General features: G+C 45.1%; 1 protein-coding gene across 1 annotated transcript; it reads left to right on the forward strand.

The window, feature by feature from the left end:
* The first annotated feature begins 74138 nt into the window (after window positions 1-74138).
* SAMTOR (S-adenosylmethionine sensor upstream of mTORC1) lies at window positions 74139-121684 on the forward strand. The gene is made up of 5 exons (XM_073651952.1): window positions 74139-74400; window positions 104978-105119; window positions 107251-107403; window positions 117335-117446; window positions 119249-121684. Exons 1-5 carry the CDS (start codon window positions 74223-74225, stop codon window positions 119873-119875), a joined length of 1212 nt encoding a protein of 403 aa, XP_073508053.1. The 5' UTR covers window positions 74139-74222; the 3' UTR covers window positions 119876-121684.
* The last annotated feature ends 14631 nt before the right edge of the window (window positions 121685-136315 follow it).

Below are 136315 nucleotides of genomic sequence, written 5' to 3' on the forward strand. Positions count from 1 at the left end.
GTGCAGTTGTCCTGTGCCCTTTGCAGAAAAGCACCCCCCAAAATATAATGTTTCCCCCACCATGCTTCACGGTGTGTCTTAGCTGTTATCTATCTATCGAATTTTCTCAGAGGAGTAAAAATGGAACAAAAGGATTCTCCACCTTCTCCATTCAGTCTATATGTGAAAATCAGACCACACTCAGATATCATCGGATAGACTTGAATGGCCGAGTGCGATCTGATTATCGGAAGCAAATTGTACATACTGCAAGTGGTCCGAGGAAAAAAAACGCATGTGTGCATGGCCTCACTAAATAACATGGAGATGAAAATGACAGCTAGCACTCGTGGAGTTATATGGTGGTTTACACGAGCCCTAAAAGTCACATATGACCTCCGAATGACATGTGTATGCAATGCGTTTTTAGCATCATCTTTTACATACTAAAATGCTCTATGTAACTTAAAGCTAGTTTACAAAAGTAATAAAGCAATCTTATATAAAAATATAGATAGATAGATGATAGAGAGATATCAGATATATAATAGGTAATAAATAGATAGGTATCTTGCAGATATATAATTTCACAAGCCACCTACATATGATAAACTTGCACACTTTAGTGCCTTTCATGTGGAGTTTATTCTACAGGTTTTTTTAAACTTGTTTAACCAAATAAATAAATGAATGAAGAAAATCAGGCTGAGAAGGTCCATGGTTATTGGTCCCTTCCCAGCCTAATAAGACTAGCCCACAGCGGCCCCAGAAGTGGCACATCGCATTGGCTCTTTCTGATTGCCCTGGTGCATTGGAAATTAGGGTAATGGTGCTTGGGGTTGATGTCAGCTGTGAATTGTCAAAAAATCACAGCTGGCATCAAGCCCTGGTGTTAGTAATGGAGAGGTGTCTATCAGACACCCCCATTACTAACCCAGTAATAAAAAAATAAAAATAAAAAATACATGATTTGAATAAACACTCTCCGACACTTTCCCTGGTTCACCAATTTCTTAAAAAAAACAAGCTGGTCCAATGTAGCCCAGGGAATTCGACTTGGTCCAAGGAATCTGACGCAGTCCAACGCTTCACAGAGGGAAGCGTGGCCAGGTGACTCTGATGAGCGTTATCATTACAGATTTATCTATTCCATCCAATCTATCTAATCCATTCATCCATCTATCTATTCTCAGGGTTCTGGCTGTGAACTTCCTATACTTGGCTGATGCAATTTCTTGGTTCCTTTTGAGTTCTGTGTGTTAAAATCGGATGGCATACGCATAGTCCGTGTGCCGTCTGTTTTTTTTTCTCGCACCCATAGACTTGTATGGGTGCGTGCGATCCTATTCTCAGATGCAATCGCAGCATGCTGCGATTATTTTCTCATGCTGATTCGGCATGCAAAAACAATTGTAGATGTGAGCTGCACCATAGGGTAACATTGGGCCGAGTGCAATCTGATTTTTTTATTGGATTGCACTCGTCCGATTTCATCGCAAGTGTTAGCGAGCCCTAAGGGAAATCTTTCCTTCTTTTATGCTGCTGTAATTACAAAGTTATCAATGATCCTCCCTTCAGGCCCAATTCCTGCTTTTGGTTACACAAAAAAAAAAGTATGAAAGAAACATCAGAAATACAGCCATGTCTTATAATTAAAGTGAGGCAATGCATTCAGTAATGACATAATGTTACAGATCACTACTCATGTATGTTTTAATTGTGCCAACTGGCAAAGATGGAGGTTCTTATTTTGATAGGTTCAATGCCTTTGAGACTCCATAGAGGTTACTGCTTAAAAGGAATTGAAAAAAAAAAAATGTTTCTTTAGGATTATGTATCTGCTGGGGTCACCAACTCTGACAGTCGTGAAATAACCCTGGCTCGTTTATGTGCATCAAGCTGTCAATAAGATGTCCTAACATCTCAGAAACTATGTGGCCCTTCAAGTTTAACTGACACTTGCAATTTATTTAATCCACTGCTGGTAAATATACAGAAGATCATTTAAAAATATGACTTCTTATAACTAGCGCTTACATAAAAACCACTAGACGGGATGTGTTATATACATGTGCACATCAGCCCACATACACACACATACTGTACCGGCATAAGTTTTCGTATCCTAATACTTTATTAATCATTATTACACTTGCTACTTCACTTCTAAGCATGTGATTCCTTTAGGCCACATTCCTACGATGAGCTCATGATGTTTTTGATGTTGCAAATTTTCTGCACCCATTAAGTAAAATAGGTTACTTGCATTTTTCGAAAACATGAGAGTAAAAAAATTCACCAAAAGCTCATTGTAGCCATGCTCACCATTTTCTTAAAGGAAACCTGCTAGCAGGAATATCCATGTTAAACTAAAGGTATGAGCAGTATGGCGCTGTCATACTAATTTAATACATACCTTTAGTGTAAAAATCCGCAGCCTGGGTTATGTTAAATCAAAAATGAGAAATTTCGGTTTCCTCGGTGCTTCGGGGCAAGACTGTGGGTAAGGTCTTTGGCTCAGAGGGCTCCGCCACAGCCCCTCTATTGCCTCATTCATTTAAATTTTGGGCTGGCGAAGTCCTAGCTGTGGGCGGCACTCTCACTGGGGGTGGTCTTCATGAAAATGGCGCATGTGCAGATCGACATCCGGCGGACTCCAGGAAAATGGCGCCGGAGGTGGCGCATGTGCAGAATGAGATCTCAGCTCAATGACGAGCCGAGATCTCATTCTGCACATGCGCCACCTCCAGCGACATTTTCCTGAAGACGTCGGATGTTGATCTGCGCATGCGCCCAAAATTAAATGCAACAGGGGCAGCCATGGCTGAGCCAAAGACCCTGCCCACAAGTCCTGCCCCAAAGGATCGAGGAAACCAAAATTTCTCATTCTGACGAAAACCAGGCTGCAGATTTTTACACTAAAGGTATTTATTAAATCAGTATGACAGCGCCATACTGCCCATACTTTTAGTTTAACATGGATATTCCTGGTGACAAGTTTCCTTTAATTACATTAATTAATAAACAAATCACAGTATGTGAAATATTAGCAACATAGGGCAAGGGGCAGACAGGGGAAACACAAACAAATGTAAATCCACAGGAATGAAAGGAACACAAACAACTTCTCCAGAAACACCACCACTACTCCAGATAAGCAAGGCTCAGGATAGAAGAAACTATTGCTGGCATTGGAGGAAGCCAGAAGTGAGCTTAAATGGTGAAGGGGGAGTGTTACCAATAAGCAGCAGCTGAGACCAAAGTCAAATGGAAATTCAGCAGACTTAACCTTCCTCTTGTGTTAGGGTCGTGACCGACCCGTTTTTGGTTTAAAATGCATAGAAATTCTACATACATTTGTTTATTGCATCAAGACTTTTTGACTTTTTCAGGAATTTATTTTTAAACAAAATACAATAAATAAAACTATTTTACTAAATTGTAAAAATGCTCTTATTAAAATTATAACATTTGTGTTGTTGGGGTCAATTTCGACCCAGGTCTAATATAAGAGTAAAAAAACAATAATAAGTCCCAAAACTGAACTCATAAACACAATATAAACCAACAGCCCACAGCCAGCTCTACCTCCAACAACTTGAGTTAGGGACATGTCCAGGCACGTATGGCCAAATCAGCTTAGAGTTGGTACTTTGCAGAGTATACATCTCCAGTTTACACATGCAACAATGAGGAGAAGATTTGATGTAAGCCAAATTCTGGATTATATCTTAGATGATAATGAATCAGAGGACACACAGCAGCAAACTGATACAGATGAACAGGTTTCTGAGGAGGAAGATGATGTGGAGTATCAACCGGAAGACACAGACAGTTCTGATCAGTCTGATGAGGAGGTCACTGGTGCTGAAGCTGCTCCCGCTGAAAGATTCAAATCCAAAAGTGGCAAGATCAGATGGAGCTCAGTACCTCCAGATGTACATGGCAGGGCAGATGCTGCAAATGTCATAAAAATGACCCCTGGGATCACAAGGTTTGCTGTGACAAGAGTAAGTGACATCAAGTCATGTTTTGATCTGTTTATGCCATTGTCAATAAAAAAAAGTCATTATTGCTATGACAAACCTTGAAGGAAAAAAAGTCCACGCAACATGTGGAATGACCTTCATGATGATGTCCTGGATGCCTACATTGGTGTTCTTCTCCTTGCTGGAGTGTACAAATCCTGCAATGAGGCCACTGATAGTCTCTGGGACGCATCGACAGGCAGGAATATTTTCCGGGCTACAATGTCACTTCAAAATTTTCAAATGATATCAAGAGTCCTCAGATTTGACAACAGAGACACCAGAACAAAATCTGACAAACTTGCTCCCATCAGGGATGTTTGGGAGAAATGGGTGCAGCTCCTTCCACTGATGTTCAACCCAGGGCCAGAGGTGACAGTAGACGAACGTTTTCTCCCTTTCCGCGGAAAATGCCCCTTCCGGCAATACATGCCATGTAAGCCAGGCAAATACTGCATAAAAATTTGGGCAGCCTGTGATGCAAAAACTAGCTATGCATGGAATCTACAGATTTACACAGGCAAGTCTGCAAGCGGCATCCCTGAAAAAAAACAAGGAAAACGTGTAGTCCTCGATATGACTACAGGACTGCAGGATCACAACATTACTTGTGACAATTTTTTTTACCAGCTATGACCTTGGACAAGAACTTCTCAGGAGGAAAATCACCATGGTGGGCACAGTGAAAAAAAAAACCCTGAGCTGCCCGCTGAATTGTTGCAGATGAAGGACAGGGCTCCACTTTCCTCAAAGTTTGTTTTTAAAGACACCACCACTGCTGTTTCATACTGCCCCAAAAAAACACGGAATGTGGTACTGATGTCCACACTTCACAAAGATGCAGCTGTGTCATCAGGAAGTGACAAAAAGCCCAGAATCATCCTGGACTATAACAAAAACAAAGGAGGAGTGGACAACCTGGACAAGCTGACTGCCACCTACACTTGCCAGCGAATGACTAGGAGATGGCCAATGGTTGTATTTTACAACATCCTTGATGTGTCAGCATGCAATTCATTTGTGTTGTGGACCCACATTCACCAAGGATGGAATTCAAAGAAAAAACACAAGCGGAGGATGTTTCTTGAGGAACTAGGAAGATCCCTTGTCAAGGCGCACATTGACCAAAGGGAACGAGTGCCCCGAGACCCAGCCGCTGCAGCCTTGGTCCGACAACTCCAGAGCTCAACAAGTGCTTCGTCCATACCCACAGCAACACAAAGAGCATCATCACCAGCATCCTCCTCAACCAGGCCTGCCTCAACATCAACCACAACAGCCACAACCCCAGTGAGACCACCTGATTCTAAAAGAAAGAGGTGTCAGGTCTTCCTTAGCAATAAGGACAGAAAGACAAACACATCGGGCTTCGGCTGCAAAAAATACCTCTGCAAAGAACACACAAAAAGTGTCACTTTTTGCCACACATGCATCTAAATACTAATGCATCTAAAAACTAGTACTTGATTTCTGTTGATTTGCTTGATTGATTGTTGTTTGTTTGTTTGACCTAGAAAAGCTACTTTTTATTATTATTGCTATTAATGTTAATATAATTTTCATCTTTTATTTGTATTAAAGTTCTATAAAAAAAAAGTTTTTTGCCTTTTTCATAAAGTAGTTAGATATGGGTCAAAATTGACCCGTAACACCATAGATGTTACTAGAGTTAACAATATAAAATATATATATGTATACATTTTTTTACATTTAAGAAATGTGTTCTAAAACCCTTCAGTAATAGTCAAGTAATATAACAAACTTTTTTAAGTTTATATTATTCTCTTGAGGTTAATTTGACAATATTTTTATATTGAAAATGAAGGGTATGCTCTCAAATGAAAGGCCCAGGGGGCCACAACAAAAATATTAAAATCAATCCTTCCATGGATGAGAAACCCTAACAAGGTAACTAAGAGGTAAGAAACAAATTGGATCATAAATAACTGTTTTTAGGGTATCCTAGGGGTGATTTAAGACACGGGTCAAAACCGACCCATTAACATAAGAAAGAGTAACAGAAAGCTAACACAAGAGGAAAGTTTTAATAATAAGAATAATAATTTTCTATTTATATAGCGCCAACATATTCCGCAGCACTTTACAATTAAGACTTAAACCAAGAACACTTAACCCCTTCCATACCAAAAGAAATAACAAACCCACACCACTCATGTGGATGAGCGTGTAGATTCCAAAGAGGACCTGTGATCAGCTAGTCTCTGTGATCTTCTGATCTCAGTTGCACCACAGGTCCCAGCAGGGTGCGGCACACTCTTGATTAGGCTGCGTGCACACGATGCGTTTTTCATGCGTTGCCGTTGCGGAATGTCCGCAGCGGAAACGCATCAAAAACGCATGGTAATCCGCACCCCATGGTCCCCAATGGCATTCCGCAATGTCAATGCACATGCTGCTGATTTTTCCGCAGCGTTTCTGCAGCGCTCATAAATCCGCAGCATGTTCATTAATTTTGCGGAAGCGCCGCCATTGACTTGCATTGAGACGCATAGAATCCGTGTCTGTACATTTGTACAAGCGGCTTCTATGCGTTTCTATGTGCGGATGGTACCCAGTTCTGGAGGAGAGGAGACTCTCATCCAGACCTGGGTACCATTGTACCTGTAAAAAAAAGAATAAAATAAAAAATAAAGTTTATATTCACCTGTCCGGCGGCCCCTGCAGCGCTTCTCCTTCCAGGACCTGAGATGACGTCACGGTCATGTGACCGCAGCCTGTCTCGCGAGATGCCGGCAAGCCAGGAAGGAACCAGGAAGGAGCGCGACAGCACACGCGGCGGCATCGGGGGTGAGTATAGCTTTTATTTTTTATTTTTACGGTCACACTGTATAAATCCATGCCTTTTGCATGGATTTATACAGTGTGACCTAGTTGTCAAGCACTTTCCAAGTGATGCTATCGCCTGGAGAGTGCTTGTCAGTCCGCATGCGGAAACACATGTGTTAAATTATGTGGATACGCATGTGAATCCGCATGTATTCCGCATGTATTCTGCAGGAAAAACGCATGCACAATCTGCATGCGTTTTTTCTGCCAGGGAGATGCAGAAATGCTGCAGAAATTTTCTGCTTCATTTCTGCATCGTGGGCACATAGCCTTATGCCTTTTTTTTTTAAAGTCTCTTTTATATGCGCTAGCCTGTTTTGTATTTTGTTTTCCGCCTTGTCAGCTGAGTTTTAGCTATTCCAGATGTTTCATCCTGATTCATCAATTGCAACTCAACTCACAAAATTTGGTGCAGTGTCACTGACTCCAGTCCCCCCCACCAGTGTGTTTTAGAGTAAGTCTAAAAAGTTGCAAAAACAGTTGAAGACGGGAAAAAGGCCCATTTTTGACATCGTGCCACATTTGTGAATCACTTGCGCCATTTTGATGAATTTCATTCCAAAAATGGCAATTAATATGACAAGACACAAAAGGAAAGTGATGATTTGGGGCCTAAATATTTCTATTATAGGCTCCTGAGAAAGTGCATGTATTTTTAAATCATCATGTAGGGGAAACATAATGACAATAAGGGTATCGTTACAAGACCGTTTTCTCCACATCCAAGAAAAATGGTCCGATTATTCTGATCAGACTTTGATCAGAGTGGCATCAGTTTTTCTCAGACTTGGAGAAAAAAAAATAAGGTTCTCCACCTTCTAAATTCTGTCAGTCTGTGTCATCCAAGTGCGGTCCGATTTTTAGTGTTGGGTCACTTTGACTTAGGTCAATTCGTCATGTTAGGGCTTGCTCACAATGGCATATAATATGCTAGTGTGAGCGAGAAAACATTGCATTGTACTCTGACCAATGTTATGAAATGAGTCAGTGCTCATCGAGTTTTTTCTCAGCTCGGATCGGACTGAAAAAAAAAAATTGCAGCATACTGTGATTGTGAGAATCGTATCGCACTTGCCAATGCAAGTCAATGGGTGCGAGAAAAAAAAAAAGCACGGCACGCGGATCATGATTTTTACGCAAACAGTAGATAGATAGAGGTCATGTAAAAATTTAATGTCACAAGCCCCCTACATATAATAAGCTAGCACCCTTTAGTGCCTTTCATGTGCCACTAAAGGGTGTTTAGATTTATTTAACCTATTAAATACATTATTTATAAAAAAAATATATATTTTTAATAATGAACTAAGGGAAAGCAGACAACTGTGGGCTTACATTATCAGACTGGGAAGGGCCAGGTAACCATGAAGCTTCTCAGCCTATTAATATCATCTCACAGTTGTCTACTTTGCCTTTACTGGTTATTAAAAAGGGGAGACCCTAAAATAATGATGTGGGCCCCCCCCTATTTGTAATAACCAGCAAAGGCTAAGCAGACAGCTGTGGGCTGATATTAATAGGCTGGGAAGGTCCATGGATATTGGCCCCTTCACAGCCTAATAAGACCAGCCTTCATTCGCCCCAGAAATGGCGCTATCATTGGATGCGCAAACTCTGGTGCTTAGTTTCGGCTCTTTCCGATTGCCCTGACGTGTTGGCAGTCGGGGTAATGGGTTTGTGGGGTTAATATCAGCAGCTGGCGCTGATATCAAGCCCTGGTGTTAGTAATGGAGAGGTGTCTGTCAGATACCCTCATTACTAACCCGGTAATCAAAAGAAATAAACACACACACAGAAAAGTCCTTTGTTTTTAAAAATCATTCCCCAACAATTTCAGTCTTTCACCCATTTATTAAAAAAATAAAATAATCCACATCGGTCAGCCATAATCCAAATGCAGGTCCCACGACGATCCCTGTCTTCTTCGTCTAGTGCAGAGGTCTCAAACACGCAGCCCGCGGGCCGCATGCGGCCCCTGAGGCTGCTTTATGCGGCCCGCAGGCATAGACCCCTTGACGATCCCGACCTGGTCCAGGAGGAGCCGCCGACAGCAGAACTGCATGGCCTTGCAGAGACCGTCTCCCAGCACAGCATTTCCAATGCCAGCCGCCGGCCAATCAGAGGCCAGCAGCTGATATCTGCGTCCCAGCGCAGCGGCATATGACGTCACTGCCATGCGCAGATGTCAGCTGCTGGCCTTTTGATTGGCTGGCGGCTGGCATTGGAAATGCTGTGCAGAGAGCCGGTCTCTGAGCGGCAATGCAGCGCTGCTGTCGGCGGCTCCTCTTGGACCATGTCGGGATCGTCAAGGGGTCTGTGCCTGCATGGCCACATGTGCGCAAAGGACGCCTAGGGAACGGAGGACAGGTGAGAAGAATCTTTTTTTTTTCTTTTTTAAGTGTGTGAAGAACAGCGCAGGGGACAATTCTACCAGATGGGGAGCTGGATGAAGCATTATTACCGGATGAGGAACATTACTCAAAGACGAGGACCAGGATGGGGCACATTACTGCAAGATGGGGACCACCAGGATGGGGCATATTACTGCAAGATGGGGACCACTAGGATGGGGCACATTACTGTAAGATGGGGACCACTAGGATGGGGCACATTACTGCAAGACGAGGACCCGGATGGGGCACATTACTGTAAGATGGGGACCACCAGGATGGGGCACATTTCTGCAAGATGGGGACCACCAGGATAAGGCAAATTACTACAAAATGGGGGCCACCAGGATGGGGCATATTACTACAAGATGGGGACCACCAGGATGGGGCACATTACTGCAAGATGGGGACCACCAGGATGGGGCATATTACTACAAGGTGGGAATGAGGATGGTGCACATTACTGCAAGATGAGGACCACCAGGATGGGGCACATTACTGCAAGATGGGGACCACCAGGATGGGGCACATTACTGCAAGATGGGGACCACTAGGATGAGGCACATCACTACAAGGTGGGGATCAGGAAGGGGCACATTACTACAAGATGGGGAACACCAGAATGGGGCACATTACTGCAAGATGGGGACCACCAGGATGGGGCACATTACTGCAAGATGGGGACCACCAGGATGGGGCACATTACTCCAAGACGAGGACCAGGATGGGGCATATTACTGCAAGATGGGGACCACTAGGATGGGGCACATTACTACAAGGTGGGGATCAGGATGGGGCACATTACTACAAGATGGGGACCACCAGGATGGGGCACATTACTGCAAGATGGGGACCACCAGGATGGGGCACATTACTGCAAGATGGGGACCACTAGGATGGGGCACATTACTACAAGGTGGGGATCAGGATGGGGCACATTACTACAAGATGGGGACCACCATGATGGGGCACATTACTGCAAGATGGGGACCACTAGGATGGGGCACATTACTACAAGGTGGGGATCAGGATGGGGCACATTACTACAAGATGGGGACCACCAGGATGGGGCACATTACTGCAAGATGGGGACCACCAGGATGGGGCACATTACTGCAAGATGGGGACCACCAGGATGGGGCACATTACTCAAAGACGAGGACCAGGATGGGGCACATTACTGCAAGATGGGGACCACCAGGATGGGGCACATTACTACAAGATGAGGACCAGGATGGGGCACATTACTGCAAGATGGGGACCACCAGTATGGGGCATATTACTACAAGATGGGGACCACCAGGATGGGGCACATTATTACAAGATTGGGACCACCAGGATGGGGCACATTACTGCAAGATGGGGATCACCAGGATGGGGTATATTACTGCAAGATGGGGACCACCAGGATGGGGCATAATACTACAAGGTGGGAATGAGGATGGGGCACATTACTGCAAGATGGGGACCACCAGGATGGGGCACATTACTGCAAGATGGGGACCACCAGGATGGGGCACATTACTGCAAGATGGGACCACTAGGATGGGACACATTACTACAAGGTGGGGATCAGGATAGGGCACATTACTACAAGATGGGGACCACCAGGATGGGGCACATTACTGCAAGATGGGGACCACCAGGATGGGGCACATTACTGCAAGATGGGGACCACCAGGATGGGGCACATTACTCCAAGACGAGGACCAGGATGGGGCACATTACTGCAAGATGGGGACCACCAGGATGGGGCAAATTACTGCAAGATGGGGACCATCAGGATGGGGCACATTACTGCAAGATAGGGACCACCAGGATGGGGCACATTACTGCAAGATGGGGACGCCCGGATTGGGCCCATTACTGCAAGATGGGGACCACCAGGATGGGTCAAATTACTGCAAGATGAGGACCACCAGGATGGGGCATATTACTACAAGATGGGGACCACCAGGATGGGGCACATTACTATAAGGTGGTAACCAGGATGGGGCACATTACTACAAGATTGGGACCACCAGGATGGGGCACATTACCGCAAGATGGGGAACACCAGAATGGGGCACATTACTACAAGATGGGGACCAGGATGGGGCACATTAATACAAGATTGGGACCACCAGGATGGGGCACATTATTACAAGATTGGGACCACCAGGATTGGGCACATTACTGCAAGATGGGAACCACCAGGATGGGGCACATTACTGCAAGATGGGAACCACCAGGATGGGGCACATTACTGCAAGATGGGGACCACCAGGATGGGGCACATTACTGCAAGATGGGGACCACCAGGATGGGGCACATTACTGCAAGATGGGGGCCACTAGTATGGGGCACATTATTACAAGATGGGGATCACCAGGATGGGGCACATTACTGCAAGATAAGAACCACCAGGATGGGGCACATTACTGCAAGATGGGGACCACCAGGATGGGGCATATTACTGCAAGATGGGGACCACCAGGATGGGGCATATTACTACAAGGTGGGAACGAGGATGGGGCATATTACTACAAGATGGGGACCACCAGGATGGGGCATATTACTACAAGATTGGGACCACTAGCATGGGGCACATTACTAGATGTTTGCCAGAATTACTATATGGTGCTAATTGTAAAACAATATTGCTATATGTGGCCAATTGGAGGAAACACAATTGTAAAAATAAAAAAAAAAAAGAAAAATAAAGCATGAAAAATACTTTGCCACTAAAAATGCTGTTTTATATATAAATTAAACACAAAAAGTGCACGTTTATTGTCGCCCCATCCGTAACGACCCAAGCTATAAAAAAATAAACTAAAACACAGCAAAAATGTTCAGACGGTGTATACAAAAAAAATGGTATCACTAAAATTGTCACTTTGACCTGCAAAGAATGCAGCCCCCCCAAATTCAAAATTTTTCCATGTACGGCCCATATACCCAGCCGAGTTTGAGACCCTTGGTCTAGTGTATGGAGCCCTGTTCAGAAAACGAAGCTCCATAGATTGGAGCAGCAGCCACTGCCGGTTCTCACGCTGCGCTCCGCGAGAACCAGGCTGATGTGATGAGCGGTGACATTAGTAAGGTTACCGCAGTTCACAGCACAGCTTGAGACCTGGCAGATTTAAGTTGCATAGAGAATTACAGTATGTAAAAGATGGTGTTAAAAACGCATTGCATACAGACTGAATACACATGTCAAATGGATGTTAGTTGAGAAAAATCTCATTGTAATCTCATGACACTTGTCCTACTTTTCTGGATCAACATTGGACCGATTTTTTTATACGCCATTGTGACTCCAGCCTTAGATGGATTTACAGCACTTGATCAAAATGTGCACTTAAAACCCCATACAAACCTAATAAACATCTCATACTGTATACATAGATTGGTAACTCAAATATACATATAATAAAAGCTACATACACTCACCTACCATACAAATAGGATTCTAGCAGGATCAGCCAACAATCTAATATGTCTTTACATACATTATCATTGCTGTCCCCATATGGGCTCACAATCTAAATTCCTTATCAATATGTCTTTGAAATGTGGGAGGAAAACAGAGGAAACCCACGCAAACACAGGGAGAACATACAAACTCCTTGCAGATGTTGTCCTTGGCTTGGTGGGATTTGAACCCAGGACCCCAGCGTTGCAAGGCTATAGTGCTAACCACTGAGCCACTGTGCTGCCCATATGAAATATAAAGTGCATCGCCTGAGAAAAGCCTTAATATTTTTTCAGACAGGTATAGTTAACAACCAGTTGATGAGAACAGTCTATTTTATTGTATCTGGAGTGTGAACACAATTTTATTTGATCAGAATCGATGGCATTGAATTATTGTCATAGCAGCTAATCAACCACAGTAAAAGCACTTAGTGAAAGTCCAATTCTTTGCAACGCTCCAACTCACATATGGAAATGGCTCAATTTTCCAATAAATTCTTAAACAGACAAAATAGTATGCTGCAAGTCTGCAATCTTTTTTTCTGGCTGGTAAACAAATAATAAAAAAAACAGATAAGTGTTCTTAGCCAACAATATTCCCATGTTTCACATGTATTTATTGCTGATGTACTTTGCTACACATCATATATTCTTCCATGTCAGGTTTATTCCAGGTCATGATGTGGGATTTCCAAAGTGTTTATCCCAATAAACCTCAAGCACCTTAGGATTTTGACATAAATATGAATTAATAGTATTGGTATCCATCATCAGTGAGGCCCATTGGTTTATGGGAACCTGTCATAACATTCAAGCTGCCTGAATCACAGGCAGCATGGATCAGAGCTTGGCTGTGTAATAGCAAACCCATGTATTATTTTACTGCGCAAGCTACAGACATTAGATTTTGCTTTTACCAGGTTCATCAAGAAACGAATGTGTTTGGCGTAGTAGCTTAATTTTTTTTTTTCAGTTTATATCCTAAGTCATGTGATAAGGCTCCTTAAAGGGTCACTATTGACTTTTAGGATTGCTACTTCTTGTAGGTGGCATTAGAGTTCTGGTCCTTTTCCTCTCTGAAGAGACAATTTGCATATTGCCCAGAGGAGCATTGTGGCTTTAAAATTCTCCTCACTGTGACATGCTTATCATGTCGCTCTCCACAAGGAGAAATGTTACTGTTCATCCTTTATCTGCTCCTTAGTATAAACTAATAATTAAGCAAACAAGATATGATGTCAGTCTTTCTCTATGAAAGGCTAGGGATCTTTTTCTAGGATATAGAGTTCTACCAAACCTTACTTACCTTTTTGTAGATAAAGCAGGAATGGGGACAGAAAAAAAGTAATTGGGGAGCACAATAACAAAAATTCAAGGGAACTGGAAGGAGAGAATGAAAAGAAGGAAAAAAAAGGAATGGGTGGGGAGAGGGAAAACCTGTCAAGCCCCAGACTTGGGTATCAATGAGCTAGTATGGATTTGTATTCTGATGAGCCGGTACTGCTTTTTATACTTTACAATTATTGTTTTATCCTTTATTGTATAATAAAACATACACGCTGAAACAAGTAATACAGAAAGGACAAATTTATACTGCAGTATATTCCTTTTTCTATATTGCGATGATAAATGAGCCCTCCTTCCAAGTAGCAGCGGCTGCCACTGTGCTCATAACTGCAGTTTATTTAATGAGAAAGACACAGCAGTAGGACGGAAAAAGGTCAACTGACTTCTCAAATCAGGCCTATGGTACACTGAACACAAATTAAATATTAGTGTGGACTTAAACTACAGAGAGGTCCAGTAAATTGATATCATTTTCACTGTGGTTAACTACCAGTGTTCCCTTGTAACTCAATCAGAAAGTGGCCCAAAGAGCACCCACATAAAAGTACTAAAATATAGGAGTATATACCGTATCTGTCTACAGTTTATACTGGACAACCCATTTTCAAAAAGAAATACCCAGTGTCGATCAGCTGTTATCACAGAGAGCTGTAGACAATCAAGAGGACTGCAATACATCGTATGACCATGTCTTCCATACCAGGCGCAAGTTCTTTCGAGTATCTCATTGTACAGGTAAACAGAACATGCTTCTGAGAAGGGGTCTCAAGAGGCCACCCATGATGACCCACATGCATTAATTGGGACGTGAGACAGTTGTATAATGAAACTGGTTTTGTAGTCTTATCCCTTTAACAACCACGGATACGCCTATTAACGTTAAGGGGCCTTATTCCTCAGCATCACTTTTTCACGGCGCTAAGGAACAAGTGAATAGCGCCCCCCAGCGTGCACTAATCTCGTGGGTGATAGCTATATATGACAGCTGACACCCTGTGGCATCAGCCCCAGCTGGTTTTGGTACTGATCCGAGTCAATTGGCCTCCTAAATACTGCTGTCAATCGTGACAGCAGCATTTAAAAGTGGTTAAAATGGGATTAAAAGACACCCTTTGACAAGATTGACCCCCACAATCGTAATCGATCATTGCCATGGTACCCATGGTCATCTGATGACCCCAGAGCAGCAGTTTAATGACTGTGGTCGCCGCTGCGACTGGGCTCGGCAGGTCAGGGGCCCGCCGACAACAGCGGAAACTTCAACTGGATGTGCATCCTCAGACATCGGCGTTCACATGACAGGGCGCGTGGCAGTGACGTCACATGCTCCCGTTTCATGCCAGAGTCAGCTGCCGGTTTAACAAGAGGAAGTGCACGGTGGGGCAGTGAAGGAAAGGTAAGTATTTATTTATTTCATTGTTTTGTTTAAAAAAAAATCAGTGGCCATACTAGTACATGGATGGCTATAGGGGTGCATTACACTTTATGGATGACTACGGAGTGCATTATACTTTATGGATGACTATGGGGTGCATTATACTTTATGGATGACTATGGAGGTGCATTATACTTTATGGATGACTATGTGGGTGCATTATACTTTATGGATGACTATGGGGTGCATTATACATTATAGATGACTATGGGGGTGCATTATACTTTATGGATGACTATGAGCTGTGCATTATATTTTATGGATGACTATGAGCTGTGCATTATACTTTATGGATGACTATGAGCTGTGCATTATACTTTATGGATGACTATGGGCTGTGCATTATACTTTATGGATGACTATGGGCAGTGCATTATACTTTATGGATGACTATGGGGTTCATTATACTTTATGGATGACTATGGGGTGCATTTTAATTTATGGAGGACAATGGGAGTACATTATTCTTTATGGATGCCTATGGGGGCAAATTATACTTTATGGAGGACTATGGGGGTGCATGATATTTATAGATGACTATGGGGTGCATTTTACTCTATGGATGACTATGAGGTGCATTATACTTTATGGTTGATTATGTCAAGGTAAAATATATATATTATAGAAAATCAATTAGTTTCTTTTAATAGATTACCTAATCAGTGTGAATCAATATAGAGATGATGGAATAATCTATGTGTATGTATGTATGCAAATGTGTATATGCACATGGATTATGTTAATAGTTAATGAATATATAAACTAACAGCTTCTGTTCTAATTTGTAGACACGAACAACTAAATGATTTCCTGGGAATGACGTATGCATGTGTACGACTGATAATAGAGAGATTCATGTCGAGTTGGCAAAGATGGCGCTGAGAAACGAACTCACCCCTCCCATCGGAATTCCTAAGGCGTTACTGAGTGCAAGAGATACAAAGATGAACAAATTACAGCGTGCCGAGTTATCAGAAAAGAGCAAAAGAGCAATAAATTTTACTAATCCCACCTAGAAGGAGAATGCTATTTAACCCCATGTCTACGTAATAAAGTATGCCATTTGCATGGTTCAGTCTCTGAGTGAAGTTTATCAACCAGATTAGCAGATTTGGTTAATTAGCTTCTCTGCATGCACTCGGACATCTTTAATTTGGAGGAGAGCAGTTACCTAGTGTATCTTAAATTGGTGAAACCTTCACAATTATGGGGTGCATTATACTTTATGGATCGTTATGGGGGTGTATTATAGTTTATGGATGACTATGGGGTGCATTATACTTTATGGATGACTATGGGGTGCATTATACTTTATGGATCGTTAAGGGGGTGTATTATACTTTATGGATGTTTATGGGGTGCATTATACTTAAAGGATGACTATGAGAGTGCATTATACTTTATAGATGACTATGGGGGTGCATTATACTACATGGATGACTAAGAGCTGTGCACTATATTATATGGAGGACTATGGGAGGTATTATACTATATGTAGGACTATGGTAGATGCATTATACTTCTTCTATGGGACCCCATGACTTCTATGTACACCCACGGTAAGTATAATGGTTTATTTGCTTCTATACATTAAAGAACAGCGGAAGAACGGGGAACATACACCACGATAGGGCCCAGGATAAGGGACATATAGCAGAATGGGTGATATATACCAGGATGGTGTCATGATGAAGGACATATGTACCAGGATGGAGGACGCATATACTGTATACTGTCCTGGGTATGTGTCCTGGGTATGTCTCCTGCATCCAATATCTGCTGCTGTTTTCATTGATCCCTGTTATATCAATCTACCTGTCCTGTCCTGGGTATGTCTCCTGCATCCAATATCTGCAGCTGTTTTCATTGATCCCTGTTATATCAATCTATCTGTCCTGGATTCTGTCTGTAAATTCTTGTAACATCACTCATAATCATAGCACTGAATTCACACCTGTGTATATGTGTCTCCCAGTATATTTTCCTGCTTGTAATTTCCTGTAATCCTTTGATCCCCATTCACACCTCACTATCTATTCATTTTGGCTTGTCTGCAGGTAATACACCCATATTATCCCCTCTGTCTTAATTAACCCCTGCTGTGTTTCTCTGATCCCTGGTTCTTCTCCTCTGCTCACACCTGGTCTAATCATAGATGTATAAATGTGAACAGATAGGTCTGATGACCGTGGTCTGCGTATGTGCAGCAAGTCTATCGGCAATAACTGTATTATTACTAAAGGAATATACCAGGAATAAACCAGAAGAGACCAGAAGGGAACAGTAAGCACTGTTTAACACATTTTCCCAGCTATTCTTTGAACCTACTCCTATCCTTTCATTATGCTTACATATGCTCTTACAGTTTTTGCTCCACTAATCCTCACTAACCTCCGCTAACCCCAAACCCCAACTCCCTCTAACCAAATATTCATCTCTCCATCCTTCTTACCTCCCCATCTGACCTCATCTGCCGACCTGTTCCTCAACCTCAGATCTATCCTACCAAAACACAAAACAGGCCGGCGACTCGCCTTCTCCCACCTGATCTCCCTCTCTCTGCTTCTCCTGACTGCTGGCGACATATCCCCTAATCCTGGACCCCCACAGCAGCCACTTCCCACCTATTCCCCATCCTATCGCTCCAAACCAAAAATTAACTACCGCAACCTCTGCTACCTAAAACCCATCCCCCTAACGCCCACCCCCCTGCTCCCTCTCTCTGCAGCACTCTGGAATGCACACTCTGTCTGCAATAAGCTCCACGTGATTCATGACCTCTTTACCTCCCACAATTTCTTCTTCCTGGGCTTCACTGAAACATGGCTGACACCCTCTGACACTGCCTCCCCTGCTGCGCTGTGTTACGGTGGCCTCCACTTCACCCACACTTCTCGCCCTGGCAACAGACATGGTGGAGGAGTGGGTCTTCTCCTTTCTAACAACTAAACCTTTAATCCAATCTCACCTCTACGCTCCCTTATTCTCCTTTCTTTTGAAGTCCACTCTGTCTGCATCTACTCTCCCTCCAACCTCCAAGTGGCTGTCATATATGGAACACCGGGCTTGGTCACAGCATTTATTGACCAATTCTCCACCTGGTTTCTTCACTTTCAATCTGCTGACATTCCCACCATCATCATGGGCGACTTCAACATCCCCATTGACACCCACCAGTCAGCAGCCTCCAAACTCCTGTCACTTACTTCATCCTTTAGACTTACTCAGTGGTCCTCGTCAGCCACCCACACAGATGGACATACATTAGACCTTATCTTCATCTGTCTCTGCTTCCTATCTAACTACACAACCTCCCCTCTCCCTCTATCTGACCACCATCTACTCACTTTCTCATTCCTGTCCTCCTCTTCTGTCACCCATGTCCATCAACTAGCACAACCCTGCAGAAACCTTGCACAGCTAGACACTCACACACTCTCTGACTCTATTCTACCACTGACATCCATATCTTCACTCCATGACACAGACAGCGCCATTGCCTTCTACAATGCCACTCTCGCATCAGCTATTGATGCAGTCACCCCTCTTGTGCATAGCAGAGTGCGACAAACGAATAGACAACCTTGGCACAATAACCTCACTAAAAAGCTTCGGCAAGTGTCCAGGGTTGTGGAGTGGGAAGAAAACACATTCACAAGATGACTTTACTGCATTCAAACAAGCAACACTTACTTTCAATTCAGCCCTCATCTCTGCTAAACAAGCCTACTTCACAACTCTTGTATCTTCCTTATCCTACAATCCCAAACAGTTATTCAACACTTTTAACTCCCTCCTCCGCCCTCCATTGCCCCCTCCGACCCTCCTCATCTCTGCTGAGGACTTTGCCACACACTTCAAAAATAAGATCGACCAAACAATGCAAGTATTTATTGTTCAACCACCACAACCCATTTGTATACCAGACCATAACCTCCCTCTCCAACATCACTGAAGGAGAACTTACTCGCCTCCTCTCCAAATCACACCTCACCACTTGTGCACTCGACCCCATCCCATCCCACCTCCTCCCCAACCTCGCTACCACACTTATCCCGGCCCTAACCCACCTCTTCAACCTATCATTAACTTCTGGTACCTTCCCTTCTGCTTTCAAACATGCCACAATCACGCCTATCCTCCAAAAAGCCATCCCTCAAACCAACCGCTATGTCAAGCTATCGCCCCATATCGCTACTCCCATTTGCTTCCAAACTCCTTGAGCAACATGTTCACGCTAAACTTTCCTCCCATCTCTCATCTAACTCTCTCTCCAACAACCTACAATCTGGTTTCAGTCCCCATCATTCCACTGAAACTGCCCTGACCAACATTACTAATGACTTACAGCCAAAGCTAACAATTTTCTATACTCCTCCTTCTAGACCTGTCCTCTGCCTTTGACACAATTGACCACTGCCTCCTACTACAGATCCTCTCTTACTTTGGCGCCAAAGACCTTGCCCTATCCTGGATCTCCTCATACCTTTCCAACTGCAGATTTAGCGTCTCCCACTCCCACACTACCTCCTTATCCCGCCCTCTCTCTGTTGGAGTCCCTCAAGGCTCTGTTCTAGGACCCCTACTCTGCTCCATCTATACCGTTGGCCTGGGACAACTAATAAATTCCCATGGCTTCCAGTACCACCTATCCACTGATAACACTCAGATCTACCTCTCTGGTCCAGATGTCACCTCTCTGCTGTCCAGAGTCCCAGAGTGTCTATCAGCCATATCCTCCTTCTTTTCCTCTCGCCTCCTCAAGCTCAATGTGGGAAAAACTGAACTCATCATCTTTCCTCCATCTCACATATCTTCCCGCCTGATCTTTCTATCACAATAAATGATATCACACTTTCCCCTGCACCGGCAATCCGCTGCCTCGGAGTAACCCTTGACTCTGCCCTGTCCTTCAAACCCCACATCCAAGCTCTTGCCACCTCCTGTCGCCTCCAGCTCAAAAATATTTCCAGAATCCGTCCTTTCCTCAACCCTCAACCTACTAAACTACTTGTGCATGCCCTCATCATCTCCCACGTCGACTACTGCAACACCCTCCTCTGTGGCCTACCTGCTAACACTCTCGCCCCCCTCCAGTCCATCCTTAACTCTGCTGTGCGACTAGTTCATCTCTCGCCTCACTACTCCTCTGCTACCCCCTTTGCAAATCCCTTCACTAGCTCCCAATTGCCCAGAGTATCCTGTTCAAACTACTAACACTGACCTACAAAGCCATCCATAACCTTTCTCCTCTGTACATCTCTGAACTAATCTCCTGATATATTCCCTCACATAATCTCCGGTCCTCCCAAGACCTCCTTCTCTCTACACTTATTCGTTCCTCACCCAATCGCCTCCAAGATTTCTCCCGAATACCCCCCATCCTCTGGAATTCTGTGCTCTAACACGTCCGACTATCCACCACACTCGGATCCTTCTGACGGAACATGAAAACCCATCTTTTCAAGAAAGCCTACAGCCTGCTATGACCCCGCTGCCTCCTCAACACCACTGGAGCTGCTGCCTAACCAACACCGCACCTTACCAAATCTTGGACCAGGGCCCATCAGACTCTAGTAACGCCACTTTCTAGGGTACGGTGGCCTGTTAGACACTGCTGTAAGCAGGGTCTAACAGGCTCTGTCAGTGAGTCACTGACAGGTCTCATGCACTGCATTACACGAGAACTGCAATACATGAAACCAACGATCAAAGTAAAAAATATTCATGTCCCACAGTGGGAGTAAGTGAAAAAGTAAAAAAAAGTGGAATAAAAGTGGGTAAAAAAGTTGGAAAAAAAAACACACAAATCCTGGAAAGCCATTTCGCCAATAAAAATGCAATGTTTGTGTTAAAGCAAAAACAAATAAAAAACATACACATAATTGGGATTGCCATGTCCAGAACGACCTGAACTATAAAACTGCCAACACTATAAAAAATAATAATAAAAAACAAGCCAAAAATGTTGCTTTTTCATCATGCTGACTCACAAAAAATGTAACAAAAGTCATATGTAAAAAAAATAGTGTAAATGAAAACGCCAAATCGTCCCACAAAAAACAAGCTCTAATATGGCTCATTTGGCAAAAAAATAAAAAAGTTACAGCTCTCAGAATATGGAGATGCAAAAACAAATTCATTTTTGTAAAATATAGTTTTTAATGTGTAAAAGTAGGATAAAAAAATATAAAAATCTGGTATTGCAGTAATTGTATTAAGCCAAAGAATAAAATGATCTCATCACTGTTACTGCACGGTGAACTGTGCAAAAAATAAAAGCAATAACTGACTTGCTTGTTTTTGCACATTCTGCTTCTGAAAAATCTGAATAAAAAGTGATCAAAAAGTGTTATGTACCCCAAAATGTTACCAAAAAAATCTCTAACTCTTCACACAGAAAGTAAGTCCTCATAAAGATTTGTTCGCCAAAAAAATAAGAAAGTTAGAGCTTTCAGAATATGGCGACAAAAAAATTGTTTTTTCATGAAAAAAAACCTTTTTACTGTGTGATAGCAGCAAAACAGGAAAAAAAAACTATTTAAATCTGGTACTATTCTTGTACTGCTCTCTATTTGTCCATTCTACCTCCCAAAAATCGTAAAAAAGCTCGGTTCACGTCTATCATGAGCTGTCCCCTGAGCGCTTACGCTGGGGAGTGTTTTTTTTTTTGCATTATTAGGACTATCCTTATGTTAACATTGCAAACAAGGTCTGAAAGCATGAAGGAGCTTGTTAAGCAACTGGTCCAGACTAATCGAGAGTTGCAGCAGCAGGCCCACTAAGAAACCAACAAACTTCTGATCCAACAATTTTAGCAGCAGCAGATAGCTCTCTTGGAAGAAACTATCCAGGACAGGGAGACTGCACCTTCCGCCAGCCAAAGTGTAAAGTGAACAATATCAGAGGCCTTGTGTTGGATAGGAGGACAACAGAGTTCAAAGGTTTAGAAATATACAAAAGTTTAATAAATGCAATAAAATATGGCAATCAATAGCTAAGACATAATATAGAAAAAAGGGAGACAGTACCTACACAAAATATATAGCGAGGCTACCACAGCATAAATAATTAGTGAAGTCAATGCTATTCAGGCAGACTACCCACCCCCAAAATGCCCCAAAACAATCATTAGTAAGATAGCAAGTGCAAAAAAACCCTAATTAAGGTAAAAATCTGGGATTTGAGGAAAAGAAGGGAGAGGGGTCTTACCCGTGTCGGACTGCCGCTGATGAGGTGGGAAGTGGCAGCCCCACATGGGTAAGACTCCTCTCCCTCCTTTGCCTCAAATCCCAGATTTTTACCTTAATTAGCATTTTTATGCACTTGCATAAAACTAATGATTGTTTTGGGGCATTTTGGGGTGGGTAGTCTGCCTGAATAGCACTGGCTTCACTAATTATATTTATGCTACGGTAGCTTCGCTGTATGTTTTGTGGAAGCACTGTCTCCCTTTTTTCTATATTATGTCTTAACTATTGATTGCCATATTTTATTGCATTTAATAAACAAACTTTTGCATATCTCTAAACCTTTGAAGTCTCCATTGTGGAGGCGTGACTCACTCTGTTTGTCATGTTGCTGGTCAATTTTGTATTTACAATATGGGAGGCCTTGCAGAATGACCCTGAAAGAGCAAAAGCCCAGAATGACCCTGGAGGACAACGTTGAGGCTTTCCTGAGGCTTTGCCTTTGAGAAGGTGGCAGACAGGGAGAAACTGCCCCCAGAGCAATGTGCAGAGGTCATAGCTCTGTACCTTACTGGGGAACCACAGAAAGCATGCTACTACTACTTGCAGGATGCCAAGGAGTACAGCAAGCTGAAGGCAGAGATCATGGCACATTTGGGCGTAACCCTGGCAGTAAGGGCGCAACGGGTGCACCTCTGGCACTACCAAAGGGACAAGCCTCTCCAGTCCCAGATGTTCGACCTGTTACACCTTGTGCAAAAATGTCTGCAGCCTGAGACCTGCTCTCCAGCACAGATGGTGAAAAGAGTGATGGACCAGTTTATCCACTCACTACATAAGTCCGTACAAAGCTGAATTGCCCAAGGAGATTGTCAGAACGCAGATGAATTTGTGAGCCTCGTGGAAAGATACTTGGCTGTGGAGAACTGTCTGAGCAATCAAGGGAGCCTGCAATTACCCTATGGGATACCCAAAAGAAGGTTCCCAAGACCACGTCTGATGAGCACCTGAAGATCCAGGAGGGATCAGAGCTGGGTTCAAGGGGTACATCTTGTATCATTGTCTGTTGGATGTGTCGTAACCTGGGGCATATATCAGCCCACTAGTCTCAGAACTGCTGGACTGCTCTGTAGTCACAGTTTTTGCACATCCCAAGTGAAGTGCCATACGCCACCCTGGTGAGGGACCTCAGCTATGCCAGGTGACAGTGAACAGTGTGACTGTGTCTGGATTCTTGAAGTTTGGTGACCCTGGTAAGGGCCACATTTCCGAATGTGCTAGGCCCTAGGATGGGAATGGGGTGAGGTGTATCCATGTAGATGTCAATAACTATTCCATGGCCCAGGTCAACATACACACAGACTGTGGTTTCATGTCCCACGAAGTAGGAGTGGTCAAAGACTTATTGCATGGTATAATTGTCGGACGTGACTTTTCATTGTTCTGGGAATTGTCAGCTAAAGCTGTAGCACCTAGTAGTCCAGTATGCCACCAGGAGTCGGCTATGGTAACAAGGTAACATGATGTAAGCAGTGAATTACATTTTACTATACTGGCTAGAAAGGACGCCACGGCCCCACTTTCAGTACTTGGTCAGTATTCGGTCAGTATTTCTTCTCAGGAGGGGGGCCAAAACCAGGAGTGGGTGATAAATGCAGAATTGGTGCACTTGTTTCTATTATACATTTTCTCTATTTGGGCCTCACCTGGTTTTGCTCCTAAAAATCAAAATTTAAATTTTTATTATTTTGCTAGTATTTTGTAAATCCACCTTCTGCTTTCAACACTGCCAGAATCCTTCTGGGCATGCTCTCGATCAGATTCAAGCATGTCTCAACCGAAATCTGATCCCAGGTCTTTTTTACACGTTCCCAAAGTTGGTGCATACTGGTCGACTCTCTTGGGTATGTATACAGCTTTTTCTTCAACTCTACCCACAAGTGTTCGATTAGGTTGAGGTCTGGGGGCACTTCTACTTCATTGTACTTAAACCATTTATTCGCCAATCTCGACGTATGCTTCGGGTCGTTGTCCTGCTGGAACACTATGGCGTCCTTTTCATACCCATAGTACACGATGTACAAAGTAACTCATCTTGTCAAAATACGGAGAACAGGAAGTTATACTGGTTTAAAATACATTTTATTTAGTATACGTATAACACATGTGGTCAAAGACAATGCAAGTAAAATAGAATGACAGGAAAGAAAATGGGCCCCAACTGGACACCCCACTGTGTAAAATCATCTGAAGAAAGTCCAGTGCAGGTAGATAAAGCGCTGGGCTGTCCAATGCTCAAAATAGTCACTATGTGCAAGGGCAATGCCAACAAAGTTATACACATATAATAGGAAACATAGACCTTACCAGACAGATGTGAGTGTAGGAAGATGTCAGATCATGGAGGTGGGTGAGGGGCAGACTCGACGCGCGTTCCGCAACGCTATCCGGTGCTTTCTCAAGAGGCAATATGAGAATGGTGTAAGTAGAACCTTTTAGTAACCCTGGTGATGGTCACGTGAGCCACCACGTGACCATCTATTTCCGGAGTAAAGTGGGCGGACGTGTATTATGGTGTGCTCTACGGCGCATGTGCAGTCGCGTCTCCGTCATGCGAAGTGCACACGCGCGAGAAAGCAGCTGAGCTCAGACTCCTGGGCATGCACAAGAGGCATGGAGACGGCCGGGGGCGCACGCGACGCTGGATTGACGTGCAGCATGCGCACCGAACACCAAAACACAGGGGAGGCGGTGGAGGGCAGATCTGGCACAAGGGAGATATGACTGTATGAACATTTGCCATATATTCCAAGGTACCATTAGTGACGTAATGCAGAATGTATACAACATCATTAGATATAGGTACATGGGCGCAGAGTATGTATCCAAAAGTAAACATCATGATAATACAACAATATGTGTAAAACATAAAATATTGATATTCTGAGAGTCATAGTCTCACTTGTGCGGCTCCTGCCAAATTGGTTCAACAGTTATGAAATTCAAGGTAGATGATACTGGACACCAAATACCTAATAGAAGTGAATGGAAATAACAAAAAGAATGAAAAACAGAATAAAAACAAAATTTAAAAAAAGGGTGCCAACCATAAAAAGAAAGGAAAGGAAAGGGGAGAGAAAACAATCATAATGCTGGGACAAGAGATGAGTCACAGGTAGGGGGCAAAAACATGATATTATGTTCCCTGTAAACCTAATCCATTGGGATCACGTGGTGCAACTGTGGTATCCTTTCCATGCAGCCGCTGTCTTGCCTTCGCCAATGTCCAGCGCTGCATCTCGTTCACGTCCCCATATCATGGGGCTTTCTCCACTGACCTTGACAGTTCCTTCAATTTCTTGATTTGTTAGCCCCTTTTTCTCTTGTTTTTTTCCATTTGTATCAGAGCCTAGTTTATTGATATTGCTCCAAATCACTGGTTTCCAATCTTCTACTGTCCACTTTTCGTACGTTCTTTCAAACTGGAGCCGACACTTTATGACGATATTCGTCGAGATTTCTTCACCTTTTTTCGGGCCACCATTCCAGACTTGTGTAATGTGTGTCACACAGTGCTTGCATGGATGTCTATGATCTCACTATTCTGAAACATATGAGCTACCTTTACTGCCGTATTTGTTGCACCAGAACTGAGACCTTGTGATGAGTCGACTTGTTGACTCTGATATTTTGCATGGATGTCAACCTCCTGGCTTTTGAATGGATGGACGGGCTTCATTTCATATTCTTCCAACTGTCATGACATTATGCAGTTTGACAATTTTCCTGGCCAAGAGGCCCCTGTCGATAAGCTGGATGATGCTGTTTCTCTTTTCTTGGGAAAGAATGGCTGCTCCTCGATTTGAACCAGGGACCTTACATATAGTTACATAGGTTGAAAAAAGACCTAGGTCCATCAAGTTCAAACATCCTCCACCAATTGTACATTTTGTCACTAAATTAACTATAACCCACAATGTAATGTGTATTGAGGAAATCATCCAGCCCCTTTTTAAAAGCTGTTATAGTGTCTGCCATTACTACCTCTTGTGGTAGGGCATTCCACAGTCTAACTGTAAAGAACCTTTTCCGATTTAGCTGCCGGAATTGCCTTTCTTCCACCTATAATGAGTGCCTCCTGGTCCTTAGTATGGTCTTTGGAAGGAATAAGTCATGTGCTAGTCCTTTGTACTGACCCCCACATATATTTATGCATGTGAATGAGATCTCTGTTGTGTCTTTTTTTCTAAGCTAAACAAGCCCAACCTCTCATCATGAGAGGTCTTCCATCCCTTGTAATAATCTAATATCCTTTTTAAAATGTTGAGCCCAAAACTGGATCCCATATTCCAGATGTTGCCTCAAAAGTGATTTGTAAAAGAGTAATAATACTTTGGGTTTTTGGGATTTTGTAACTTCTTGGATGAGTCGTTGCTGCACTCTTGAGGTAATTTTTGTCGGCCGGCCACTTCTGGAAGGGTTCACCACTGTTTTCGCCAGTTGCGGATAATGGCTCTCGCTATGGTTCGCTGGATTCCAAAAGCTTTAGAAATGTCTTTCTAACCTTTTCCAGACTGATAGATATCAATTACTTTGTTTCTCATTTGTTCCTGAATTTCTTTGGATCACAGCATGATGTCTAGCTTTTGAGGATCTTTTGGTCTACTTCACTTTGTCAGGCAGGTTCTATTTAAAGGGGTTGTCCACTACTAAGACAACCTCTTCTTGATCAAAATATTTGGCCCCCATAAAATAATAAAGCCTATTCTCACCTCCTGTGCTGGTGCCGTTCAACACTCGCAGTCCTGGGGCTCCAGTGCAGTTATTGTGACAAGTGACGCCGGCACCCAATCAGCGCTTACATCACTGTCCCCGCCTTCGAACAAATCAAATATGAAGAGGAAGTCCGGGCTGAGGCTGATCTCTGATTTCCTCTTCATGTTCCATTCGACAGGAGGCGGCGACAGTGACGCCAGCGCTGATTGGGCGCCGGCGTCAAGTGTCAAAACAACCACATGGGAGCCCTGGGAACGCGAGTGCTGACACAGCTGGAACAATGCCAGCACGAGAGGTGAATATAGGCTTTATTATTTTATGGGGGTCACGCAAGGGGTATGACAAGAAGTTGTCTAAGTAGTGGACAACTTCTTTAAGTGATTTCTTGATTGAGAACAGGTGTGGTATTAATAAGGCCTGTGTGTGGATAGGGAAATTAAACTCAACTTCCCAAAGATGTGATAAATTAACTGTGGTTTATGTTTTAAAGAGGGAGGGGGGCAATCACTTTTTCACACAGGGAATTGTAGGTTTAGATTTCTTTTTCCCTTAATAATAAAGACCTTCATTTAAAAACTGCATTTTGTGCTTACTTGTGTTATCTTTATCTAATATTTACATTTTTAAGTGTGCCAAACATGCAAAATAATTAGAAATCAGGAAGGGGGCAAACACTTTTTCACACAACTATATATTGTACCCATAAATAAGTATATGTTAAAAAAAAAAAAAAAGAATAAACAAAACAAGTACACATATTTGGCATCGCTGAGTCTGGAATGACCCTATCTATAAAACTGTCACACTAGTTAACCCCTTCAGTGAACACAGTAAAAAAATGAATAAAGAGGCAAAAACTATGCATTTTCATCATACCACCAAACAAAAAGTGGAATAAAACGTGATCAAAAAGGCAAATGCAAATAATAATGGTTGCGTTGAAAATATTATCTTGTCCTGCAAAAAACAAGCTGCCATACAGCTCCTTCAGTGGAAAAATAAAAAAGCTATAGCTCTCAGAATAAATAATTTTCTATAAAATAGTTTTTATTGGGTAAAAGCGCCAAAACAGAAAAGAAATAATATAAATGTAGTATCACTGAAATCATACTGACCCAAAGAATAAAACTGCCTTATCAATTTTACCATACGCAGAACAGCATGAAAAAAAAAACAATTACTGAATAGCTGGTTTTTGTTCATTCTGTCTCACAAAAAATCGGCATAGAAAGCGATCAAGAAACGTTGTGTCCGAAAATGGTACCAGTAAAAACGTCAACTCGTCCTGCAAAAAACAAGCTCTAACACAACTGTCGGCAGAAGTATAGAAAAATTATAGCTCTCAAAATATGGAGTTGCAAAACTAGTTCTGGCAACAAAAATAAGCGTCTTTTAGTGTGTGAGAGCAGCCAAATGGAAAAAAAAATATGTATAAATTTAGTATCGCTGTAATCGCACCAACCCAAAGAATAAAGTCGACTAATCAATTATACCTAACAAGGAACACTGTGCCTAAACCACATTTAGCATCCACATGTTTGGCATTTCTGTAGCCCACCTAATTTACGGGTGCACGTCTCCAGAAGAAAGCTGGGCACCACAACGTACTGGGCACTACAATGTATTGGGCACTACAATGTACAGGCACTATAATAGCAGGTTTGCAATTTTCACTTAGCAACATCCACTGCTGGAAAACACTCATGACATCAAATCATCACTACACCTGTAGATAAATTCCCAAACGGGTATAATTTCCAAAATGGGGTCACTAGAATGGGGTGTTCTGCTCTGCTCTTCTAGCACTTATGGGCTCTGCATAAGGAGTCCGCAAACTATTCAATGATAATTTGTTCTCCGAGATGAAATAGAGCTCCATCCCTCCTGAGTCTTGCTGTGTAGCTAAGCAGTACTGTACAGCCACATATGGGCTATTTGTACGTTCAGCAGAAATTGTGTGACAAATTTTTGTGCCATTTTAACCCATTTCCCTATATGACAATGTAAAATCTGGGGCTAACACTAAAATTTTTGTGGTAAAAATGTAATTATTTTTTCTTCACTTCCCAATGGTATAAAATTCTGTGATCAACTGTCATGGGTGTGTCAGGTGTAATAGGCAGTCTCTCTGGATCTGGCTGTAGAAGGTCACTGCGCTTGGCATTACAGATGCCTTTTTAATCCTTCTTCCTTAAGGACCCAGTAGCGACTTCCCTCCTGCAGCTGATTGACACACCATTGCATGGGAGTTAAAAACACTCAGTTTGCTCCAGGGAATCACCAGTGATACTTCTATGTACCTTTGTGCAGGCTTGGAGCACTAGCAGTCGGCTAGCTTCTTCTCTGGTTCCCTTGGAGGACAGTTTGCGTTACTCCTCTGGTATCTGCTCAAGCTAAGTTTATCCCCTTTGTTTGTCTACCTTGTTATCTTTAGTTTGTAGTGGGGCCTGACCAGTGCTCACCCCTCCCCTTCTATATCTAGAACCAAGCTCTAGGGACATCCAAGGCTTGTGGTTTTGCTCGGCGATAGATGTGGAACCTATATAGGGACAGTAGGTTAGGCAAGGTGATATTAGATCTGCATAGGGGTCTCCACTCTCCCTTTCCCTAGTGTTTGGGCTTCCTCCCCCTCTTCCCTTCGTGTTGCATTTAGTCTTTGTCACACCTGTGGTGTCAATATGATCACTGCACCACTAGATAAGTTCAATGAGAGGTGTAGTTTGTAAAATGAGGTCACTTATGGGAGTTTCTGCTTTTCTGTCATCTCAGGAGCACCCGCAAACCGTAACAGTAAAATCAGCACTATAATATGGATCTCTTTCCCTTCTGAGCTTTGCACTGTACCTGAAAAGTAGTTCCTGATTACATGTAGGGTATTGGCGCAATCAGGAGAAATTTCACAACAAACTCAGAGGTCCATTTTTTCCTATAAGCCCTTAAAAAAAATTAAAAACTTGGCCTAAAACAAAATTTTAGTGGTAAAAATGTAATTATTCTTTCTTCACCGCCCAATGGTATAAAATTCTGTAAGGCACATGTGGTGTCAACATGCTCGCTGCACCCCTAGATGAATTCATTGGGGGGTGTAGTTTGTAAAATGAGGTCACTTATGGGGGGTTTCTGCTGTTCTGGCACCTCAGTAGCTCTGCCAATGTGACATGGCACCCTCAAACCATTCCAGTAAAATCTGAACTCCAATATGGAGCTTCTTCCATTCTGAGCTTTGCCCTGTGCCTCAAAAGTAGTTTTCGACCACATATGGAGAATCAGTGTATGCAGGAGAAATTTTCTCTTGCTATCCTTGAGAAAATGAAAAAAATTGGGGCTAAATAACATTTTTGTGGGAAAAATATATATTTTTTCATTTATACAGTTCAACGTTATAAAATTCTGTGAAGCACTTGTGGGTTCAAGGTGCTCATGGCGCGTATATATAAATTCCTTGAGGGGTCATTTGGGGGGGGGGGGGGATTTCCACTGTTTAGGCACATCAGGGACACTCTAAACACAACATGCCACCCAGAGACCATTCCATTAAAGTCTGCGTTCCAGAACGTCACTCCTTCCTTTCCGATCCGTGCACCAAAATAGTTTTCCCCGCATATGAGGTATTGGCGTACTCAGGAGAAAGTGCACAACAAATTTTGTGGTCCAATTTCTCCTGCTCCCTTGTGAAAATAAAAAATGAATCTTTATGCTCTTATGACAGCTCACTGTGCCTTCACTGACCTGCCTCCTATTTTACCTAGCCCCGCACTACTAGATGCATTATGTAAAATAGGAGGCAGATCAGGGAATGATCAGTGCCCTGTCATAAGAGCATACAGATGAATATGTAAGCAGAGCACCAGAAAGAGCGCCCCCCACAGGCCGCCCCGAAGCACGAGAATATCATTATCTCCAAACTGAAAGTAAAGATTACACAAGAACCACAGGACGGATTTAATCAACCAAGGTATCATATTAATCAGTGTAATGTGGCCCACCTGACAGTGTATGTAGTTTACTGAGCACAATCCTGCTGACAGGTGCGCTTTAAGAATTTATAGGATGTGTGTTTCCTGAAACATAAGCTGGACACTATGTTTGAGGCACTAAAATGGCATGTTTGCAATTTTCACTCTGCAACTTCAATGGTGAACTAATTTCTGGGAAAACGCCCATGGGGTCAAAATAGTCACTACACTGATAGATTATTTCCCTTAGGCCGGGGTCACACAAGCGTTAATTCTCTGATGCGACAGAATCGGATCGATTATGTAAATGACACTCAGCTCAAACTCTGATCAGAGTTTGAGCGGAGTGTCAGGTTAGTGTGATTTAGAGAAAATAGCAGAACAGGTGAGGAGTAGATGGAGAACAAAATGTCTCCATCTTCTCCATTCTGTGAGTCCGCGGAAATCAGACTGCACTTGGAGGTCATCCCATAGACATGAATGGGTGAGTGTGATCTGATATGAGCAGCAACTCACAGCATGCTGCAATTTTTTTCACATGCCAAAAAAAACACTGATCAGCACTGCCCCATAGAATAACATTAGTCTGAGGATTGTCTAACAAAACATCAGATAACACTCGTCCAATGTATACGCTCGCGTGTGCGAGCCCTTGAAGGGGTATTCCCATCTCCAAGGTCCTATCTCAATATCTAGTATGTTTATCATTATTAATAATAATAATAATAATAATAATAATAATAATAGCAAATACCTCCAATTAGAAATGTAGTATAGTTTTTCTGATTCGCTATGTCTCTTTCCTCATGTGCAGGCATTGCAGGACCTTAGGTGTCTATGGTTACGACCACTGATATAGTGACAGTTTGTTAGCTATTTTCCAGTGGCTGTAACCATGAATATCTAAGGTACTGCAATGCCTGCACATGAGGTAAGAGACATAACGAATCAGAAAAACTACACTACATTTCTAATTGGAGGTATTTGCTAACATTATTATTATTACACCTACTACATATTGGGATAGGATCATGGAGATGGAAATACCCCTTTAAAGTAATTTGCAAAATCAGGTCTCTTTTTGGGCATTTCTGCTATTTTTGGCAGCAGAGCTCTGCAAATGGCACCCCCGTACTACTCATGGAAACTCTGTTCACCCAAAGCCAAATGGCGCTCCTTCTCTACTTCTTCTCATCTTGGAAGAAACTGTGCCTGGATCTCTCAGAGGTGAATCTCCTGGTACATGATCAACAAAAAGCTTACAGCTATGCTGACTGAGAGAAAAAGGGAGAACAAGTTCAATAAAATTGGTCGACTGAGGTCAAATAAGCAGCCACATCGATTATGCTACACCACCCTTGGGTCTGCAGAATATTAGATGTTCCAATACTCCTTGCTTCATCTAGAGTCTACATGCAAATTCCCTCCTGGGTCCACCATCCTCTTGTTGCCCTCCCCTAGTTGCCCACTCTTCTGTCCCATTCTTCATCATAAGATAGACGGCAGTACTCAATGGACCTATCTCATTTTACTTTGAGTGCCCTTTTTGCACTGCCCAATACGAGACTACCTGCTGCCATCCTCACTCTCATCTGCAATAATCTGCAAGAATTTTGATGTAAAACTTTGAAAAGTCGCAAACTTTTTGGTGCAACTCAGAGATGTACCAAAATGTTGTGACTTTTGGTGTTGTCACGCAGGCTTCTCCCAGCTCCATCATAATTGGCGGAGTTGGGGAGGGATGGAGATGTGGCGAGGGCAGGATGCCACAGCTCGTCTAATATGTGATGAGTAGTGTTGAGCGATACCTTCCGATATCGGGAAATATCGGATCGGATTGGATAGGACCGATACCGAAAAAGTATCGAATATTGCCGATTCCGATACCGGAAACCAATGCAAGTCAATGGGACAGAAATATCGGAATGAAAATAAACCCTTTCTTTCCTTGTAGGTTAATTCTACATGAAGGAAAACAACTAAGAATAATGTAGAATGTATTGGGGGAGGTGGGGGAGACAATAAAGGCATAGAGGTTTAGCCCAATCAAATGGAATAGCAGGAATTTATATTTTTTTTAAGACGTTCTGAGTTACGGAAATATTGACTATGTTAAGTATTTTTATATTTTGTCAGATATTTATGTTTCACTACTTCCATGCTCTTCACCTTCTTTTTTACTTCTCCCACACTTTCTCCTTCATCATCCTCAGCATCTTTTTCATCCACTTCTTTTTCACCTTCTTCATCTTCACCTTCTTCGTATTATTCTTTTTTTTTACATTCTTCACATTCTACTTCTTCATCTTCTTCATATTCTTCTTCTTCATCATATTCTTATTTGTGACAGGCATTCCTGTAGTTGTTATCTATAAAAGGTTGGACATTACACCTTTCGTTCTGCCCGTCACAAAAGATTTACAAGAGGATTTGTCCGCGTTCAGTTTGGCCTGCAGCAGCAGGTCTTTTCCAGGGGCACCACGAGGAGGAACGGACTCACCCCCATACACTGCTTAGTCATCTTCTGCTTATAATTTAGATATTATCTTTTGCTCTGATTTTTAGTCTTATGCTTAATGTTCTTCCGCTTTTTGTTCGGCAGCTTCTTGTATTTCTGCTTCTTGGTTTTCTGTCTCTTGTTCTTCTGTATCTTGGTGCTTGTCTTCTCTTCTTTGTCCTCTTGGTTAACTTCTTCAGGGTCATCTTCTTGGTCTTCTTCGGGGTGGTCTTCAGGGTCGTCGTCTTCGGGGGTCCTCGTCTTCGGGGTCCTCGTCTTCTTCGGGTTGGTCTTCTGGGTCCTCGTCTTCGGGGTCCTCGTCTTCTTCGGGGTGGTCTTCAGGGTCCTCGTCTTCTTCGGGGTGGTCTTCAGGGTCCTCGTCTTCTTCGGGGTGGTCTTCAGGGTCCTGTTCTTCGGGGTCCTCGTCTTCTTCGGGTTGGTCTTCAGGGTCCTCGTCTTCAGGGTCCTCGTCAGGAAGATCCAGAGTGATTACCAAGAACCATTTCAAAAAGCTTGAACTTGGAAATGTAGCAGAAGGTACAAGAAGGCTGAGGAACTACCGAGGACCAGCTGACTGTACTGGAACCCGGATGGGTAGCAGAAGGTACAAGAGCCAATGGAACTACCGAGGACCAGCTGATGGTACTGGAACTTGGCCATTAAGCAGGAGGTACCTGTGCCAGAAAGCACTACCAAGGACCAGCAGACGTTGGTGGAACTTGGATACCGAGAAGGAGGCACCTAATCCAAAGGCACTGCCGAGAACCAGCTGACGGTACTGGAACCCGGATGGGTAGCAGAAGGTACAAGAGCCAATGGAACTACCGAGGACCAGCTGACGGTACTGGAACTCGGTTACTAAGCAGGAGGTACCTGTGCCAGAAAGCACTACCAAGGACCAGCAGATGTTGGTGGAACTTGGATACCGAGAAGGAGGCACCTAATCCAAAGGCACTGCCGAGAACCAGCTGATGGTACTGGAACCCAGATGGGTAGCAGAAGGTACAAGAGCCAATGGAACTGCCGAAGACCAGCTGACGGTACTGGAACTCGGTTATTAAGCAGGAGGTACCTGTGCCAGAAAGCACTACCAAGGACCAGCAGACGTTGGTGGAACTTGGATACCGAGAAGGAGGCACCTAATCCAAAGGCACTGCCGAGAACCAGCTGACGGTACTGGAACCCGGATGGGTAGCAGGAGGTACCCATGTAAAAAAAAGTTTCAAGGCCGCAAGCCGGCCGCAGTTACCAAAACCCACAGTCCTACAGGGGGTGCTTGTCCTATTGGCACTATGGAACCAGCCTTCATTGCCAGATCCCGCAGCCCACATAGGAGTCACCAAAACTGCAGGCACCATAGAGTCGGCTAACCCGACCGCAACACGTCAGGACAACGCATTGGAGGCAAAGTGACGTTGACACTACCCGGAAACAGCTGGCGTGCTGGAACCAGGCTGGGCAGGAGGGAGTACCCGTGCCAAAGACACTGCCGAGAACCAGCTGACGGTACTGGAACCCGGATGGGTAGTAGAAGGTACAAGAGCAAATGGAACTACCGAGGACCAGCTGACGGTACTGGAACCCGGATGGGTAGCAGAAGGTACAAGAGCCAATGGAACTGCCGAAGACCAGCTGACGGTACTGGAACTCGGTTACTAAGCCGGATGTACCTGTGCCAGAAAGCACTACCAAGGCCCAGCAGATGTTGGTGGAACTTGGATACCGAGAAGGAGGCACCTAATCCAAAGGCACTTCCGAGAACCAGCTGACGGTACTGGAACCCGGATGGGTAGCAGAAGGTACCCATGTAAAAAAAAGTTTCAAGGCCGCGAGCCGGCCACAGTTACCAAAACCCACAGTCCTACAGGGGGTGCTTGTCCTATTGGCACTATGGAACCAGCCTTCATTGCCAGATCCCGCAGCCCACATAGGAGTCACCTAAACTGCAGGCACCAGAGAGTCGGCTAACAAGACCGCAACACGACAGGACAACGCATTGGAGGCAAAGTGACGTTGACACTACCCGGAAACAGCTGGCGTGCTGGAACCAGGCTGGGCAAGAGGGAGTACCCGTGCCAAAGACACTGCCGAGAACCAGCTGACGGTACTGGAACCCGGATGGGTAGTAGAAGGTACAAGAGCAAATGGAACTACCGAGGACCAGCTGACGGTACTGGAACCCGGATGGGTAGCAGAAGGTACAAGAGCCAATGGAACTGCCAAAGACCAGCTGACGGTACTGGAACTCGGTTACTAAGCAGGAGGTACCTATGCCAGAAAGCACTACCAAGGACCAGCAGACGTTGGTGGAACTTGGATACCGAGAAGGAGGCACCTAATCCAAAGGCACTGCCGAGAACCAGCTGACGGTACTGGAACCCGGATGGGTAGCAGAAGGTACCCATGTAAAAAAAAGTTTCAAGGCCGCGAGCCGGCCGCAGTTACCAAAACCCACAGTCCTACAGGGGGTGCTTGTCCTATTGGCACTATGGAACCAGCCTTCATTGCCAGATCCCGCAGCCCACATAGGAGTCACCTAAACTGCAGGCACCATAGAGTCGGCTAACCCGACCGCAACACGACAGGACAACGCTGTTATGTTCTGCTACCAAAGCTAAGGAAAGAGAGGAGATCTGTCCCTACTATAGGACTCAGCTGAATCCCTACGATGTAACAGGGAACCTGATCCTGCGATCAGACCTGCTAAAGTCCTAATCTAGTCTGTACGGAGACCTATAGATGTGGGGAGGGAATCCCTACAAGTACTAAGGACTGGGAGGAATATGGGACACCTCCTAACAGAAATAGTAGCAGACAGACGAACAAACAAAATAGATAGAACATAGAGGTCCGTAGACCAAGCAAACTAACAGAGCTAGATACAGAGCACAGGCTAGCTAGAAAGTAGATATACAATGAAGTCCAGCAAAGCCAGAAGGGCGGAGCAGGATTAAATAGGCCAACAAGGTCATGTGACCAGCAAAGGAAAAAAAACCTAACAGCAAGGTTCTAACAGTACCCCCCCTTCTAAGAGGATCCTCCGGATCCCCTAGGACCAGGCTTATCAGGAAATCTCCTGTGAAACGCTCTGATAAGTCTGGACGCGGAAACATCATCTGACCTCACCCAAGAGTTATCCTCGGGTCCGAAACCTTTCCAGGCCACAAGATACTGCAAACTACCTCTATACCGTCTAGAGTCAAGGATGCGAGAAATTTCATATTCCCCGTCCTCCACCACCGGAGGAACAGAGGCAGAGGCGTCACCATCCGACACAACAGCTTTTTTTAACAGAGAGACATGAAAGACCGGATTAATTCTCCAGGAGGTAGGAACCTCCAACCTAACAGCAGATTGGTTGACAACCTGAAGCACCTTAAAGGGCCCTACAAACTTGGGACCCAATTTCTTAGAAGGAATCCTCAACCGCAGATTCCTAGAGGACAACCAAACCATGTCACCAACAGCGAACAAAACCTCCTGTCGTTTCCTATCAAAGTAGTCTTTAGATTTTCTGTTGGCCTCCTGAAGATTACCACGCACATCCGTCCAAACTCTTTCCAAATCACCGGAAAAATTCTCCTCCTCAGGCACGGCAGATCCCAACTTGGAGAACGACCCAAACGACGGATGTCTCCCAGAACAACAAAAAAAAGGCGAACAACCAGCAGAAGAAGATGTATGATTGTTCAGAGCAAATTCGGCAAGTGGCAGAAACTCAGACCACCCCTCTTGATTGTCTGCCACAAAACAACGCAAGAACTGCTCAACATCCTGGTTTTTCCTTTCTGTCTGGCCATTAGATTCAGGATGATATCCGGACGAAAACGACAAATGAATTCCCAACCTGTCACAAAAGGCACGCCAAAAACGAGCCACGAACTGAGGACCCCTATCAGAAACAATGTCAGTAGGAACGCCATGAAGTCTGACAATTTCCTTGACAAAGGCCTTAGCGAGAGTTTTAGCGCAGGGCAGTTTGACGAAGGGAACCAAGTGACACATCTTGCTAAAACGGTCCACGACCACCCAGATGACAGTAAAACCCTCAGAGGGGGGAAGGTCAGTTATAAAGTCCATAGCCAAATGTGTCCAAGGAGCACTGGGGACCTCCAAAGGACAAAGTAACCCCGCAGCAGGAGTATGTGAGGACTTAGATCTAGCACATATAGTACATTGGCGCACCCACTTAATGACTTCCTTCTGCCATCCAGGCCACCAAAAACTGCGACCCACCAGTCTCTTGGTCTCAGAGATTCCGGGATGACCTGCCAACCGAGATTCGTGACACTCAACAAACAAATCTCTCCTAAAGGTCCCAGGCACAAACAACCTCCCATGAGGAGTGTTAGATGGGGCATTCTCCTGAGCTTTAAGAATCTCATCTTCCAAAACGGAGTCTAAAGCAGCTATCACAACACCTTCTTGTAAAATGTTTTCCTCTTTCTCAGCACCGACTATGGGAGAAAAACTGCGAGACAAGGCATCCGCCTTAACATTCTTAGTACCAGGGATGTAAGTAACGGAGAAATTAAACCGCGAGAAAAACAGTGCCCACCTAGCCTGACGGGCATTCAGGCGCTTGGCAGCATCAAGATATATCAGATTTTTATGATCCGTAAGAACCTGAACGGGAAATTCCGCACCTTCCAAGAAGTGGCGCCAGTGTTCAAATGCGAGTTTAATAGCCAATAATTCCCGATTACCAATATCGTAATTCAATTCAGTCTCCGAAAATTTTTTTGAAAAAAAGGCACAGGGATGTAATCCATCCCCGTTATCCTGAGACAATACTACGCCAACCCCCACAGAGGAAGCATCAACCTCAACCAAAAACGGCCTAGTAACATCAGGCTGCATAAGGATGGGAGCAGAGGTGAACCTCTCCTTGAGATACACAAAAGCTTCAATGGCCTCAGAAGACCACTGAACCGCATCAGCACCTTTCCTGGTGAGATCAGTCAGAGGTTTGACAATACTAGAAAAATTTTTTATGAATTTTCTATAGTAATTGGCGAAACCCAAAAACCTCTGTATCGATTTCAAACCAATAGGCCTAGGCCATTCCTGCACAGCCTGAACCTTGACCGGATCCATCTCAAAACCTTTGCTGGAGATAATGTAGCCCAAAAAACTAATTCTCTGTACAGCGAACTCACATTTCTCCAGCTTAGCAAAAAGCGAATTGTCCATTAATAACTGTAATACCTCACGCACGCTCCGCCAATGAGACTCCAGATCTGGCGAATAAATCAAAATGTCATCCAAATACACAACCACATTTTTACCGATCAAAGGTCTAAGGATGTCATTAATCAGATTCTGAAAAAATGCAGGAGCATTAGTAAGACCAAAAGGCATAACCAGATTCTCAAAATGACCCACAGGAGTGTTAAAAGCAGTCTTCCACTCATCACCCTCCTTCATGCGCAACAGATTGTATGCCCCCTTAAGGTCAATTTTAGAGAACCACTTGGCCCCCAATAACCGGTTAAACAGATCAGGAATCAATGGCAGTGGGTAAGGATTGCGTACCGTAATTTTGTTAATCTCACGAAAATCCAGACAAGGACGTAAACCGCCGTCCTTTTTTTTTACAAAAAAAAATCCAACCGCCACAGGAGACTTAGAGGGCCTAATGTGACCGGCGGCCAAACTTGTCTGTATGTATTCCTCCAAAGCCTTCCTCTCAGGAATAGTAAGGTTAAATAAACGACTTTTAGGAAGAGTCGCTCCAGGGACAAATTCAATAGAACAATCATAGTCTCTATGGGGAGGCAAAACCTGCGATTCTTTCTCAGAAAAAACTCTCCAAAAATCCTGAATAGGAACAGGCAATTCTCCCCTATCCAAAGCTGCAATACGCCCGTTACAACACTTGTCATAACATTTATGGCTCCAGGCTTTAATTTCACTGGTAGACCAATCCAGTACAGGATTGTGAAATTTTAACCAGGGCAAACCCAATATTACTGGAGAAGGCAAGTTATTCAACACTACCAAATCCAATTTCTCATGGTGAACACCATTAATAGTGAGAGGAAATTCACTGACCTTGAGAGTAATATTCTTCAAAGGGGAGCCATCCACAGAAACCACAGCAATGGGGGATGATAAAGGTTCAGGTTTTAAATTGAGTTTTTCCACGAATCCCCCATCAATTACATTCAGTGTAGACCCGCAATCAACAAACACCCGAAATTCCATTAATTTTTCCTGAGCAATCGTGGAAGCAGCTAAAAATATACCCTTGGAATTTAAACAGGCAATACGGGCGTGACTGACCATTTTTTTTTCTTTCTTCATACGAAGCTCACAGCCTTTAATCAAATGACCAGATTTTCCGCAATAGAAACACAAGCCTTCCGAAAAACGACGGTCTTTTTCTTGAGAGCGAGGTGCCACCGATCCAATCTCCATCGGTTCACCACTGTTAGTACACACATTATCATAACCAGAAACTGACATAGCAGAGGATTTGCTCTCATTAACCCTAGCACGCAGTCTTCTATCCACCCGTATAGCTAATTGCATAGCCTGTTGCAAATCCTCAGGTGTAGGATAAGCAATTAGCAGGTCTTTAACCCTTTCACTGAGCCCAGCAAGAAATAGACTTTTCAGAGCAGAATCGTTCCACCCTGTTTGAGTGGACCAACGACGAAAATGAGTACAATATTTTTCCACATTACCTGATCCTTGTTTTAGACGTCTCAACTCAGTCTCAGCTGATGCCACACGGTCAGGATCATCATATAATAATCCTAAAGCAGAAAAAAACTATCCACTGATCTGAAGCATGTATCACTAGGTTGCAAAGAAAAGGCCCACTCCTGAGGCTCTTTGCGCAAAAGTGACATTATGAACCCTACGCGCTGGGATTCATCCCCAGAGGACTTGGGTCTCAAACGAAAATACAATAAGCAAGCATTTTTAAATGAAAAAAATTCTCGATGTTCACCAAAAAATAAATCCGGCAAACATACCTTAGGCTCCAAGAAATATGCTCCAGGACAGTTACTCACGTGCTGACGGAGCTCGGCCACTTCCAGAGAGAGTCCCTGCAGGTGTTTAGCCAAATCCTGAACCGACACCATGATGGAACAAAAAAAAAAAAAATCTTTCCTTAGAGAATTTGCAGGCTGGACTTACTGTTATGTTCTGCTACCAAAGCTAAGGAAAGAGAGGAGATCTGTCCCCACTATAGGACTCAGCTGAATCCCTACGATGTAACAGGGAACCTGATCCTGCGATCAGACCTGCTAAAGTCCTAATCTAGTCTGTACGGAGACCTATAGATGTGGGGAGGGAATCCCTACAAGTACTAAGGACTGGGAGGAATATGGGACACCTCCTAACAGAAATAGTAGCAGACAGACGAACAAACAAAATAGATAGAACATAGAGGTCCGTAGACCAAGCAAACTAACAGAGCTAGATACAGAGCACAGGCTAGCTAGAAAGTAGATATACAATGAAGTCCAGCAAAGCCAGAAGGGCGGAGCAGGATTAAATAGGCCAACAAGGTCATGTGACCAGCAAAGGAAAAAAAACCTAACAGCAAGGTTCTAACAAACGCATTGGAGGCAAAGTGACGTTGACACTACCCGGAAACAGCTGGCGTGCTGGAACCAGGCTGGGCAGGAGGGAATAACCGTGCCAAAGACACTGCTAGGAAACAGCTGGCGGTGCTGGAACCCAGGGTAAATACTAAAAACAGAGTGGAGCCAGAGGCGTAATTGGAGCAACTTTAAAATCTGTAGTAGTGTGAATGTGGACAGAGCAGGAGAATTTGCCGAACACACAGCCGGGGAACAGCTGAAGTTACTGAACCCCAATAAAACTGGAGCAAGCGTTGACTGTGCAGATGGCACTTCTGAGCAGCAACTAGCGGTATTGGAGCCCAGGGTAAATACTAAAAACAGAGGAACCAGAGGTGTAATAGGAGCAAGTTTTAAATCAGTACTACAGTGGATGTGGACAAAGCAGGAGAATTTGCCGGACACACAGCTGGGGAACAGCTGACGTTACTGAACCCCAAAAACACAGGAGCAAGCGTTGACTGTGCAGACGGCACTTCTGAGCAGCAACTAGCGGTATTGGAGCCCAGGGTAAATACTAAAAACAGTGGAACCAGAGGTGTAATTGGAGCAAGTTTTAAATCAGTAGTACAGTGGATGTGGACAAAGCAGGAGAATTTGCCGGACACACAGCTCGGGAACAGCTGACATTACTGAACCCCAATAACACTGGAGCAAGCGTTGACTGTGCAGATGGCACTTCTGAGCAGCAACTAGCGGTATTGGAGATCAGGGTAAATATTAAAAACAGAGGAACCAGAGGTGTAATTGGAGCAAGTTTTAAATCAGTAGTACAGTGGATGTGGACAAAGCAGGAGAATTTGCCGGACACACAGCTGGGGAACAGCTGACGTTACTGAACCCCAATAACACAGGAGCAAGCGTTGACTGTGCAGACGGCACTTCTGAGCAGCAACTAGCGGTATTGGAGCCCAGGGTAAATACTAAAAACAGAGGAACCAGAGGTGTAATTGGAGCAAGTTTTAAATCAGTAGTACAGTGGATGTGGACAAAGCAGGAGAATTTGCCGGACACACAGTTGGGGAACAGCTGACGTTACTGAACCCCAATAACACTGGAGCAAGAGTTGACAGTGCAGACGGCACTTCTGAGCAGCAACTAGCGGTATTGGAGCCCAGGGTAAATACTAAAAACAGAGGAACCAGAGGTGTAATTGGAGCAAGTTTTAAATCAGTAGTACAGTGGATGTAGACAAAGCAGGAGAATTTGCCGGACACACAGCTGGGGAACAGCTGACGATACTGAACCCCAATAACACTGGAGCAAGCGTTGACTGTGCAGACGGCACTTCCGAGCGCCAACTGGGGGTGTTGGAGCTCAGGGATAATACTGAAAACAGAGGAGCCAGAGGTGTAATTGGAGCAACTTTAAAATCTGTAGTAGTGAGAATGTGGACAGAGCAGGAGAAATTGCCGTCCGCACAGCAGGGGAACAGCTAACGTTACTGAACCCCAATAACACTGGAGCAAGCGTTGACTGTGCAGACGGCACTTCCGAGCGCCAACTGGCGGTGTTGGAGCTCAGGGATAATACTGAAAACAGAGCAGCCAGAGGTGTAATTGGAGCAACTTTAAAATCTGTAGTAGTGAGAATGTGGACAGAGCAGGAGAAATTGCCGTCCGCACAGCAGAGGAACAGCTGATGTTACTGAACCCCAATAACACGGCAGCAAGTGTTGACTGTGCAGACGGCACTTCCGAGCGCCAACTGGCGGTGTTGGAGCTCAGGGATAATACTGAAAACAGAGGAGCCAGAGGTGTAACTGGAGCAACTTTAAAATCTGTAGTAGTGAGAATGTGGACAGAGCAGGAGAAATTGCCATCCGCACAGCAGGGGAACAGCTGACGTTACTGAACCCCAATAACACTGGAGCAAGTGTTGACTGTGCAGACGGCACTTCCGAGCGCCAACTGGCGGTGTTGGAGCTCAGGGATAATACTGAAAACAGAGGAGCCAGAGGTGTAATTGGAGCAACTTTAAAATCTGTAGTAGTGAGCATGTGGACAGAGCAGGAGAAATTGCCGTCCGCACAGCAGGGGAACTGCTGACGTTACTGAACCCCAATAACACGGCAGCAAGTGTTGACTGTGCAGACGGCACTTCCGAGCGCCAACTGGCGGTGTTGGAGCTCAGGGATAATACTGAAAACAGAGGAGCCAGAGGTGTAATTGGAGCAACTTTAAAATCTGTAGTAGTGAGAATGTGGACAGAGCAGGAGAAATTGCCGTCCGCACAGCAGGGGAACAGCTGGCATTACTGAACCCCAATAACACGGGAGCAAGTGTTGACTGTGCAGACGGCACTTCCGAGCGCCAACTGGCGGTGTTGGAGCTCAGGGATAATACTGAAAACAGAGGAGCCAGAGGTGTAATTGGAGCAACTTTAAAATCTGTAGTAGTGAGAATGTGGACAGAGCAGGAGAAATTGCCGTCCGCACAGCAGGGGAACAGCCGACGTTACTGAACCCCAATAACACGGCAGCAAGTGTTGACTGTGCAGACGGCACTTCCGAGCGCCAACTGGCGGTGTTGGAGCTCAGGGATAATACTGAAAACAGAGGAGCCAGAGGTGTAATTGGAGCAACTTTAAAATCTGTAGTAGTGAGCATGTGGACAGAGCAGGAGAAATTGCCGTCCGCACAGCCGGGGAACAGCTGACGTTACTGAACCCCAATAACACGGCAGCAAGTGTTGACTGTGCAGACGGCACTTCTGAGCGCCAACTGGCAGTGTTGGAGCTCAGGGATAATACTGAAAACAGAGGAGCCAGAGGTGTAATTGGAGCAACTTTAAAATCTGTAGTAGTGAGAATGTGGACAGAGCAGGAGAAATTGCCGTCCGCACAGCAGGGGAACTGCTGACGTTACTGAACCCCAATAACACGGCAGCAAGTGTTGACTGTGCAGACGGCACTTCCGAGCGCCAACTGGCGGTGTTGGAGCTCAGGGATAATACTGAAAACAGAGGAGCCAGAGGTGTAATTGGAGCAACTTTAAAATCTGTAGTAGTGAGAATGTGGACAGAGCAGGAGAAATTGCCGTCCGCACAGCAGGGGAACAGCTGGCATTACTGAACCCCAATAACACGGGAGCAAGTGTTGACTGTGCAGACGGCACTTCCGAGCGCCAACTGGCGGTGTTGGAGCTCAGGGATAATACTGAAAACAGAGGAGCCAGAGGTGTAATTGGAGCAACTTTAAAATCTGTAGTAGTGAGAATGTGGACAGAGCAGGAGAAATTGCCGTCCGCACAGCAGGGGAACAGCCGACGTTACTGAACCCCAATAACACGGCAGCAAGTGTTGACTGTGCAGACGGCACTTCCGAGCGCCAACTGGCGGTGTTGGAGCTCAGGGATAATACTGAAAACAGAGGAGCCAGAGGTGTAATTGGAGCAACTTCAAAATCTGTAGTAGTGAGAATGTGGACAGAGCAGGAGAAATTGCCGTCCGCACAGCAGGGGAACAGCTGACGTTACTGAACCCCAATAACAAGGCAGCAAGTGTTGACTGTGCAGACGGCACTTCCGAGTGCCAACTGGCGGTGTTGGAGCTCAGGGATAATACTGAAAACAGAGGAGCCAGAGGTGTAATTGGAGCAACTTTAAAATCTGTAGTAGTGAGAATGTGGACAGAGCGGGAGAAATTGCCGTCCGCACAGCAGGGGAACAGCTGACGTTACTGAACCCCAATAACACGGCAGCAAGTGTTGACTGTGCAGACGGCACTTCCGAGCGCCAACTGGCGGTGTTGGAGCTCAGGGATAATACTGAAAACAGAGGAGCCAGAGGTGTAATTGGAGCAACTTTAAAATCTGTAGTAGTGAGAATGTGGACAGAGCAGGAGAAATTGCCGTCCGCACAGCAGGGGAACAGCTGACGTTACTGAACCCCAATAACACGGCAGCAAGTGTTGACTGTGCAGACGGCACTTCCGAGCGCCAACTGGCGGTGTTGGAGCTCAGGGATAATACTGAAAACAGAGGAGCCAGAGGTGTAATTGGAGCAACTTTAAAATCTGTAGTAGTGAGAATGTGGACAGAGCAGGAGAAATTGCCGTCCGCACAGCAGGGGAATAGCTGACGTTACTGAACCCCAATAACACGGCAGCAAGTGTTGACTGTGCAGATGGCACTTCTGAGCGCCAACTGGTGGTGTTGGAGCTCAGGGATTACAGTTCAGGTGGTAGAAACATGAACACAACAGGAGACCTGGATACTGTTGCCAACCAATTATTTATTCTGGAAGAGGACTGGCAAATTCATGAGAGATCCAGGCCTTGTTCATTTTGAGAAAATTAAGCCGGTCAACGTTATCGGAGGATAGTCGCATGCGACGGTCTGTTAGTACACCACCTGCGGCACTAAAGACGCGTTCCGATAATACACTAGCAGCAGGGCAAGCTAGCACCTCCAATGCATACTGACTAAGCTCTGGCCATGTGTCCAGCTTACAGACCCAAAACTTGAAGGGGGAAGAGCCGTCTGGGAGTACACTTAGAGGGCAAGACATGTAGTCTGTCACCATCTGACGGAAATGTTGCCTTCTACTGACTGGAGCCGTCTGTGATGGTGTAGACATTTGTGGCGGCGGGGACACAAAACTTTGCCACATTTCGGCCATACTGGCCTTGCCTTGTGCTGAGGCGCTGCTTCTGCTCCCTCTTTGTGCAGAGCTTCCTCCACTGCCTCGACGCACTGAGCTGCTTTGTAAAGCACTAGCAGCACTGCTCTCGGTTGGAATGGAGAACATGATGGAATGCACCAGTGCGTCTTGGTACTCCCGCATTTTAAGCTCCCGGTGTTATGAGGCTTTGTAAGTTGTCCCGGTAGCGAGGATCTAGGAGGGTGGACACCCAATAATCAGCCGTGTTGAGAATGTGGGCGATGCGGCGGTCGTTTCTCAGGCACTGCAGCATGAAATCAACCATGTGCTGCAGACTGCCAACTGGCCAAGAAAGGCTGTCCTCTGCTTGAGGCGTGATCTCTGCCTGCTCTGCATCACCCCACCCTCGCTCTAGATACTGACTACTAGAGCATTGTGTACCTCCCTCCTCTGGATAGATGTCTTCCTCATCCATTGACTCCTCCTCATCCTCCTCACAAAGTGTCCCCTGCCTAGGCCTTTGTGAGGAACCACGTTGCGCAGACTGTAGAGAAGCAGATGGCATTTGTGACTCCTCATCCTCCACCTCTTCCAAAACCTCGTCCCTTAGTGCTTGCAGTGTTTTTTCAAGCAGGCAGATAAGGGGGATAGTCATGCTGACTAGTGCATCATCTGCACTCGCCATCCGCGTGGAATAATCGAAGGCACGCAAAACGTGGCAAATGTCCTTCATAGAGGCCCACTCAGTGGTGGTGAAGTGTGAACGGCGCGCACTGCGACTTGTTTGCGCCTGCTGCAGCTGGTACTCCATTACTGCTGCCTGCTGCTCACACAACCTCTCCAACATATGTAACGTTGAATTCCACCTGGTGGGTAGGTCACATATGATGCGATGTTCCGGAAGACGTAATCGGCGCTGCAGAGCTGCAATGCGTGATCTTGCGTTGCTGGAACGCCGCAAGTGAGCGCACTCTATGCGGACCTTGTGAAGCAGTGCATCAAGATCCGGATAGTCCCTCAAAAAACTCTGCACGACCAAGTTGAGCACATGTGCCAGACATGGGATGTGAGTGAGGTTGCCTAGGCCCAGAGCTGCCACCAGACTTCGGCCATTGTCACACACTACCATGCCTGGCTGGAGATTCGCTGGCACAAACCACACGTCGCTCTGCTGCTTGATGGCATTCCAGAGCTCCTGCGCTGTGTGGCTTCGATTCCCCAAAGAAATTAATTTTAATACGGCCTGTTGACGTTTGGCCACGGCTGTGCTCATATCGGTCATCATAAAAGGTAACGTTCACGGGTCGATGTGGAGGTAGACCGTGACGGCTCCTGCAGCACTGATTCAGAGGAACTGGAGTATGAGGAGGAGCCAATGTGTACAGACTGGATTCCTGCAATCCTTGGAGTTGGCAGAACACGTACAGCGCCACTCTCAAGATCTGTACCCGGCTCCACAACATTTACCCAATGGGCAGTGAGGGAAAGGTATCGTCCCTGTCCATGCTTACTGGTCCACGCATCGGTGGTCAGGTGGACCTTGCTACTGACGGCGTTTTGTAGCGCATGTTTAATTTTTCCCTCCACATGATGTTGCAGGGCAGGGACGGCTTGCCTGCTGAAATAAAAGCGGCTGGGCACGTTGTATTGTAGGACTGCCAATGCCATAAAGTTACGGAATGTGTCAGCCTCCACCAGCCTGAATGATAGCATTTCAAGGGCCAGTAGTTTAGCAATGCCAGCATTCAGAGCCTGTGCTCGGGGGTGGTTTGCCGAGTATGGGCGCCTTTTCTCCCATGCCTGTGCTAACGATGGCTGTAGACTGGCCTGGGAGTGTGAGGATGACTGGGAAAGTGGTGCTGTGGGTGGAATTACACTGTGTCTCTGTACAACAGTGCCAGAGATTCTTCCATGGCGATCCTGTGAGGAAGCCGAACCAGCTGTGTGTGAGCTGGAGGAAGAGGCTACAACACGAGCTGAAGAGGTGGTAGGTGGCGCTGTAGGTTGGCCTAGGTCTTCAGTGTGTTTTTGTAACTCCACCACATGCTTGGTCCGCACATGTTTCCACATATTTGTGGTATTGAGGTTGCTGACACTTTTCCCTCTTTTCACCTTCTGATTACACAGCTTGCATTTGACAAAGCAAATGTCATCTGCAACTGTGTCAAAAAAGGACCAGGCACTGCAAGTCTTGGGAGCGCCCGCTTTGGATTTTGGAAGAGCCATGCTCCTAATGGGTGCCGAAGTGGAGGCTACAGGCAACCAAGTCTGCCCCCTCCCTCTCCCTCCTTTTTGGGCTGTTCGGGGAATCTCTTCCTCAGAGCTGCTCCCACCACCTTCCTGTCCCTCACGCCATGATGGGTCAAGGACCTCATCATCTACACCACCCTCTTCAAACAACTGCTTCTCCTGGGTAGTCTCGACAGCACAGTACGCACCAGAAAGTGGCACCTGAGTCTCATCATCAGATGCGTACTGAGGTGTGCTGCTGACCATAGGCACTGGCCCACCCGCCTCTTCAGATTCAGAGAGACAAAACGGTTGCGCATTACTGCATACTACCTCTTCTTCAAATTCTCGAATTCTGCTTGGCTGGCCCCCTCTTTCCAAGCCAAGAGATTCAGAGAACAGAAGTAGAGATGGCTCCTGTCCAGGGCTCTCTGACTGCCTGGGCAATTTGGCAGGTGGTGAAGAGACAGATGGGTGCTCTTCAGTGCTCAGGACCTGAGAGGATCTGGAACTAATTGAAGTCGATGCGTTAGCTGCCATCCATCCGACAACGGCTTCAATTTGGTCCTCCCACAGCAGTGGGGTACGGCTAGCTCCTACAAAGCTGCGCATAAAGGACTGTTCCCTGGTAAAACTGGGGGATGCTGAGTCACTGGTGCCCGCAGCAGGCACAGAATCCCCACGTCCTCTCCCTGCAGGCACAGAATCCTCACGTCCTCTCCCTGCAGAAACTCCACGCCCACGACCACATGCCTTACTCCCTGCCTTCTTCATCTTGGTAGACTGATAAAGATAGGCAGAAAAGTACTAAGGGCTTAGTGTGCTTATTCCTGAACAGCTGCTAACAGGTATAAGAAACACTAATTTTATAAAGTGTGGACTAGACTTTAATATGAGCTAATGTGGCCTACACAACTGTAAAGTGGAGTGTTTGGTGAACTTTATTTAGGTTTTTTTTGTCACAAAAAGACACTGGATGTGCCTAAAGATGTAATACCGATAGTATCACAAACTTTTTGTAGCTATTACAATGTAGGAAGGTAACCTACAATGCAATAGATGAGGCTACAAAAAATAGGCTAATACTAATCTGGCTAGGGCTGCAGGGCCCAATGCTGCAGAAAGGCTCCTCTAACTACTCCTATATAGTGTGTTTGGAACCAATTTAGCTGAATACGGATGGAACCACCACACTAATAGGAGATATCAGGAAAAATTATGAATTGGCAAAAAAGGACAATGTATGAGGCAGTGACACACACTGAGTGCACTACAACCAGACGTGGCTGAAGCACACACTACAGGGTGAGCTGCACTCACACACACAGACCTTGCAGACAGCGGTGAACAGTGCAGATGCAGAGCACTGTGCACTAGCGCTGCAAGACCAAAAAAAATTCTCTATCTACTCCTATATAGTGTGTTTGGAACCAATTTAGCTGAATATGGATGGAACCACCACACTAATAGGAGATATCAGGAAAAATTATGAATTGGCAAAAAAGGACAATGTATGAGGCAGTGACACACACTGAGTGCACTACAACCAGACGTGGCTGAAGCACACACTACAGGGTGAGCTGCATTCACACACACAGACCTTGCAGAAAGCTGTGAACAGCACAGAGAACTGTGCACTAGTGCTGCAAGGCACAGCGATTTATAAAGTAGCTTGGGTAAAGCAGAATAGAGCAAATAGGTAGCTAAAACTGTCCCTCAGAACAACAGCGTCCTATCCCTAACTGAATTCACAGCAGAGTGAGCTCAAAATGGCGGCGGCGGCTTTTATAGTGCATCATGACATCATTTCAGCAGCCAATCACAGCCATGCCATTAGTTAAGATGCCTACATGCCTAACAGGATGTGCCCACACTTCTTAGGATCCTCATTGGCTGAATAAAATGAAAATGGCTCATTGCATTATGGGAACTTCCGATTCCGGTATACGATATTGCAAAAGTATCGGAATTAAGTATCGGAATTCCGATACCGCGAATATCGGCCGATACCCGATATTTCAGTATCGGAATGCTCAACACTAGTGATGAGCTGTGATGTTCCCTAAACCAGAAAGTTCACTCTAGTACCTAATTGGAAATTTGTGGAGTGGCGCACATCTGTATGAATTAGGAGCGTCTGACTCCAGCACGCCCCATCATCAAGACTGGCATGAAAAATGCTGCTCCTAATTAATTGGGTACTTTGTGCTTAGTTTATATTCTCCGTTTTAGCTGACTTATTCTGTTTAATGAAAATGAGAGCGGCAGAGGGAAAAGCCCAAAATGCTGCGATAGAATCTGATGATCAAAACATAGCATTTGTTTGATCTCATCACGTTTCCACAAGTTATTAGCAGTGGAAGGGTTAACAGTAAAAAGTAAAAAAAAAACTGGTCACAGTTTCATTCAGAAAAGTGGGACGATATTTTGCTCACTTGTCCTCCGAATTGCCATCCATTTTTTTACAGCAATATTTATTTCACGTACCCATAGACTTGAATGGGTGAGTCTCATCCGATTTACGGAAGAAACTAGTGCATGCTGAGATTTTTTTGCACAGACAGATTCTGTCACTGAAAAAAAATCTCTCATCTACACTGCTTCATTGAATAACAATGGTACCGTTGCTGTTGATTTTTTTCACAGGCAGCACTCGGACCAAAAATAGTCATGTGAACGAGCCATTAAAGTGATGCCTGAAAAAATGTAACTGACAAATGCACAAAAAAATAAGTCCTCTTAAAATCATACGATCAAAGTAAAAAAAAGACTTTGTATGTACATAAAATATAGCCTACATAAGAAGAAAACTCTATAATCAAAATCTTCTGAATGAACTTTGTCCTTTACCAGTAAAATAGTTCATCAATCGAATGCACAATTATCCATTGCTACCAGTGGACTCGTAAACAAACAGATCCTTTTAAACAAAATCTGGCTTTGCTCGGTTATGTTTTTATTGTAAAGCAGTACACTTTGATGATTTTTTTTAGAATACCACCGCAAGTCGGAATCTTGACTTGGATGAAAACAATGAGTTATGCAGTTTGTTTTCCACTGCCTACAGCTGTCCATGCTGAGTTTAATGATGCTCTCCATCAAGACATCAAAAGTGAGCCGATTACAGGGAAGTTAATGAATCAAGGCTTTTTAGAACTGGGATACTGTATGGATCGCAGCCAGCCCCTTGTTATGATCACACACAAACAGAAACATTTCCAGAGCACCACACAATAGATTGGGATGCCCAGAATAACCTTCACTGCACAACAACACTGTCTGGAGGCAAAAAATTCAGAGACTGGGATTAAAAAAAAAAGACTAACAAAAAGGAAGCTGCATTCTGCTGGTTACATTCTTCACAGACAAATAAGTAAAGCCAGGTAGCAAGAGAATTTCTCATTAAAATCATGTCTTTCAGAAAATAGCTTTCATAGGTTGCTTCAATTTCTCTTTTGTAAAACTAGAAAAGAATCATTTTTACATTGTCCAGCGAGGACATCCTTACTTATGCTTGCCCTATATAAAGTGCTTGCAGCTCCGTGCCTTGGAGAACAAGGTCACATTATCAAGAGGAAACCACAGGCAAGATGTCGATGGCCACTGTATGTGCAGATGCAAAATATAGCATGCTTTCCCACTTACACAGTAATGTTACCATGATTCAGAATTACATAGAACTGCTCACTCATTTCTTTGCCTATGATAGCGTGGGTTGTGTCCAGGATAAAGAACCTCCTAACCCCTTACAACTCGTTGAGTTCCTTCCATCAGTCATGCATCGCACCCCTTAGCCCCCAAGCACGTGTATTGTAAAGATGACCTATCACTAGTCTGAGGCTTTCTATCTAAGGGTGCTTTCACATTGCGTTGTGTCCCCGTCGGGGCATACGTCCTAAAATTCCCCGCAAAACGGGGTCCGGACGTATGCTGTGACGGGGGTCATAGACCATAGTGGTGACGGCAGAGCGAACCTGAGCCCTGCCGTACACTATTTTTGGGATCGTACGCCCACAGGAGGCAGACACTCAGACGCAGCAGCCTATGTCTGAGTGTCTGCCTCCTGTAGGCGTACACTCCCAAAAAAAGTGCACGGCAGAGCTCACAATCGCTCTGCCGTCACCATTGCGGTCTATGGCGCCATCTCAGCATACGTCCAGACCCCGTTTTGAGGGGAATTTTAGGAAGTATGCCCCGACGGGGACACAGATCGCAATGTGAAAGCACCCTAAGAAAACAATAAGCAGCCTCAGATTTACTAAATAACATTTTAAAAAAAAACATTCCTAGAAGTGTCCCTAATGATCCCTTAATGGACCCGACTTTGTAGCAAAACACAGGTCTGAACTTTCAGATTGTGGGATCCTGGCAAGCAGAGTGGGATCCCACAAACCTCCACGGCCCCTAATGCAGTGAAAAGTGCGAGATCATACATTTTAGGCCTCAGTCACACGTCCGTCTTCAAACAAGTAAGCGAAAAAACGGTACCGGTGTCATCAGTGTTTTGGATCAGTGTTTTGTCCGTGTGTCCATTTTTAGCATCAGTCGTCAGTGTTTTGTATGGATGGATAAATAAATGACAAGGTTTCTCCTACACTATGCAGTGTTAAATATGGATAGCACACGGATGCCTTTCGTATGTTTTTCGCAGACCCATAGACTGGTATTGGCCCTGGTCATTCATACTGACTCGAAAAAACGGACATGTCCCCATTAGTTTTGCACATGACATTGCACAGTTTTGCACGGACACATGGTCCGTGAAAAAACACAGACATTTGAATAGCACCATAGATTATAATGGGTATGTGTTCTATCCCTAAAAAAAAACGTTACAACAGCTACATGCAACACGGACATGTCAATGAGGCCTTATGGCGAGATCTTTCACTTTAGGCCAGTAACTTCAGGTCTGAGCCTGTGCAGCCATGTCATATCTCCAGGGAGGCTACTCTGTAGTGTAAGACACAAGTGTGGCCACCATTGTACACAGATCCTCCATTCACAAATAATACTAAAAAACCTACACTTTAGACATGCTATACAATCAATGTCAGAACCTGCTGATTTGGACCACAGGGACTGACCATCTATGGCCTGTTTCACACCTAGTTTTTGGGGTGTACGTGACATATCTGTTTGTACTGTAAAAAATGTATTAAAAAGGATATCTTTTCATTTACATAGAATTCCAGTATAAACATATGTGAAATGTGTATCAATATGACATGCAGTACATTTGGTCACATAACCCTTTGTGAAAAAGCAGTCCGTTGAGCCTTTTCATCCTTTTAAAAAAAAGGATCGGTTTTTATAACGTTACAATTTATAGAAGACACATACAAATGTACCAGTTATGTTTACATCCATTTTTTAAACATTTTTTCCATGTTTTTTTTTCCAGAAAACCAGTCCTTCTTCTCCTTCCTATGCCTTTTAAAAAGAAAAGATCCATTAAAAAACAAAAAAAACAAATGCAAAGTATATGTGGAATAAATGGATATTTGATGCAAGACACATCCATTTGTATCAGTTTTACAACAGATCAGCTTGTTTTTTTGTTCACAAAATATAAACTTGCATCTTTCAAATGTTAAAAAAATGTGGTGTGAAAGAGGAGTAATATGCATCAGGGTGGCTAGACTTTCCATCAATGGCAGATGTTGGGGTGGGATCAGGCTGTTGGATTACAACATGCTCAATCCTTTTGTTCCTAGGGAAGATAAGTTGCCATCAGAGGTGCCTGACAATAGCTTACTTCACTCTCCCCCATCAGAAGAGATGTAAATCCAGCCGAGTATGTAAAGATGTAAAGATCCTGATTCATCAAGGTGTTTTAGACAGTTTTCTAGAATTAATGTGGTTTTTGGAACTTACATATTGATAACCTATCCTCAGAATTGCCCATTATTGATCACCAAGGATCCAATGCTGATCAGTAATGAATATGCCAAGAAAAGCCCAGTTCCCTTAAACAAAACATATATATAGGTAAATGGCTCGGACCCTTAATGGTCTCTGTGAAGGATCCCCATCTCGCCTCCCACCTGGCGTCGCTATTACGTCAGACGGATCATGTGATACGGATCCGCACTTTGCCCCAATGTGACGCTCCGCACCCCCTCGGGGACATGTAAGGTCAGATTGATACAGTTTTACACAGATACCCCCTGTCTACACGGGTTCAGGAAGGTACCAAGAGTGAGAAGAGGTGGCTTACTCAGTCACTGACATGGCACCAAACTCGCTCACACTCCTGACAGGCTGAGAGGCCCCTTCCACTAGCCCCAGTGAAAATAGAACCTTATCAGTCTGGTAGAGCCGCCACGAGTTCCTATTCCATATAAGCCCCAGTCCGTTTACGGGAATTATATCGGGCCATAAACCAGCCCCAGTAGCATGAGAATTAAACCGAACAACAGATGTGTGGATTCGTGGATCGAGATAAAAGAGCAGCCCAAGGTTAAATTATATATTTAATCGCCTTAAGGGCACACTATACCATACAATACACTACATACATAAGTGTTATACATAGATAATGGTCAGAGATGCAAACACAATAGTAGTGGTACAAAAGTATGCAGATATTAAGAGTCAGTTACCAGTCAGATGAAAGGCCTGGTTTGCATGGGAGGGCTGCCACATGGGAGGCTTATCGTCCCCTCTGTTGTGTGACTTCTCCCACAAGATGTGTTGTCGCGACCTCCCAGAGAAAAAGCACTAGGCCAAGAGCTGCAGGAGAATTTAACCCCTCTGGGTCACTCCCCTCCTGCCCCCTGGGCTGAATCCAAATCTCCACCCATGGCCTCTAGCAGCTAGAAAATCCAGAACCTAAGATGGGTCATAACTCCATAATGGACGGTCCTAGGGTGGCAGTTCTGGTGCCATCAGATCCAGCCGGGCCTATGCTATTCGTGGAGACTAAAACAGCAGTTCTATGGATTTCCGAAAAGCTGTGCTATGTATCTCCCTATTCCTATATGCTAGACTGGGTTGAGCCCCAGGCGGACATCCTCCATGTCCTGGGGATTTCAGAAATCTATTCCATGTATGGCTAGGATGTATAGTATTTCCATAACTCGGTATGAAACTCCTATCTGTCGAAGTAAAGGAAAACCACATGACTTGGGTCCACATGGCAGCAAGTCCTTTGTTCTGAGTTGAGCTGACTAGAGGTGTGATATTTGTCACTCACAGTCTCTTGACCCCCCAGCCTGCAGCTGTTAGGTGTTCTGCTACAACTGCACACTGAAGGGGGCTTTATAACACCCTGCCAAAAAGGATACAATGATTGACATGGAATTATATTTCCAATATTCTTCACACCTCACCCCTTTAGAAGGCGCAGCACTTTCCGGTATTCACCCTCGCGCCCGTCCGCAACCTTCAGTCGTCAGGATAAACCGTCGGCATTACCATCGTCGCGACCCTTCTTGTGGCGAATTGGTACTGCTGGAGCGCAAGACTCCAGTGTAGCAACCTCCCATTCATTCTGGATATGGTGTGTAACCAGCGGAGGGGGTTGTTGTCTGTTTCCATGGTGAATTGGCATCCGTACAAGTATGGCTGCAGATGCTGCAGGGCCCACACCACATCCCGACATTCCTTCTCCATCGTGGAGTAGGCCACCTCCCTCAGCAGGAGCTTCCAGCAGGTACAAAATGGGGTGTTCATGGCCCATAGTGTCGACCTGGTTGAGCACAGCACCGAGGCCAAAGTCACTGGCGTCGGTCTGCACTACAAACGGCCGTGTAAAGTCGGCTGCCTGTAGTACCAGTAAGCTAGAGAGGGCAGTCTTCAGCGCCCAGAAGGCTGTCTCACAGCCGTTTATCCAATCGACTGCAGAGGGCAGCTTCTTCTTGGTGAGGTCCGTCAAGGGCTTCACCAGGCTACTATAGTGAGGGACGAACGTCCTATAGTACCCAACGGTGCCCAGGAAGGACATCACCTGTTTCTTGGTCCTGGGGTGGGCCAGGATGCGATGGCATCCACCTTCCCGGGCTCCGGGTTTAGAGCACCCCCGCCTACCTCGTGTCCCAGGTAGTGGACCTCACTCATACCCAGCTGGCACTTTTCCGGCTTAATGGTCAAGCCTGCTCGGCGGATCCGCCCGAGCACCTGTGTCAGATGCTCCAGGTGATCCTCCCAGGTGGGACTGAAGAAGGCAATGTCATGCAGGTATGCAGCCTCATACCCTTCAAGTCCCTTGAGCAGCATGTTAACCATCCACTGAAAAGTGGCAGGGGCATTCTTCATGCCGAATGGCTTCACTGTGGACTCGTACAGTCCGAATGGGGTGATAAAGGCAGAGCGTCTCGGTGCCTCGGGGGTCAGTGGAATCTGACAATAACCCCGGCTCAGATCTAGGAGGGTCAGGTACTAGGCCCCGGCCAACTGATCGAGCAGTTGGGTGACCCCCAGCTTCACCATCTTGTCAATCTCCTGGCCCATGTGCTGCTGCACCTCCAGGGAGACCTGATATGCTGAACGCTGGATTGGGGGGTGATCCCCGGTGGCCAACTCTGTCCTTCCGGGCTTGTTGCTGAACAAATCCTGGAAGGGGTGTAGGTTTGCCCACAGTTGGGACCGTTGGTCCGCCAACAGTTGGTTGCAAACCTCCACGTCTTTGATGGTCCCACCCGGCCTAGCCTCCTGCTCATGATGTGCTGTCTTCATATTTAAATGGAAGGCCTTACGCCTTCCCCGGGCGTGGTCCAGGGTGACCAGGTACGTTACGGCGTTGAGCTGTTGGTGCACGAGGTAAGGGCCTTCCCAGGCTGCCTGAAGCTTGTTCTGGGGTACAAAAAACAATACCCACACCTTTTGACCCTCTTGGTAGGTCCTCTCACAAACATTTTGGTCATATCACCGCTTCTGGTCAACCTGGGCTCGCGTCATATTATCGTGCACCAGCTGCACCAAGGCCTGCATCTTGCCACGGAACCGCATAATATATTCGATGACCGACACTCCAGGAGTGGCTAAGTCCCCTTCCCAGACACCTTTCACCAGAGCCAGGGCCCCTGCGCACGTTGGCATTACAGGAGCTCAAAGGGGAAGAGCCCGTTGAGGGGCCTGGGGAACCTCCCGGTAGGCAAATAGCAGCAGTGAGAGGTAAAGCCCAGTCGCGTGCATGGGAGTCGACCAACATCTTAAGCCTCTGCTTCAGGGTGCCATTGAACCGTTCGCACAGGCTGTTGGTCTGTGGGTGGTACGGGCTAGTCACCAGATGTTGCACCTGTATTTGCTTACAGAGGGACTCCATCAGCTGCGACATGAACTGGGTCCCCCGGTCGGTGAGAATTTCCTGGGGAAAACCCCCCGGGAGAAAATCTCCAGTAAGGAGGTAGCTACCTTGTCGGCCTGAATGGATGACAAGGCTACTGCTTCCTGATACCGGGTGGCATAGTCTATTACCGTCAGTATGAAACATTTCCCGGAGCTGCTGGGAGTGGCCACCGGGCCAACCAAATCCACAGCCACCCACCTGAAAGGCTCCTCAATGATGGGCAGAGTTACCAGTGGGGCTTTGGGGCGCCGCCCCGCCTTCCCCACGCTCTGACAGGTGTCGAACGAACGGCAATAGGCAGTCGCCTCGGCCCCCATCCTTGGCCAGTAGAAATGCTGGGCTAGCTTGGCTTTGTTCTTCGTGATCCCTAGGTGTCCGGCCATCGGAATCTCATGCGACATCCACAACAACTCTGCCCTGAGTTGTTACCAACCCTGATAGGGTACCACTAACTGTCAGTCCCTGGGCCACACCTCTGGTGAACATTGCTGGACCGTTACCCGGTACAGCCGTCCTTGGTCCCAGACCACCCGCTCGAGGTCTAAGTCTGAGGGAGGCTGTGCCGCCTGCTCCTTAAGAGCTTTCAGGCTGTCGTCAGTCTTCAACGCCGCCTGAAACCCCTGACTGGACGTGGCCAGAATAGACGCACCACATCTTCTGTCAGTTCCCCGGGACCGGTTTCCTGGCCTCCGTCTCACCCGGCAGCCACTTGTTCGGAAGGGGAGAAGCCTTCAGACCCCCGAGGTGCCCCTGAGGCCCCGATGCTACCACTGCGTGTGACAGCGGCCATGGCTGCTGCAACCGCAGGTAGCGCCCGCTTCTCCTCTGCTTCCAAGAAAGTCGCCGGTCCAGACGGACTAACCTAGCCCTCTGACATCCCAGTTGTGGAGGAACCCTGCAATAAGGCTTTACCTGGGAGCCCTACCTCTCCTGGGACCGCCCTGCCCTCAACTGCATGCTCCACCTCTGCAGCTGTCTGCCCCTTGTCTGTCCCGTCTGTGAAAACCTCACAGGACAAACTGTTCCAGCATTCCTGCTGGCCACACTCTAAGACATTATCACAGCTGGCTTGACTGATCTCCTCCCCCCTGAGGGGAGAGGAACACAGTACATCACTCAACCCCCAAATCCCCATCTGTAGGCATGTTAATTACATTGACATCAACAGGCGTGGACATGACATTGTCTGGAGGGTTAAGCCTTGGGGTTTCAGTGGCCACATAGTGAGACACTAGCCGCCCCAAGTCTCTCCCAAGCAAAACAGTAGCGGGAATATTCGGGGTTACCCCACCTCCCACACTCCCCTCCCGGCGCCCCAGTCCAAATACACCTTGGCGACGGCCAGCACCGACTCGACGCCTCCAATCCTGGAGATGGCGAGAGTTTTCCCAGGTACCAAATCCTGTGGCGACACCAGCTCAAGCCACACAAGAGTCATCTCAGCGCAGGTGTCTCGCAGTCCCATGGTCATGGCCTATGGTGACGGTCTGAAGGTTGTCAAAGGACCTCCCACCACCCCCACTCACGCACAAAACAGTGGAGGGTTTCTGGGTCGGCCTTTCTGGTGCTGGGGACACATGGCTTTGAAGTGTCCCGGCTGTCGGCAGAGATGGCACAGTCGGTGTTCCCCTACCTGCGTGGAGAGGAAAGCATGGGTAGGTGCCCCTTTGGGCTTGCGGGCAGGGACAGCAGGCACCACATTCGTCTTACTCCCTCTCCAGCTGGCAAGTTTCTTGGCCTCTGGAGTCCTACTGTTGGAGTACTCATCAGCAAGTGTCACTATTGCAGAGGCTCCCTTTGGCTTCCGGTCAGGGAGGTACTGATGGAGGTCCTCCGGGCAGTTCCACAAAAACTGCTCAGTCGCAATGAGCTCCTTCAGCTGCTGTACGGTGGTGAGCTCCAGTTGTCTGCCCAGCTGTCTGCAGAACCCTGCTGTACACTCCGGAGCTTTTTCTGGTACTTCTCAGAGATCAAGTTGTACTGCCGGACCAGAACCTGCTTGATATCCTCATAGCTCAGAGTAGTCTTACTGGGCAGGTACCCAAAGATTTCCAGGGCCTTACCCCTGAGGCGAGGGGTTAGGAACCAAACCCACTGGTCCTCAGGCAGGTGGTACTGATTGCAGGTTTTTTCAAATGCTAGTAAGAAAGTGTTCAAGTCCCTTCCTTTGACTAGCAGGGATGAATAATAAAAAAAACAAAGCGGTCTATGGAGCGCTGAATTAATCACTAGGGAACAAAATTTAGGGCTAAAAAATATTTAATAAGCCCTCTCCACAACGCGTTTCGATAACCAAACTATCTTCATCAGGTGGTAAAAGGATATGAACAAAAGAAAAACATTTATAGGGAAGGTTTCACAATGATTGGTTAACAGACTAATTGGTTAATCATGGGTTCTCAAAACCCTTCATGTGCCAGTGTGTAGGTGCTTCTCATGTCAGCACATGGACAACAAGCACATGAATTCACAGAATTAGGAGAAAAGTAGATAAGCAGTGGAATATAGCAATACATATTACTGAAAAATGTTAAAGATATATTCCACTGCTTATCTACTTTTCTCCTAATTCTGTGAATTCATGTGTTACACACCTACACACTGGCACATGAAGGGTCTTCAGAACCCATGATTAACCAATCAGTCTGTTAACCAATCATTGTGAAACCTTCCCTATAAATGTTTTTCTTTTGTTCATATCCTTGTACCACCTCATGAAGATAGTTTGGCTATCGAAATGCGTTGTGGAGAGGGCTTATTAAATATTTTTTAGCCCTAAATTTTGTTCCCCAGTGATTAATTCAGCACTCTATAGACCGCTTTGTTTCTTTTCTTATTCATCCCTATTCCCTCTCTGAGGGTTGGCGGCAGGAGCAGCTGTTGACCACGCCATAATTGTCCACACATCTAAATATTTTGAGGACCTGCAGCGCCGGAGCTGCCTTCCCTAAAGGACCTGTGGTGACGCGCCTCCAGCTCCCAGTCACGTGGTCCGTGACCAGGCATGCGGAAGTAGCGGTGGCACGCCGTGGGAGCACCAGTCTGCAGTATGCGGCGAGAGCCTCCATCTCCTTACCTCAAAACAATCACCGGGGTTGTGCAGGGGTGCACAACTCCATCAGGTTAGTGGCCCTTAGGCCGTTCTCATTTTAATTTATCAATCTGGTCCTTCACACAGCGCGCATTCTCTTCTTTCTCTTTTGTCCAGCAGGGGGAAGTCCTCCACTCGTAGCTTCGGGATTCAAATCTCAGGGGATTCAAGACTGGCAGGGGTCTGCAGCTGAAGCTGGAGTTGAAGCTGAAGCATTTTTTGCTGGTTGCACCAACGTGACGTTCCGCACACCCTAGGGGACATGTAAGGTTACTTTGGTACAGTTTTACACAGACACCCCCTGTCCCTGTCCGAAGGTACAGAGAGTGAGAAGAGGTGGCCCACTCAGTCACTGACGTGGCACCACACTCGCTGACACCCCTGAAAGGCTGAGAGGCCCCTTCCATTATACCCTGTGAAAACAGAACCTTATCAGCCCGGTAGAGCTGCCACCAGTACCTACTCCATATAAACCCCGGTCCGTTCACAGGAATTATATCGGGCCAGAAATCAGCCTGAGTAGCATGAGAATTAAGCTGAACAACGGACGTGTGGATTCATGGATCGAGATAAAAGAACAGCCCAAGGTTAAATTATATATTTAATCGCCTTAAGGACACACTAGACAATACACTATATACACAAGGGTTATACATATATAATGGTCAGAGATGCAAACACAATAGTAGTGGTATAAAAGTATGCAGATATTAAGAGCCAGTTACCAGTCAGATGAAAGGCCTGGCTTGTGGGGGAGGGGCTGCCACATGGGAGGCTTGTGGTCCCCTTGGTTGCGTGACTTCTCCCACACAATGTGTCGTCGCAACCTCCCAGAGAAAAAGCATTAGGCCAAGAGCTGCAGGAGCATTTAAAATATCTGAGTCACTCCCCTCCTACCCCCTGGGCTGGATGTAAATCTCCACCCCTGGCCTCTAGCAGCTAGAAACTCCAGAACCTAAGATGAGTCATAACTCCTTAATGGACGGTCCTAGGGCAGCAGTTCTGGTGCCATCAGATTCAGCCGGGCCCCTGCTACGCATGGAGACTAAACACAGAGGTCCTATGGATTTCCGAATAGCTGTGCTACTATGCTATGTATCTCTCTATCCCTATGTGCTTAACTGGGTCGAGACCCAAGAGGACATTCACCATGTTCCGGGGATTTTGGAAATCTATTCCATGTATGGCTAGGACATATAGTATTTCCATAACTCGATATGAAATTTCTATCTGTCTGAGTAAAGGAAAACCACATGGCTTGTGTCCACATGGTAGCAAGTCTTTTGTTTTGAGTTGAGCTGACTAGAGATGTGATAATTGTCACTCAGTTTCTTGACTCCCCCCCCCCCCCCGCAGCTGCTAGGTGTTCTGTTACAACTGCACACTGATGGGAGCTTTATCATCCCCTGCCAAATAGGATACAATGATTGATATGGAATTATATCTCCAATATTCTTCACAGTCACTATCTTGGGATATATGATAAATTTCTGTTGTAGGACATTTCCTTTTATATTCTACACTCATGTTAGGGGGTGGTGTGCATGATTCAAAGTCTGCTGGAATTCCCTCTTTACACTTTATTTGCCACTTCTCTTTTCAAGCCTCCAACTTCCTCAAATTAATTTCTAATATAAGAATTTTCTCTTCTGCATTTGTTCTACACAGCATAATATTGTCTGCATATTTCAATATATTAGGGTGCATTTATACTGGCTGATCATAGGGTGACGTTTGTACAGTGTAAACAGGCTGCCAATTACCAGAGCAAAACACTCCTTCGTTGGGAGGAATGATTTTAAAGGGACTCTGTCAGCATAGAATTACTGTTCCAACCAAGTACAGGTGCTCGGTGCATCATGGCGGGGCCAATCATTTACATACACCTTCTCATCTGCTTGGTTTTCATCTATCTCCACCCTTCTCTGGACCTATGAAGCCACAGCTGTCAATCAAAGAAGAAAGGGGTGGCGATAGATGGGAAAACAAGAAGGTGGGAAGGTGTATATAAATGATTGGCCACGCCATGAAGCACCGAGTAGCGGCACTTAGTTTGAACAGTCATTCTATGCTGACAGAGTCCCTTTAAGCCTGCATAAATTCATCATTCTTGACAGCACATCGTCACGCGTAAACAAGGCATGTACTATTGAGAACAATGGCAGCCTATGCACACTGAACAAATTATTACTGATTATGTGCATGGGAAGTGCAGTTAATCTGTATAAACAATCTGTTTAACGTCCATCGTCGGCCATTGTAGAAAGAAAGATCAGCTCTTCACTTTCCCAGTACAGCTCTACTATGTCCAACGCATGAAGGTTGCTAAACAGAGCGATGTGAAGGCACATGCCAGAGCTCAAAATCCAAGACGGCACTCGACCCTGTGCTAGCACCACTTCCCTCTGCTAAGCACTGGCTGTGTCCTGCCAGCAATTAGCAGAGGAAGCGGAGCCAGCATACAGAGCCGGTGCCCATTTGATTCTGAGCACTGGCGTGCACCTCCATACCGCTTTGTTCAGCAACTCACAGGAGGTGGCACAGCCCTGAGAGCCCTACCCACACCGCAGCTCAAAGAGCCATACCCAGGGCACAGTCAGGGCAACACCCTACCCATTATGTTTTCAATAATGAATCTACACAAGACTAAGATATTGCATTACCTATGACAACCTCTAGGCTATTTGACGGATTGCTACAGCACAAGACCCAAAACAAGACAGACACACTGACCATGGGAAAACGGTGCCAGGCACCGGCCAAAAAAACAAAATAGGCAAGCATTTTTAATAACCTGAATTAAAAATATAGTAAAATGTATTTCAATCAAGAAATCTAGTTAAATTACATTCTAACCATACAAGTGAATGGTTGTGCTTGCATTTTATTTTGTGATGTTATTTTGAGAACATGATCATTGGGTGTGGATGGTGTAAGACATGGTGTCTCAGCTTTGGTAACAAAAAATTAAGGAGTAGTTACATTTAGAGTCTTATAATTACTAATGGCCCTTTGAATGTAACAATAACGCAGATGTGGCCCTGGGTGAAAATAAGTTTTACACCGCTGGTACTCTACAACAGAGGTCCCCAACCGCCGGTCCGCGGACCAGGACCGGGCCGTTGGGGTTTTTCAGCCGGTCCGCCGCACCGCTGACAGTTGTAGAGGATCAGCAGGGAGAAAGCCAGCATGTGATCAGTAGCCTATAAGAAAAGAGGAGGAGGGACTGGCAGTGAATAGATAATTAGCCATGCAGCCCTACTAGCAGAATGTGCTCAGGCAGGAGCAGGGACAAGCAGGTCATGTGTGTCCAGCGCTCCTTCCCCTCCTGCTAGCTGCGAGTTGGAGGGGGAGGGGCTCTGGATGCTAATGGGCAGCTAGATATGACGTCAGGTGTCCCACCCTTATGACTCCTGTAGCTGTGTTCTGGTGTCGTGCGGCCCAGCAGCAGCTTTTCTGGTTAAAGTGAAAAAAGCAAATAACAGTGAAAATTCATAGCAGCAGTGGCTGTGTCCAGTAGCAGCAGTAGTGGTCATCATCATCAGATGGGACCTAGATGGGACCGTCTTGTTGCAGGAAAACAAGTCCAGTGCTCCCACTGATCCAGGGAAACAAGCCTGGTGCTCCCACTCATTCTGAACCTATGGTAAGTTGAATCACATTCTCATTATAAATGTCATAATTATATGATAAGTATGCACTAAGCTCCACCCCTCCATAGCCCCACCCACATATGACCAAGGCCCCGCCCCCACCCCCACCGGGCCATTGAAAACTGGTCTTGCTTAAAGCCGGTCCCTGGTGCAAAAAAGTTTGCCGAGCACTGCTCTACAAGGTCATTAAAGGGGTTGTCCAGTCTAAAATGAAAACACAGAGTGACTGCAGACTTTTGAACCCCACTAGCACTGCTCGCTGCGATGATTCGCCAGTTTCTGAGCTGGGAACGGCAGTGATGTATGCAATATGTGTAACGTGGAGTGGGATGATAATCGTGGGCGAGGTACTCATCTTTCACGGCCCGGCACACTACATGAAGATGTGGAGCCTGGCTGAGTGTGTGGGCTTCATCTATGGGGGGGGCGCTATGCTCTTGCAGGCTGCATGATGCCGGTGACTACGGCTGGCCAGAACCAATTGTTGAAAGATTCAATGAGGGTGACCACCAGCCAACAATAAACAGTTGTTTTACTGAACAGTCACTTGGCGGAAACTATGTACAATAGATAGCGGGTGCATAACTGCACGAACGTTTCTTTTAGAACATGGAGCACTTTCACTCACACACATTTTCTGCTTTCCTTCTTTTGGCTCCCTTTCCTCTGCCTCAGCTAGCATCTCTACCTTCACCACAACCCAGCATAATACTACAGTCCAGTAAGTGAAAGTCCTGTCCCCAACCTGCATTTCCAGGTCCTCCTTTCCCTTAGGGAAACTAATTTGCCACTATGGCCGTTACTCAACTTCTTTGCTTGCTGACGCCTTGGAACAACCACCCAGGGCACTCTCTTCATCTCATGTTCCCTATTCCATCCTGGTCTGTTACCTCTCTGAGTTGCAAACTCAAGGCCGTATTACTAGGCATCCTGGCCCAAGACCCGTCTCCTGTGCATCACTCTGTCTTTCTGTCGCTCTTCTTTATCTCCACTCTGGACCTCACTATCCACTGCCTCGGTCTCCAGTCACGTCAGGGACACCCAAATCATGCGGCCCTGCTGAGTATACAGACCAAAGCTCTGCTCTAGCTGCAAGCTAGGCCCCGTCTATACCTACTCACTACCTGTTGCTGGGCAGAACTCTTTCACATAACAATGTAAAACATTATAATGCGTCACATCACATCACTGCACATATTAAGAAGGGGGAACGTGGGCACAACTTCCATCTTCTTACATATGCATACTCCCGGGCAGAATCCATCTAGTGGGAGCAGTAAGGAACAGGGAGCAAGTGTATGGAGCGAGGGCACGGAAATCCAGTGGGCGCGGCTGTCTAGTGGGTGCGGCCTCGCTCGATGCATTTGTATGGAACGAGGCTGTGCCCACTAGATGGCCTGTGCCTGGGAGTATGCATTTTGTATACATCACTGCTGTTCCCGGCTCAGAAACTGGCAAATCCTCGCAGGGGTTCCAAAGTCTGCAGTCCCACAGACTGACTGCAGACTTTTCATTTTAGACCAGACAACCCCTTTAACAGGTACTGAGGAGAGGAAGACCCAACCTTAGGGCTCTTTCACACGTCAGTGTGTCCCGTACGTGTGGTGACAGTTTCCACATGTACCAGAGACACTGACACACGCAGACCTATTCAAATCTATGGGTCTGCGCACACGTCAGTGTGCTCCATACGCTGACATGTCTGTTTTTTTCCGGCTGCACTGTCCACAAAATGTCTGATGGTGAACACACACAGATGACATCTGAGTGTCATCAGTGTGACATGTACCGGCTCCTGGCAATCGGTATACAGTTCGCGCTGTTCCCAAGCGATGGGTGCTGAACGCTGCCCTTTTCATTGTTCCTTACTAGCGCTGTGATCAGCAAGAGCAAGAGACAATGTTGAGAGAAGTATTCTGCACTTGCAGTGTCCCTGTGTAAAAATAAGAATTAAATAATAAAATCCTTATACTCACCTGTCCGAAGATGTCCCCCGCTGTAATCCTCTGACCGCTGAAGCCGAGGAGAATGAGCCGTTCCAGCAAGCGGACCCCTAAACTGTGCTGAGCTCAGGAGCGGTGTCCTGTCACTCAGTGAGCTCAGAGCAGCTCCGGGGCCCGCTCTAGCTGGAGCGGCTCTTTCTCCCCGGCTCCTCGGCGTCAGCGGTCAGAGGATTACAGCGGTGGACATCTCCAGACAGGTGAGTATAAGGATTTTATTATTTTATTCTTATTCTTACACAGGGACACAGCAGGAGTAGAATACTACTCCCAACATGGTCTCTTGCTCGTGCTGATCACAGAGCGAGCAAGGAACAATGATGAGGGCAGCGTTCAGCACCCAGCGCTTGGGAACAGCGCGAACTGTACCCTGATTACCAGGCGCCGGTACGTGTGATCCTGATGCGGCACACGGTTGCCACATGTGTGACACACACGGGACACGGATATCTCCGGTATCGTTTTTTCCGGACGTGTGAAACCGCCCTTAAGGATATGTGATCACTTTGAGTATTTGCTCCAGATTTTTATGATTGCTTTCAGATTTTTCACGTTTTCAACGCATTTTGTATTTGTTTTATTTTATTCATTTGAATAGGTGAAAAACGCTGCAAAAAAGCTGAATGAGTTGACATGCTGCAGATCTGAAAAAATGCTTTGATGGTTCAATTCTGCAAGGAAAGAAGCCCTCGTGCATGAGATATCAGAAATCTCATTCACTTTCCTGGAACTGAAGTAGCCCTATTATGAGCCACTGATTTAGCCAATTACACACATTGCTCCCCAGTCCCTGCATTCTCATTTTGTGTACCAACTTTAAGTAGAACATTTATCAGAATTCTACATATATAACTGCATGATGAACTAATTTACTTGTGTAGGTTGAAAGAATTGTGAAAGCATATTACAATTCAAAAATAAAAATCTGTCTATTGATTACATATAAATACAGTATTATATTTATAACTAAAAAGTTGTTTTCCCCAAATACTTGGTGTTGTATGGAAGCTGGAAAGTTCCTTCTTGCCTTAACCTAGGTCTGGTTTTACAGTACAGACCAAAAGTTTGGACACACCTTCTCATTTAAAGATTTTTCTGTATTTTCATGACCGAAAATTGTACATTCACACTGAAGGCATCAAAACTATGAATTAACACATGTGGAATTATATATTTAACAAAAACATGTGAAACAACTGAAAATATGTCTTATATTCTAGGTTCTTCAAAGTAGCCACCTTTTGCTTTGATGACCGCTTTGCACACTCTTGGCATTCTCTTGATGAGCTTCAAGAGGTAGTCACCGGAAATGGTTTTCACTTCACAGGTGTGCCCTGTCAGATTTAATAAGTGGGATTTTTTGCCTTATAAATGGGGTTGGGACCATCAGTTGTGTTGTGCAGTAGTCTGGTGGATACACAGCTGATAGTCCTACTGAATAGACGGTTAGAATTTGTATTATGGCAAGAAAAAAGCAGCTAAGTAAAGAAAAACAAGTGGCCATCATTACTTTAAGAAATGAAGGTCAGTCAGTCCGAAAAATTGGGCAAACTTTGAAAGTGTCCCCAAGTGCAGTTGCAAAAACCATCAAGCGCTACAAAGAAACTGGCTCACATGAGGACCGCCCCAGGAAAGGAAGACCAAGAGTCAACTCTGCTTCTGAGGATAAGTTTATCCGAGTCACCAGCCTCAGAAATCGCAGGTTAACAGCAGCTCAGATTAGAGACCAGGTCAATGCCACACCGAGTTCTAGCAGCAGACACATCTCTGCAACAACTGTTAAGAGGAGACTTTGTGCAACAGGCCTTCATGGTAAAATAGCTGCTAGGAAACCACTGCTAAGGACAGGCAACAAGCAGAAGAGACTTGTTTGGGCTAAAGAACACAAGGAATGGACATTAGACCAGTGTAAATCTGTGCTTTGGTCTGATGAGTCCAAATTTGAGATCTTTGGTTCCAACCACCGTGTCTTTGTGCGACGCAGAAAAGTTGAAGGGATGGACTCTACATGCCTGGTTCCCACCGTGAAGCATGGAGGAGGAGGTGTGATGGTGTGGGGGTGCTTTTCTGGTGACACTGTTGGGGATTTATTCTAAATTGAAGGCATACTGAACCAGCATGGCGACCACAGCATCTTGCAGCGGCATGCTATTCCATCCGGTTTGCGTTTAGTTGAACCATCATTTATTTTTCAACAGGACAATGACCCCAAACACACCTCCAGGCTGTGTAAGGGCTATTTGACCAAGACGGAGAGTGATGGGGTGCTACGCCAGATGACCTGGCCTCCACAGTCACCAGACCTGAACCCAATCGAGATGGTTTGGGGTGAGCTGGACCGCAGAGTGAAGGCAAAAGGGCCATCAAGTGCTAAGCATCTCTGGGAACTCCTTCAAGATTGTTGGAAGACCATTTCCGGTGACTACCTCTTGAAGCTCATCAAGAGAATGCCAAGAGAGTGCAAAGCAGTCATCAAAGCAAAAGGTGGCTACTTTGAAGAACCTAGAATATAAGACATATTCTCAGTTGTTTCACACTTTTTTGTTAAGTATATAATTCCACATGTGTTATTTCATACTTTTGATGCCTTCAGTGTGAATGTACAATTTTCATAGTCATGAAAATACAGAAAAATCTTTAAATGAGAAGGTGGGTCCAAACTTTTGGTCTGTACTGTACATAACTGTGAAACACGGATAATGCTCACATTGCAACAACCGGCAAGACCGCAGGGTCTCTTGACTTTGGTAAAAGAAGCTGTTTGGTGAAAACAAGTTATCCCTATTAGAATGGAAAGGCAGCACACATGATCGATCATCGCTCCATTCATTCCCTAAGGGGCTGCCGTACCCTGCGCTCGGCTTTTTCCGACAATTCCATAGAGAATGAATGGAGCCAATCTGCCCATTGGTGCGGAAACAAGTGTAAACTATGCCCTGTGCTTGGCTTTTTCCAATAGTCCCATTAAAAATAAATGGAGTCAATATGCCTATTGGTGCAGATACTAGTGGTCGCCGTGCCATGCGCTTGGCTTTTTCCAATAGTCCCATAGAGAATGAATGGAGCCGATCTGCTTTTTGAATGAATGAACGTTACAGGAAAAGCACAGTGGGCCACCATGTTTATGTGGCTCCCATAGAAATGAATGGACGTTACAGGAACAACACAATGAGCCACCATGTTTGTGTGACTTCCATAGAAATGAATGGACGTTACAGGAACAGCACAGCGAGCCATCATGTTTCCGAGGCCTTGAGAAAGCGTGTATTCACACAAAACTGGGTTGGCCGACTGGGATGCTGTCTGCCCTGCTTAGTCTATTCAGGCTGGAACAAAAGGTTAGCACCTATGTAGCATTGAGTGGTGCTGAATTTTCTCCTTTTGGATTATGGTTGCAGTGCCGGGGAGTAATCTTAGCGCTTGCAGTGCCGGGGAGCGATCTTAGCGCTTGCAGTGATGGGGAGCGATCTTAGCGCTTGCAGCGATGGGGAGCGATCTTAGCGCTTGCAGCGATGGGGAGCGATCTTAGAGCTTGCAGCGATGGGGAGCGATCTTAGCGCTTGCAGTGATGGGGAGCGATCTTAGTGCTTGCAGTGATGGGGAGCGATCTTAGCGCTTGCAGTGCCAGGGAGCGATCTTAGCGATAGCAGTGCCGGGGAGTAATCTTAGCGCTTGCAGTGCAGGGGAATCATCTTAGCTCTTGCAGTGCCGGGGAGAAATCTTAGCGCTTGCAGTGCCAGGGAGCGATCTTAGCGCTTGCAGTGCCAGGGAGCGATCTTAGCGCTTGCAGTGCCAGGGAGCGATCTTAGCGCTGGCAGTGCCGGGGAGCGATCTTAGCGCTGGCAGTGCCGGGGAGCGATCTTAGCGCTGGCAGTGATGGGGAGCGATCTTAGCGCTGGCAGTGATGGGGAGCGATCTTAGCGCTGGCAGTGATGGGGAGCGATCTTAGCGCTGGCAGTGATGGGGAGCGATCTTAGCGCTGGCAGTGATGGGGAGCGATCTTAGCGCTGGCAGTGATGGGGAGCGATCTTAGCGCTGGCAGTGATGGGGAGCGATCTTAGCGCTGGCAGTGATGGGGAGCGATCTTAGCGCTTGCAGTGCCGGGGAGCGATCTTAGCGCTTGCAGTGCCGGGGAGCGATCTTAGCACATGCAGTGATGGGGAGCGATCTTAGCGCATGCAGTGATGGGGAGCGATCTTAGCGCATGCAGTGATGGGGAGCGATCTTAGCGCTTGCAGTGCCGGGGAGCGATCTTAGCGCTGGCAGTGTCGGGGAGCGATCTTAGCGCTTGCAGTGCCGGGGAGCGATCTTAGCGCTGGCAGTGTCGGGGAGCGATCTTAGCGCTTGCAGTGCCGGGGAGCGATCTTAGCGCTGGCAGTGCCGGGGAGCGATCATAGCGCTTGCAGTGCCGGGGAGCGATCTTACCGCTGGCAGTGCCGGGGAGCGATCTTAGCGCTGGCAGTGCCGGGGAGCGATCATAGCGCTTGCAGTGCCGGGGAGCGATCTTACCGCTGGCAGTGCAGGGGAGCGATCTTAGCGCTGGCAGTGCCGGGAAGCGATCTTAGCGCTGGCAGTGCCGGGGAGCGATCTTAGCGCTGGCAGTGCCGGGAAGCGATCTTAGCGCTGGCAGTGTCGGGGAGCGATCTTAGCGCTGGCAGTGTCGGGGAGCGATCTTAGCGCTTGCAGTGCCAGGGAGCGATCTTAGCGATAGCAGTGCCGGGGAGTAATCTTAGCGCTTGCAGTGCAGGGGAATCATCTTAGCTCTTGCAGTGCCGGGGAGAAATCTTAGCGCTTGCAGTGCCAGGGAGCGATCTTAGCGCTTGCAGTGCCAGGGAGCGATCTTAGCGCTTGCAGTGCCAGGGAGCGATCTTAGCGCTGGCAGTGCCGGGGAGCGATCTTAGCGCTGGCAGTGCCGGGGAGCGATCTTAGCGCTGGCAGTGATGGGGAGCGATCTTAGCGCTGGCAGTGATGGGGAGCGATCTTAGCGCTGGCAGTGATGGGGAGCGATCTTAGCGCTGGCAGTGATGGGGAGCGATCTTAGCGCTGGCAGTGATGGGGAGCGATCTTAGCGCTGGCAGTGATGGGGAGCGATCTTAGCGCTGGCAGTGATGGGGAGCGATCTTAGCGCTTGCAGTGCCGGGGAGCGATCTTAGCGCTTGCAGTGCCGGGGAGCGATCTTAGCACATGCAGTGATGGGGAGCGATCTTAGCGCATGCAGTGATGGGGAGCGATCTTAGCGCATGCAGTGATGGGGAGCGATCTTAGCGCTTGCAGTGCCGGGGAGCGATCTTAGCGCTGGCAGTGTCGGGGAGCGATCTTAGCGCTTGCAGTGCCGGGGAGCGATCTTAGCGCTGGCAGTGTCGGGGAGCGATCTTAGCGCTTGCAGTGCCGGGGAGCGATCTTAGCGCTGGCAGTGCCGGGGAGCGATCATAGCGCTTGCAGTGCCGGGGAGCGATCTTACCGCTGGCAGTGCCGGGGAGCGATCTTAGCGCTGGCAGTGCCGGGGAGCGATCATAGCGCTTGCAGTGCCGGGGAGCGATCTTACCGCTGGCAGTGCAGGGGAGCGATCTTAGCGCTGGCAGTGCCGGGAAGCGATCTTAGCGCTGGCAGTGCCGAGGAGCGATCTTAGCGCTGGCAGTGGCGGGAAGCGATCTTAGCGCTGGCAGTGTCGGGGAGCGATCTTAGCGCTGGCAGTGTCGGGGAGCGATCTTAGCGCTGGCAGTGTCGGGGAGCGATCTTAGCGCTTGCAGTGTCGGGGAGCGATCTTAGCGCTGGCAGTGCCGGGGAGCGATCTTAGCGCTGGCAGTGTCGGGGAGCGATCTTAGCGCTTGCAGTGCCGGGGAGCGATCTTAGCGCTGGCAGTGCCGGGGAGCGATCTTAGCGCTTGCAGTGCCGGGGAGCGATCTTAGCGCTGGCAGTGATGGGGAGCGATCTTAGCGCTGGCAGTGATGGGGAGCGATCTTAGCGCTGGCAGTGCCGGGGAGCGATCTTAGCGCTGGCAGTGCCGGGGAGCGATCTTAGCGCTTGCAGTGCCGGGGAGCGATCTTAGCGCTTGCAGTGCCGGGAGCGATCTTAGCGCTTGCAGTGATGGGGAGCGATCTTAGCGCTGGCAGTGATGGGGAGCGATCTTAGCGCTTGCAGTGATGGGGAGCGATCTTAGCGCTTGCAGTGCCGGGGAGCGATCTTAGCGCTGGCAGTGCCGGGGAGCGATCTTAGCGCTTGCAATGATGGGGAGCGATCTTAGCGCTGGCAGTGTCGGGGAGCGATCTTAGCGCTTGCAGTGTCGGGGAGCGATGTTAGCGCTTGCAGTGCCGGGGAGCGATCTTAGCGCTAGTAGTGCCGGGGAGCGATCTTAGCGCTTGCAGTGATGGGGAGCGATCTTAGCGCTTGCAGTGCCGGGGAACGATCTTAGCGCTTGCAGTGATGGGGAGCGATCTTAGCGCTTGCAGTGCCGGGGAGCGATCTTAGCGCTTGCAGTGATGGGGAGCGATCTTAGCGCTTGCAGTGCCGGGGAGCGATCTTAGCGCTTGCAGTGATGGGGAGCGATCTTCGCGCTTGCAGCGATGGGGAGCGATCTTAGCGCTTGCAGTGCCGGGGAGCGATCTTAGCGCTTGCAGTGCCGGGGAGCGATCTTAGCGCTTGCAGTGCCGGGGAGCGATCTTAGCGCTTGCAGTGCCGGGGAGCGATCTTAGCGCTTGCAGTGATGGGGAGCGATCTTAGCGCTAGTAGTGCCGGGGAGCGATCTTAGCGCTGGCAGTGATGGGGAGCGATCTTAGCGCTTGCAGTGCCGGGGAGCGATCTTAGCGCTTGCAGTGCCGGGGAGCGATCTTAGCGCTTGCAGTGATGGGGAGCGATCTTAGCGCTTGCAGTGCCGGGGAGCGATCTTAGCGCTTGCAGTGCCAGGGAGCGATCTTAGCGCTTGCAGTGATGGGGAGCGATCTTAGCGCTGGCAGTGATGGGGAGCGATCTTAGCGCTGGCAGTGATGGGGAGCGATCTTAGCGCTTGCAGTGCCGGGGAGCGATCTTAGCGCTTGCAGTGCCGGGGAGCGATCTTAGCGCTTGCAGTGATGGGGCGCGATCCTTTTCCTTCTACAATGTGTCTATGACTCGCGCTTTCTGCCAGCCGCGTACCTATTACCTATTTCTGTGCCACCCAGTCATTTCTCTGGCACCTGCACGTATTGCAGCTCCGCTCACCGGATTCTACAACCCGCTTTACTAGCTAACCCTGATTCCTATCTGGGCCATGGAAGGCAGAGATGGGAATATCCCTTTACATATTGGAGACAGAACAGAACTTCCCCCTGGGTGACCACTGGGCAGTCTCTGAACAGGCTGTATCACCTGCCAGGCCCAGTCCGGCGCCTTCACCAGGGCCCCGTCCACACTGTCCCTGAAGTGTCCTGCACACCAATAGTAATGCTCCAGTGAGGAGATTACAACGCCGGCCCCACTGCCAGTGACCTGAGCCAGGAGTGAGGCCGCTGCACGTACACGGACAGATGCCCGGTAACAGACAAAGAGCAGCAGTGTGCAGAGATAGGGGCGGGCCGAGGCGTCTCATTGGCGGGGCCAATCGTCATTCTCCCGGCAGCCCCGCCCCACTCACGGGGTTCTTCTTTCTGCTAACATTTCAACAAAACAAGTTAAAAATCCCTGAGTAGAACAAAACAAACTGTGATTGGCTGATCACCGGCCTGTAAAACAAGGGCGACTTTTCATTGGTCAGGCTAGGCAGCAGCTGCTGTGAGTCTAGCCTATAGGAAGCCGCTCTTGTGGTGACGCGCCTGTTGCTGGCGCTGTTAGTTAAATTGAGGGGGTGTGGAGGTCTGTTGTTTGTAGCCGGGGAGCAGAGATGGAGCCGGGCAGAACGGTGCAGAGCGGCGGGGATACGCTCTCCGGTAACAGGGGGGAGAACACCGGCACACCGCCAATGCCAGTGCCGTCTGCCCGGGACATGAAGGTGGAGCAGGAGAAGCTGTCCGGAGTGGTGAAGAGCGTGCACCGGAGCCTGCGGAGGAAGTATATGGAAGGTACGAGCAGGCCCAGACTGTACAGGGGCCTCAGTGCTTGTTCCTCGCTGCAGGCTGCTGTATCCACTGTACTGGGGCCAGCGCTTTCATCCAGTGCAGCCCTGATGACGTCATTATACTCTGGTGATATAATACCCATGCAGTGTAGCACTGCTCTAGTGATGTAATAATACCCATGCATCACTGCCCTAACGTCATCACGGTGGCCCTCGCGGCCGCGCACTGGTGACGCCTGGGTGGCCCTCGCGGCCGCGCACTGGTGACGCCTGGGTGGCCCTCGCGGCCGCGCACTGGTGACGCCTGGGTGGCCCTCGCGGCCGCGCACTGGTGACGCCTGGGTGGCCCTCGCGGCCGCGCACTGGTGACGCCTGGGTGGCCCTCGCGGCCGCGCACTGGTGACGCCTGGGTGGCCCTCGTGGCTGCGCACTGGTGACGCCTGGGTGGCCCTCGCGGCTGCGCACTGGTGATGCCTGGGTGGCCATTCAGTGCAGCTTTCTTAATGGGAACCTAATACCCATAGAGTGCAGTGGTGACATGATAATACACTGGTACTGCTGATGATGTAATAATAATACACTAGTGAGTTGATACCCATAAAGTGCTGTGCTCTACTGGTGACATAAAAATACACAGGTGACCTGATATCCATATAGTGAAGCAGCTTTGGAATAATAATATACTGGTAACAAAATAATACCTTTTATATTGCAGTACTGGTGACCTGATGCCCATACAGTGCAGTGCTGATGATGTAATAATACACTAGTGACCGGATGCCCATACAGTGCAGTGCTGATGATGTAATAATACACTGGTGACCGGATGCCCATACAGTGCAGTGCTGATGATGTAATAATACACTGGTGACCGGATGCCCATACAGTGCAGTGCTGATGATGTAATAATACACTGGTGACCGGATGCCCATACAGTGCAGTGCTGATGATGTAATAATACACTGGTGACCGGATGCCCATACAGTGCAGTGCTGATGATGTAATAATACACTGGTGACCTGATGCCCATACAGTGCAGTGCTGATGATGTAATAATACACTGGTGACCTGATGCCCATACAGTGCAGTGCTGATGATGTAATAATACACTGGTGACCTGATGCCCATACAGTGCAGTGCTGATGATGTAATAATACACTGGTGACCTGATGCCCATACAGTGCAGTGCTGATGATGTAATAATACACTGGTGACCGGATGCCCATACAGTGCAGTGCTGATGATGTAATAATACACTGGTGACCGGATGCCCATACAGTGCAGTGCTGATGATGTAATAATACACTGGTGACCTGATGCCCATACAGTGCAGTGCTGATGATGTAATAATACACTGGTGACCGGATGCCCATACAGTGCAGTGCTGATGATGTAATAATACACTGGTGACCGGATGCCCATACAGTGCAGTGCTGATGATGTAATAATACACTAGTGACCGGATGCCCATACAGTGAAGCAGCCCTGGTGACTTACTAATTCATTGGTAACCTAATAATACACACACAGTGCAGTATTAATAACACACATAGTGCAGTAGTGGTGACCTAATAATACCCATACGGTGCAGTGCTTTATTGGTGACATAACCATACCAATACTGTGAAGCAGCCCTGGTGATGTAATAATACCCTTGTACAGTGCAGTATTGATGACCCAATAATAAGCACACAGTGCAACTCTGTACTGGTGATGTAATAATACCCATAAAGTGCAGTGCTCCATACAGTGCGGTGCTGATGATGTAATACTTGTCACCTGATACCCATAAAGGGAAGTAGCTTTGGTGATTTAATACACGTAACAAAATAATACCCTTACGGTGCTGTACTGGTGACATAATAATACACTGGTGACCTGATGCCCATACAGTGAAGCAGCCCTGGTGATTTACTAATACACTGATAACAAAATAATCCCCTTACAGTGCAGTTCTGGTGACCTAGTAATACCCATACAGTGCAGTGCTTTATTGGTGACATAAAAATACACCAGTGATCTAATAATACCCGTGCAGTGCTGCTGATGTGCAGCTCTGTACTGGTGATGTAATAATACACTTAACATAATAATTCCCATAAAGTGCAGTGCTCTACTGGTGACCTAATACCCATACAGTGCTGATAATGTAACAATACATTCCTGACCTGATGCCAATAAACTGAAGCCGCTTTGGTGATGTAAGACACTGGTAACAAAATAATACCCTTACAGTGCAGTTCTGGTGCCCTAATACCCATAGAGTGCAGTGCGTTATTGGTGACATAATAATGCACTTGTGACCTGATACCCATACAGTGCAACGCTGATGTAATAATACTCTGGTGACCTGATTCCCATTCAATGAAGCAACCCTGGTGCTGTACTAATAATACTCTTACAGTGCAGTTCTGGTGACCTAATAATACCCATGCAGTGCTTTATTTGTGACCTAATACACTGGTGACCTAACCCACCCATATAGTGCAGTGCTGCTGATGTAATAATACACTTGTGACCTGATACCCATACAGTGCAGTGCTGGTGACGTAATATTACACTGATGACCTATTATCTATACAGTGCAGTTGATGTAGTAATATACCGGTTACCTGATACCAATACAGTGAAGCAGCCCTGGTGATGTACTAATACACTGATAACAAAATAATACCCTTACAGTGCAGTTCTGGTGATCTAATAATAACCATACAGTGTAGTGCTGCTGATGTAGTAATACCCTGGTGACCTGATACCCACACAGTGCAGTACTCGCTCTACCGGTGACCTAATAAAACCCACACTGTGCTGCACAACTTATAGTTTTTGGCCCGAAGCCTGTGACTATTGTGTCACACGAGGTGTGGGAAAGGCTAAGTGCAATACGAAGGGAAGAGAGAAAGGGAGCCCAGACTCTAGGGTAAGGGGGAGTGGAGACCTCCTAGGCTGATCTGAGATCACCCTGGCTCCCCTATCGTCCCTATATTTGTTCCTCACCAATCACTGCACAGGAACCTATCCTTGTATTTCCCTAGCGCTTGGCCTTGGACAGGGAAGGGGGGGGAGGGTGAGCACTAGTCAGTCCCCACTAGCAACTAAAGACAACAAGGAAGACACACACTGGGAAAAGTAACTTGGCTTGAGCCTACTTCAGAGAGATTACACCAAATGTCGTCCTACCTCCAGCTAGGAAGTAAGCAGACTGCAACAGCTCCAAGGCTTCACAAGGAAACATGTGAATATCACCGGCACCACCCTGCTGCAAAGTATTTAAACACCCAGGCCTGGGTGTCAATTAGCGGGAGGGAGGTAGCCGCTGGGTCCTAGAGTGAGACAGATTCAAGAAGGTGTCTGTAATGCCAAACGAAGAGATCTTCTGCAGCCAACTGCAGGGCGACTGTCTGTAACATCTGACAAACCCTTGACAGTACCCCCCCTCTACGAGTGGCCTCAGGACCAGATTTCCCAGTATAAAAAATGTGAAATGAACGAACTAACCTGGAAGCGTTCACCTCTGATGCTGAAACCCACATCTTCTCCTCTGGATCATAACCCTTCCAGTGCACCAAGTATTGTAGGGAACGACGTAGGAGACGAGAATCTACCGCCCTAAAAATCTGAAACTACAGATTACTATCAGCCATTATTGGGGGTGGCGGTAGGGGTGAGGGCTCAAGAGGTTCCACATATTTTTTGAGGACGGACATGTGAAAAACATTGTGGACTTTAAGGGCCTGAGGAAGCTTAAGGCAAAACGCTGCTGGGTTAGTGACGGCAGTTATTTTATAGGGACCAATAAACCTAGGTCCCAGCTTCCAAGAAAGGACTTTCAACTTGATATTCTTGGAAGACAACCACACGAAGTCATTCATATTCAGGTCTGGACCTGGCACTCGTTTTCGGTCAGCCATACGTTTATACCGGTCTCCCATAATCTTTAAATTACTCAGAACCCCCGTCACACTGAGGAGAGTGATGCAGCAAAACGTTCCTCCTCAGGAACGCCTGAAACTCCTCTCCCACTAAAAGTACGAAACTGGATGGTAACCGTATGCACCAAAGAACGGTGACCTGAAAGTGGATTCTTGACTATAATTATTGATGGCCGATTCTGCCAGCGGTCAGTAGGATGCCCAATCCTCCTCCTAATTTTTGGAGATGAAATCTCCGAGGTAGGTCTCCAAATTCTGATTGACGCGCTCTCTCTGTCCATTTGACTGAGGGTGGAAGGCCAAGGAAAAGGACAGGTATACCCCCAGTCGAGAAAATAATTCTTTCCAGAACTTGGAAACGTGAATATCACCGGCACCACCCTGCTGCAAACAGTATTTAAACACCCAGGCCTGAGTGTCAATTAGCAGGAGGGAGGTAGCCGCTGTGTCCTAGAGTGAGACAGATTCAAGAAGGTGTCTGTAATGCCAAACGAGGAGATCTTCTGCAACCAACTGCAAGGCGACTGTCTGTCACATCTGACACACCCGTGACATATTGCCCACCTAGATTGTGCTCACATGTTTCAGATTTGAAATCCAGATTACATTTACAAGAGGATTTGTGGCAGAAAGTTTGGGGATTTCTGCTTGGATGTTCCTGCGGCTCCACATGAGCCTTTGCCCCATACAGTGGGAATGGGTTTCTGCAATGTGTAAGGACTTGTGAAGCTTCTCATTCTTCTAATGGTTTTTGTTTTTCCATGAAATGGATAATAATCTGTTGTTTTTATAACATTTGGATGGGATATCATACACCCTGTTCTCATATGAAAAGTCAATGAGTTTCAAGACAACTTGGGTGCAGAATCTGGTCTTGTATCTTCATTAGAGTTGAGCAGAAAGATTTGCAGGACCTTGGTTCAGTGGCCTCGTCTATAGCTCCTGGACCAAAGCCTGTGAGTCCCCTCTTGCCTGCCGTCCTCCCCAGCACATCTTTTCATTAGTAGGTTCAGCGTGACGTCGTCGTTGTGATGCAATGAAAGCATGACATCCCTTCAAACCTGTTAATCTGCAGAAGCATTGGGAATGCCAGCAGTAGGAGGATGATGCCGGCCTCAAGTTCGGCAGCCAACAACAACGGATGTGGCTGCTGGACCAGGGTCCTGTAAATCATTTTGCTGTACTCAATCCTTTTATGAAAGGTCATCAATATCAGATCAGTGGAGGTCTGGCACAATACACTACCACCGATCGACTGTTTTTACCAGTGAACGCAGCCAAACCACACCGCTTCATTTACTGTGTAGTGAACGTTCAGGTTCTGCAGCTCAGCCCCCATTCACACCAATACACCCGAGAACAGAACTGTACTGTTCTGCTCCATTCACTCTTTGTTTACATCAGCCCAGAGCTGGAAACAGCTGATCAGTGGGGCGCAGGGTGTACTTTGCTTCTTTACCATATAAATATCTTATCTAATGTCTGCTTTCAGTGGATCAAAGACTATTTATGACCTGTTGGCTTGGATGCTAATACTACTTTACATACACTAGTCTGTTTTTCAAGATAATGGTAGTCTTACAACATCACCAGTTTATATGATGAGTGGCCGTTTTTTGTTTTTTTTTATGTCTTCTGAGGTTCTTTTATATATAAAACAGGTCAAAGTTTGAAAACTCTGAATATTGTATTATATTACAACACTTGAGAAACAAATTGAATCTGCAAGAAATTGGGGAACGAAGGGCTATTTTACACTTGCTGACCGGTGATGGTTTAATAGCCTGTTTAGACAGGCCAAATGCACTTATAATGTACACTGAACAATCAGTAATTGTTTTCTGCACTTATTGTTGGCAGCACAGATCCTGTTTACACTGGAAGATGTGTTGCTGAGAGCGATTATTTTTAAATATGCTGAAAGATCATTTCACCCGATGAATGAGTGTTTTGCTCGTTCATCGGGTGATTGGCTGCCTGTTTAGACTGGATGGTTATAGGCAGGGCTCTGGAGTCGGTATAAAATGGACCAACTTCGACTCCTAAAATATATAATAAATTGGGTACAGTAGTTCAATGCAGTTTGTGAGGAATATTTTTTTTCATAAGAATTTGGGAAAGTTATGAAATGTCCTATTCCTGATCTAAGGGTCTAGACTTTTAGCTGAGATAAATCTGTGCTACAGTAAATTTATCACTTAAACATGAGCCATCTATGAGGGAGTCGTGGAGTCATGGAAATTGAGGAGTCGGAGGTTTGTCTTACTGACTCCACAGCCCTGGTTATAGGGAAGAAAATTGTTCTTAGGAATGCTCGCTCCCAATAATCATTAACTGTAAATGCACCTTTAAACAACTGTTTTTTATAGAAAAAGTTGTATACACCCAGTGTCAGTCTTTGCTGACGACACCAAACTATGTAGGATATTAAAATCTGACCTTGACATTAAAATATTGCAGAGCGATCTGGATAAGATGACTGAATGGGCAAACACTTGGCAGATTAGGTTTAATGTAGAGTAATACACCTAGGACAGAGTAATCCTATTGCTGCATATACATTAAATGGGAGTCTACTCGGGACTACAGAACAGGAGAAGGACTTGGGTATTCTGGTTACAAGTAAGCTGAGCAGCAGTACTCCATGTCAAGCAGCAGCCTCAAAAGCAAACAAGATTTTAGGATGTATAAAAAGAGAGCGAAAAGCCTGCGATCCCAACGTATTGTTACCCCTTTATAAATCACTGATGAGGCCACATCTGGAATATGGGATCCAGTTTTGGAATCCACATTTTAAAAAAGATATTCAGAAGTAAAGTTAGTTCAAAGGCGGGCAACTAGATTATTACAAGGTATGGAAGACCTCTCATATGATGAGAGGTTGAAAAAATTGGGCTTGTTTAGCTTAGAAAAACGACGTCTCAGAGGAGATTTCATTTATATGTGTGGTCAGTACAAAGGACTAGCACATGACTTATTCCTCCCAAACACCATACTAAGGACCATGGGGCACTCATTATGGGTGGAAGAAAGTATTCTGGCACCTAAACGGGAAAGGGTTCTTTACAGTTAGAGCAGTCGGACTGTGGAATGCCCTACCCCAAGAGGTAGTAATGGCCGACACTATAACAGCTTTCATGGGCTGGATGATTTCCACAGTACACATAACAGTGTGAGTTATAGTTAAATTAGTGACAAAATGTATAATTTTCAGAAAAAGGCTGAACCTATGTAACTGTTGTGATTTATTCTTTAACCCTTTTTAATCCTAATATTTTCACATGTAGCAATGTAATCATTACTGTACATTAGATCATAAGTTGGCTCCAATCTAAAAGCCAATAGCCTAATGAATATGAGGCTCTCCCTGATAGATGTCAAGGGGAAAGATAGATTGGTTGGATTTCAACATATCTTGATTCTTTTGTTCAATAAGCTACCACCCGAGGAATCTGGCAGTAGCTTAAACCCTTTCCATATTAAGAGAAGAAATACGTCTGTGGGTATCTTGGCTGTGGTGGGCAGAAGTTAAAACTGTTGGCTGGCAACAGTCTAAGTCCGGATACGCACATCTGTGTTTCTTATGATGCTTCTGAGGTGGGTTGGGAGGTCAACAGCCAGCCTATGAATTGTGGTCCATACTTGGACCAGAAAATGTGGATGTGTATCCGTCCTAAGTTGTATGGTCAGTCTGATGCCCCATACTCGGTTGGCTGATCCCAACAATATCTATGTGTATGGGGGCCTCCTGATTCTTCCCCAACATCTGATGTTGGAGGAGAAAAGAAGTAAACCTGTCGGATTCCCTCAGCCAATCCTTTTTGTTCTCTGGGCTATAAGTCCCTGCCAGAGGAGTAGTTCCGCTGACAGCTATCTGATATGTATGGGGGCCATTATTCTTCCCATACATGGAATTTACACTGGGTTTGCACACAGCATTTTGATTTTGAAATGTTTTCGGTGGCATTTCGAATAGTGTGTTTGAGAAAAAATTATAATAGTTGGGTGTTTAATTTTGTCGTTTTTTGTATTTCTGCCAAGATGTTTTTTTATTTATTTTTTAACTTAAGAACTTCAGTGCAGTTTTCCAGTGCGTCCCCATGACAGCACCTTAGGAGGAGTAATACCATATCCTGTGTAGTAGGGACAGGAAGCACAAAAGGTTAAAAGCCCTCCCATCCCCAACCTCCTCAGTGTTTTTCCTGTCCCTACACAGGACAGGGAGTACAGGAGGAGCGCTGGTGCAGGAGCACTGGTGTGAAGACAAGAGATACCTCAGGGGACCCCGGGGAGATCGGGGGGGCCACGGCTCTCTCCTTCCTGCTGCCAAGCGGGTCCTGGGCCGACACTCCCGGTCAGGAGTCCCTCAGCCCTCTGGTGTGCTGGAGCCTCCGGGTGCCACTTCCCCATCGCCGGAGCTCTCTGCATCCTGCTTCGGGCAGGTCCGGCTTCTCCTGGCTCCGGGACCGCCCGGCGTCGAAACCGGAAGTTCGGGATGGCTACTTCCGGTGGCGGTCGCGTGGGAAATTCAAACCGCGGTTAAGACCAGACGCCAGGGAGCAGGGAAAATGACTGGGCAACCAGGTAAGGTATAGGAAGGGGGGCTGGGGAGCACAAAGACAGCTTGGGCACCCCTGACAGCAAAATGGCAGAGATGTCTCACCCTGATACCCTCCCTGGATCGCCCCACAGTCATGTGAGTGTACCATTACCTCCTTTTATATGGTTAATGGAGCTTACTCTTACCAGGCCCTCCATATTTTTTTATAGGATCTATCTGGGAAGTTACCACCTCCTTCTAAGAAATAGAAGGATACAATGAAAAAGGCCACAGTAAAATCCAAGAGGTGCCTGGATTGTAAAATCAGTCTTCCCTACTCGTTTACAAAGCGTCTATGTGCTGAGTGTAGAACCTCCATGCTAAAGGAGGAGCACGGGGCTTTATTAAACGAGATCCGTAATATAATCAAAGAGGTTCAGGCTTCCAATGCGTCTCTGCAGCCTCCATCTTCTGAGGGTGAAGTCGACCCATCTGGCGACTCTTGACAGTGAGACCATTAGTCCACCTCAGTGCGGGGAACGGAAAAGACACGTGTTCCACTCAGATGGTATGGATATTTGTCTACGAGCAGTCCGAAACACGATGCAGGTAGAGGAAACGTAGAAGAGCAGTAGCATTCAGGATGAGATGTTTGGTGGTCTTAGAACCCAGAGATCCATGGTTTTTCCTGTTAATGCCCATGTGAAGGATATGATACTAGAGGAATGGGAGGATGTGGAGAAGAGACTCTCTATACCACGAGACTTCCGCCCGACTATCTTTTGACCCAGAGGACACCAATGTGTGGGACACTATTCCTAAAATTGACGTCCCGGTGGCTAAGGTGGTCAAGAAAACCTCTATCCCCTTTGAAGACTCATCAGGACTTAAAGATCCAATGGATATGAAGGCGGATGGACTTTTGGAAAAAGCCTGGGAAGCTTCAGTAGCAATTATTAAATCTAATATCGCTGCTACATCTATTGCCAGATCTATGAGATGGCACCCCGAGGGAATCTCTCCTTCAATCATTGCCCCTATTAAAAATGGGAACAAGTTTTATGGCCGATGCTTCAGCGGAATCGGTCAGATTTGCGGCCAGAAATAATGCGCTTTCCAACTCAGCCCGTAGAGCTGTTTGGTTAAAAACATGGTCTGGAGATACAGCTTCTAAGAACAAACTGTGCTCCATTCCATTTTCAGGGCTCAGGGTATTTGGACCTGTACTAGATGACATTCTAGAAAAAGCGTCCGATAAAAAGAAGGGCTTCCCTGAGGAGAAAAAGGAGCAGCCCTTTCGTAAACCGTTCCCCTCCCGTAAATAAAGTTTTTCAGAAACAGTTGGCATCGGGTAACTCAAAATCCCTGGATACTAACAACTATAGCGCAGGGTTACAAGATAGAATTTTCTCAAAAATTCCGCCTGACGAGAGGTTCCCCTACCTCTTTCCCGTCTGCTGGCAGACATAGAGAAGCTGCTGCATCAGAGGGTTATTGTACCAGTTCCAGAACACGAACAACATCAGGGCCATTACTCCTCCCTGTTTTCAATAAAGAAACCGTCAGGGGAGTTCCTTACGATTATCAACCTGAAACCCCTAAGCCGGTGGGTAAGCTACAAGAAATTCCTCATGGAATCAGTAAGATCAGCCATCCCTCTAATAAACATGGATGCGGTAATGTGCACCCTGGAATTTAGGGATGCATACTACCACCTGCTAATACATCCCTCAAGTCAGCAATATCTGAGGGTTGCACTACCATCAGGCAGTCAGATTCTACACTACCAGGTCCGATGTCTTCCCTTTGGCCGGTCATCTGCTCCCAGAATCTTTATAAAGATCATGGCAGAGGTGGTGGCCTGTATCCGACTCAGAGATATTGCCATCATTCCGTACTTGGACGACTTCCTGTTGGTAGCAGGATCTCCTCTAGATATGACGCAACATCTGGAATTTGTTCTACGGACATTAACCAGCCTGGGTTTGATTGTGAACAAAGAAAAATCCAATTTTGTCCCAAGTACATCACACCTCCTCCTGGGAGTCCATCTCGACTCCCGAATACGAATGTCTTGTCTCCCGGAAGACAAGATGCTCTCAATTCCACAAAGGATTCGTTCTTTTGCAAGAGAGCAGAAACCTTCAAACTGGAAGGCAACGAGTATTTTGGGAATCATGACGTCATGCATCTCCTGCGTCAGATGGAGCCAGTTCCATTCCAGGCCTCTACAGAAATGCATCCTGGAAGTAACAGACGGACATCAGAATTGCCTAGACAGGAAGATGTCTTTGTCCAGAGACGCCCAGGACTCTCTACACTGGTGGCTTGACCAGAAGAATCTACGAAAGGGAGTGCAGTGAATTCTGGAACCTTGTCTTTTAGTGACCACGGACACAAGTCTCTCAGGATGGGGAGCTCGAGTGGGAGATTCTTCTCTCCAAGGAACATGGTCCACAGAGATTCAGACCCGATCATCGAATTTTCGGGAACTACAGGCAATCTGGGAAGCCCTACAGAGAAGCCGGGCGGTCTTAAAAGACAAACCTGTAAAAATTTTGTCGGACAACATCACGGCAGTCTCTTTCATCAGACATTAGGGCGGACTAAGACATCCACTTCTCCAGTCCCTGGCCAACAGGATATTCTTAGGTATAGAGAAGATAGTGAGCTTCATTTCAGCAGTTCACCTTCGATGATCCGACAATCAGGAGGCAGATTACCTCAGCAGGCGTCAGATGAAGGCTTCAGAATGGGAACTGAAGGAAGAGGTGTTCCAGCAATTAACCCGCAGATGGGGTCAGCCGCACTTAGAACTTTTTGCATCCAGAACAAATGCAAAGACGACATCTTTCTTCTCTCTCGACCCAGGAGATCATCCTCTGGCAGTGGACGCACTCTCACAATATTGGGGAGAGGGCCTAACATATGCCTCCCCACCTGCTCCTCTAATTCCGAGAATGCTGCAGAAAATTCAGGAAGATCGGGCGACAGTCATAGCAATTGTCCCGTTCTGGCCAAGGAGAAGTTGGTTCTCCTTTTTACGTCATCTAGCGTTGGAAGACCCAATCATTTTTTCCCTTTTCAGGAAGATCTTCTGACGCAAGGTCCACTGTTTCATCAGAATCTTCAACAGCTCCAGCTCTCAGCTTGGCTTCTGAAGGGGAGATCCTGAAGAACAAGGGCTTATCCGCCAGAGTGATTCAGACTATGCAGGCTAGTAGAAAACCTGTAACCCAGGCCATATATAAAAAAGTCTGGAGGACCTTTTGTCATTTCCACAGGACATAAGGCACCTCTCAGCCAGACATCCCTGCGATCCTTGATTTTTTTGCAGGCAGGATTTGACGCAGGTCTTAGACCAAGTACCTTGAAGGTGCAGATTGCGACACTAGGTGCTTTCTTCCACACATCATTGTCCTCGCATCCCAGGATAATCCAGTTTGTCAAGGCAATCCAAAGACTTAGGCCTACACAGATAATTTCTTCCCCTGCGTGGGATTTGAATCTTGTCCTGAGAGTCCTTTGCAAACCTGCCTTCGGCCCAGTTAATGATTTGGAAATAAAGAACTTGACTCTGAAAACAGTCTTCTTGGTGGCAATCACCACAGCTAAATGTTTGGGTGAAATCCAGGCTCGATCTGTCATCGAGCCTTGTATGCAGATTCGGGATGATTGCATCATTCTGAAACTGGATCCAAGTTTCTCTCCGAAGGTGGTGTCATCGATGACCTTAAACCAAGAAGTGGTTCTTCCATCATTCTGCAAAAACCCTAGGAATCAGAGGGAGGAGGAGTTCCACCATCTCTATGTCCGCAGAGCAGTGTTGGCCTATTTGGAGGCCACTCGGAACTGGAGATTAAACTCTAACCTTTTTATACAGTTTGGGGGGGGGGGGAAATAGAGGCAGGAAGGCTTCAAGACCATCCTTAGCTAAATGGGTCACATCCATGATTAATCTAGCATATCTTTCAGAAGGACAACCTCCCCCTGAAATTATCAAAGCCCATTCCACCAGAGCAATTTACACCTCATGGGCAACTAGAGCAGGGGCTACCAAATATGTACCGCAGCCACATGGTCAGGACATACTACTTTCTGCAAACACTACAAGCTAGATGTTCTCTCACAGCAGAGATCTGCGTTTGGTAGGAAGGTACTTCAGGCAGTTATCCCACCCTAAGCTATGAGTTCTTGGGTATACTCCTATGGTGCTGTCATGGGGACGTACTGGAAAACCGGAATTGGTCTACCGGTAATGATGTTTCCAGGAGTCCACATGACAGCACCCTTATTTCCCTCCCTATATTGCTACTGTATATGACTCTAACATATCTCTAAGCAGTCTAAAATAAAATTTAGTTGTACCCAGCCAATGTGGTTCTTGGAAAATCACTGAGGAGGTTGGGGGTGGGAGGGCTTTTAACCTCTTGTGCTTCCTGTCCCTACATAGGATATGGGATTACTCTTCCTATGGTGCTGTCATGTGGACTCCTGGAAACATCATTACCAGTAAGACTAATTCCGGTTTTCTTTTTTGAGCCAATGACAGAAGTGGATCCAGCAGCTGGGTTGCCGACCTTATTTTCTGTTTTATTCTTGACAGCTTTTCAAAAATCATGGACAGACAACCTGTTTTTCAGTCGCATTGGAAAACTGTAGTAAATCGCTGTGATTATATGTGAAGGTGTCTACAGCCCATAATTCTAATGTGAAGACCGTAGCCGTGCTTACTGTGAACTGTAAAATAATTAGTCATAATTATCTGCACAAATTTTTCCCATCTTCAAAAAATTCAGGTACATCATTATCTTTCAGGAAACTCAAACACACGGAGGGCCAAAAAGAAAAACTTTGGACAAAGTCGTGGGCTGACCAGTATACCGCATAATTGTAAAAAAAAAAAAAAAAAAAAAAAAAAACACAAACTGCTTAAATGCTGGATGTGAAACTAGTTTTGGATTTCTATTGAGCCATTTGTCCTCTCCGTGTCGGAGACAATCAATGTGACTGCCATTACAGCTACCAAAGTTAAAATCCTGATTTCCAAAACTTCACAATGGCAAATCAGCTTAGTAGTGTTCACATTGCTGCATCGTTTAACTAGGTAGTGATCGCTGTTATCAAAACAGATACTCGTAAAAGACAAATATACCTTGTCAGGTGATTTTATAATTGAAATCCTCTGTAACCGGTTGGGTTCTTTCATATTTAGTTTAACAGCTGTAATTTTTAATTTCTTGGACTACAGATCTTTGTGGCTTTTCCCCATGATTAATAATATATTTCTCTTAAATTTCACATTAATGTTTTATATTTTTTTTTAGAAATATTAGGTTTAATCTATGTTAAAATAGTAAAGACAAAACAATTCCTTTTTTTTTTTTTTTTTTTTTTTTAAATAAAAAAAAAATATATGCAAAATTATATTAGGAGTGAGAATACTCCCCTCCTGGTCAGGTGTCAACAGTCAGCGCAGCATCCCCTGCCGGTGGGGACACAATTCTGACTACACAGGAGTGGTGCCATTTTGGGAGGTCTGTATCAATTTGTTTTAATCTAGTTTCACCTTTTTGTTTAGTAGTGGACAGCCCCTTTTTTAAAGGGAATCTGTTACCAGCTTTTTGCCACCTAATCTGAGAGCAGCATAATGTAGGGGAACAGGCCCTGATTCCGGTGATGTCACATACTGGGTTACTTGCTGTATTGTTTGATAATCTGCTGCTAGCAAAACTGTGTTTTTATTTATTTTTTTTTATCACCAGGGGGCTAGTAAATCTGCTGCCATTATAGTCCACCATATTCATGATATTTGTATAACCCTGTCTCTACCACTGATTTGGCAGCTTTCTGTGTACACTGTGCATAGGCAGAAAGCTGCAAATCAGTGGTGTGGGCAGGGTTATACAGAGCTCAGCATTCATGTTTGTTTTTTATACTTTCTTCAAAGGTCTGAGAAGAAAGGCTATGTCTCTGCTGGCTATAGTTTGACCCATGTCACGCCATTCATGTGATCAGACATGTGACCACCAGTACCATCCGATATAGGCAGGCACACTGCCATTGCCTTTTATTCTTTTATATAGGACTCATTGAGCTGTGTGTGTATAAGAAATCATGGAAGACTGAAGTGGTGAGAGAAAGCGCTGCTGTCTAACAGCCAGCCATCTTATGATTCCCTAATGTAAATACTTAGGCTGCTGGCTTAAAGCGAACCTGTCACCAAGAAAATGCAATGCGATCTGCGGGCACCATGCTATAGAGAAGGAGGAGGTGAGCAGAATATGTGATTTTATGAGAATAGACTCAGTATGACCTGTGATTTCATCATTTTTACCTCTGCTCGTCCAGTGGGCGGGGCTATCAGTGACTGACAGCTATTTCTGTGTGCACACTTATATAAAGATAGCTGTCAGTTATTGATGGCCCCGCCCACTGGACCAAAAATGCCAGAAAGAGCAGAGGATTAAATGCTGAAAATACAGGTTTATACCCGATCAGTGACTGACCGGGTATAAACCTGTATTTTCAGCATTTAATCCTCTGCTCTTTCTGGCATTTTTGGTCCAGTGGGCGGGGCCATCAATAACTGTGTGCACACTTATATAAAGATAGCTGTCAGTTATTGATGGCCCCGCCCACCGGACCAAAAATGCCAGAAAGAGCAGAGGATGAAATGCTGAAAATACAGGTTATACCCGGTCTTTCCTCACTACACTATACATCAATCTGCTGAGCTCCCCCTGCTCTATAACATGATGCCTGCAGATTATACTGCATTTTCATGGGCACAGGTTTTCTTTAAGGTGTAACTGTTTTTTCAGGTAAAATATTGTAAATAGGCTGTCACGTATCATGACGTATAACACAGTTTCTGGCCATTACATCAGTTATATCCTGCATTTTCACCAAATTTTCCCTCTGCATGCTCTAATTTTCAGTTGTCTCTGAGCCGTTGGGTGGAGACTAGCTCCTATGATATCTCCTATACACAATACACACAAATATGGATTCCTGTGTTACTTTTTGTCTGTGTTACAGAAAAAGAATGTAAGACAGTGTATAGCAGTGCTAAGTTGTATGGCTGTGAATCCAGCACTGTAGTTAGATAAAACAGGTACTTGAAGCTCCAGTTGTGTATGCCTGTCTGTTGCATCTCCCCTCTTCATTAGAGTAAAATGGAAGGTGTAACCTGATGCCTCACTGTTAGCAGTGTGTGTGTTAATTCCAAAACAGATTTGAGCTTTTATTTTTCTTAAGAGTAATTGGCGAGGCATAGGGATGGGGGGGGTTGTCTCATAAATGGAGAAGAGGATATCTCCAATAATATATCACAGTCCCTAATTATCTCCTGTACTATTGATTTATGCTACATTTGTTTAAAGGGGTTTTCCCGCGAACAAAAGTTAATTTTAATAATTGTCTGTGTCTGACCGTGTACAGAACATACCACATCTCCTGGGCAGGAGGGGAGCAAAAGACTATACAGATATTACAGCAGGGGATTCATTTTGTGAGGTAACACATGTCACTGCTAGTGATGAGCGAGTATGTTTTGTTAACCCTTTCGCTGAGTATACTCGGCCGAGTATTTATAGAATGCTCGGGCTTTAAGTTTTCGTCGCTCTGTGAACATGATTTGCGACGGTTTGACAGATTTAATACATGTGAGGAATGCCTGTTTTTCCAGCATATCTCACATGTATTAAATCTGTCAAACCGTCGCAAATCATGTTCACAGAGCGACGAAAACTTAAAGCCCGAGCATCCTATAAATACTCGGCCGAGTATACTCAGCGAAAGGGTTAACAAAACATACTCGCTCATCACTAGCAGTGACATGTGTTACCTCACAAAATGAATCCTCTGTGATCCTCTGCTGTAATGTCTGTATACTCTTTTGCTCCCCTCCTGCCCAGGAGATGTGGTATGTTCTGTACACGGTCAGACACAGACAATTTTTAAAATGAACTTTTGTTCGTGGGAAAACCCCTTTAAGTGACCGTAACAATTTAATCTCTCAATGTTGCCAGTTTGAAAATCGGTCATTAAAAACCTACCTGTCAATCCATCGTGTGTATGTACACGCATGAATGAGTATTTTATTTTCCTATCTCTAATTGTCGGTTTTCACTCCGCTGTATAGATTGGACACGAAAACATGAGGTGATTTTGTTCCCCCATCTCTATAGCAGGGGTCCCCAACCTGTGGCTCACGGTCCCATGAGTTGTGGCTCGCGGCTGTCTGCCAGCTTGGTGCATTAGCTCCAGGTCTAGCAAACCGGTATCAAGATCACATCTCAAAATGGTGAATTTTGTGAGTAGCCCAGCACAGAAGAGCAGATCTGGACACACCCGTCTTACGGGTTTGGAGATAATTTAAGTATGGTAGGCTGGAGGTCGGGAAGATACTACCTGTCAGAGAAGGTGCTTGAAGCTGGATGCGACAGAGTGGTGGGAGTGCTTGATGAGAGAATAATGAATGGGGGTATTGTGGGAACCCCTGGATCTTGGTATAATCCTTCAGGATGATATCTGTGGAAAAGCTTTGATTATCATTATACCCATAATGGGGACTTTGGTTGCCACTACTGTGAGGGGGGCAGGAGCTGAATGTGGCTCTCAAGGTTAGAAAGGTTGGGTACCACTGCCCTGTATCATACCCTATAAAGCAGCAGAAGCATGGACCAGAATTTCTTCAACTTCAGATCCTCTTGAAAATGCCAGGTTTTCCAGAGTGTTATATAATATGCAGTAGTTGGTACTTGACGCAAGTGCAGGGATAAGAGCATTACCATGGAGTCTGATGAGTCATACTGTGTTTTCGTTTACTTTTACATAGTGTGTTGTTTGCCTAGGTAACAGCACCATTATACTCTATAGGGAAGAAGGCAAGCTAGCGGGGGCAGAATGGTGCTCTGGGCTATGTTCAGCTTGGACAATCTGGGTCCTTTATTGAGATTTTACATTGGCACATGCCACCTACCAAAACTATATTGCAAACTAGGTTTACCCCTATAAGGTAGCAGTATTCTCTAATGGCAGTAACACCTTTCACTACGTGGAGTTACACATAGGTGTATAACTGGTGGAGAGGTTCAAGTACAGCCTATGACTCTCTTCAACCTGTATAACTATGATTGAGATCTGCAGAGCTTCAGATCTCAATCTAATCAAGCTTCATTGGGATGTGATGGGTGGTGAAAGGGTAACCTGATCCTTTTGAGGCGTCGTCTCACAATCTACAGGACATAAAGGATCTGCTGCTGCTGACTCCATTGTGTCAGATACCACAGGAAACCTTTGGCAGTCTTGGAGGGTCTGTTTAATGGGGCAGAGCTGTTTTGGTAGTACAACAGAATAAACAAAATATTAAGGGGTGGGGGGGGCTTTAAAAAGATTTGCTATAGCAAGCATTAATTCTGGTCTAAGAGAAAAAAAGAGCCGCACTCTGAGCAATGCAGACAATTGGGTTTTCTGAAAAAAAAAAAAGCGGCATGTACTAGTTGTGTCTGAGACTCGCACGTTCTAGTCTTTAGTTAAGCAAAGAAAATAAAATGGGATTCTATATGTATAGCTTCCAATTTTTATTGATACATTTCAAATATTTAACGTAGGAAACTGTAAATGGTCTTTTATTAATAGCTGCTGCTGAGAAAAACAGATTGTACATGGATGACCAGTGAGAAAATTGTCCCACTTTTCTGGATGAAACTGACGATTTTTGTCATATTAGCAGTTGTGTGATGGGCAAGGTGGAATCCTGCCAATGTGTTTATTGCACACTGCTAGGATTTTGCAAGATGCAGAAACTTGTGCATGGTCTGTAAAAGCCCTTTAGGCTATGTTCACATTGTGAACACATTGTGTTGTTTTTTTTTTTTTTTATGCAAATTTTCAGCTGCGTTTTACAGTACCAGCAAAGTCTATGAGATTCCAGAAATCTCATGCACACACCTTGGTTTTTGTTTGATCAGCATTTTGTGCTTTACATGTTTTTTTGCTGATTGGAGCATGTCACTTTTTTAAACGCCTAGTGTGAACATGACTATCAGGTTTTGCTGCATTTTTATTGAAAAAAAGCAAGTAGAGTAGTATGTGAAACTCCTTTTTATTTTTGTGATTTTTACCATCTTGTCTTGGTCACCTGAGATGGCAGTTTGGCTAGTACAGTTTAATTAAATTAGTGATGTGTACAATGTAAACATTGGCTGAGCTAGGTGTGAAATTGAACAATCCCTGAGCAATTCAATGGCAGACCATATTGTGAAAATAAATAGTGTCCTACAAAGTCAATGCACTGCTAGAGTCTTAGAAAAACTATTCCTGAACAATTCACCTCCCCCCACTGTTACATTTGTAATTCTGGTTAATATGGTTTCACATATGTCTTGCATTGGTGACCTGTGTTCATGCTTCTGTGGTGCAAGCAAAGCTTTGGGATCCTGAAAAACGCAGCAATAAATGAGGAAAAAAACAAGCAAAATCCAGAACAAACCTTCCTGGCAAGAGATCAGGTTTTACTGCAGAAAAAAAAATGCTGAAAAGACGCTATGTGTGAGCATAGCCTTAATATTGTTTTCATTCTAGACTGGACAACCCCTTTTTAAGCTGAGCTATGGTTGTCTCAGAGTAATGGGGTGGGGTGCATGTAGTATTTGATTACTTGTTAAGCATTTCACCTGACAGTTCAGTAACTTTCCCCTTTCTCATGTATTTGTTTGCTCTGTAAGCTGGATATCTAAACAGATTGTATAAACATGTTTGTAGTGAGGTAGAGAAGTCCTTGTGACTGGTCTAATTGGAGGCCTTCCACCATGAATACTGAAAGAAACCATCTATATAATCTTGGGAATTTGTACTCCTAATAATTACTGTATTTTTCGGACCATAAGACGCACCTAGGTTTTAGAGGAGGAAAATAGAAAAAAAAATGTAAGCAAAAAATGTGGTCATGATGCACTGTTAAGGGGGAGCGGGTCTGCTGCTGACACTGTTATAGGGATAATGTCCCCAAATTCTGTTAATATTCTCCATCCTGGTATATATGGCCCCCTCCTTTCTGTTATACGTGGCCCTCACACCCATCCTGGTATGTATGGCCACCTTCACCCCTGTATGTATGGCCACCTCATCCTGGTATGCTTGGCACCCCCTGATCCCTGTCACGCTGCACAGAAAAATAGATCGTCATGCCGTATATGTACTGCGGTTTGCCAGAACGCACCTCCCGCAGTACCATACATGTACAGTAGATGTCATGAAGGGGTTAAATGGAATCTGTCAGCAAATATTTGCTATTTAGTGACAGAAACTGATTACTGTGATGTCACTTACTGGGTTAAGTGTTACTATTTCATAAAATCTGTTTTTATCAGCAAGAGATTATCACTACAGGGCTAGTGTCTTATGCCATCTAGTGAACTGCTGCGTATAACCCTGCCTTCACCACTGATTAGGGGGGAAGTAGATTGGTGAAAACTTTTATTTTGCTTTTATATCATTTTAACTACATTTTACCGTGAAGTTTTTCCAAGGGAATAAAAAAAAATATTTAATCATAGTAATGCAATTAGTGTTGAGCGACTATGTTCTATTAACCCTTTCGGCGAGTATGCTCAGGCCGAGCTCCGAGTATTTACAGCTGCTCGGTGATATGGTTGAATCGCTCCCGTGTGCATGATTTGCGACTGTTTGACCGTTTTATTACATGTGAGTAATGTCTATTTATTCAGTCTCCCATGACAGCACCATGTGAGAGAGGATCCGCCCATCAAGGACAGGAAACCTACAGGTTAAAAAGGGCGGCCCTCTCTTCCTGCCTCAGTTTAGGTTTCCTGTCCATGATGGGAGACCTCGCAGGCTTACCTGCAGAAGATGGACTCCTGTCCCAGAGAGGGCCACAGCAGGTGGTTGGAGCCGGTCCATCCCAGTCCTCTGGAGACGCCACGGTAGGGCTCAGTGGGGCGCCTCCGTGAGCGTTGCGGCGGGCGCGACATCGCCTCACGGGGAGGTAGATGTCCGCCAGGTGTGGGGCCGCTAGCGGGCTTCCTCCCCCCACTACAAATTGCAGGAGATCCAGGTCACGCCGGTGGAAATCCCTGAATAATTTCCTTTTAAAATACATACCTTTTAAAATGGAGTCTTTAAAATCCGTAATAAAGTTACTTTTTCCCCACTGCTATATGGTAGTGCTCGATCTCAAAGATGCGTATTACCATATCCCAATTCATAGTGACTATCAGAAATTCTTGAGGCTGGCCATTGAAATTGACGGGGTGGTTAAACACTTTCAATACACTGCACTCCCCTTTGGTTTAGCTATAGCCCCGCAAGTTTTTACTAAAGTAATGGCGGAAGTTATGGCCCATGTAAGAGAAAGGGACATTCTAATTATCCCTTACCTGGATGATCTTCTGATAGTGGGGAACTCGTTTGTTCAGTGCGAGACCCACCTGCGGGAGACCATGTCGGTCTTAAAGAGTTTGGGGTGGTTTCTAAATTTAGTCTAGACTTTTCTATCTCCACTCGAGGTACAACAATATCTGGGGGTCATATTAGATTCTAGGAAACAGCTATGTCGTCTTCCAGAAGAAAAGATTGATAGAATCCGGGGGTTGGTAGCACAGTGTATACGTAAACCTTCTATGTCACTCCGTAAGGCCATGTCACTATTGGGAACCTTCACCTCCACTTTTCCTGCAGTTCGTTGGTCACAATTACATTCAAGAGCTTTTCAGTGGGATGTGTTGTACAATAACGCAGCTTTAGAGGGGCATCTAGACCGTGAGTTTACGCTAGGTCCTCGTGCCATACGGTCCCTTCGTTGGTGGTTACGACAAGGCAATCTTGCTAAAGGGGTTCCCTGGGAATGTAGTCCAACTGCAGTCTTGTCCACTGATGCAAGTGCTACAGGATGGAGAGCTCACTTTGAAGGGAAATTAGTGCAGGGAACCTGGTCAAGCAGTGAGCGACAGTTGTCATCAAATGTTAAGGAGCTTCTGGCGGTGCAGCATGCGTTCAACGAGTTCCTTATATATTTACAGGGCCAGCATGTCCGTATACTCTCGGACAATCAAGTCACGGTAGCTTACATAAACCACCAAGGGGGAACCCGCTCAAGAAATTTGATGAGGGTAGTGAACACACTTCTGCTGAAAGCCGAAGATCATTGTCCCTCTCTTTTGGCTACTCATCTAAAAGGGAAGTAAAACATCACAGCGGATTTCCTCAGCCGTACTTCTGTAAAAGAGGGAGAGTGGTCCCTAAATACGCAAATATTCTCCAGAATCGTAGAAGCGTGGGGCCTTCCGACTGTGGACTTATTCGCAACAAGGGCCAATCGGAAAGTGGAAAATTTTTGTTCCTTGGACCCCAGAGAAGGACCCCTGGCAGTGGACGCCTTCATGGTTCCCTGGAGATTTCCTCTGGCATATGCCTTCCCTCCCATAATCCTGCTCCCAGCAGTGATAAGAAAGATCAGGGCAGACTGAGCCAGAGTGATACTCATATGCCCCTTTTGGCCCAAAAGACCGTGGTTCCCTTGTCTCCGGAAGATGTCCATATCAGATCCCTGGGTTCTTCCGGAGATTCTGGACCTCCTCACTCAGGAGCCACTTTCCCATCCTCCAACCCCAAGTCTACATTTGACGGCGTGGAATTTGAGAGGGTGTTATGGACCAACAAAGGATTCCCCGCAAATGTAGTGAATACTCTCCTGACTAGCAGAGAACCTGTTACCACCCGTATTTATGCCAGGACCTGGAGGAAGTTTCTGTCCTTTGCAGAAATTAAGGTGGAGGAGGGGCCCCCTATTGGGAATATTCTGGAATTTCTGCAGCGGGGCTTAGAATTGGGTCTCACTACCAGTACCTTGAAAGTACAGGTGTCGGCGTTGGGAGCTTTATTTTCTTCCAATATTGCAGATAACTATTGGATAGCCCGTTTTATAAAAGCTTCCTTTTAGGTGTAGACCCATTACCAAAGTAAAGATGTCTCCCTGGGATTTGAATTTTGTCTTAGATGCCTTGACCAGTCCTCCTTTTGAGCCACTAGATTTAGTCTCCCCCAAAATTATTTTCCTAAAGACGGTCCTGTTAGTAGCCCTAACTTCAGCCAGGAGAGTTAGTGACCTACAGGCCCTTTCAATATGCCCTCCATTTACGCAAATTCTGGACGATAGGGTTATATTAAAACCTGATCCGGCCTTTCTTCCCAAAGTGGCCACTCGATTCCATAGAACCCAGGAGATGGTTCTCCCGACTTTTTGCTTTCCGTCCAAAAATCAAAAGGAGGAGAGGCTTCACACTTTAGACGTTAGGAGGTGCGTACTAAAGTACTTAGAAGTATCACGTGGCTTTAGAAAGGATAAGTCCCTATTTATTTGCTATCAGGGGGCTAGAAAGGGTTGTAAGGCCTCAAAGGCTACAATCGCTAGATGGATCAAGGAGGCCATTTCCCTCGCTTACTCCTCAGGGGATAAAGAGATACCGGAAGGATTGAGGGTGCATTCTACCAGAGCGGTATCAACCTCCTGGGCGGAGAAGACAGGGCTTTCCATTGAGGAAATTTGTAAGGCTGCCACTTGGTCTTCTCCCTCTACTTTCTATAGGCACTATAGATTGGATCTGGGTGGCTCTGAAGATCTTACTTTCGGGAGAAGGGTGCTTCAAGCTGGTCCCTCCCTAATTTCTTTCGTCTCTGTAATTCTCTCACGTGGTGCTGTCATAGGAGACCGAATAAAGCCTTAGTTACTTACCGGTAACGGGATTTTTCGGAGCCCATGACAGCACCTTTATATTCCCTCCCTTCACTGGTGTTGTGCACTCCCGTAGAGTTTATTTCTTTTTTGTGCACCCTTGCGGGAAATTGATGAAAAGTAATGTACTTAATGTGATTGTTTTGTTATAATTAACCTTGGTGGTACTCTCGTGCTCTGTTAACTAAACTGAGGCGGGAAGAGAGGGCCGCCCTTTTTAACCTGTAGGTTTCCTGTCCTTGATGGGCGGATCCTCTCTCACGTGATGCTGTCATGGGCTCCGAAAAATCCTGTTACCGGTAAGTAACTAAGGCTTTCTTACACATTCCTCACATGTAATAAAGCTGCCAAACAATTGCAAATCATGCACACGGGAGCGATTCAACCATATCACCGAGCAGCTATAAATACTCGGAGCTCGGCCCGAGCATACTCGGACAGAACATACTCGCTCAACCCTAACTGCAATATATAAAACCACGCTCTTGTATCTTTCACAGGAGTGCCGACATGGCAGGCATGAGGGCTGGCTGCCATAACCCATTGGTGCGTCACAGTTGTGGAGGGTAAAGTGATAGGTGTATGGAACGGCACACCTCCTGAACCACATGTCTTAGATGTCGCTGTCTTTGATTAAGCACTGATCAATGCTCAACTCCAATATGTGCTGTTACAGGCAGATGCTGGCTGTAAGGCTGGTTTAATACGTCCGGATATTTTCGGTACCGGAAAAAAATGGTACCAGAGATATCCATGTGTGTTTTACGTGTGGCATTCATGTGCCGCATCTGGATCACACGGATGGGCGCCTGGGAATCAGCGATACAGTTAGCGCTGTTCCCAAGCGCCGGTGCTGAACGCTGCCCTCATCATGGTTCCCTGCTGGTGCTGTATTCAGCACCAGCAGGGACCAAGATGAGGGTAGTAGTAGTGTACTCCTTGTGTCGCCACCTGTAAAATTAAGAATAAAATAAAATCCTTATACTCACCTCTCCTAGGTGTACCCCGCTGTCATCCATGTGATCGCTGCTGCGGAGAAGCAGGGGAGAATGAGCCGCTCCGGAGCTGCGCTCAGTGACTGACAGGACACCGTTCCTGAGCTGCAGCTCCGGAGCCGCTCATTCTCCCCGGCTACTCGGCAGCAGCGGTCGCAGGGATTATAGTGGGGGACACCTAGGAGAGGTGAGTACATGGATTTTATTATTTTATTCTTAATTTTACAGATGGGGACACAGAGTACACTATTACTACCCTCACCATGGTCCCTTCTGGTGCTGATCACCGCGCCGGCAGGGAACCACGATGAGGGCAGCGTTCAGCACCGGCGCTTGGGAACAGCGCGATTCCCAGGTGCTGATACGTGTCACACGGATGACACACAGATGTTATCCGTGTGGTACGTTTTGTGGACCATGTGTCCACAAAAAAAAATGGACTTGTGGAGCACACTGACACACGGTCCGCAAAAAACACACTGACATGTGCACAGACCCATAGATTTGAATGAGTCTGCGTGTGTCGGTGTCTCCGGTACGTGTGGAAACTGTCACCACTTGTACCTGAGATACTGACTTGTGAAAGAGCCCTTAAACAGACAGTATTTGCCTAGTAGGGTGCATGGGGACCCAACATTGGACGTTCCAATATATCCAGTGTCGGTAAGGGGACTATTCACTGGATGTTTTTTTTGTGCTCCTCCATTCCATAGTTATGTCCCCTGGTAATAAAGAAGCACATTTTCCCTTCATCCATCTCAACAGTCTCTGAGAGCATCTATTTTGTTTTTTGTTCATGTGACAGAAGTTCTTTGGTACACACCCAGTTGGTTGCAGAGGAAAATTCACATTTTTATTACCAGGGACAGAACTTTGAAACAGAGGGGTACAGAATTAAATGCCACTGTTTCACAGATTCTGGAACTTTTTTCAGGAGGTTTGCAGTTACAAATTTAAAAAAATCCTGTAACAAGTCTTTTTAAAGGGACTGTGTCATCAGGATCTGCACTATTGAAATCCACCTTTTATTTTAAAGGGAATCTGTCAGGTAGATAGGGGTAGGGGTTAAAACACATTTCATTGATGTGTGGCTTATCAGGCTGTGTGCTGTTGTTTACTTACAATGAAGGTTTTATCACCTGGTGATTATCATACCCTGGGCTACAGCAATGCATGCTTGCTAGTCTGACTCCACTCCTCCAATGATTGTATGCACATTGTCCATAGACAGTGAGCTGCTAGAGTCTGGTGTGGGCGGGGTTAGCTTTCTCAGCCATTCTTTATGCTAAATGTAAAAACTTAGTCAGAACTGCTGCACCCAGTAAACTAAGTGATACATTATTGGAATCAGGGTCTCTTTGTCTACATCATGCTGCTCTCAGATGAGGTGGCAAAACCTGCTGACAGATTCCTTTTAAATAATATATTTTAAAAAATTTTCATTAAGGAAACCATTCAAATGCACATTTATAAACATAAAAAGGAAAGGTTTTACGCAATACAGGACAAAGGGGTATTTTTTGTTTTTCATTTTATGTATATACATGATAAACCTACTTTCCCAAGGAGGGCGGCAAAATTGGGACATGACATTCAAAAGACCCCACCCAACCAAAGAGTCTTGAAATGTCTGTTTTATCAAATTTCCATATTTTATATATAAAAAAAAAAAAAATCTTGCATTTATCTTTTACTCTCACTTCTTGCTATGAGAGTACTTTTCAACATTCTCATCCTCACAGGCAGTATTACAATGATGGATGATCACTAAGCAAAGTAGCTAACAAACGTTGCACTATTGATAATAGGTGATGGTCCCAACTCATCTCCTCCTACTATCAAAATCATCTTTGCCCAGATGAAACCAAGAGCAGAAAAAGCTTCTATTAACGTCCGTAGAATCAGAGGCTGCTTATTGTGGCGTTCTGAAATGAGTCAAATCTTGCAAGAGGTTGTCCACTACCCTGACTGACTTAAGTTATGGCAAACAAGTAACTAATATGGGGATCTTTTAGGGGTATTTATCTTTTTAATGTTTTTTTAGGCCTTTTTGCTTAACTTCCTGTGCCCTGGCATCAGCTCTGCTGTCAGTCATCACTTCCTCGTCTCCCTTCTTACTACATTTCCAGTCACTGCTTGTGCTTGGCTGCAAGCCAGCAATGAGCACACCCCCTTTAATGCTGCCTAAACTCTTTCCTTTTTTCCCCCCACTGTCACACATGGCACCAGCATGATCTACTTTACTGGACACTGTTACAGAGAATAGAAGTAATGTACAAAGCATGAGAACACCAGCCCTGACAATAAACATTATCCCCACCTACTCCCCCTCACGGATGGATGGGTGGGAAAGGAGAAATTACTGTAAATATATAATAGTTTATACAGCAGAGTGTGTATACAGTACACAGGTTATATAGCTGTGTGTGCATATATACCCTTCTTTACACATACAGATACAAGGGGGATGCTGGGTCTGCAGGGAGACTTTGATATGACATCATAGGAAGCTCGGAGAGTCTCAGCCTGAGATCATGTGACCAGAAGAGCAGCATGAGTTATAGAAGGTGCCCATGCATCTTGGATATTGGCGGCCAACAATCTTTCTCAACTCCTCCATGTACTTGACATTTGTGAAGACCCGGGGTCTTCCGTGGGCATAACGCTACTCAGACAACACAGGATGCGGGTAAAACAGCGTGGCCATACTTTATTGAACCTCAAAGCACACAATAAACATGTAGAATTGTACTAACTATTACCCAAGATGCTACAACTTTACGCAGTCTCACCCTTCCTCTCCTCCCGCCTGGGATGGAACAACTGTGACTTTGGGACTTCCAAGGCCAACTACCTCAACCAGTGGCCCCCTGCTTCTGGCGGGCCCCCACAGAGAGAAGGTAGCGCCAAGTTTAGGAAGCTAGCAGTCCATCGAGGTACAAGGCAAGAAGACCCAAGAGTCCAACCCTGGCCTCTGAGAGTTTCCATGGGGCCAGATGACTGGTGGATCCCAATCTGGCTTCTACGAATGTCTCCATGGGTTCCAAGTGACCGGTGGGTCCCTCCTGGCAACCTCAAACAACATATCCGTGGTCCATAGACAGGTGACCTCATCGTCCCAACCTGGTCTCCCCAAAAGTATCCATGGTCTCTCTGATGGTCAATGGAGCAGATCCTTATCTTTCCAGTCAGGGTCGTACCCTTAGGCCGAAATCATGTAGAGTCCAAATCTGTGCCTCTTTGGATGCCATGCTATCCATCTACTTTCCTGAAGGATCTCTCATTCTCTTTGTAAAGTCTTTCTGATGCTCCTTGATTCTGCTTCCAGCACTACAGACATCCCTGTTTATATTTACATCTGTGTAAGGTCATCAGTCACAGGTTGGGGGGGAAAGCGCGGCACTCAGATCTCATTGTTTGAGCTAATCAATTTACATAGTTGGTATACAGTGGGCTCTTTAAACAAACATTCAGCTGACTTTTAGTACAAGATGTAATTAGCATATTAGCACACATTATTGTTTCCAAACCCAAGAGGAGATAACAATCAGGGTTATACAAATACTGGTCTGTTTTAATCAACGAAAGAAGAACACAGGTTAAAAATTCAACACAAAGAGAATAATGTAGATTTGTTAATCCAAGAGAAATAATCGTCTGGATAATTAGGCTAAGTGCCCACGATGCAGAAATGCTGCGGAGCGTTTCTGCATCTCCCTGGCAGAAGAAAACTAATGCGGATTTTACATGCGTTTTTTTTTTCTGCCAGGTAGAAGCGTTTGTGACGTGGTTTCAACATGCAATTTCGCATGCGGGTTGTCAAGCGCTTTTCCAAGCGATTTTAGCATCACTTGGAAAAGTTCTTGACAACTTGGTCACACTATATTAATCCATGCAACCAGCATGGATTTATGTTGTGTGACCAAGTTGCAATGCTGCAAATGCAACATCAATAGAAAAAAAAATAAAAAATTTAAAACATTATACTCCTTTGGCCCCCGGTCTCATACGGTGCGTTCGGCGGCTCGCGGTGCTCTAAAAAGGACCTTCCATGACGTCATTTAGTCATGTGACAGGTCACGTGACCGCTGACGTCGGCGGTCACGTGACCTGTCACGCGACTAAATGACGTCATGGAAGGTCCTTTTACCACCGTGAGCAGCCGAAGAGCCAGCAGCACCGCCGGGAGCAGACAGGGGGACATCAGAAGGTAAGTATGTTTTTTTTTTTTTAATCTAATTCTTTAACTACAGGTACTATGTTATCCTTGTCTGGAGGAGTCTCTCCTATTCTCCAGACCCGGCTAACATCCGCGCATTGAATCGCGTAATATCCGCATGTGTACGTGTAGTCATGCGGATGTTATGCGGTCCAATGCAAGTTAATGGCGGTTATTTCGCAAAATTAATGGTCGTGCTGCGGATTCTCATTGGGAAACATAGCGGACAACTTAACATGCATTTTCGCGGCGGAATATACAGCCACAAAAACGCATTAAATCCACATCATGGGCACGCAGCCTTAAGATTATAGGCTGTATCGTCACAAAATTCTGCTCTGCTTAGCATTTATGTATTTTCCTTGAGGAGAGGGGAGAAAACTACTGGCAGACATCTGAGTCACTTAGAGACTGCAGACTTTCACTAGAAGACCAGGAAAAAAAACTTAAAGAATAGAGCTAAGCAACAGCACATGTGAAAAAGACTTGGGTATACTATTGGATCACAAACTGCACAAGAGTCAACAGTGTGATGCAGCAACCAAAAAGGCAAACACAATTCTGGGTTGCATTAACAGAAGCATACAGTCTACATCGGGTGAAGTAATTACCCTCTCTAATCATCCTTGGTCAGACCTCATCTGGAATATTGTGTCCAGTTCTTGGCGCCACTTTTTTAAAAAAACATGAAGAAACTGGATCAAGTTCAGAGAAGAGCGACCAGAATGGTGACCGGTCTGCAAACAATGTCCTGCGAGGAACAGTTAAAGGATTTGGGAATGTTTAGCTTGCAAAAGAGAAGACTGAGAGGAGACTTAATAGCTGTCTACAAATATGTCAAGGGCTGTCACACTGTAGAGGGATCAGCTTTATTCTCATTTGCACAAAGAAAGACTAGAAGCAATGGGATGAAACTGAATGGGAGAAGATACAATTGGATATTGGGGGAAAAAAACCTTTTGACAGTGAGGGTGATCAAATAGCAGGACAGGCTGCCACGAGAGGTGGTGAGTTCTCCTTGAATGGAAGTCTTCAGAGGCTGGACAGACATCTGTCTGAGATGGTTTAGTGAATCCTGCATTGAGCAGAGGATAGGACACAATGCAGTGTAGGACCCAGGAGGTCCCTTCCAACTCTAACATTTTATGATTAACCCCTTTTAATTGTATGGCTGCATCTATCTTGGGTTATAGATGTTGATCCAGCTGTTATTTTCCCTTTAAGTTTAAGAAGCCTTAATATGTACAAGCTCCATGATGCCTTGTCAAGTCATTACATAGAGGTGATCCAACCACACCTTTTAACATTCCTATTTGGATGGAGTGTGTAAGCTGTTCAGTAGCCACTGATGGTCTATAGCTGTGACGTGACATTGTTTATGCCGGGGGACAATAATTACTAAACTCTGGGGACGTGGCCAGTCAGCTGGGTGGTTGGTATCCCAAGAGTGAGACATCCCTTATTATATTACACCGGACTATACTAAATGTGTGCAAAAACATGTACTTTTGGACAAAAAACATGCAGTACGTGGCCTAATATGTATTTAGTAGCTTGTTTGATCAGCATTAAGAGCAAACTATTTGTTGGAACTGAACTATGTAAATGAGTTTTTCAGTCTGTTAGCTTTTTTTTTTTTTTTTTTTTTTACTTTGGAGCATTTATGTTGGTGGCTTAGTAGCCCTGTTAATATCATCCATGCACTGGTGACTTCATTAATTAATCATTTACAAAACATTTGGCATTCTGTTAATAGACAGTAGATTTCATGAGCGGGTTTTCTGCCACAATATGATGATATGCCAGTGAGTGAAAGCTTTGTCTGCAGCACACCGGAGTCCTTTACATCCATTCTCATAGTACAGCGATGCCTTTCATAAGCTAAGCCTTTAACAAATAAATGAATACCTACACTAAGAGATGGGGCAAAATCCAGCATGCCCCATTGTGCTTTCTTCATTATCTCCCATCACTAAACAGTCAGAAGACCTCTGCCAGGTGTTGCGTGTAGCCACACGGCTCTAATTTTTTAATTTTTATTGATGCAAATTTCTAGCCATTACTTGGATTTGCTTCGTACAAGCCTGTATGGACTTCCCGTGAAAAGCAGATTCCTAACACCTGTTAATTGTTTCAGCCGGTGATTTTGAAAAGATATGGAAAGAACACTGCAAAGATGAAGGAATACTTTGTGAATATGCTGTTGCAATGAAAAGCTTAGCAGATAATCACTGGTCGAAGAAGTGTGAAGGAGAAGGCCGGATAGAGTGGTGCCTCGGGTAACTATCAAATCTTTTGTACATTAATATTATATTTTAATATACTGTCATGTTTTAAAATGTGTGTCTAAATGCATTTTCTAATCAGAATTACGCCTGTGCTGTATAATAGAATCGTAACACTAGGACCTGGATCTGGACCCATCCTGTATCTCTAAAAACTTAATAATAATAATAATATTATATATATATATATATATATATATATATATATATATATATATATATATATATATATATATATATATATATATATATATATATATATATATATATATATATATATATATATATATATATATATATATATATAATTTTATTTATTTATATTTTTTTTATCTATACAGAGTAGACTGTGCCATCATTTTTTTTTTTTCCTTCCATTTTATACATTTTTTTTTTTTTTTTTTTTTTTTTTGTCTTCCTACAAGGAATCAACAAAATAAAATAAAAAGTTCATAGCATATCCTAAACACATGCCGTATTGTCCTCCCTTTAAAGTAATAATACTAGAAGAGAATACAGTGATTCATTTAAAGGGAATCTGTCTTCAGGTTTTTGCCATGTAATCTGAGGACAGCATGAAATAGGGGCTGAGACAAATATTTCAGGGATGTGTCACTTATTAAGCTGTGTGCTGTTGCTTCAATACAATGAATGTTTTTTAACCAGGAGATTCACCTACCGGACTACAGCTCTTGTGAGCCCTGGTCTGAGCACACCCCCTCCTCTGGTAAGCAGCTTGCTGTCAATAGACAATGTACACAGAAAGCTGTATCAGCTTTCTGAGCTTTGATACATCTAAAAACTCTGTATCACAACTGCTGCACTCAGTAAACTAAGTGATACATCATTGGAATCAGGGTCTCTTTTCCTACATTATGCTGTTATCAGATTAGGTAGCACAAACCTAGTGACAGGTGCACTTTTAAAAGGGAACTGTATTTTAAACAAACTTTGCATAAATCAATACTAAAGGCAAATAAAAGAAACTTTATAATATAGCTTGTCAGAGAAATCCGCTTCCTTCCCCATTTATTAGCCACATCTCCCCTTCCCGTTCCTCCTGAACTCTCCATTTACTCTGAAGAAATTGCTCAAATCAGTGTTCCTCAGACAAGATGAACTGCCAGCTGACTTTGGTGTCATTTGGCAGCCCATTATACTCTACAGAGAGAGAAACAGTGATAGGAAACAAGCAGAGGGAGACAATCGTACTGAGCTTTTTGACAAGTCTTTTACCTCGCCCCAGAGCTGGATTCACATCCAGACAGCTCAATACTACAGTATAACTTCCTTTATACCTCTGCTGCTAAAAAAGATGAAGTGCAAGAATCCATATTGCAGTGCTCTGTATGGGAGAGATCCTCTCATCACCTCACTGTATTGCAAATTAAAGATAGAGCTTGCAAATGGGAAAACTGGTGAAAATGCAGGAAACTATGCATGTAATGGTGGTGTAATTCCTCATGAACACACCCAGGACAGTATATTATAAAAAGTTATTTGAAGCTACAGTTACCCTAAAGACAAAGCTGGTGCTTGGTGATCTATAACACATGGACAGATTGGCAGAAGACACCTATTTAAAGTTAAAAATGAGGTTGTGTTATCTGCGACACCTTTTCCAAAGTTAGGCTTGACAGAACATGACCCCACTTCTGGCTGTGAATAAACCCGCTGTCTGATCTCTCTTCAGGTTCTTTATTCTTCCTAAGGCCTGAAATCTTCAGAAAGTCCTGCTGTACGAGCTGTTTGAACAGCTTCTGAAACCTATTAGTTTATAGGCCTAAGGCTACGGTCCCACTATTAGTATTTGGTCAGTATTTTTTCTCAGAGGAGTGGGAGCCAAAACCAGGTGAGGAACAATCACACACTCCTGGTTTTGGTCCCATTCCTGAGAAAAAATAATAACTAAATACTAATAGTGAGACCGTGGCCTTAAACTAAACCTACACATGTTATTTCTGTATTGGAAATGTCTCCTAAATTTCTACCAATTATTACATTTTGAGATAAGCAGTTCAATGATTTGCTGAATGTTTTGTCTCATAAAATGTTGCTATTTTGTACCTTTTTGTTTACTGCCGAATCAGTTACTTTAACAATTATATATATTATATTTTTTCAGTGTCTGCCAAGAATATTTCTACAATGGAGGCAAAAGAAAAGCAATTGAAAAAGATGCAAGGGGAGCTGCCTTAAGTAATCCCAAGCCTCCTAGCTCTAACAGTTCACTTCTATCTGGCCTTGATGTTTCAAATGTCACCACAGCAAATCAAAAGTACGTATGTTATTGTGTATGGAGAGTATTTCTAATCTAAGCAAACTAATATGCGTCTGAAATATTTAGGGCAGTATAGCGGAGAGGGGCATGTTTTACAGCAGTTGACAGACATAGTGGTAAATGGTTTTACCCCTTTACAATGGGCCTCACTGTATGGAGCAGGTTTAGGAGCTGAGGTTGCTCCATACATAACCAGCACCTGACAGCTACTGATGCAATCGGAACTAGCTCTGATCACATCCGTTTACCCTCTTAAATCTAGCTGTCAACATGATGATGGCATTTAAAGGGTCTCAAACGTGGCAGCCTAGGGACATCTAAAAGCCTCCTTATCTGCTATGGTATTATTGCTATAAAGTCCAACCTTTACCTGGGCTTGATAGACCAGTAATTTTACAATGCAGTGCAGTATGTTGTATGGTGATCGAGATCACAGGTTCAGGTACCCTACGGTATTTTTTTTTTTTTAAAGATGTAGAAAAAAAACAAAACTTAATGAAGTCTATACCTTTTAGCTGTTCTGACCACATACTATATAATTCTGCTTTTCTGTTTGTTTTTTGGCAAGTGGGAGAGGGGTTGTGTTGTGCGGGTTCTTTTTTAATTTCCCCATTCATGGCTGAACCCAGCCTTATTGGTAAATTATGAACAAAATATTCGAAGAGCACACACAAATAGTGTAGTTCCCCCACACAATCTATAAAGAAAATTGAGACTCCTATACCAGACAAACACCAGAAAAGAAGCTTCCTTCTTCCCTAGTGCTTGTTGGTAACTTGTAATAGAAGAGATTATCCGTCATGTACACTTGCAGAGGGACAGCTGCTGTCGGTCTGCTGCTGCCAGGTAGGTAGTTGCTGTAGGCGTACTACAACAGAAGAACAGAGTTATTCATGCTTCAGTACAGCATACTAGTTAACACTTCATAAATTAGAAAACTTATTTTGGCTTCATTAATTGCTTTGTCCAGTGGATAAATGATTGGAGCTGATGAATTCCCATATGCTTTTGTTTGCTTGTATACAGAATGTGTATTTTTAGTGGTTTAATTACTTTACATTGCAATTATTTACCTTGATCAGCTTTGTATATGTTGGCCTGAAATGTGTGGTGGAAGATTTGGGGCTAATTTGTCATTTATATTCTTCTCAAAAAAGGAAGATTACGTGGCTTTAATGTTCTACTAGCAAATGCTCCAATCAGTGCAGAATCTTACCAATTTATTGATCTTGTAAGGATATCTCCACAGTGTCTTTTTCAAATGGATTCCACCTGAAAAGGCATTAAAAATAATCCAAAAGAATTAAAGGGAATGTGTCACCCCCTGGGCGATATCAGACCTCTACTATGGACATACAGGTTATAGAAATGTAAATCTATACATACCTGTATGGCCCATAGTAGAAGTTTGATTGCAGAGAAATGTATTTTTATCACCTCTGTTTTCCACATTCTTGGCGTCCCCCGGACGCCAAAAAATCCCCACCTATCTGTTTATTATTCCCCGCAATCCTAGCCTATATGCATAGTTATCATAGTCCCCTTCTCCCATGCACGTCACAGGGCCCTGTGACGTGCACTGTGCTCCCTGACTTCCCGGGCATGCGCAAAGTGCCCCTCACATAGCGCTTATTTAGAGCACGCTTTGCTTCCTCCCGGCCCCATCTCTCCATGCACTGCGCTGCAGAGTTCTATTGTGCAGGCCCCGGGAGTCATTGTCACTTCCTGACGGCCTGCGCAATAGAACCCTGCCGCGCAGTGCACAGAGATTCGGGGCCAGGGTGAAGCAAAGCGCTCTCTGTGCAAAACGGAGTTTATAAAAACTTTTCTCTTCAATCAAACCTCTACTATGGGCCATACAGGTATGTATAGATTTACTTTTCTATACCCTGTATGGCCATAGTAGTTGTCGGCTATCTCCCAGAGGGTAACAGATTCCCTTTAACATATGCACAGCAATGTCAAAATGACTTGCTGTGCTTATGTTCCATCTTTTTTTTTTTTTTTTTTTTAACGGTTTCGGTCTCGAAAGCCGTGAAGCTACTAAAACAAGTGACTTGATGATACTTCAGGTGGCTTCCACTATATTATATATGAAGTTTGGAGGGGGAAAAAAAGGCCACCGCAAAATAAGTGAGAGAAGGCATCATGTGTACATACCCATATCGTTTCTCTAGTACTGAGGAGTAGCATTTTACCTTCTCCCTCTTCCTCAAAGTTTCACCAATGGCATTCGTAAGCGAATGCTTTCTACCAGTTTACTGAACTGCGATTTGCTGTATGTATCTCATATATTCTGCACACTTTACAATAGTCTGCAAGCTTATACTTTTACTAAGAAAAGTGATTTGGTTATGTGAAAAAATGTATTGGTTCTGTTCCATATAGGGCTGCAGTCGCATATCTGTGTTGATTTTATCAGATTCTGAATAGATCTATTTTACTGACAGCCCAGGGACATTTCGCATGGATGTGTGAATGCAGTCTTAACAAATACACTGCAGAAAATCTCATTCACACAAATTTTTCACCTGCAGCATGTCTGCTTTATGCAACAGATTTCACACATCCGCAGCATTTCTTCAACAAAGTCCCATGTGGATAGTCAATCAATGTATATGAAATCCTGTATCCATGAAGGCAACATTTGAAATATAAATGTGAAATTGAATTTTAACTAGGTGAAATATTGTATCCATCCCAATGGTTATCTACAGCTGAAGTCTTTTTTTTTTTTTTTTTTTCTTTCTGTAGCCCTACATCTGTTAGGATTAACTCCTAAAATATCCCTTCGTTAGACCAGTTTTTCTTATGAATATTCAGACCCTAAAAATCAATGCTACATCTATTCTTGTCAAGCTTTAACAAAATAGTTGTAGCACTAAATTGATGGGGGTAGCACAAGCCTCTACCAAAGTTCACAAGTTGCTTAATTATACTATGTATCGAGAAAAACCCTGACCACAGCTGAGATTAAATTTGTCATCGCCAATACTAAGCTAAATGCATAACTAACCTGGACAGTGTTTTAGGTTGTTGAGAGGCCGAGTTTCCAAAGAGCTTCTGACAAATGAGATGTTGAATTTTGTTGGTTGTCCTTGGGCAACTACATTCAATTCCTTTTGCGCCAGTTTTAATACATCTTCCCTAATGTATGATGTGGCAGTCAACCTTTTAAAGCAGAATTTGCAGAAAGAGTGCAGTATAGTCTATTAAAGATGTGCTCAAGTTCTTAAATAGTTTTATAGTTACAAAGTGCTTGTAAAAACAAGCAACTTTGCAGTTTCTCTTATTAAAAATCCTTTCCATTCTCCAGAACAAAATAATTTTTAATTCCATAGTTTACTGCTCATTGTCAAGGTTAAAGGGGTTATCCAGGACTTTAGGCCCATATTAAAAAAAAATAAATAAACAAAATGGGCCCGGATAACCCCTTGAATTACTACCCTGTAGTCTCAGAATGGCTGATTTAGCTAAATAAGGAGCACGAGCCTGCAAGTACTGCTCTGATGCTTTAGTGCCCCTGAACTTGCTCTATACTTCTTCTATACTACAGAAGCAAAGCTGCCTCTGCCAGCCTAATTTTTAGCGCTAATTTTTATGGTGTTTATTAAGGGGGCATTGCTCATAGGATTCTCTGGGGGCACGTCTACAGACTACACTGTATTATTACCTTGTGAGATATGCCTCCTTGTTAAAGACCATAAAATTAGCACTGAAAAAAAAAAGGCCCACATCTCTCTGGAACAATATGGAGGGTCTAAAAAAAATAATCAGAGGAATAAGAACCAGACTGAATCCACTTTGGACCTGATGACAGGTCCTCTTTAAGTAATGTAGAGGTTTGTGTGTTTACCTATTTTAGTTGTGCCATATCTGGGTTGTTTGATTTATATGGTTCACCTAGTCTCCTCATACTGCTATTGCGATCTAATGACAACCAGTGATAGATCAATGACACACAACTGCTGTCCTTTGCTATACACTACAACGTCTCAGGCTGAAGCTGCATTATACAGAATGTTATCCTCTGCCTCCTACTGGTGATAAGTTTCTTGCTGTCAGCACTTGAAGCTGCATTTTAAAGAATTGAGATTTTGCACACAGAACTTATAGCTATAGACAGGCAGTGTGAGTTAGGGGAGGTTTTTAACTGTGCAGTTAATCATTTGTATGTACCCCTCTACTATATAAAGCTGAAATGCAGACTTTATTTAAAAAATTGTTCTTTGAGACCGTTCCCCTTAGTAACCATTCGGCGTGGCTTTAATTTTTCAAGGGCAGAATGCAAAATTTAAAGCTGCACTGTGATTAGTTCTGATGGGCAACAAAGACAGGTTTTTCTGTTAGGCCATTTCATAAATCTCCTCGACTCCTACAGTGGGGGAAATAAGTATTTGATCCCTTGCTGATTTTGTAGGCTTGCCCACTGACAAAGACATGAATAGTCTATAATTTTAAGGGTAGGTTAATTTTAACATTTGAGAGATAGAATATCCAAAAGAAAATCACATTGTATAAATTAGATGCATTTTGCAGTGAGGAATAAGTATTTGATCCACTACAAACCATTATGAGTTCTGGCTCCTACAGACCAGTTAGACGCTCCTAATCAACTCGTTATCTGCATTTAAGACAGCTGTCTTACATAGTCACCTGTATAAAAGACTCCTGTCCACAGTCAGACTCTAACCTCTACAACATGGGCAAAACCAAAGAGCTTTCTAAGGATGTCAGGGACAAGATCATAGACCTGCACAAAGCTGGAATGGGCTACAAAGCCATAAGTAAGACGCTGGGTGAGAAGGAGACAACTGTTGGTGCAATAGTAAGAAAATGGAAGAAATACAAAATGACTGTCAATCGACATTGATCTGGGGCACCCTGCAAAATCTCACCTTGTGGGGTATCATTGATCATGAGGAAGGTGAGAGATCAGCCTAAAACTACAGGGGAAGGGGGGGGGACGGGGGGGGGACCTGTTAATGATCTCAAGGCAGCTGGGACCACAGTCACCAAGAAAACCATTGGTAACACATTACGCCTTACAGGTCTAAAATCCTGCAGTGCCCGCAAGGTCCCCCTGCTCAAGAAGGCACATGTGCAGGCCCGTCTGAAGTTTGCCAATGAACACCTGGGTGATTCTGTGAGTTATTGGGAGAAGGTGCTGTGGTCAGATGAGACTAAAATTGAGCTCTTTGGCATTAACTCAACTCGCTGTGTTTGGAGGAAGAAGGATGATTACAACCCTAAGAACATCGTCCCAACTATGAGGCATGGTGGGGGAAACATTATACTTAGGGAGTGCTTTTCTGCAGAGGGGACATGACGACTGCACCGTACTGAAGGGAAGATGGATGGGGTCATGTATCGTGAGACAACCTCCTTCCCTCAGTAAGCGCTTTGAAGATGGGTCGTGGCTGGGTCTTCCAACAAGACAATGACCCAAAACATACAGCCAAGGCAACAAAGGAGTGGCTCAAAAAGAAGCACAGTAAGGTCATGGAGTGGTCTAGCCAGTCTCCCGACCTTAATCCCATGGAAAACTTATGGAGGGAGTTGAAGCTCCGAATTACCAAGCGACAGCCTCAAAATCTGAATGATTTAGAGATGATCTAACAGGTCTAACAGCTGTGCTTGCCAAGAAGGGTTTTGCCACCAAGTATTAGGTGTTGTTTGCCAGAGGAATCAAATACTTATTTCTCACTGCAAAATGCAAATTTATCTAATTTATACAACGTGATTTTTCTTTTTTTTTTGTTTTTGTGGATATTCTATCTCTCAATGTTAAAATTAACTTGCCTTTAAAATTTTAGACTGTTCATGTCTTTGTCAGTGGGCAAACTTACAAAAACAGCAAGGGATCAAATATTTCACCCACTGTATATATGCCCATTGGAACATAAGGAAGGACAAAGTACAGAACTGGGTGCAAAAGAGGGGGTCTGAAAGATGCCAGGATGGATTTGATAGGTGATGTCATCCTGTAGTTCACAGGAAGTCAAAACTGACTCCTTGTCTACATATGAGAGCATGTACTGGATTAGGAGTCAGGCTGGACAGCACATAACACAACTGCCTAAAATGAAGGGAAAACAATCTATGGATGTAACTGCAGGGGTGAAACAAATTGTGCAGCTAGAGCACATATGTCAAACTCTGGCACACGGGCCAAATCTGGCATACAGGGTGAGTATACAGTGGCATGTAAATGTTTGGGCACCTCTGGTCAAAACTACTGTTATTGTGAACAGTTAAGCAAGTTACAGATGAAATGATCTCTAAAAGGGCTTAAGTTAAGGATGACACATTTTCCTTTTGTATGTTGGCCAAAAAAAGTGTGTGTATATGTGTGTATATATATATATATATATATATATATATATATATATATATATATATATATATATATATATATATATATATATATATATATATATATATATATATATATATATATATATATATATATATATATATATATATATATATATATATATATATCACAGCTTGGAAATGCTTTTTGTAGCCAGCCAAGAGTCTTTCAATTCTTGTTTAAGGGATTGTAAAACCTTCAGCTTGCGCCTTTTGAGTTAGCCTATTGTGGATTTTGACATGGGTAGAAGCCATCCTCTTTTCAACATCAGCTTTTTTTTTACAGATGGTGTTATGTTTTCATCAAGAATTTGTTGAAATTTCATTGAATCCATCCTTCCCTCTTCCCATGAAATGTTCCCCCTGCAACACAAACCCAAATCATGATTGATCCACTCCCATGCTTGATGATTGACGAGATGTTCTTTTCCAGAAATGTTGTGCCCTTTCTTCTCCACACATACCTTTTAATCATTGTGGCCATACAGTTCTATTTTAACCTCATCGGTCCACAGGACTTGTTTCCAAAATGCATCAGGCTTGTTTAGATGTTCCTAAGGATGGGCAATCCATGTAAAAGTAGTGGACAACCTCTTTAACTTTTAGCTTTTTTAGCAATCATGTCATCTTCAACTTGCTTAACTGTTCACAATACCAGTAATTTTGACCAGGGGGTGCCCAAACTTTTTCATGCCACTGTATTCTACCCACGACGCTGCACTTTCAACTGTATCGGCATCCTAAATGCCAATACAGTTTAAAGCTATGATTGGGGAAGAAGCGTCAACTGACGCTCCCTCTCCCATCATTCTCCCTCTGCGTCTGACACCTCAGTGCAGTGGGTACGATGATGTCATTACAACGTGCCCCCTGTGCTGAGATGTGCAGAGGATCAGACACCATGAAGAGACCAGAGAAGCGGGGAACAAGGAGAGGGGAGTATGTATTCTTTTTTTAATGTGGGGCTCATTATACTGTATGGAGCACTATGTGGGGCCCATTATACTGTATGGGAGCTGTGTGGAGATTACAGTTGGAGAATCATACTGTGATGGGGTCACCATACTTTGCTGGAGGGATTGAGGGAGGGGGTACAGTAGGGTCATCATACTGTGTGTGAGGAGGGTACTATGGAATAATTCGGTGTGGGGGTGTTTTACTGTGTTTGGGGGGTACACTTTTGTTGACATGATACTTTTATTATATGTATTATTCAAGGTAGTTGTTGCATATTTAAATTAGGCCATTGGGCCATATGCTTTTTACTGCTCTTACATAACATATTATATTATTCCAATATTTTATTGTAAGATCTACTAATTAAAATGTTCTTTGTTTGTGGGACAACCCCTTTAAGTTTGTTTCGCAACAAAAGATTCATTGTTCTATTTGAAAAGGAAGAATTTCCTCAATCGTAGACTTTATTAATAATAAAAAAAAAGTTGGCCCGACTTTGTCAAAGCTTTTAATTTTGTCTCTCTGTGATTTGAGTTTGACATCCCTGAGCTAGCGTATTGCTGGTTTTAGCAGATATTACACTTTTTTTTTTTTTTATAGTTTAATAATTTTTTGGTATGCTTGTTTTCATCAATTCTTCATTATTTTCAAGATCTCTGCATTCAATAGAAACTTACCTTGGAGATGCAGTCTCTCCTGATGATGTGTGGACTCAGTTGTAAGGCTATGTGCCCACGATGCAGAAATGCTCAGGATTTTTCCTGAGCGTTTCTACATCTCCCTGGCAGGAAAAAACGCATCCGGATTGTACATGCGGCTTTTCAGCCAGGGAAAAGCGTTTGTCAAGCGTTCTTCACATGCGATTTCCGCATGCGGGTTGACAAGCGCTTTCCAAGCGATTTTAGCATCACTTGGAAAGTGCTTGACAACTTGGTCACACTATACAAATCCATGTAAAAATGGTAAAAACATAAAAAGAAACCTTTTATACTCTCCTTCCAATGGCCCCCCGGTCTCCTTCTCCGGTGTCTTCGGCGGCTCGCAGTGGTGTAAAAGGACCTTCCATGATGTCATTTAGTCATGTGACAGGTCACGCTACTGCCGACATCAGCGTGAGTATAATGTATTTTTTTTTATTTTAAATTCTATTTTCTTACAGGTACTATGGTACCCGGGTCTGGAGGAGAGTTCTTGACAACTTGGTCACACTATATATAAATCCATACAACCGGCATGGATTTATGTTGTGTGACCAAGTTGCGATGCTGCAAATGCAACATCAATAGTAAAAAAAAAATAAACAAAAAAAAAAAAAAAAAACATTATACTCGCCTTCCGATGGCCCCCAGTCTCCTGTACGGTGCGTCCGATGTCTTCGGCGGCTCGCATGCTCTAAAAAGGACCTTCCATGACGTCATTTAGTCATGTGACAGGTCACGCGACCGCCGATGTCGGCGGTCGCGTGACCTGTCACATGACTAAATGACGTCATGGAAGGTCCTTTTACCACCGCAAGCAGCCGAAGAGCCAGCAGCACCGCCGGGAGTAGACAGGGGGACATCAGAAGGTAAGGATATGGTTGTTGTTTGTTTTTTTTGTTTTTTTTTAACTACAGGTACTATGGTACCCGGGTCTGGAGGAGAGTCTCCTCTTCTCCAGACCCGGTTACCATCCGCACATTGAATCCCTTAATATCTGCATGTGTACGTGTAGTCATGTGGATGTTAAGCGATTCAATGCAAGTCAACGGCGGCGAAAAAGCCGCGATTACGCAAAACTAATGGTAGTGCTACAGATTTATCCGCAGCATGTGTACAGCACATGCGGATTATCATTGGGGAACATGGCCGACCTTCTACCAAGCGTTTTTGCGGCGGAATTGCCGCTGAGAAAACGCTTAAACACATAGTGGGCACACAGCCTAAGGATGTGAATTAGAGCTGTGTGTCCATTACATGATCAGAACATTGTTGTGTGAATAACTGCAAGCAGAGACCTTAAACTGTGAATTAATATGATGCAGAAAGTATAAGTACATTGGAAAATTGTATCACTTCTACAAAGAATAACATTTGTTGAATCTAAGAATACCAATTCAAGCTGCCATACATGATGAGATGACTGCTGTATGAGCACGCACATGCACACTCCGATCGATTTAGGCAGTCCTAAGTCGTAGGGAAAGCTGAAATTCTTATCTTGGTCTGCTAAACAGTCAAAATGAACTGACCTTGTGCATAAAAATGGGTGGTGTTGTAGCAGAATATATATATATATATATATATATATATATATATATATATATATATATATATATATATATATATATATATATATATATATATATATATATATATATATATATATATATATATATATATATATATATATATATATATATATCACACACACTCCTACCTATGCTGCTCTGGTCAAATTAAAGGTGCACTGTGATTGGTTGCCATTGGCAACAGACAGTTTTTGACTTTTCAATAGTTGTAATTATATGCAGTAAAGAGGAGGCGGCATCTGTCAGTTTCATGTATTTTCCTTTTCTTTTCTTGGATAAACTAATACCATTTGTGTCTTTTATTAGCTTTCATCTTCCTGGCAGGATCCGGTTGCTTGATGTTGGAAGCTGCTATAATCCTTTTATGAAATATGAAGACTTTCTGGCTGTTGGTATCGATATTGTGCCTGCTGTTGAGGTAATGTATTTTATTCTTGCATGAGGACCATCATAGTCATTTTTTGTTTCGTGGCTAAAGTGATGAAATACTGTGTATCTATTATATATAAGCAATGCAGGCAAAATTAAAGCAGACCATGTACAGAAAAGGTGCAAATATACGTGTCTGTACTTTCTTTAAAACCTCCCGGGCGGTGTCTGTAGTTACAATACCCTCTATGAAAACAGGATTTACACACTAATAAAGCCCCTGCTACACCCATCTTTTAATATAAGCACATGAGGTAGTCTGTCACCCCCAAAACGCACATTGAACAACTTTTACAGTTTTGTAGGGTTTTTTTACCCTATAAAAAATGGCAGCTGTAAATATTTCTGTGTTTTAGTGGCTGAGAAAAAGCATTTACATTTCATCTGGTAATTTGGCTACTTGGCGTGGCCAAGGGCTCTGTGCATGGTTATGCCCCTTCTGCTTACATCCTGAGCAACTTCCCTGCACACGTCCTTATAAACACAGTACCGGTGTTTGTCCAGTGTGGCAAAAGAAATTACAACACTTCTCCTATACTTTGCAATGTTAAACACGTACAGCACACTGATGCCATCCATGTGCTATACCTGTTTTACATGGACTCATAGACTTGTATTGGCCCTTGTCATCCATGCTGCTAGTAAAAACGTGACATATCCGTATGGTTTACACTGACACACGGTTGGTGTAAAAACACTCACATGTGCACAGTAGCATAGGTTATGAGTATGTGTGGTATCCGTGAAGAAATTTGGATGCCACACGTATTGCAAACTCTCTGACTTGTGAAGGATGCCTTATCCTAATGGACAGTGCTGAGCCTGAACTCAACCTGCGGCTCATACCTACCCAAACTGGAGACAGAGCATGCAGGCACCCACACCAATAAAAATCATACCTAGTTTTAGGGGTGACAGACTCCCCTTAAAGCGAACCTGTCACCAAGAAAATGCAATGCGATCTGCGGGCACCATGCTATAGAGAAGGAGGAGGTGAGCAGAATATGTGATTTTATGAGAATAGACTCAGTATGACCTGTGATTTCATCATTTTTACCTCTGCTCGTCCAGTGGGCGGGGCTATCAGTGACTGACAGCTATTTCTGTGTGCACACTTATATAAAGATAGCTGTCAGTTATTGATGGCCCCGCCCACCGGACCAAAAATGCCAGAAAGAGCAGAGGATGAAATGCTGAAAATACAGGTTATACCCGGTCTTTCCTCACTACACTATACATCAATCTGCTGAGCTCCCCCTGCTCTATAACATGATGCCTGCAGATTATACTGCATTTTCATGGGCACAGGTTTTCTTTAAGTTACAATCACCTGTCTTAATATGCATTATGACATGTGTGAATGAGGAGTAGGGGTAGTAAACATTTTCTAATTTGAAAGCTACATTCAGGGGCTATGGATGGTGATTTAAATTTGCTGTTTACAGAAGAATCTAGCAAAAATATGACTGAGGTCAAATGAATGCTAATTGATAGTCACAGCCACCAATTATCCAGTTGGACTTAACCCAGTATAGAAGTGACAGTGATGAGGTGTCCACTGCCAGATAAGAGGCAGGCCGCAATGCCAAGTTCCCCTGATGTCATCTGTGAATAATAGTACCTGTAGCTGGCAACTACTGTTGATCCATATGGGGCACCTGAGCAAATTTATGGGGAAACAGCAGCAAAAATGGGTCCTTTAATTGCATCCTTAACTTCATTGTATTAATATTTAGGGACTGTTGTACCAGAAAATGGTGGAACTGACATACATTCTATTTTTTTTTCTAGACTGTATATAAATGTGACTTCCTGAACTTGCAAATCCAGAGGCCACTTCAGCTTGCACCCGATGCTTTCGATGCCTTCCTGAAGCAGCTGAAGAGTCCCATAGATTACTTACCTGCTGAACTATTCCATGTCGTAGTCTTTTCTCTACTCCTTTCTTACTTCCCATCACGGTACCAACGGTGGATTTGCTGTAAAAAAGCTCATGAACTCCTTGAACTCAATGGTTTGCTGCTTATTATTACCCCGGACTCTTCTCATCAAAATCGCCACGCAATGATGATGAAGAGCTGGAAGATTGCTATTGAGTCGCTAGGCTTCAAACGAATGACCTACTCCAAATTTTCTCATATGCATCTTATGGCATTTAGGAAAACCTCGCTGAAAACAACAATCGATTTGATTACAAGGAACTATCCAGATATGCTCTACATCCCTCAAGATTTCAATACAGCCGCAGAAGAGGAGTCTTCAAGCCCTTGCGGTACGCGATCAGAAGTGGAAGATGAGCAGGTAGCACATACTTTTTCTGAGTTGCCAGACGCTCATTATGATTCAGATTCTGGAGAAAGTCAGACCGGCTCGATGTCCTTCTATGAGTTTGAAGATCCTATACTCCTCATGAGCTAAGATGGGCCCATGCTGATAACGTGGCAGAGACTTGAAACATGATAAAAAGTTTACAAAGTTTGCTATTTTTCCTACTTCTGTATTTTAGAGATTTTTACTGTAGTGGAGAACTGGATAATTGTTTGTAGTACCTGATATACGGTTAGAACATTTTCTTTTAGTTTTAATAAGAACACAAGGTACTGTCTACCTGTTGGGGGTCACCTGAAGCATGGCTTCTCTACATGCATATCTTCTCTGATCAAATTTTGTACACCGTTATTATGCTCAGAGTGGTGCAGCTAAAGAATGAGAACATTGCGTTTTAGATTTCAGAAATACCGACTTGTAATTTCTTGTTTCTGAATTCATGTTTGTTAATGTGCACTAGACGGTTGTAGAAAAAAGTATACACGGTCTACCCATTTTGGGTAATGCTTTTCAATGGGATTTACTTCCAGATGATCAAAGAATATACTGTATGGTATACACAATGACTTGTGTAAAATCCTAACAGAAGTGATAGCTTTCACGAGTGAATAATATTGCACAGACAAGTAGATGTGATAAGTTGGGGATGATGTATGTTGCACACAATGGTTTTTATGCTCTGGGAGGGATTTCGGACATGTTTTGACATATGAGGCTTTCTGTTCTGTTTTACCTCGTTTTGTAACTGCACTGAAAAAAAAAAAAAAAAAAAGTTTGATTTGCTAAATGTTATCTTTTAAGTTAGTATTTTTTTTCCCTTAGTAGTTTTGAAGAATTCTAGAGATGCTTGAATTTTTGCCTTTGAAAGAGTTAATTATTAAAGTGTACTTCCAATTATATGGAAAAGGGTTATGGTGCACCAGTACAGAGTAATTGTTTTTGTAAATCGCATGCATTGCAGATTCTGCTTCTAAATAGCAGCATGAACTGTCTGCAGGCTGCTCATATCTATGCACTAGGAGACAATCCGGGGCTGTGTCCTAGGCTGCCATATCCAGTAGGGAGGCCAGTGCTCTATAATCACATCCTATAGCCCCGGCTCCCATACTGTGCACTAGGAGACAATCCGGCGCTGTGTCCTAGGCTGCCATATCCAGTAGGGAGGCCAGCGCTCCATAATCACATCCTATAGCCCCGGCTCCCATACTGTGCACTAGGAGACAATCCGGCGCTGTGTCCTAGGCTGCCATATCCAGTAGGGAGGCCAGTGCTCTATAATCACATCCTATAGCCCCAGCTGCCATATCCAGTAGGGAGGCCAGCGCTCTATAATCACATCCTATAGCCCCGGCTCCCATACTGTGCACTAGGAGACAATCCGGGGCTGTGTCCTAGGCTGCCATATCCAGTAGGGAGGCCAGCGCTCCATAATCACATCCTATAGCCCCGGCTCCCATACTGTGCACTAGGAGACAATCCGGGGCTGTGTCCTAGGCTGCCATATCCAGTAGGGAGGCCAGTGCTCTATAATCACATGCTGTAGCCCCGGCTCCCATACTGTGCACTAGGAGACAATCCGGGGCTGTGTCCTAGGCTGCCATATCCAGTAGGGAGGCCAGTGCTCTATAATCACATGCTGTAGCGCCGGCTCCCATACTGTGCACTAGGAGACAATCCGGGGCTGTGTCCTAGGCTGCCATATCCAGTAGGGAGGCCAGTGCTCTATAATCACATGCTGTAGCCCCGGCTCCCATACTGTGCACTAGGAGACAATCCGGGGCTGTGTCCTAGGCTGCCATATCCAGTAGGGAGGCCAGCGCTCCATAATCACATCCTATAGCCCCGGCTCCCATACTGTGCACTAGGAGACAATCCGGGGCTGTGTCCTAGGCTGCCATATCCAGTAGGGAGGCCAGCGCTCCATAATCACATCCTATAGCCCCGGCTCCCATACTGTGCACTAGGAGACGGAGCAGGAATCCTTGAGTCCATGGCCGGCTGTACCACAATTTAGAAGCAGAATGTAATATGCAGTTATTTGGAAAAACTAGAATAGCGCACATTCCTGCACTATAATCATTTTTCTCTAGAATTAGAGATACACTTTAAAGTCCATTGGTACCACAATATAGAAAATATTGTCAGTCATATTTTCATTGATCAATGCCAGTACTAGGCTTTGCTAAAATATTGTCTTCCTAATAAAACAAGACTACGTTCAGCAATCATAACTGTGTTTTGGGTATTTTTTTTTTTGTCTGTAGATAACTTGGTGTGATAAATATTTTGTGTTCTTCATTACACAGAACTGTTTTTTTTTTTTTTTAAGAAATTCATTGTCTGAAATGTACAACATTGTGAATTGGGAAGTTACATAGGTTGAAAGAGACCTAGGTCCATCAAGTTCAACCTTTCTCAACCAACTGCAATTTAGAAGTTCTCATTTACCAGCTGTAAACGCAGTCCTAACACTATTATGCTTTGCCTATATAGCACCATCGTGTTACGCAGCTCTTTACAGACATTATCGTCACTGTCCCCATTGGGGCTCACAACATATATTCCCTATCAGTATGTCTTTGGAAAGTGGGAGGAAACTGGAGTACTCCGGGAGAACATACAAACTTCATGCAGATGTTGTCCTTGGTGGGATCTGATCCTAAGACCCCAGTGCTGCAAAGCAACAGTGCTAACCACTGAGCCACAGTAATACATTAGCAATGTAACAGCATATAGTAATGGATAATTAAAGGCAATCTGTCACCAGAATTTTGCCACCTAATCTGAGAGCAGCAACAGAGACCCTGATTCCAGCTATGTGTCACTTACAGGGCTTCTTGCTGTAGTTTTAATAAAACACTGATTTTATCAGCAGGAGATTATCAGAGGACTAATAAATCTGATGTCATGTAGTCCTCCCTATTCATGAGCTATGTACAACCCCAACCCGATCACTTAATCTTGCAGGAAAATCTCTTGCCAGACTGTACGGCCCAGGGAAGCTGAAAAGACCACAGCGGCACAGGGTTGTGGTAGTTAAAAGCCACAACAGCCGTACTTGCGCTGTGCAATTTAGCTTTAAGAATTGTTAATGATCATTAGAACTTTCTGCACGTTAGATTTGTGACAATTACAATATAGATCATGTGAATTTGGTTTAGAAAATCTTATCCACCTGCCGTGGAATAATTGGTTTGGCTTGAGCCTACTACAGATCTGTAGGCAAGGCCGTTTGCCACCATATGATGCTACACTTGTGTGTAGCACTGAATAATCCCCTATGACCTCTGAAGAACCGCGTGGGTTATGATTTTCTAATTACAGCTGTGTGTGCATGGGCCTGACTTTCCTGAAAGAAAATATTCAAAGAAACGTAACCAAAACTGCTCTTCCCTGAGCTGTATGAACTTGGCCCAATGAGCTGTGCACCAGCCCTTTGATGGACAATATTCTATATTGGAAGCAGTACAGGTTTATTGCGATACAAGCAAATGTTCCCTATTTTCATAGTAACACAACGTGTAATTGGGCAAGAAACAGGTTTACAGTGTAGTTATTAAAGTTACATTTTAATAACGGCTTAATGGTCACCTGATTACGCTCTCCACAGAAACACCCGTTGTTACGTCCCTGTTTTATACAGAACAGGAGCTTTCTAATTAAATTTTGCTTGTTACAAATTAACGGGATGCACTTGGCTTTTGGGTATGACAGATTTGTTTTCAGATTTCTATTAGGTGATGAGAGTATAAGCCATCTTGTGTTATGTAGCCGTTTTGCCTGAAATGTCTTTCCTACAGAGCGCATAATGAGGAACAATCATGTTCCTGCACAGTCTAATCATATCAAGAGTCTCGTAATGAAGGGTGAGACATCAACCTTTTGTTTCGTGCCTGGTGTCCATGGTAACAAACAGATTTTTTTTCAGTGTTCTTTAGCATTTTAAGTACATTTCTAAGTTCCAATTATGAAAAATGCTGGCCAGCTTTCGGAATTATCACCATTCCAGTAGGGCAGAGTTTTCAACTAGGGTTCCCTAAAACCTTAGCCGCAGCCCCTTTTAAATCACCCAAATACATTTTTGTGCATATGAACAGTCCAAACAATAGCCGGCACTCACATCTTCTTAAAATAATTGCTTTATTGTTCCAGTAGTATAAAAGGCACAAAAATTAGTTGGACACAACAGCACAAAAATTAATAAGGCAGAAAAGAAATATCCCAGGAAACACATTTCAGACCTACATGGTCCTTTTGTCAAGCCTGAGACTTCTTTTAAGAAGATGTGAGTGCCGGCTGTCGTTTGGACTGTTGCTCTTACTGGAGTATTTTGCCGTGTATCTGGACAGGTGAGCGGATTGCTCCTTTTTCACATTTATGTGCATATCCGAATGTTCTCAAAGGGGAGGAAAAAAGTATACACAAATGAGCCTGGAAGAATACATTAAACCCACCCCAGTATTAGTATAGTACCTAGTGCCACCCTCTATTGGACTGAAGCTGCCACAACCACAGCTTTAAGAACTGTACTCTGAGCCACGTTAGTCCGGTGAGTATTACGGTATAGGGAAGCCAAGCTAGATCAGTGTTTTGGTTTTTTTAGGGGATTGTAGTGCCTGTTACCTCTGTAATGCCTACGTCTGTGTGTCCGCCTCCTGTGGGTGTACAGTCCTGAAAAAAGTTCACTGCAGAGCGCGCGTTCGGTCTGCGTTCACTCTGCCGTCACCATTGCAAACCCAAACTCAACAACCCTATAGATATGTGGATTTTTTATATCTATAGGGTTGTTGAGTTTGGGTCAGGAGGCCTGCAGCCTTTACGTACATCGCAGTCTGTGCTTGGACCATGAAACATTGATGTGTGAAAGTGGCCAAAAGCTGATCACTTTCATTAAATTGATTGCTTATAGGCCCCTCTGATACAGCTTTAGATCATCAGCCAATCTAAGTGTGGCCAGTGTAAAAGGTTTTGGAGGAACACAACAAAATCAATAAAGATAGTTAGAGGTTGTCCACTACTAGACAACCAGTGTATAAATGCTAAAGTTTCCATAAGTAAAATAAACCATGTAGTCCCCTCTTAGCCTGGTACTGTCCTAGCGATATAGGGATTGTATATCGGGATGAATACATGTCATTGTCAGGTAACAGCTGCAACCTTCACAATTCTATCAGGCTGGAAGGCTGTAGCTGATCGGCTGCAGCGCTTGTGTGACAGTGTCACATGACCACCTGGAGACACAGCGTTTAAATTGCTGGAATAGTTTTTTTTGCTTTTTATTTTACTATGGACTATTTGGCATTTAAGCAGGCGTTCAGTAGTGGATAATCCTGAATTAATCCAAATGAATGTTAAAGTGAATCTGTCAGTAGGCTTCTATGTAATCTGAGAGTAGCATAATGTAGAGGAAAAGAGGGATGTATCACTTACTGGGCAGTGTTTTACTGTTTCAATACAATCAGTGTTTTATCGGTAGGAGATTATCACTACAGGACAAACTGGCCTTATAGTGTAACCACGCCTCCAGCACTGATTAGCAGCTTTCTGTCAATATACAATGTACACTGAGAGCTGCTAATCAGATGTGTGGGCAGGGTTATACAGGACTCCTAAGGATTGCAGCAGAGAAAACTGCAATTTCTATCATAACTATCACAGTATTCTGTCAGTATTTTTTCTCAGGAGTGGGAGCCAAAACCAGGAGTGGAACAACCAGAGAAAAGGTATAATAGAAACAAGTCACCAATTCTGCATTTATCACCCACTCCTGGTTTTGTTTCCCACTCCTGAGAAAAAATACTGATACTGAATAATACTTGGAAAAACCCTTATTACCAGAGGTTTATTAATTGGCAACCCCCCAAAAAACACTGCAATCCCTTGAGATTAACGGGTTGTTCTCACTCCAACACCACCCTCACCTCGGGGTCTATCCGGAACTTTGTGGGGGGGACAGAATGAGTCGCAGGAACCCCAACTCCTGCACTTCGAAAACACATTTTTCTTTTTTGACAAAGAAAATAATCCTCCAATCTTCTCAGAACGATGCGCACATGGTCTCTATACACAGCCAGGTCTCTAGGGAAGATGAGATATCGTCATGTAAACAATGACAAATACCCAAAAGATAAGGGAAAATACCATTTAGAAGTGTTTGAAACACATCTGAAGCATTACAGAGCCCAAAGGGCATGACACAATACTCATAATGACCCTCTGGGGTATTGAAGGCCGTTTTGCACTCATCCACCTCATTGATGCGAACAAGATTGTAAGGCCCCCCCTTGTTAGATCCAGCTTAGGAAACCAACTTGCTCCAACTAGTTGGTTAAAGAGGTTAGTGAAGATTGGGAGAGGGTACGGATTACGTACAGTTATACGATTGTGTATTGATTATTGTGAGCTCAATCTCGAACCGCCATCCTTTTTGGCCACAAAAAAGAACCCTGCTACAACAAGGGGTTTAGAAGGGTGGATAAACCCGTTTTTCAAATTATCCCGAATATATTCTCTCATGGCTTGACTCTCGGGTTCTGACAGGTTAAAAATTCTGCCCTTCGGTAACTTTATCCCCTCAATGAGGTGGATGGAACTGTCCTAAGTTCTATGTGGAGGTAATTTCTGGGAGGCCTCTTCGGAGAACACCTGTGAGAACTCTGCCACATAGCACGGGACCTGGGAGGGGGAATCTACTACCTTAGGAGGCTTCATAATACAAAGGGATTGGTAGTTGGATGACCATTTAACAATATCCCTCCCTTTGCCAGTCAATAATAGGTCTCCCTTGGCTTCGCACTTATAACTTTAACACCACAGCACTAGGAAGATCCTGAAAAATAAAAAAAAAAGCATGCCTCTTCCTTATGCAGACATCCTGTGGTGATAGATATGGTTAGGTGGTGCGATACCCAATACTCTGGGCAAGAGGAGAATTATCAAGAGAAGATAATGTTATGGAAGCATCTAAGGAGATAAGCGGAACCTCCAACTCCTTGGCAACGGCAGCATTTAAAAAACTTCTCAGCTCCACAATCAACAAAAGCATAACCCTTCACACTCTTACCTATTGTTATTTAGCGGTAAAAGTAATTTCAGTGCTAGGGGTACCTAAGCGCCTAACTGGGGATCCCCGAACCCAGTTAGGCGCGGTTGTTTCCCGCCGGCTCTAGATGTGGACATTCACCAGATGACGCGAGGAACCACATAAAAGACACATTCGTCGATGCCATCGTTCTACCCAGCCCCCCAACAAAACTGGGAGCAGTAGTCCTCTGCAGTGAGGTCCCACTGACTCAATGCCTTAAGATGGGATAAAGGCCACCTGGTCTGGTTGAGCATAAATCCATAGCTCCCAACCGTCCCGTTTTGAGGGCTCAGTCCCGGGTCCCGTCCAGGCCCAGCTGTTTTCCCGGCCGGGGCGTCGATAGGCACTGGGCTTTTTTTTTTTTTTCCTGACATGCAGGCTATCCATGCCGCTGTGTGATGCCTTGTAGCTCCACCTCGCCTCCCCCCGTGACTGTTGTGGAGGCCGAACCAATAGGTTCAAATTAATTCTGCTCAATATTAATTATAATTTTTTTGTATATTTATATTATCACTTAATATTGAGCAGATTTAAGTATGCTGACAACCCCCTATATACATTATGAGCCTCCACACAACCCCGTGCATACAGTATTAACACACACCACCCCTCCATACAGTATGAGCCACCACATAGCTAGCCAGATACAATATGAACCCTCACATAGCCCCCTAGATACAGTATGATCCCCCCAATATGCAGTATAAGCCCCCACAAAAAAGCCAGATGTCATATAAAGAAGCTACATAAAGATGAGAAAGTTCTGACGGCTCCGACTGTGAATGAGGGAACAAAAAAATAATCCACAGGTCCCAACGAGAGAGGAGCAGGACGCACAGATGACGTCACGCTGCCCTGGAAGATAAGAGATTTGCGGCCTCCCGTCCAGCCGCCAGGTAGCGCTGGACTGGAGAGCCGTGAATCCATCCGCTCATCTCTAGTCCCAACTGTCCCGGATACAACGGACAGTCCTCGATTTGGGTCTGCACCCTGCAGTCTCAGGCGTCTGCTGAATTTCCCTCACTGCCAGCGCCCCTCTGTCAATTCCTCCTGCCAGGGGAGAAAGATAATGGTAAATGGGTGTGGCCGAAATTTGCCGTGGCGCGCTGTGCGCGCCGCTTGCTTTGTCCCTCTTTCTGTTCTTCAAAAGTTGGGAGGCATGTAAATCTGCCCTATAGCCTTAAATAACTCATCCACTGACGAGAGTATGGATGACCTGAGGGTATTGAAAAGGCCCAATACTGAGAATCCCCTCTAAGGCCACGGCCCCACTATCAGTATTCGGTCAATATGTTTTCTCAGGAGTGGGAGACAAAACCAGGAGTGGGTGATAAATGCAGAATTGGTGACTTGTTTCTATTATACCTTTTCTCTGCTTGTTCCTCACCTGGTTTTGGCTCCCACTCCTGAGAAAAAATACTGACCGAATAATGACCAAATACTGATAGTGGAGCCGTGGCCTAAGAAGGGAAATAACAAGACCCACCTTAGTATCTTCATTCCTGGAGGAAACAGGGCGAAGTTGGAAATATAATTTGCACCCCTCCTTAAAATTATTAAATTACTTCCGATCTCCCCCCAAAAAATCAGGCAAGGGCACCTTAGGTTCTATGGGAATGACCCCCGCTGCAGGAATGAGGATAGACGTGTCTCCCCCTTTGATGGGCGCTGAGCCCGCATCTTTCCCAGCAAATGACAGCTGGTCTGTATAACTATGCCCCTAACAGCTGTGGGTGGAATCGCGATCCACCCGCGGCTGTTAACATGTTAAATGCCACTGTCAATCTCTGACAGCTGCATTTAACATGGCCGCACCGGAAGCAAGTCACTAATCCCGCCCATGTCACATGATCATGGGTCGCCGATGGGTTGGCATGACAACCCGGGGTCTCCAAAAGACCCCTGCAGTCGTCAATGCCGGGATGCTATGAGTGCCACCCGGTGGTCGGAGCTCATAGCAAGTGAACATTTTTGCTACACAGCACAGGCGATTGGATGATCGCAGCTTCAAGTCTCCCATGGAGACTATTGAAGCATATGAAAAGTAAAAAGACACTAAATTACTTACCGTTAATGCGATTTTCCTGAGCCCATGACAGCACCACAACGAGAAAGGGGATCCGCCCTTCCAGGACAGGAAACCTACAGAATAAAAGGGCGGCGCCTCTCCACCACCTCAGTTGTTTACATAGCATGAGAGGACACTAAATAGTTATATATCCCATGATTTTTCCTTCTACACACCGCGTGAATCAAACACCACGAAGGAAATGAAGTGATCAACTTCTACCAGTGATGGGAGGGAATATAAGGGTGCTGTCATGGGCTCAGGATAATCACATTACCGGTAAGTAATTTAGTGTTTTCCTGTCACCCATGACAGCACCACAACAAGAGATTTACAGAGAAAAAACGTTAAAGTTAGGGTGGGACCACAGCCTGTAGAACAGTTTTCCTAAAGGAAAGAACAGCAGAAGATCCCAGATCAAGCCTATAGTGTCTATAGAAGGTGCAAGGTGAAGACTGAATCGCAAACTTACAAAATGCTTGATGGGGACATCCGCTTTCTTATTGTTCTGCCATGGATTCCCCGGATTAGCACAGCAAGTAGGGTGCACAATTTCCTGACTTCTATGGAAATTGGAAGCTATCTTCGGAAGATAAAGTAGCTCCGGAACCGGCCCATCTTCTAGGATATGTATAAACAAAGGATTAAACAACAAAGCTTGAATGTCACTAACTTACCATGCTGAAGTCAGGGCCACCAGGATAATAGTCTTTAATGTGAAGACCCTGAATCCATGGGTTCAAGCGAAGGCTTGTTAGAGCCGTAAGCACTGGATTCAGATCCCAGGGTGCCATATTTGGACTGAAAATGGGCCTAGATCCAAAGCTTACTTTCACATTCCTTGCTTATTCAATGCAGGTTGGACACTGTTCCAGTAGTCTACGGCTAAAAAGGTCCACTTGCAATTCTCTTCCTCTTTATATGAGGTGCTGTTAAAGATAAAAGGTGAGACTTCGCCATCTGAACTGATTAGACAGTGTCATTAGGGATCTTGGCCGAGTTCCTCCATAATGGTTTACGTAAGATAAAGCTACTCTGTTGTATGACAAGACCTTTAGATGGGGACCATGTATAGATGAATGGAGCTTTCTTATATACTGCCTAAAGCTTCTTTAGGTTAGAGGAACCGGATCTTTAGAGGCAGCCCAGGGGTGTGTACCCGTGACCATGCTACTACTGGAATGTAGGAGATTAGTTATTAACAGCAATATTGCCTTGTTCAGAGTTGTGGCCAGACTGCTTATTAACTTTGACATATAGCAGGACTCCTTATTCTACCTTGGGAGACCACAACTCTTACTCACTGCCCAGTGAGTTCTGCAGCGCTCGATGGATCTGCCCATAATCCCGAAATAGTTGAGGTAAACTATTGTCAATGCCTCTTCCTTCAATATGAGAGTTGTCCTAACTACTATAATTCTCCATAAAGCCTTAAGGCTCATTAACATCTGAATGGAAGGACACAAACTGAAAGCCTAAATCATTATTTTATGCCAAGAACTATTCTCAGGAAATCTGATGTTTCATGTGAATTGGAACCGGATTGTATACCTCCTTAAACGCCTATACTACTATATAGCAATCTGGAATTGCAGTTTTACTAGCAGGTCTTATAGAGTCCATTTCCAATGATCTAACTCTCAGGAATCTGTACAGCCCATTTGGGTTGTAGCAAACCCAGGTAGGCCTGGGTTACATAATAGCTTTACAGGTCTTGATTAGGGCCCCTGGAGAGCTATGCACCTAGGCATAGGCTAGGCATTCACCTTAGTCAGACTGCTGGAGAGCAGAGCAGATGGTATGTGTCTTGGAGCTAACTAGAGACACAGGCCAGACTCCACAAGTATCAGTGGTGGCCCTGGATAAATATTGTTTTATTTGATCAAGCTGGGTTAGCTGAGCTGTATATGAGTAGTCAGGGTCTGTCCTGTTTAGTCAGAGCTTGGACAAGACCAGAAATATTAATGTTTATGACTTCTGTGCAATCTGTAAAAAGCAATAATAACTCCATCAGCAATCACTGATGTCACTGCTGTAGAATACAGCACTGTATACTGACAGGAGTCTAAAATCACCCATGTCAGTGTACACTGCTGTTCAGGTCACTGGGGTTCATCAGCTGAAGATCAGATGATGAGCCCCGGTGAACTCTCGCCACCATCACCCTGGGAACATTCTTCAGAATAGATCACTCTGTTTGTAATGACTCTATATAATATGAGTTTCACTTTTTGTATTGAAGAGCTGAAATAAATTAACTATTTGATGATATTCTAGTTTAGTGAGAAGCACCTGTACATCACATGGGAAACGCTGGGGCAGCTGTCTAAAGTGGGACAGGAGCACAGTGCGCGCCAACTACGCCCACAAAGTACGTCCCGATGCTGGCACTGGCCAGCACCAGGACGTAATACTTCATTGCATTACAGAAAGATGGTTGTGCGTCCTTGCTTTGTAAAAAGGAATTCAAGGGCCGAAAGCTGGCAAAACGGGACCGCCGGTCTGAGCACTGCCGTCCCCGGGAATCTATCTGGGGGACGGAGGTTCCCCACCCCTGCTGAAGAATGTAAACTCACAAAGAAAGGACCCTCTCCCCTCTGCCAGTCTGTCAATATTAGTTTCTTCACTGTAATTTATAGTTTGTTTGTAACACCTTTTCACATGTACAGCACCATGGAATCAATGGAATACAGCGCACATCTCCCGGGATTACAGTTATACAGCGCACATCTCCCGGGATTACAGTTATACAGCGCACATCTCCCCGGATTACAGTTATACAGCGCACATCTCCCGGGATGACAGTTACACAGTGCACATCTCCCCGGATTAAAGTTATACAGCGCACATCTCCCGGGATGACAGTTACACAGCGCACATCTCCCGGATTACAGTTACACAGCGCACATCTCCCGGGATTACAGTTATACAGCGCACATCTCCCGGGATTACAGTTATACAGCGCACATCTCCCCGGATTACAGTTATACAGCGCACATCTCCCGGGATGACAGTTACACAGTGCACATCTCCCCGGATTAAAGTTATACAGCGCACATCTCCCGGGATGACAGTTACACAGCGCACATCTCCCGGATTACAGTTACACAGCGCACATCTCCCGGGATTACAGTTACACAGCGCACATCTCCCCGGATAACAGTTATACAGCGCACATCTCCCGGGATTATAGTTATACAGCGCACATCTCCCCGGATTATAGTTATACAGCATACATCTCCCGGGATTACAGTTATACAGCATACATCTACCGGGATTACAGTTATACAGCGCACATCTCCCAGGATGACAGTTATACAGCGCACATCTCCCGGATTACAGTTATACAGCGCACATCTCCCGGGATTACAGTTACACAGCGCACATCTCCCGGGATGACAGTTATACAGCGCACATCTCCCGGGATTACAGTTATACAGCGCACATCTCCCGGATTACAGTTACACAGCACACATCTCCCCGGATTACAATTACACAGCGCACATCTCCCCGGATTACATTTACACAGCGCACATCTCCCGGGATTACAGTTATACAGCGCACATCTCCCGGGATGACAGTTATACAGCGCACATCTCCCGGGATTACAGTTATACAGCGCACATCTCCCCGGATTACAGTTATACAGCATACATCTCCCGGGATTACAGTTATACAGCGCACATCTCCCGGGATGACAGTTATACAGCGCACATCTCCCGGGATGACAGTTATACAGCGCACATCTCCCCGGATTACAGTTATACAGCGCACATCTCCCGGGATGACAGTTACACAGTGCACATCTCCCGGATTACAGTTACACAGCGCACATCTCCCGGGATGACAGTTATACAGCGCACATCTCCCCGGATTACAGTTATACAGCGCACATCTCCCGGGATGACAGTTATACAGCGCACATCTCCCCGGATTACAGTTATACAGCGCACATCTCCCGGGATGACAGTTACACAGCGCACATCTCCCGGATTACAGTTACACAGCGCACATCTCCCGGGATTACAGTTACACAGCGCACATCTCCCCGGATAACAGTTACACAGCGCACATCTCCCGGGATTATAGTTATACAGCGCACATCTCCCCGGATTATAGTTATACAGCATACATCTCCCGGGATTACAGTTATACAGCATACATCTCCCCGGATAACAGTTATACAGCGCACATCTCCCGGGATTATAGTTATACAGCGCACATCTCCCCGGATTATAGTTATACAGCATACATCTCCCGGGATTACAGTTATACAGCATACATCTCCCGGGATTACAGTTATACAGCGCACATCTCCCGGGATGACAGTTATACAGCGCACATCTCCCGGATTACAGTTATACAGCGCACATCTCCCGGGATTACAGTTACACAGCGCACATCTCCCCGGATTACATTTACACAGCGCACATCTCCCCGGATTACAGTTATACAGCGAACATCTCCCGGGATTACAGTTATACAGCGCACATCTCCCCGGATTACAGTTATACAGCGCACATCTCCCCGGATTACAGTTGTACAGCGCACATCTCCCCAGATTACACATCTCCCCGGATTACAGTTATACAGCGCACATCTCCCCGGATTACAGTTATACAGCGCACATCTCCCCGGATTACAGTTATACAGCGCACATCTCCCGGGATTACAGTTGTACAGCGCACATCTCCCCCGGGATTACAGTTGTACAGCGCACATCTCCCTCGGGATTACAGTTATACAGCGCACATCTCTCGGGATTACAGTTACACAGCGCGCATCTCCCGGGATTACAGTTATACAGCGCGCATCTCCCGGGATGACAGTTGTACAGCGCGCATCTCCCGGGATGACAGTTGTACAGCGCACATCTCCCGGGATGACAGTTGTACAGCGCACATCTCCCGGGATGACAGTTGTACAGCGCACATCTCCCGGGATGACAGTTGTACAGCGCACATCTCCCGGGATGACAGTTGTACAGCGCACATCTCCCGGGATGACAGTTGTACAGCGCACATCTCCCGGGATGACAGTTGTACAGCGCACATCTCCCGGGATGACAGTTATACAGCGCACATCTCCCGGGATGACAGTTATACAGCGCACATCTCCCGGGATTACAGTTGTACAGCGCACATCTCCCGGGATGACAGTTGTACAGCGCACATCTCCCGGGATGACAGTTGTACAGCGCACATCTCCCGGGATGACAGTTGTACAGCGCACATCTCCCGGGATGACAGTTATACAGCGCACATCTCCCGGGATGACAGTTATACAGCGCACATCTCCCGGGATGACAGTTATACAGCGCACATCTCCCGGGATTACAGTTGTACAGCGCACATCTCCCGGGATGACAGTTATACAGCGCACATCTCCCGGGATGACAGTTATACAGCGCACATCTCCCGGGATGACAGTTATACAGCGCACATCTCCCGGGATGACAGTTATACAGCGCACATCTCCCAGGATTACAGTTATACAGCGCACATCTCCCGGGATTACAGTTGTACAGCGCACATCTCCCGGGATGACAGTTATACAGCGCACACATCGCGGGATGACAGTTATACAGCGCACATCTCCCGGGATTACAGTTATACAGCGCACATCTCCCGGGATTACAGTTATACAGCGCACATCTCCCGGGATGACAGTTATACAGCGCACATCTCCCGGGATGACAGTTATACAGCGCACATCTCCCAGGATTACAGTTATACAGCGCACATCTCCCGGGATTACAGTTGTACAGCGCACATCTCCCGGGATGACAGTTATACAGCGCACATCTCGCGGGATGACAGTTATACAGCGCACATCTCCCGGGATTACAGTTATACAGCGCACATCTCCCGGGATTACAGTTATACAGCGCACATCTCCCGGGATTACAGTTATACAGCGCACATCTCACGGGATTACAGTTGTACAGCGCACATCTCCCGGGATTACAGTTATACAGCGCACATCTCCCGGGATTACAGTTGTACAAAGCACATCTCCCGGGATTACAGTTGTACAGCGCACATCTCCCGGGATGACAGTTACACAGCGCACATCTCCCGGGATGACAGTTACACAGCGCACATCTCCCGGGATTACAGTTATACAGCGCACATCTCCCGGGATTACAGTTGTACAGCGCACATCTCCCGGGATTACAGTTGTACAGCGCACATCTCCCGGGATGACAGTTATACAGCGCACATCTCCCGGGATGACAGTTACACAGCGCACATCTCCCCAGGATTACACATCTCCCCGGATTACACATCTCCCCGGATTACACATCTCCCCAGGATTACACATCTCCCCAGGATTACAGTTGTACAGCGCACATCTCCCCGGATTACAGTTGTACAGCGCACATCTCCCCGGATTACAGTTGTACAGCGCACATCTCCCGGGATGACAGTTGTACAGCGCACATCTCCCGGGATGACAGTTGTACAGTGGCCATCTCCCGGGATGACAGTTATACAGCGCACATCTCCCGGGATTACAGTTATACAGCGCACATCTCCCGGGATTACAGTTATACAGCGCACATCTCCCGGGATTACAGTTGTACAGCGCACATCTCCCGGGATTACAGTTGTACAGCGCACATCTCCCGGGATGACAGTTGTACAGCGCACATCTCCCGGGATGACAGTTGTACAGCGCACATCTCCCGGGATGACAGTTGTACAGCGCACATCTCCCGGGATTACAGTTGTACAGCGCACATCTCCCGGGATTACAGTTATACAGCGCACATCTCCCGGGATGACAGTTGTACAGCGCACATCTCCCGGGATGACAGTTGTACAGCGCACATCTCCCGGGATTACAGTTGTACAGCGCACATCTCCCGGGATGACAGTTATACAGCGCACATCTCCCGGGATGACAGTTGTACAGCGCACATCTCCCGGGATGACAGTTGTACAGCGCACATCTCCAGGGATTACAGTTGTACAGCGCACATCTCCCGGGATTACAGTTACACAGCGCACATCTCCCCGGATTACAGTTGTACAGCGCACATCTCCCCCGGATTACACATCTCTCCAGGATTACAGTTGTACAGCGCACATCTCCCCAGGATTACACATCTCCCCAGGATGACACATCTCCCCAGGATGACACATCTCCCCGGATTACAGTTGTACAGTGCACATCTCCCTGGATTACAGTTGTACAGCGCACATCTCCCCGGATTACAGTTGTACAGCGCACATCTCCCAGGATTACAGTTGTACAGCGCACATCTCCCCCGGATTACACATCTCCCCGGATTACAGTTGTACAGCGCACATCTCCCAGGATTACAGTTGTACAGCGCACATCTCCCCCGGATTACACATCTCTCCAGGATTAC

The sequence above is a fragment of the Phyllobates terribilis genome, unplaced genomic scaffold (genome assembly GCF_046119375.1).
Source record: "Phyllobates terribilis strain yellow unplaced genomic scaffold, ASM4611937v1 Scaffold_11__3_contigs__length_659146591, whole genome shotgun sequence".
Taxonomy (NCBI): domain Eukaryota; kingdom Metazoa; phylum Chordata; class Amphibia; order Anura; family Dendrobatidae; genus Phyllobates; species Phyllobates terribilis.

What these genes read in the sequence shown, in the direction of transcription:
- SAMTOR (XM_073651952.1), top strand. Translation starts at nt 74,223, where the DNA reads ATGGAGCCGGGCAGAACGGTGCAGAGCGGCGGGGATACGCTCTCCGGT. An exon ending in CGGATAGAGTGGTGCCTCGG is followed by an intron (nt 105,120 to 107,250) that starts GTAACTATCAAA and finishes ATATTTTTTCAG; the next exon opens with TGTCTGCCAAGAATATTTCT. An exon ending in ATATTGTGCCTGCTGTTGAG is followed by an intron (nt 117,447 to 119,248) that starts GTAATGTATTTT and finishes TTTTTTTTCTAG; the next exon opens with ACTGTATATAAATGTGACTT.